This window comes from Notothenia rossii (assembly GCF_949606895.1).
Source record: "Notothenia rossii genome assembly, chromosome: 10".
In the NCBI taxonomy this organism is placed as follows: domain Eukaryota; kingdom Metazoa; phylum Chordata; class Actinopteri; order Perciformes; family Nototheniidae; genus Notothenia; species Notothenia rossii.
In genome coordinates, this window is record NC_136908.1 from 49,948,715 (window position 1) to 50,078,961 (window position 130,247).

At 40.3% G+C, this 130,247-nt stretch overlaps 4 protein-coding genes and 1 long non-coding RNA gene across 5 annotated transcripts; 1 reads left to right on the plus strand and 4 right to left on the minus strand.

The window, feature by feature from the left end:
- Positions 1 to 304: 304 nt before the first annotated feature.
- LOC307022655 lies at positions 305 to 2,053 on the minus strand. The gene is made up of 4 exons (XR_013803471.1): positions 1,706 to 2,053; positions 1,402 to 1,466; positions 914 to 997; positions 305 to 471 (listed from the first exon to the last, which is right to left on the minus strand). It is a non-coding gene; the product is annotated as an uncharacterized lncRNA (long non-coding RNA).
- Positions 2,054 to 6,175: 4,122 nt separating this feature from the next.
- On the minus strand, positions 6,176 to 22,338 carry gnai1 (guanine nucleotide binding protein (G protein), alpha inhibiting activity polypeptide 1). The gene is made up of 9 exons (XM_079654349.1): positions 21,869 to 22,338; positions 14,213 to 14,255; positions 12,977 to 13,118; positions 12,118 to 12,275; positions 10,536 to 10,664; positions 9,199 to 9,328; positions 8,872 to 9,025; positions 7,776 to 7,995; positions 6,176 to 7,373 (listed from the first exon to the last, which is right to left on the minus strand). The coding sequence occupies exons 1-8, from the start codon at positions 21,984 to 21,986 to the stop codon at positions 7,805 to 7,807; spliced, it is 1,065 nt and encodes a 354-aa protein (XP_079510475.1). The 5' UTR covers positions 21,987 to 22,338; the 3' UTR covers positions 6,176 to 7,373; positions 7,776 to 7,804.
- A 7,487-nt stretch (positions 22,339 to 29,825) lies between these two features.
- cd36 (CD36 molecule (CD36 blood group)) lies at positions 29,826 to 37,013 on the plus strand. The gene is made up of 12 exons (XM_079656557.1): positions 29,826 to 30,139; positions 30,465 to 30,625; positions 30,766 to 30,910; positions 31,820 to 31,975; positions 32,061 to 32,152; positions 32,353 to 32,402; positions 32,523 to 32,589; positions 34,856 to 35,043; positions 35,156 to 35,274; positions 35,359 to 35,432; positions 36,283 to 36,337; positions 36,433 to 37,013. The coding sequence occupies exons 1-12, from the start codon at positions 30,017 to 30,019 to the stop codon at positions 36,601 to 36,603; spliced, it is 1,401 nt and encodes a 466-aa protein (XP_079512683.1). The 5' UTR covers positions 29,826 to 30,016; the 3' UTR covers positions 36,604 to 37,013.
- An 817-nt stretch (positions 37,014 to 37,830) lies between these two features.
- Positions 37,831 to 73,861, minus strand: sema3c (sema domain, immunoglobulin domain (Ig), short basic domain, secreted, (semaphorin) 3C). Its single transcript, XM_079656556.1, has 18 exons — positions 73,699 to 73,861; positions 69,729 to 69,902; positions 57,976 to 58,136; positions 57,277 to 57,339; positions 54,010 to 54,129; positions 51,637 to 51,727; positions 50,574 to 50,693; positions 50,138 to 50,280; positions 49,948 to 50,062; positions 49,344 to 49,413; positions 47,886 to 48,030; positions 47,121 to 47,343; positions 45,406 to 45,494; positions 44,842 to 44,883; positions 44,444 to 44,601; positions 43,520 to 43,587; positions 41,918 to 42,048; positions 37,831 to 39,757 (listed from the first exon to the last, which is right to left on the minus strand). Exons 2-18 carry the CDS (start codon positions 69,856 to 69,858, stop codon positions 39,338 to 39,340), a joined length of 2,289 nt encoding a protein of 762 aa, XP_079512682.1. The 5' UTR covers positions 69,859 to 69,902; positions 73,699 to 73,861; the 3' UTR covers positions 37,831 to 39,337.
- A 17,238-nt stretch (positions 73,862 to 91,099) lies between these two features.
- On the minus strand, positions 91,100 to 100,885 carry fam180a (family with sequence similarity 180 member A). The gene is made up of 3 exons (XM_079656558.1): positions 100,721 to 100,885; positions 95,306 to 95,403; positions 91,100 to 94,988 (listed from the first exon to the last, which is right to left on the minus strand). Exons 1-3 carry the CDS (start codon positions 100,794 to 100,796, stop codon positions 94,659 to 94,661), a joined length of 504 nt encoding a protein of 167 aa, XP_079512684.1. The 5' UTR covers positions 100,797 to 100,885; the 3' UTR covers positions 91,100 to 94,658.
- Between the last annotated feature and the right edge of the window lie 29,362 nt (positions 100,886 to 130,247).

The window sequence follows — 130,247 nt, forward strand, 5'->3', positions numbered from 1 at the left end:
TGTAAACCCTCAATCGCCTTGGTATCACAATTGGTCATAGAACGCTTGATTTAGGCTTTTCTTATCTTGAAATGTTTTTTCCGAGCTTCAATACACGTTAAACTGCTTTTAATAATTTTAATGATGTTTTAAATGCAATTTTTGTATTTTCTGAAAGTGTAAAGCACTTGGAATTGCTTTGTGTCTGAATGGTGCTAATATAAATGATAACCTTGCTTTAACATCTAAATGGTGATGTGTTTGACTCGATAACAATTCAAATATATTGAACTTAGGTTAAATAGTACAGAAACATTACCTTTGTATGGCAAAATGGTTGCGTTAAATGATGTACAACTGCATGAAATCCTTTATGATTGCGTTTTTGCCATCCACACCATCAGGGTACTGCAAGCAACCTGCAGTCTGCAACAAGCTGGAATTTCTGTCGATTGATGCATGTAGTTCCTCCAATGTAGCTGCGATGGATATCTAGGGTAGAAAACAATCATAATCCATAAACATAAATCAATATGTTGTCAATATCGCATAGGAAGGAAGACAGGTAATTTATCAAATTAAAAATATATATTCTCATTAATTGTAACATCTTCTTTCCCTCCTATGGTGTTCGGTTTAAATCTGACTGATTTACTACTCTCATTAAATAGTATCATAAATGTAAGTGTCCTTTGGTTTCTTGAAAGGTAAATAAATCCAAGTTATTCCTGTTATTATTATTAAACATTGTGTTTTACACTTAATTACCCCAATCATTTTTGACCAGCTGCAGAGGGGAGCAAGAATTATTATTGATACCTAATGTAAGGAGTTGCATTAATCAAAGTGGCATTGTAATATTAAATGATGAAGCTAGTAATATGATTTACAGTATAGAATAAAAAAATGAAGTGGTAATAGTAGCAATTAATACCTGTCCTCTGCAGTTTGCTCCGTTTCCTCTTCTGGCTCAGACTGGCTGTCAATAATGATCGGAGCATACACATTTGTGTAGTTGCTGCAGTGAGAAGACAGTTGCATAATTACTTTGAAATACATAATATATGCATGACAGTCATATTTACAAAAGGATGTCGATCCTCTTCCTGTTCTTTTTTTTAATACATTGGGTTCTAAACTGACAACAGCACTTTGTAATACTCCTGCACAATCCTTGTAAACATTTGAAATGGATGCAAGAAACCATATCTGATCTTTGAAAAATATATGTGGGTGTTTTTTGTATCGTCTTCACTAAGACGTAAGATGTTGTCGGTGTCCTTTGGAAATGTATAAAAGTATAATTGTTCTGCTTCCTGGCAATGTTACCCACTGTGATTGGAGGCTATACAAACAAACAAATGAAAAATAAAAATACACACCACACAACTGTGTCACGATGCAACTGTCAACATCGTTTACCTATAGAAGGTGTTCTGACCCGGGGCAGACTGGACCTCTTCCTGGAATGGGGTTGGTTCTCCATCCTATTTTTAACCAATAAATAATAATGATGCAGTTGATCTAATGACAGTGTCATTAGCACACAAAGGTATTTATTGATTTCATGTTCACAAATTCAAACCTACATGGTATAATTACATTTTTAATTAGTCTTACCCGATAAGCTTTAGAGATGTATTTGTATAATAACAGAATTCGAACTTTTCAATCAAGTTTTCTATAAATACTTATTGTTTGGTAATAAAACGAACAACCTATTTACCTGCACTGGTGCTAGGCTGTGCACTTAGATGCGCGCTAGTGGTGGGCATCTCCTCAGGGACTTTGTTAGCCACATCTTTTAGAAATGTGATGTCTCTGCCACAGACACCACAAAAGCCATGTCACGCTGGAACCACAGAATGGACAGTACATCTTTGGAGAAATAAAATGTAGGACAGCAAGGTTAAGTCAAAAAGAGTGGATATTTTTCGGCTACCTAAATATTATAATAGTATTAAAGAACGGTCTTTCAATTAACTCATCAGAAGCCAACCTCCTGTCTATCCCCACACAAACCAAGCCCCGAACCTGGGGGGACAGAGCTTTCTCCATCGCTGCCCCCTCCCTCTGGAACTCACTCCCATTAAACATCAGAGACTGCACCGAGCCCCCCACCTTCAAAACACACCTCTTCAGACTGGCTTTTAATGTGGGAATAATGTTGTGTTGCTGTTTTAATATTTTAATTCAACTTTTTACATTTTATTTTATTCTGTAAATGCAGTGTTTTTCTGTTGTATTTGTTTTCAGGGTTTGTTGGTTTTTCATTTCATTATTTGCAGGTGTTTCCTGCTTATGTACGTGTTTTTGGCCGTTGTTTAGCGTTTGCACCTGCCGGCCACCGTAGCTCTGGATACATAACATAAAGAAAGTGTACTCTTTGTCACTACCCACATATGCAGACGTTACCGTAACTATATATTTAGGTTAAATTAGCTTCATAGTCGTTGAAAAGTAGCGTACTAGCAAGGTGCTAAATTAGCATCCACATCCGTCTACTTCACCGTGATAATGAGTGGCTACATTTTAACTTTATTTGCCTCACGGTGTTGAGAAATGTAGGCTAGCTAGCTAACCCAATATATTTTGTTTCGGCGTTACCTTAATGTGTGGCTAAAGTCTAACTAACAGTTAACTTAGGGTATAATTTCTCTGCTATTTTTTTTTCTTCTGGAAAGACGTTATAGCTTTCATACAACAATCAAAAGACAATGTCCAATGTGGCGGGGTCGAAGGCCTTGTGGTTTTTTAGCATCTTCCAACCTTTTTCTTTTTAGCCTCTGGGCAATGAGTACATTAACTCAATATTGTTCTTAAGTACAATTTTGAGAGGATTGTACTTAAGAAATGTCTATGTTTTACTATGTTGTGCTTCTACTCCACTACAATTCAGAGTTAAATTGTGTACTTTTACTCAACTACATTTATTCTATACCTTGAGTTACTTTGCAGATTTGGATGTAATCACCACTTAGGCTACATATAACTTAAATCCAAGGTGGAGTAACATTCACAAGCTACCCTGCAGTATACAAAGTCATGAAAAATGCCTCCACCTTTACCAAGTGTGATCAACACATTATTGTATCAATAACTAGAATTAAAACATTATATATAATTATGAAATGGGCCGACCTGTAAAGAAGTACTTTTACTTTTGGCACTTTAATTATATTTTGATGCCATACTTTTTTCCATTTTGAATGATTTAAAAAAAAACTTATAACAGAGTATTCCTACACTCTGGTCAGCACACATGCAAATCAAGATGACTGTCATCTAAGATCAGATATAGAGGGATATTTTTAAGGTGATGCCAGCGGTCCTCTATAACTGGTGATGTATGCTTCCACTAAACAGGTCTATTGTTCAAAATTGCCTTATGAATAATAGGCATCACTGTCATACGCACATAGGAAAATGAGATAATGCGGTTTCTCTATCAGCCTGTGGAAGTTAACCTTTGGGTGCGGGCAATTTTCTTCCTAACAAAGCTACACATTGAGTACTACTGCAGGTAGCACAGCCTTAAAGGCCACGCAGGAATACAAATATACTGTAATGGAGGTTGTGTGCAAAACTGATAGAAAATGTGCCTCTGTGGGACAATGTGTTTGGAACAAGATATCTTATGGGCTCAGAACAGTCTCATGATACACACATGCACACAGAAGGATTCAAACTTGTATTTCGTGATCCGCAAAAGGATTCACACTTGTATTTCCGGATCCACACTTGTGTTTTTCAATGCACATACAAATGTGTTCCGTTTCACATGTAAATAAAATCCAAATATAGAAAAAAGTTTTACATAATTTATTTTTGATCCTCACACATTTGTTTTCCGTTTAAATCCCCTGAACCTGCAAACACAAACCGCTTTCTGTGCACGGATCGCTGTGCGTGTTTTTTTTTAGACTCCCCTGACGCTCACCCGATTTTTACTTGTAATTTTTTGAATCTATAGCCAATCAGATGTCTCCTCAATTCTAAGCCAATCACAGCGCGCCCCCACGAGGGTATGATTTATTGCGTTCATGACACTTCATATACGCATTTTACGCTGTCCGGTCAGCTCCCTAAACAGAGGGCGGAGTTTCAGGTGATCATGCAGAGCTGCGTGTCTCCGTCAGACTCAGCAGCTGATCTGATCTCTCTCTCGCGTCTGGTTATACTTTACTCGCATTTATGTCCATATTGATCAGATCCAGCTCTCCTGATCGGCCTTTATAGAGAGCACCGATCAAACTATTAAGAGTGAATATCGGCCGATAATGACCGGCGGGGCTCCCCCCCGTTGTCTAGCACTGGCTTCGTAATGCACTGATCGATTAGGCTAAGCTAACCTGTAGCTGCTCCCTCCACACTCACAACAACTTCATACGGACATAAATAAAGAAGCTGTATTCGGCATACAGGAAACACACATTTAAAACTGTTTTGCCTGCCGTTTTTGTGTACACAAGCATTCATCAATGGTTCGGAAAGTGGCGCTGTACCTTAATAATATAAAGGCTTGTATTTGCGTGCATTTCCTGTTCGGAAAGTGGCAATGTACTGAGTAATACGTAATTTCACATTCTAGCACAGTTTATTGCGCTTATACCTTGATTGTTGCCAACTACGATGCTCAACAGCTCACTTAACGGAACTTTGACGCTGGTATCAGTTTTATTTCCCACCTATCACGGGAGTATCGTGTATAGAAAATATTGAGTTATATTTCTCGCGCTACCTAACATCCATGAAGGCAACATGACAGAGGGAGGCCTGTCACTCAGGATGCAAAACTACTCTTTGCTAAACCCCGCCCCCCCAAGCAACATCAGGGCCAAAAGTTTGAAAGCGAAAAAAAAAGATCTGAAAGCGAAAAATGATCTGAAGGTGAAAAGCAATGTGAAACCTGAAAAAACAAGATTTGAAACTGAAAAAATAATTGTTTTGAATCTGAAAACGATAAAAATGTAACTAAAAAATAAGGATTCAAATATCAAAATATGTATAAAAGTGAAATCTGAAAATTGCTGAACTTAATCAAAATAATATTCAACCTGAAAAATGAGGTCAAATACTTATTTTTATTTTGAATACATCATTGTATTTTTCAAAGTTCAGGATAAAAACTTGAACTTTCAAATAAATTGTTTTTTGAATGATCAAAATGTATGACCCTGAAATAGCTCCATAAGAGTGGAGGTGTCCTGAGATTAGCGCCTGCAGGCAGGCTCCATGGACCTGTCAGCTCCGGACTGCGCAAAATGCGTAGGCCTACATGAAGCGCTACGTCATGAAGGCAAGACATATCTACCCTCGTGTGGGGGTGGGGAGGGGGCGCTCATGTGATTGGCTTAGAATTGAGGAGACATCTGATTGGCTATAGATACAAAAAATTACAAGTACGAATCGGGTGAGCGTCAGGGGAGTCTCAAAAAACCCATACACGAATGCACAGCGATCCGTGCACAGAGAGCAGTTTGTGTTTGCAGGTTCAGGGGATTTAAACGGAAAACAAATATGTGAGGATCAAAAATACATATGTAAAACTTTTTTCTTTATTTGGATTTTATTTACATGTATATGAAACGGAACACATTTGTTTGTGCATTGAAAAACACAAGTGTGGATCCGGAAATACAAGTGTGAATCCTTTTGCGGATCATGAAATACAACTTTGAATCCTTCTGTGTGCATGTGTGTATTATGAGACTGTTCTGAGCCCATATTATCTCGCTTCATAAGAAAGGCATGCACAGTACAACAGTGTGGCAAGCCATTTATGAAGATGTGAAGTGCATCCCAGCCAGCCTACACGAACATCAAAGCATGACCCATCACTGATAAAAGCATCATCTAATGAAGTAGAATTTGTATTCGAGATACATGATGAAAATGAAACATTTGATCTTTTAGCATATTTAAAAAAAAAAAAAAAAAAAAAAAAGCTTTCAGGTCATTAACATACATTAAATTAGAGTTTGAGCTCATTCTGCATTATGAGGCCATGTGATAGCTGCATGACATTTAACGAGAAGATGCAAGATACAGGAAAGGGTAGCATAATGAAATACATTCATCATGCTTTGTGCTTAAGCAGCTAATTATAGTAGTGCAATAATTAAGCCACCATTAGTGTAAACATGGTTAATTAACTGTAGAAGATACATATGTTTAATGATTGAGCAACTTCACGTGGTTTGTAAATGTTTTTTATTAGCAAAATAAGGGAGATGAGTCTACAAAGATTCTCCATCCGTGGAGAACATACACATACATTTGTGGCAGTTTCTTTATGTGAACAAATCCAGGACTATATTTATTACTCTTCTTGGCAAAGTAGTTCTGACCTCAAATCACAGACCAGTTTTTTCTTGACCATCTTGGTTTCCATCACCTGAATGAATCCTCGAGTAGCGCCTCTACTCTCAAATCACCACCGAAGAACGGCGTCTGAACCTTAAAACATTTCAGACCTCATCCTCAACCTTTACAACCATCTTTTCAGTGGTTCAGTTTTTCTCTCCTCAACACCAAAACTCTCCTCATAATACATTAAAATGTACATTAAAATGTGCCTACCCTTGTCTTTGACTTGAGCATATTATCATAAGCTCAATGCCTTGACTCACCATTATCCGAATGGTTGGGAAGAATGGATATTTTGTACAGTTTAAAAACCAGAACCCCGGAATCTGCGGGGCAAATGTAACAATTTACATCTCAGTATTGTACTGCGTGATTGGCCAGCGAGGCCTTTCATTGTCATGGCTGGTGGGGGGATGGGGGTAGGGGACTGTGGAGGCTACATATTGATCACCATGGAGACCTATGTAGCTTTAGACCAGAGGGAAACCTTCCACATCCCGATAGCTCAATGGTGTGCACATAGAAGATAGCAGGGACACTAACATATGAAAACAGTTAACCTCTTTATGTTTAGAACAATTCAGCAGGCAACAGAACAAGCATTGGGACTACGGCCGCGGTAAAAATGCATGCGAAGGCACAAGTACCAACAAACTGGACTCAAAGTTGTGCGCCTTTTCTTCCCTTTTGGTTGTAGGGAAGGAAGAAAAGAAGCATTTCCACCAACAGCAAAGTTTCCTTTTCCAGAGACAGCGGCAGAAGTAACAGCATAAAAGTGATCTCCTCCAAAACTAAATACAAAGTAACAGTTTTTTTTAGTGTGCGGGAAACTTTTGCTGTGACGCTTTTACATAGATACAAACATCCTACACAAATGTCGTAACGCTAGTTCAAAAATGTTCCAAGACAAAAAACATAAATAAAGCTGTTAAAAGTGGCATATAGTACAGCACTGGTCCGTGACTGATCCTCCCGACTCTTCTCATCTTCCCCACCAAAGATGCACAATAAACTGGCTCCACCGCCTGAGGAGAGAAGAGGAGAGAGAAAGAACCATGAAGGACGAGACGGAGGAGGGATGGCCTTGAGCCTTTTCAAAAAGAGAACTTTTGGAGAGGTCGACCTCGCCTCACTATCATTAACAAACATCTAAATGGAGCGGGAAATGTATTTTAGCCGTACATAAAAGGAAGGGACAGATTTCAAAATGTAAATATGCATTTGATTATGATGGACTACGCTACATCATTGTGGTCAACTCCAGCTATGCTCCTCCATAATTCTGAATTTTGAAAGAAGATATCCAGAGCGCATGCTCCCAAAGTTCCCTTAGTGCTGCACTCTACTTATAAAGTGAAGAAACTCATTCATAATGCTGAAATGTGATGCAGATATGTGCATACACCCGCTGACGAAGAGTCCCTTACCAAAAAGAAAAAGGTTATCTTCTCCATCCTCAGAAGAGACCACAGTCTTTCAGGTTGTTCTTGATGATGACGTCGGTGACGGCGTCAAAGACAAACTGCACATTCTTGGTGTCCGTGGCGCAGGTGAAGTGGGTGTAAATCTCCTTGGTGTCCTTCCTCTTGTTCAGGTCCTCAAACTGACACTGAATGTAGGCAGCTGCTTCCTCGTACGTGTTGGAGCCTGGAGCGGGAAGTGAAGAGGCAGGAAGTCAATGCATAGGACAAGGTATAGAAGTTGTATATATTGTTAATTGTTAAGACTGACTGACATGGCTGGGCTTCATCCTGCTAACTGGGAATAACGGCCATTATTTTTCATTATATCATTTCATATTAAAGTTGAATGCTCATTCTTTAACATGTGGCTTTTTTTCAAATTACAAAAACAAATGTGTTAACATTTTGCAGTCTGTTAGTGTGCAAAAGTCATATAAGACTTCAGGGAGTCACTGCTCCTAGCTAATAATAACAACCCATAAATAGCCTCAAAAACCACAACTACACTTTTTATAAAGGATTAAAGGAAAGGTCAGAATATGTGATTATCATTGTGATCATTATTGAGTTTTAGAGGTGCTGGGGGGCAGGATTTATTCACTTTGGCCAGAGCCAGGCTGGTTAAATTAAGTTAAATTAAGTTAATCTGCTGCTGGGTGTTGCCCTATGCGAGAATGGTAGCGATTTAAATATCCTAATTGTTTTATTAATTCACTCGTAGTAGATAACAGAATGACATTTCAATGTTAATCTCCTAATTTCTGACATCTTCCTCTCTAAGCTTCCTGTCAGGCACATTCCCATCACTTGTATCATCTCATCTGACACTGAAACACACCCATCTCTGGTCTGGGAGTGTTCATTTAAACTAACGATCTTTGTTTTCTATGTGGAACAAATCTGCTCAAATCGACAGTGTATTAATCAAGATTCAAAATCAACTCCATAAGCACATTTGTCATTGGCAGGTTCTAATGGCATTTTTGTGTTAAAAAAAGAGCAAAAAGAAAAAGAATGGGCCATTTCAAAACAATTATTTGTCAAATGCAGCCAGCCTTACCAGCATATTCTGGGTAACAGATGGTTAGAGGACTCTTCTTGATCTTCTCCTCGAACAGGTCCTTCTTGTTGAGGAAGAGGATGATGGAGGTGTCTGTGAACCACTTGTTGTTGCAGATGCTGTCGAACAGCTTCATACTCTCATGCATTCGGTTCTAAGGAGGAACAGAAAAAAATGATTGCCCACTGATCCATAAGAAAGGGAAAAGCCTTATCATTTATTTCCACTTTGCTATTCCAGTGAACAAGAGGAATAATTCCCTGGTGTGCACAAACAGCGAGTGCCTGCTTTGATGTTATTCCGTGAGTCAGAGGCTGGAGCACTCACCATCTCCTCGTCCTCGGCCAGCACCAGGTCGTAGTCACTGAGGGCCACGCAGAAGATGATGGCGGTCACTCCCTCAAAGCAATGGATCCACTTCTTCCTCTCAGACCTCTGACCTCCAACATCAAACATTCTGGTCGGGGCGAGAAATAAACATTGACACATGTGCCTCAGCATACAGACATACATAGACAATACAGCAGTGTTTACAGTATAAACTCAGAGGCAGAAAGAATTCACGGCTGCTCCGCTCTCGCTGCAGTGTTTGGTGATGACAGTAAGAGATAGAGGGGAGAGGAAACACAAATGCTTTGTCTTTTGTTACTTCAAAACTGTTCTGATAAAAATCTACTCTAGCAATACTCAAGTGACCAGCAAATGGGTATACTGACAGAACAGCATCTTGTGTTTTCTATTTGCTTGTAAAGAGCTATAAATGAGGGGGATTTTTACTGCTCGCTTTACTTAATCCACACCAAAGCACCTCTCTCACTTTCGGGAACAATTTCTACAATAGCAAATCCAATTATAAAGAGCAATTTTCAAATCTTTTTGTAAACGGTAACGTGTGAAACAATTGCATAATAATACATGGAATTGTGGCAAAACAAAACGCCCCATTTAGCTCTTGTGAGAGCTGCTACTACACTGCAGAAGCCACATCTGGAAATACTACGGTTTAAAGGCAGCACTGGGGGAGGGAATGGTGAATGTATAATAGGGTGTGCAAATAAAAGAAGTAATCACATTTACCTCATCAACACAAGAAAGACCGACATAAGGTCAGACCTCTTTAATTGTGTTTATCTTCGAATACAAACTGAACCATTCAAAAAAGGAGTACTTTGCTTTTTAACGTGTAGCCCCTGCTGTTTTATCCGTACATTACAAAGAGCAATGGCTACTTTACAGAAGAACTGTTGTGATATACAACTGTGACACTAATTGTGTGTCATCATGAGTGTATTTAAGCTGCGCCTTGAGTAAGACAGGACATTTAAAAAGCGCTGTGTTTTGTATGTCTCTATGGATCATTTAACATCTATTTCTGCTCTCTTGTATGTCCCAACATCATGAATGTATGTGTCACTAGCATCCGCTTACGGACTTATAGTGTCATGATATCATCAAGCCTGCTGCCCCCACTTCCTTTCTGTTTTTTTTTCTCTCTGAGTCACTGCTGATATTTGCAGAACACCTTCACACATTGTGTCACAACTTACATCTGTACATGAGCAAAGGTAATTTCTATGGGAGTGAATGAGTCAGAGGCAGGAAGGAAAGCTAATCAAGGCACCACGTAAAAAAACACTTTGAAGCAAAGAAGAAGAAATTCTCACTTGAAGTGAAGGTCCTTGAATGTGAAGTGCGTCTCCACAATGCCTGTGGTTTTGACTCGGGTCCTCAGGACATCCTGCTGAGTTGGGATATAGGTGGCCTGGGATATCCTGTCCAAATCGTTCAAGTAGCTAATAGACAGACACATAGAAAAGGACATTAGGGAAAGCAGAATAATCATAAAAAGGGAGTGAGAGAGAAAGAGAAAATGTGTATCAAGGTCAAGTCTTTATCTCCCATTTGAATGAATGACTCCCGATCATTTCAGTTTGAAACAATATACTTCTTTGTTAGCTGTTTTAACCAGATACAAATCTCAGTTAACCTGAACTGAGGTCTTTTCTGTGTGGAGTTCACATTGTTGTGTGTAAGGTAGACTCCCTCTGGGTTCAGTCCTGGGTTGAAGGTTATGCAGCCGATGGGGAAACTTCCAACATTTCAGAGTCAATGTTTTGTCCGTCTCCCATGGGATAGCCTCTAGTCTTGTCATGGTTGTGAATTGGCATATGCAGGTATAGAGAAGGGATGGCATTTTGATCATTTGTTATGACTTTAGCATGTTTCTTTTTTTCCGCTTAATTAAACCCAGAAACTGCAAGGCAAAGTTGACCTTGAGATGAGTTGAGATGTGTTTTTAAAAAAAGGCATTAAGTTCATTTCAACATCTTTTTATATGGATTTTCTCATGCATACTGCAAGAGATAATTCTTTTTCCATAGAAAGAATAGTTCAACATTAGGTGTAAATGCCTATACAAACTTTATTTTTCTGTATGTAGTATAAATTGTTTCAGATTTAAAAAACTACATTTTCTTACACTCTGGGTGTATTGTGACCTAAGCACTCAAGGTTATTGCTGAAAAATTACAATAGGAAGAAAGATTAGTGACCTCTAGTTGCTATCCAACAAACACTAGTAATCTCCCCTTTACACTAACAGGCCTTTTGTTTGTTTTTCAAGGTATTAAACAGTAAAAACACACAAGGTTCAGGACATGGTGTTTCCTATTCATGAAAAGCCCCTGGACAGCAGGATTATAGGAACCAAATAGAAAAGAGCAACAACTGCAGCGCCCTTGGCCTGCTACATAAACACTGATGTTTGCTTCAGAGCACAACAAGGCAACTGCTTTTTTCCTCACAAAATGATGATATCATCTCTCTCTTGGCCAACGGCTCTTGCACAACATATACAACTTTCAGGCTGGCCAAGGAAAACAATGGAGCAGTTTAGATGCAGAGGGTTGTGATCACTTCTTTTTAAGCATGTGACAAATGTTCCTGTGCTAAGGTGTAAGGTCCTGGATTAATTGGCTTTCCAGCCTCTGCTCTTCAGGCTTCGCTGAGGAGGGCAAATATTGACAGTTTAAAAGTCCAGGCAGATACATGGTGCCGGGGCTTTCTGCTGTCTGAGCATGATGAGAGGCAATAACAACTGTTAAGGCAGCAGCTTTCTGTGTTTGTAGAGGAATGGCACTAGTTTGTTGACATTAATTGGTGTGCTGGAGGTTTTTCCTTGAGTGAATCATAATTTTGGGAATACAAATGCAACTTTTTTTTTATGTTGTGTGTTATGTGACTCACTATGCTGCCGAGTCATTGAGCTGATACTCGCGAGAGCGGCTGAAGCAGGCATGAACACCTCCGTCCTTCCACAGGTGCTTAATGACACCGGCCAGCTCCCCCGTCATGAAGCCTTCCTCTGCGGAGCCCGCCAGCACAAACAGCTGCCGCGCATCATCCTGAGAGAGGGGAGGCAATAAAGTCAGGATCATAAATCAACCATCCAAGTCATTTAAACCGCTATTATCATTAACAATGACCGGCTGCTACCAAGCTGAAATGCCAGTCACAAGGTTATAAGGATTTTGCAGAGATAGCTTCTGATCAACCGATCAAGGCAGAAGCGCAAAAACATCACCTTATACAAAACTCAACTTAAAAGTTAAATATTTGGCTTGAGGACCAGGTATTGTTTATCAAACTTGAGAAGATAAAATATACTCTTAGGTGCTCTGCAGACCGTTTTTATAATAAATGGCAGTGCTTGATTTCAATAACCTAAAAACACCCCCAACCGAATAGCGGAACATTTTTATTTATTTTCAAAACCTTTTAATATTTTATTTCCTTCTTTTTTTTTTTACCCAATTATATAAGCTTGTATTCACTTATCTGTCTTTGCTTGTTATTTAAATTACATTTATTATTATTGTTTACTTGTGTTATTTTGCTTCTTTTTTTTTTTACATGGAATCAATGTGCTTCTGTGATTAAAGTTGTATCTCTATGGGTTTCCATGGTAGGGGTGGGAGGGGATGGCCGTGTCTTACTTTCCCAGGAGTGTTTGCTGACAGTTTACTCAATGTACTAGCTTGTTTCCAACACCCCCGACTCCCTCCAGGTTTCTACTCTACCAGATGACCCTCCCTCTGTCACTCACAGCTCTCGCGGCATCGCCAAAGTCGATCTTGAGGCGCCCCATGGCTCTGATGATGGCGATGATGGACTGGATGGTGTTGCTGTAGACCACAGCCTTGTACTGCTTACATTCCTCTTCTGAGTAGCCTGCCTCGTGGATGATCCTGAAAGAAAAAGGAGGAAAAGACGGTCAAACCATAACCACATTTTTCCAAATGCTACCACGATAGATAGAAAACACTCATGAAGAAATATGTACGGTGAGTAATGTGTCCTACTTTTCAGCTTTCTCAAAAATCACTTACTTTCATCCTCCGCTTTCATTCAATATCCTTTTTCTCTGACATATGTCCAATGGTTATATGTGGTGAAATATAATCAGGCCACATTGGTCCTGATATTTAAGCTTCTCATTCCTGGCTACTTGAACCATGGTTAGTCAGGGGAAATAAGCTTTTTCTACAGTTGCATGTAATTTAGTCTGGATAGAAGCATCTGCATGCAAACAAAAAATATAAACTTTCAATTTATTATCTTTTAATGTATTTATTGAATGTGTTGTTTAACTCAAAAGATAAGGGGCAAGCTCTCAGGCTTTTACAACAAAAGCTGAATGTGTTACAAAAAACTATTATTTTCAATATTGGTTCATTTGCTTGTTATTTGGACTTTTCAATATCTTTTACAACATTTTCCAGCCAAAATATGCAGGGTTTGGCAAATTGGTCAATTAACCAGATATGGTCAAACGGATATCTCCGAGCACACTGGTATTACAGTGGATTTATGTATTATTATTTTGATTGTAAGTATAATACAATTTCTATACATCTTCAACAGGTAAAGAACCAATAGAAATATCAAACTGAGCAGCGGTTAAAATCTGCATCTGTATGTCTGCTGATTCATGAGCGATACCATGAGCGTGCTTGTGTAAAATGTAATTCATGTAGGACGCGCGCACTATGTGGATGATGTATGGAGTTAGTCCTAATGTATTCTGCTGGGTTGTCGTCATGATCAATTATATATGGTAGCTGTTTTCGATGTGATTCTCAGACCATAAATAATACTCAGAGACGCTATAAAAGCATGATTGCTGTTTGACACTGTTTGTATTGAGCAAAATGAATACTGTGCCATTATGCATATCTGATGGGAAAATAAGTCACTGTTGATACGCTGGAGAAAAAAAAGGGTTGTTTTGATTGTTCAGTGTGCAGAATGATGAGATGCAACAGCAGCAAAATGAACTCACTTCATCTGCTTGACAATTGTACTTTTCCCTGATTCGCCAGCGCCTAGAAAAGAAGAAAAATACATTTATTAGAGTGTAAATATCTCAAGAGGTCATTGTTGCCCGAGTCATACCCATTTTAACCCACGTCACCCAGATCACTTCCTATACTGCATTTTATGATGATGTATGGGGCCAAATGGCATGATAAGGAACCATTATTATGAAACCTGAGCGTTACCACGTAAATCAAATGACATATAGAGAGTGTGTGTGCAACCCAAAGTCTGTGTATGTCCCCGGTGATTGAGTTTGTCCCTTCCTCCAGGCAGATTTACTCATTTGTTTGATGGCAACAAGCTCAGTCAGAAGTCTCGCTTTGTGATAAAGCTCGCTCTAGTTTGGCGTTACTGTAGGTGTGTTTGGAATTTTATCAGCTAAATAATCACATCATCAAGGCTCTTGGCTCGCGCACAACTAAAGATGAGATAGATTATTATGGAGTTGTGAATAAACATGCTGTCAGCTCAGCATGTGGGGGCACTTGGGGCCAAAACTGAATGACATTGTTGTAGTTGACCTATGAATGATACAACACTGGGATGGAGACAGTGGTGGGAGCATAGTGTTGGCACGCCTTTTGCTTTGCGGATCGCTCAAACGTCACAGTGCCATGCAGTGGCGTAACAAGGTTGTGATTGGCCCCGGTGCAAATATTGTTTTGGGCCCCCCCCCATCATAAGCACACGCTGATGCACTCACACACGCACGGACATACACTCTCTAGTCTTTTCTCTTTTGATCGCCGCTCTTGTGCTTTGGTCTGCAAGCTATTACTTGCTGCTGCTAGCTACAGTACAGTACAGGTTGATTAAACGGAAGGTATCCCATGACATGAAAGGGAGCAAGGTCATTGGACAGCTAAATTACAAATTAATTTAGGTTGCTTGGTTACTTTGAAGATTGCGTGAACCGGTCAATGCCATTGGGGAAAAAAAAAAAATGTAAAAGATATATATAAAAAAAAAAAAAAAAGCCCCTTGCCGGCTCTGGGCCCCGGTGTGTTGCACCGGCTGCACCGTTGATAGTTACGCCACTGGCGCCATGGCAACTGCTCTCATTACATCCAGGACATCTCCAATGTGAGGCTGCAGTCACCTGACGAGGCTTTGTGATTGTGAGTGTGTGTGTGTGTGTGTGTGTGTGTGTGTGTGTGTGTGTGTGTGTGTGTGTGTGTGTGTGTGTGTGTGTGTGTGTGTGTGTGTGTGTGTGTGTGTGTGTGTGTGTGTGTGTGTGTGTGTGTGTGTGTGTGTGTGTGACAGGGGAACAGTATATATTATGTATATGTGGCTTAGTTTCCTCTACTGTAACCGGTCACTTGGAAGTGGCCGTTGTATTGGAATATTTTTTTCGAATCAAAGCCATCTGTGATGAAACCACATTCATCAGCATCTAAAGGGTTTTACCAGAAACTACATTACATCTACTAATGCAATGTCCTCATATTACAGCAGCGTGTTCTAAGAAGGTTACACTGAAGGCACCTGGCCACGAGGGAATATGTTTCAAACCACTTGAGTGGCAATTCCCTGAGTAAACACCCCCAGCTTCCCCTCTCAGCTCTAGAAACAGAATAAGAGGAAGTCGAATCATACCATTAGGTCTACACGAGGTAATGCTGTAGACTCTACAGCATTACCTCGTGATCCAGTCAGCAGAGACTAGATGATCTGCTCTTGCATAATAATTAAATCGGCAAAATCTAGTTCCACTTTTCATGTTGCATAAACTTCTAAATGAGACACTTTTTCGACAAGCCATTAGTAAATCAGCCTGCTTCACATTGTAAGTAACAGTCCTCTGAGAGTTATTTATAACATGTTTTAATGCATCCTGCTGCAGCGGGCACACTATCAGTCTGCATTCCTACAAACTTTCCCTCAGCAGTACTGCATGCTGATGGAACAGTGCTGGCACCTCACCTCCACGATAATTAGATGGGATTCACCTGAGGACACAATTTAATTACGTGTTACCACTCGGGTGCCGGAGAGCCCTGGGGAGGCTTGACGGCACCGCGGCAGCTCTCTGTACTCTGAGGCCCGACACTGGGTGTGTGAATCTGTGTGAGAGACACGACTGGCCTGCGAGTTGGCAAGGTTGCCCCCCTTGGCCAAGCAAAGAGCCATTTGCACCATGCCACCGAGGCTTCACATACCCACACAGCTCCCTCAATGTGGGATGCATGAAAATCCACTTAGGGCGAGCTATGAGCCCACAGTTCAAAGAAGCATCCTTATAAAGAAGATGTTAGCTAACCTCAGTTGTGTAACTTCTTAAAGGTTAGGTTACTGAGGCTTTTTTTACAGCTTTTTTTGATAAAAGAAATGTTATAAGCAGCAAAAACAAAGGCCTCTTATCTAATTTATCTAGTAAAAATTCAAAATAACTCCTGATTTTAGACACTCAAATGCGAGGGTTTTTAAATGTAAGTTACAATACATTAGAAGAAGACCTCACCTTGGATTTCTTTTTTCACTAGTTTTACAGTTTGTAGACCAAACAGTTTTTAATAAAAAATATCTTTAGTTAGAGCTTTAACCAAATTAATCAGAAAATAGTTGTGACAATAAACAAATTCTTTTCATGGAGGAAGTCCCCTTGAATATAAGAACATAAAACTAGATAATCAAGAATGTTCTGCTGACTTTTGATGACATTTCTGAGAACTGATGCTTTAATTCATTAGGAAAGGTGAGTCACATTGGTTGAGAAATCCTTCGATGTTGTGATTAACTTTTTCCCCACAGGGATTAAGACCATGACGTCAAGTGAATCTACTGTAATCGTGAATATGTAGCTGTAAATTCTGCCATATTTTTCCACTTTAGATCATAGTAACGACGATACGAAAGACCAGTGTACAGAAATTGAAAGCATCAGCCGCACAACTGAAATGGTAATAAGCCTGCCTACTAATTCTAAGCGTTCCAATGGTTAAAATTGGATGAAAACCATAGATTTGGTGTCTCAGTCTTTATCATAATCAATGAGATGGGAGCGCTTATGCAAGTGACTTGGCTCTGGTCCTTCTACACCAGTGATATCATTAGGGTGTGGATCTTGTTAAAGTTTTTAGGTCAAAGGGATACAGAACACACATTGATGTTCAGTCTTCCTGAATTTTGCCTCACACATGGACCATCAAGGGTTACATGGCACCAAAAGCCTGACCTATAAGTCCTCATGCAGAGTCATGTTACACATCCACAGCTTTGATACACCCACCCCAAAACTGCTCCAGACTCCAAACCACTGGAGCAGCTGGTTTCTGTTTCTAGCGGTTCAAACTATTTTAGGAAAGTCCAACCCAACAAGTAAAACTGGAGCGTTTTTTCTCTTCTTGCACAAAGAACAGAGCTGTTTCTATCCCCCAACCACAAACACATCTTTTCTCTTGGAACTTCCTCTGGTTGATCTTCGTGAGGCAGCATGGATGAGGCTTTGAAAACAATAGCATTATGGAGATGAATGTGATTCAAATGGCTACCATGCCTGGGCCTTCTCCATTTACAGATTAACCAAATGTGTCTACTAAATCTCTTGGAGAATCAGCAAAGTGGGCTTGCATGCAAACCAAAGTAAAGATGGCAAAGGACTATTTTTCAGGCTCCAGATCAACGGCATGAAGATACGTTTGTGCGGGTCAGGGGGTTTATAGGGGCCATGCAGCCACCCCAACATGTCCTCTTTAGTGAGCAATGTAAGGGCTTCTAGAGGGCTTGGCACAATGTGCAAACCACATTAGTGATGCCACATTAGCAGCCAAACACCATCCAGCCCCACTCCCTTCTCTGTGTTTTCCACTCTTATTCCCTCATAAATATCCATCTTCCTCTTTTACATTCAGTCCTTTTTCCCAATATGATTTATTGTTCCTCTCGCTTAATATCCAATTCCTCTTTTTCCTCTCCCTCTGAGGGGATTTAAATATGAGTCATTCATGAAAGATTCCAGGAGCCTCCATGCTTTGCGCTAACCACCAGGGTAAACGACCAGAGGGATCGAACTGCCAACAAGCAGATCGATGGCTGAAAGATTGTTTCCCACACACTGGGACAGACCAAACTGTTCGAGGAGATGTCTAATGATGCGGACAAAGAGATGTTGGAATGCGGACAACTTCATTTGATTACCCCGCATTTTTAAGATAACAAAGCACATCCATACATGTCTGGTTACATCATTAAAACATGGCAAACATTAGAGAGGGCACAATGACCAATGGTGGAGAAAGGCTGAGGATTATTAATAAAAATCTTCCCACAGTTGCGCGACAGCTATAGAAAGAGTAATTAGGCTGAGGAGATTGTAATCTATTTTAGCACGTAGATATGAATAGTAGGATAATTGGGTCCTGGAGATTATGGGAATCAAATGAGAGCCAAATAAAGACAAAGAGCTAAATGAGAAATATGTTCAGTTTTCAGGAGAGAAAAGATGTCCACCCTCCTCTCTAAAGGACACCTGAGCCTGCCTGGTAGTTTGGATTTGACAGTGTGTGTACAAAGATTCAAAAATTCAAATCATTTTCATGTAAATTGGAGTTTTTTTACGTCAGCTTAACGATTTTAGGTCAGTGACAGGGAGCACACATAAGCCTGTGATTAACATTTAGGGTAGCACTGAGAACCAGGTGGTAAACACATAAACCTGTCACTCCCCAAAGCACCAGATGTTTGATGTATACACAAACTTCAACTCATTTAGAAGTCGTAACTTCCATTTCATACAACAAAAGCTTGATGACAAAAAAATACATATTGCAAGCAGCCCCAATGTTATCAATGGGATAAACTTCCTGTCTCAAATTGGACATAGACATAGTGCATATTCAGATTTGATAGCGCTTAAATTAGATGTTAACACATCAACATATTTAGGATATATGAAAAAAATGTGTAACCTACTGTAGGAAGTGTGAAATTGTTAGTTCACATAACTTCACATTTTGACACAGTTTGAGTAACGTTAGGTTCTGCCAGACCTCGCGAGACTTTGTTGGAAGAAAAATCACTCTCAAGCAAAGTTAATTTTCTCTTGAAGTGTCATTCCAAAGAAATCTAATAATGCCATATTTTTGACCAGCCACCTTGATATAGATATTGCAACAGTATTCGTGAGTTGATCTGTGGTGCTGAATATTTACACAATGAGTTATTTGTTGAGCAAAAATCAGTATTGGGAAAATAAGGACTGCCTTGGATCATTCATCATTCACTGTAATTCGGCCTTCAAAATCTGAAAAAGACACCATATCTATATAATTATACATCATTAGAATGCCCAGCCTTACTGTGGAGCAAAAAAGTCTGTGTTAATGCGCACTTCTCCCATTAAGGTTAATGGACCTCAGCCTTGCAGTTAGTTTTCTAAAACGGGGCATGGCAGTGGCAAAACCCATATGACACAGATACAGGAAATGGATCCTCAGTGTGTGGTCATCTTGGATACAACACAACTCCACAATGCTTACAGCCTTTAACTACCAAGCCACAAGTTTTTACTGAATTTATATCGATGTTGACTGGGTGTGTTTAGAGAAAAGTCTACTCCAGAAATGCTTACGAATCAACAACTTCAAAACTGAATATTTTCAGTGACTATTTACCCGCAAGATAAACAACTTAAACTCCTGATTCGAGCCACCCTGTCTCTCTGCAGCAGAGCCTTTTCATTTTTAATGCTTTAGCATTGTTCTCATCTTACTGCCCCTCTCTTTCTTTCTACTGGTGTCACAGCCTGTCACTGGCAGTAACCTGAAGAGGCTGCCATGCTGAATGGATAAAAACACAAACGGTGCCAAGTCCGCCACGCTTGGGGGCCACACGACCTGGCACACAACTGTCACAAAGGCTGATGAACCAACAACAGAGTGGTTAAACTAACGTTGTATGGTGTGTGTCAGAGCTAAGGCTGATGAAAACTAGTATTCCACCCTACAGCAGCATAGCAGAAACTTGACCAAACTTGCTCAGTTCAATCAGCAAGTCTCATCTGGCACCTGAGGAATGTGGTCTACCTTTAGTGAGAAAGCATGTGCATTCTTATTCAAACTAAATTATACCAACGACTCACTAAATGTTTTACATATCTCAAACAATCTTCAAAGAAAACGTCCCTTGAATTAAATGTAATGAAAAACCAATGTTAGAAAGGAGTTGCGAAATTATAGGAAAAAAACAAGGACATTTTATCTTGTTTTTGTTCACAAATCAGTCCACAAAAGCTCTTATGTTGTGCGTTCTGTCAGCCGTTTGCCTGATATTGGTATTAGTTTCAGATTTCTTGTCCTGGTTGGTTACCCACATACCATGTGTGTGTGCATGTCAACATTTCCCAACGCTATCCACCTCAGGGGTTGATGGAAAAGTTTTTCACCTACGGTCTCTATTTACAAGGATAACAGTGTTTCTCCATATGCAAGTAATGCCGTTAATGTACACAAGGCTGGCTTCTAAATTAAAGCAATTCACGTAATTGTGCATACAGGGTTGTAAGAAGAAGCTTTGACGTGACAAACACATGTAATGAATGCAAGACATTACAAAAATGTAGTATAAAAGCCTACTAAGCCATTCATAAAACATTCTTGTGGTAGATTTTTAAGGAGGTATATCGATTTACCATAATCATAGTGGATTCTTAGACACCAACATAGAGCGAATGTGAAAATGCTTTGGAGTCAAAATTGGCTACTGCAGAGAGTAATGAAAGGGTCTTAGGCCATTATATCTACATCAGCATGTCATGTCATGCAACTGCTTACTTATTTAAGATGATCAATGGCATTTATGTTTCAATGGCTGCTATTGTATTGTCATGTTCATGAGGCTTTAAACTAAATTAACTTTCATTATTGTAATTTCCTGGATTTGTTGCGCAAGATATTTGCCCTTTTCGGATATCTTTACATGCATCTTGTTCTTGAACTTGAGATGGGTTAAAGACAAGGGAGGCAATAAGGAATTAAACAAAGGAAACTCTAGATAACACTACAGAAGAGGGGGGAAACCCTTCAGTCCCTTATTAGGCTAAACTTTTAATTTAAAACCAGGGATAGGGTCTCTAAACAACCTAAACTGACTGGACCCAACTAAGTTTTTAGTTAGCCTACATTCAGTCAGGTCTGGGCCCCTAATAAGCCACGAGCATATTTCACTGCATTGTAATGGACTAGACGAGAGGAAATGTGCCATTGTTGTAAGGATTTAGTCAACACAAATGCTCTTCATAGGCTGCTGAATGGACATAGTGTTAACAAAAATGAAAAGTGTGACTAGAAGTGTGATAAAAAACGAATTTAAACACGAATTGATGTTCTGTTTTGGATATTTTGGATAGTGTCATTTAACTACTTGGAAATAACGTTATGTTGTGTTTAATGACCAGAGTTGACGGTAAACTAAAGCTAACAAGGAGGAGACGACGTTATTCTACCGATGCGGAATTAAAACTTCGTAACATTTTCTAATTGACACCACCTAAAACTGACCATTAACCAGAGAATGAACATACACTAATTTGGTTTTAATGACAGGGCTGGCTCCCCACTCTATAACGGCTGTAGGCGAACACACTTCGCCGAAGTTCGTCCGGCGAACCGAGTCCCCTTACCGAGCAGCAGCAGCTTGACCTCCCTCGCCGCCTTCTCCCCGTCGTCCCTCAGATTCCTGTCGATCATCTTACTGCGCTCCACCGCCGCCTTGTCCTCTGTGCTCAGTGTGCATCCCATCTTCGACTCTGTCCTTCAGACCCAGATGGTGTAAAAAATATTTAAAACACCATATACCCACATTAAATGGTGAAGACTGCCTCGCACACACGCCCTTTTTTAAATGACAGGCAATCGATCTGTTCACGGGGGGAAAAGGGAAGCAATTCGACTTTTTTAAAAACAATGAGGCGTTTCTTCTGCCCGCGGAAATAATATCTGTATAAAATCCTCCTCGTCTCCGACGGAAAGATGTGTTGATAGTGAAACAGTTCCTCAGTGAAATCTCTTTCACCCGTTCGCCTCCATTCGTTGCGGCGGAGGCTGCTGTGTGAACAGCTTCTACTAGAGAGAGGGCTGATCAGTGTGTTCCGCAAGCAGTGACAACAATCACACTTCCGGTCGAATTCTTCAGAATAAAGGTGTCATTTCCACAAAGCTACATTTAACACAAACCATTCCATTACAATATGTTGTACAATCTACACTCAGAGGTGGAAGAAGTATTGGCTACTAAAGTAAAAGTAGAACTACCAAATAGCAGAAATACTCGGTTTCAAGTATAAATCTTGCATTCAAAATGTTACTTAAAATTAAAAAAGTTTTGGCATCAAGATATACTTAAAGTACTCGTTTACAGATTGGACAAAATCAGAATGATATATATTAAATGTTTTGATTGTAATTATTGATGCAATAATGTATTTAACACAGCAGGTTAAAGTGGAGCTAATCATAATTCATTTGTATAGTGCAATGTGTTTGTGGACATACTTCAGGTTTGACTAAAGTTATTTAAGATTTTTGATTACATATCATATAATTAATCCAAGTCTGCAAAATAACTTAAGGTTAAAAAATAAATGTGTTATAGTACACTATTATTTACCGCTGAATTGTGGTGGGGTAGAAGTACTAAGTATAATATATATATATATATATATTTGTACTTTGTTACTTAACATCACTGCCTATATTATAACAAACTAAATGATACTAAACTATGTTACTGTATATTCATCTAGGAAAGCCAATATTTCTTAAAATGAAATATATAATACAAAAATACCTCTGCACTCATACATTCCATGCTGCAGATCAGTAGTTTAGCAGCAACTTTAGTCTATGAGCAGCACACTGACATTCACACAACACTTAGGAAGTACAAAAATCACCGTAGTTTGACTGTATTAATGTGATTTTTAAAACCAAAATGTATATTTTTTAAATGGGTTACCCTCAAAACTTGTCATTCTGCCGCTTTTAATTTGGAGGTAAACGCCCAAACCGGAAATTGCATGGCAGCGGATATCAAACCGGAACACTAGTAGCTTCACTCTCTAGTCCCCAAATAAAAACTCATCATTCTTACTTTGTTCACTTCAGCATGTGGCTTACATTTGAAAATACAATTAAGATAGTGATTAGTTAGCATGTGAGTATAAATGAATGGTTTCAACTGAAATTCTTGTATAGATATATTAAAAATAAAGGCTGACTATTAATTGCCTGTAACATGTGCACATAACACTCTATAATCATATTGACTGTTCAGGCTAAACTGTTACTGTGTAACCTGCATTTGTAGTATGCATTGTTCCCATGGGATCTAAGCCTTTGACTGTGGCAGTTTTAGTTCAACCTCCTCCCCATTCAGCTGTACATGACCATTGTTTGTGGTTTAAATGATTCAGCCCGTCAGACAAAGTCAAGTGTGAGTCTTCAAAGTCAACAGTGAGTCCAAAGGTTGACGGCGTTCACTTCAAAACACTCAAATGAATGCTCGTGGTTTAAAGTAAACAACCCTGCTTTTCCATGGAATTTTTATTTCAAACAATGGTATTTTTGGATTAAATGCACATTTGTGGGGATGACCTTTCCATTATAATGTAGTCCGGAGGTTTCCTGCTTTGTCATCTGGGCTTCTTTCCAGGTTTGTGATCACAAGAGCCAGAGGGTGTATCCCTTAGGCCAAAAAAGGTTATGATGACATTTTATTCAACAAAAAAAATACTACAGACATTTTTGTTTTTTGAAAAGGACAACAGATCTTATAAAAGACCACGCTTCTGTTTTAACATTTAACTTGTTAACTATGTATTTTTATTTTTTATATGAGGATCTATGTGCAAACCATACATTATTCATGAGAAAATGTCATTTGCTAGTTGGCTGTGTGCTTTACACTAACAGTTTTTTTTTTCAATCATACTAAGGACAAAAAGATGGGATGCTGCGTTTTGTGTACACTGTCCATCTTTCCACATGAAGAAGAAAAAGCTGGTTTGTTAAACACACATTTAACCTGTTACAGCAGAGATACAGGATATCGTCTAATTTTACAAAACCTAAAAATGCCAATTAAACAGTATGGAACCACAATGAAGTTGTACAAAATGAACAAATATCCATCTATTATAACATCTGTATTAAATACTATTGTAAAAATAAAAATAAATGTTAACAAGAAATAGATATAAACATATATAGTACAATAAGAATATAACAATTTATTGAAACATGTGCAGTCAATCAGAATTACAGTGGCGGAGCTGTTCGGACACACAAAATGAAATCCAATCCAAATGTTGAAAGTTGCATTTGCCAGATCAGCAGTAAAGTCAGTCAGGTGAGATTGAAACTGTTTTGACACGAGTGTTTGTTTGAACAGACAGACAGGCATTTGGCACAGAAAGTCAGCACATGGACAGACCTTCTGGACACGCAGTGAGAGGTGAGGGAATGGTGGTGCTGCTCTCCAGTGGTGAGAATATGGAACTTCACATTGCTGCATATTTATCAAATGTGGATAAAGAATCAAACCATTCAGCTGTCTTTGTTGATTTTTTGCAAGAAATTCTAGTCAGTCATACAAAAAGAACATTACTGTCTGCAGAGAGAAAGACGAAGAGTAGAGTTTGGGTTGTGTTAGGGAATAATTTGCTTAGGTATTCAACCTTCGACCCAGTTCATCGTTTTCTCTCTTTACTGTCTCTTTTCCCATGGCATAGTTCTACAGCCTTGGGTATTGCTGCTATCTCTCTTAAAGAGGAGCAGCTTGGGCGCATTGTTGAGGCTATGACAGAGCACAAGCCGCCGTGAGGTAGTTTACTAAAACAGGGTGTGTGATTGGTAATGTGATTGTAAACCATGTTATATATGCCGATGATTTGGCTATTGTTTCTCCTAGCAGTGCTGGATTTCAACAGTTGCTAAATTTATGTTCTGATTATGGTGTCAACTTTGATGTTAAATACAATGCTAAGAAGAGCGCTGTAATGATCTGCAGAGCAAAAGGGGATAAGAACCTTGGTTTTCCAACATTCTCTGTCAGGACAGGTGCTGTCTGTTTGCTGTAACACTAAGTATCTGGGACACATCATTACAGATAAAATGGCTGATGATGATGATGATGATGATGACATGAATAGACAGCGGCGTGTCTTATATACACAAGCTAACATGTTGGCTAGAAAATTCTCTTGGTGTTCAGATAAGGTTAAGGTGAACCTCTTTAGAGCTTATTGTACTCCTCTCTATACTGCCCCCGTGTGGGTCAAATTTAAGAAGGCGAGCCTCAAGAAGCTTCAGGTTGCTTAATGACTGTCTGCATATACTGCTTAGAAAACCAAGGTGGTGCAGCTGTGCAAGTGAAATGTTTTGTAATGCACGAGTCAACACGATCCATGCTCTCTTGAGAAATCTGATGTACAAATTCATCTGTCGATTGAATGTTTCTCATAACTCTGTCATTATGCTGCTTTCAAATCCGTGTCTCAGTGCTACACGATACCAGTCACCTCTGTGGAAACATTGGTATAACTGCCTTTTTTAAATTTCTATTTGAGTGTTGTATGTCTTTTAATAATGGACCAAGAGTCTCTTCAAATAAAAGCTGATTTACTCAGATAAATCTGATTTACTGTTCAGGGATGTAGGTTCCCTGGCGCATATTATTTTCTATGGACGAGAGCTCTCTAGTTAGATTCAGGGTCCATAATAATTGTTTAGTCTCACTGATAAAGAATGTTGATTAACACACTCCGAACTAGTTCAAACCTCGAGCTGCAGAAGAGTTCTTCAGAATTGGTTTGGCAACCGCTTTGCCAACTCGTGACACACCACCTGTCTTGTCAATTCTCCGGCCGTAACTCCAAATAAACCATCAGTGTTTGTTTGCCATCAAAGCTCCAGCTCTCCTCGTGTCTCTTTGAGTCCTGACTCTCCATTGCTACAGAAGTTTCCCCCACAGGTTGCATATTTAAGCACGGAAGATGGAGAAAAAGAGGGGTCAAGCATGGCGATAATGAAAGGAGCGTTCTGGAAGTTAGGGAGGCAGTATCAGGGAGTTCAACAGAAGTTGAAAGTCATACTGCTGGTGCACATAGAGTGTAACCAACAACAGAGATGTAAGAAATATTCAGATCTTGTACAAGTAAAAGTCCTGCATTCAAAATGTTACTCAAGTAAAGTACATAATTAGCATCAACATGCTTAAAGTACCAAAAGTAAAATGACAGATTGGCCCATTGCAGAATAATATATAAAATGTATTTTGATTATAATTATTGATGCAATAATGTGATTATCAAAGCCGGTAAAGGTGCAGTTAGTTTAAATGACTTTGAATTCTGCAGGGTAGATTGTAAATGTACTCCAGGTGTCTTAACTAAGAGTTGATTTAGTTTCACATTATTAATCCAAATCTGCAGAATATATAAAGATATTTAATAAATGTAGTGGCGTTAAGTATACCATTTACCTCTGAATTGTAGTGGAGTAGAAGTACAATGTAGCATAACTTGGAAATACTTAATACTTAATAAAGTACACATATCTCAAAGTTGTACTTAAAGGTCCCATGTCATGGCCATTTCCACTGATCATAATTCCATTGTTGAGGTCTACTAGAATAGATTTATATTGTGCAATTTTCCAAACTCACATTGGATTGTCATAAAGCATCTCTGTGAACTACGTGTATTCACTGAATTTCACTCTCTGCCTTTAACGGCTCGTTGTTGCTCCAATAGCTCCAGCCCCCACCCTCCCTGTGAGCACAGTGTGCTCTGATTGGTCGGGACGTTGTGAATCGCGTTGAGCTCCGTGGACGTGTGGTTTCCTTGTTTAGCGATACACATCGAAACACAGCCAAACTCATCCTGAGCACACACAAAGTCACAGCCGAAGTAAAAACAATAAGTGTTGCTTGATATTGAGTACGAAAAAGGTTGATAAACGCTGTGAGAATGGGTCTGCAGAGAGAATTTCGCCGCGATCCCAAATGTCTGTTATCAGCCTGCAGCCAGGGAGGAGAAATCAGCAGAGCTGCCTGCCACTGTGTGTGTGTGAGGAAGTCCGTGGATTGGTCAATTTGGACCAATCAGCGGGGGCTTAACGTAACGGCTCTGCGGACGTAACGTAACGGCTCCACGGATTGGTCCATTTGGTTCTGGGTAACGCATGACCGTATCGCGTCATAGCTCTGGGCTATTGGCCATTCCTACGTCACAATAGCCAGGAATTAAACAATGGACGAGGCGTTTTGGGTTTGCGGAGGTATTTTCTGTGTTAGAGCGTTACTCGCTACAGGGTGTACTTTGAGGATTTTGACTCTGCACACCGTTTACATGCATAACAACCTTCATAACACACAAGGGGACGGGTAATAACCGGAAAAGCATGACTTCAGTAAATGAACTTAGTTACTTCCCACCTCTGACTAACAAAATTGTAACACATCTTCTTAATAAGGACATTTCCCAAGCTTAGCAAAGCCAGTTAAAGAAAGCCAGTAAATATACAATAACTTTAGCAAGTAAGAATCACACAATGATATTATTAAAGTGAGTGATTAAAAAACCTTTCTGTTACACTGCAGAGCAGAATTTATGGGCTGGATATACGGTATGTTCAACCCTACAGTACAGCGTCAAACAGTGTCGTTTACATTTACATAATTTTTAAGGGCCACTCCACTGATTTTGCAATCGTCACATAGACAAGGTTATCTTAAACGCTAACAGATTACAAGCTATACTATGTTTAACATAGGTCATGTAACAATTTGAATGATGTCAACAAAGTAAATATTACATTTAAATACTTCTCTTACAATTGATCTAAACTATAGGCAACATATTTGAGCAGTTTATGAAACATAAACATAAAGGTGGGGTAGGTAATTTTGGAGAAACCAGCTCGAGTGCGCTAGAATTTGAAAATACACAACCGGAAAAAATCTGCCACTTCCTTACAGAATCCCTCCTCCAACACACGATTGCGCACATGACCATGAGGGAGCGCAAGATAAGTTTGTGCACAGATGGAAGGCTTACAGGCAGGTAGGCCATCCAGTTATTTTAGCCGGCCCGGCTAAAATGATTGGTCGTGCTTTTTACAGTACTACGGCTTCCACAGATGACATTTTTTATGGATTTTTTGTCAAAGCACTTAAGATATTCATTGCTATCGGGATGTTAAGAGCATTCCATGGAATATAACAAAAAGTGTATCTCGAGCCGGTTTCTCAAACTTACCTACCCCACCTTTAACCAACCATGATAACTGTCAAATATAATTATTTTCTATTGAATGTTTCTGTGTTTTTACTGGAACAAGACTATACAATCAATATTGTAAACTGCATTTAGGCTTTTGGTTTTCTTTACCGAAAAAATTAAAACATACAGATTTAGCCTAACCCCTTTAATCGCCAACCTTTTGGTAAGTAACTTGAATTAATTACATATTTTCTCCTCAGTAAATTTACCTCAAAACAGGTGCATTTATTCGATCTCCATTCACATGTAACTATGTAGTTCCAGCACTGCACAGTACAGCCTGTAAAAGCAGTTGTATAATGCCCTCTATCATAGTGCCATTGTGATGTTATATAGGTTATCATGGTTCCCGAAATGTATTCATTACATAGGGAATGCAGGTTTTGACACGTGCATTAAGAGTGTGAAGATGTGAGGTAAGGTCACAGTTCAGTTCTATAGTGTAGGATGCCACATTTTTGCCCATGACCCATCGGAATTGAACAATGATTGAACCACTCTGCTGCACAGATTGTCGACATGTTGTCCCCTTGTCTTGTTTTGATAAACAGCAGACAGTGGGATAGTCTGTTTTGTTTCTTGAACTTTTGGCAGAGGGTTTGAAAAAGGATTGTATCAATCAATCATTATGTGTACAACTAACATTATTGCGTCGCTGACTCGGTTCCAAGAGCTCATGTGATATAAATGCAGGTAAATCACAATAAATCAAGATAAGTGTGTCTCAAATGTCTAAAGAAGAGATTCAATTGCAATTATTTTTATATCCCGTATTAAGACAACCACAAATAAAGATACACTTTAACGGTTGCTGCACTATGAGGATATACTTAATCATTTATAGGTTCCCGCTTTTGTGTCTCTTGTACAGTTGAAGCTTGGAGCAAAGAGGAGAAGAGATGAATAGATAGAGAATGACAGATAAGAATGAAATCTCTATGAAGGTTGCCGTCATCCAGGTCATAGGATATCTATTTTTTCTGGGTCATAGGATATCTATAACTGATATGTCCTGGAAAAATAGGATTAAATTAGGTAATGGCAAGTCCATTTTTTTGTAATACTACTAGGTGAGCAACATGAAGAAACAAAACAAATATGGTCTTTCTATAGGATCAGAAATGTGCGTTATTTGAATGTGTATGTGCCTAATTACATTTCAACCTTTCTCCTCAGTCTAGCTGTTATCACCTGCTCAGATAGTCTTTCTGATTCCTGTCGGGGAAAATGAACCATGAACCTTCTTTTCGTTATATAACTTCAGTGATAGGAGGTCCCTGGGCGCCTGCCAGAGGTGTCTGTACCTTTACCTGGCCTCAGCTTCTCTCTCAGCTCCTCTGATGCTACAGCCTGTCTGTGTCACTGCTGCTGCTGCCGGGACACAAAAACAAGACAAGCTGCACACACTAGCACACACCACAGATAGAGGCAGAAGAAGAACAGGCTGCCAGCAGACAGACGGACGCACGGAGGGAAACGCACACCACCATGGGATGCTGTAACCGGAGGTGCGGGCTGATAGCTGGAGCTGTGTTTGGGGCGGTGGTGGCCATCCTGGGCGGCATCCTCATCCCAGTGGGGAAGAGTATCATTGAGGAGACAGTGGAGAAGGTAGGGTGCTCAGTTTCAACCCTGGGTGGAGAATAGGGAGTGACAGAGTGTGTGAATGTGTGTGCGGAGATCAAGGTGAATGAGGAGAAAGGAGAGGGGAGCGTTTTGGAAAGCTGCTTCAAATGGTAAACAGGGAGCTGTGAAGAAGTGTGCCATGTTATCATTATCAAAGGACCTGTGATTTTATTAGACATTAAGACATTTCTTTGGCTGTTTAGACCCTTTTTCATAGCAGATGATTAACTCTTTTCAAAGGGGCAGCTGGCCTGCTGGCAGACTTGAAAGTGTGTTAAAAATAGCCTCTCTGTTTGTCTTTGGGGTTTAGGAGGTTGTTCTCGAGCCTGGAACACAAGCTTATGAGAACTGGGAGAGTATAGGGGTTAGCGTGTACAGGCAGTTTTGGTTGTTAGACGTGCAAAATGCCCAGGAGGTTTTGCAGGATGGAGCAATTCCAGTGGTGGTGGAGAAAGGACCTTACACATACAGGTAAGGTTGATTTATTACTGCTATTAACAAAAGTCAGCTCCTATATGAGCTTTTCATCACATTTAGCTGATATATAATTTAGAGGAATAGCCATTTGTATAACACAATTCAATGTCTGAGTAAGACCCTTTCCCCCACAGGACAAGATATCTTCCCAAAGAGAACATCACATTCAACCCCAATCACACCGTCTCCTTCATGCTGCCACAGGGCGCCATCTTTGAGCCCTCCATGTCAGTGGGAACAGAGGAAGACAAAGTCACCTCCCTCAACCTGGGCGTGGCTGTACGTGAGTGTCACCCCACTGTGTGGTGATTCCTGACTTGACTCAGCTATTCTATTAATAGTTACTATCCCTGTGCCAAAGCATGCAAAGCTGCCATGTCTAGGGTTGCTCTGGTCTGGAACCCACTCATTATGCGTGTTTACTTTTTGTGCCATATTCTATTTAAAGGGCTGAAAACTATCCAGAATGTCAGAATTACTAAGGCATAAATGCAATAGGTTCTGTGTCTCCTGTGCTGTTAATCATTTTGCGACCCTTCAGATTTCACATTTGAAGCTAATGCAAAAGGCTCATTCCAGCATTTACTCTAATGACACCAACCATGTTTATCATAAATAGGTAGTTAGCTTGGTTAGATTTTCTGACTCTTCATTAGATGGTGAAGGGGTAAACATTTACTTTGAGTGGTTAAGGTTACAATGTTTTGCAAATCTACACTGCGAGTGAGCTACATAAGCTACTAAAATAGCTAATCTGTTCCAAGCCAAGACTATGCCTGAATAAAATTGTAAAATTAGCTAAATTATGATTGAAATCTGATTACAAAAAAGGTACAAATAGTACACATTTAGGCAAGTATTGTCAGACGACCTCAGGCTTATTTAAACATGTTTCAAAGATGCTGCTGTGATAGTCTGGAAAATATGATTTTTTTTATAATTGCAATCTTTGTTTTGGCTAATGTGCTTTCTCTTCAAACTTTGATAAGGCTTAAATGATGAGCATGAGCAATTCCATTTCTGTATGCAAGTCATAAGGCAGTATCACAGTCATAAAATAGGCTTATCAACTGAGGAAACCGTTTTCCAAGCAAATTGTTATAGAACCATGTTGTTGGCTTTTATAATTGACACCATCATAGATCCCTTTTCAAATATAGGGTTATATTTTTCTGATTACATTTACAGGGAGCCTATTCTCTGGTTCCAAAACTGCTACATGCTCTCCTGGAGTTTCGGATAAAGGCAAGCAAGTCCTCGTTGTTCCAAAACCGTACAGTTGGCGAAATGCTGTGGGGTTACTACGACCCTTTGTTGAAAGATAACATTGGCCTATTTTTACCTGTAAGTAAACCAATATTATAGCCCTACAACATGTACCCAGTGACACCTCAGAAATAATAAGATTTGCTTATTTTCTTTCCTCTAGTACAATGGTACATATGATGGCATCTACAATGTCTTTGATGGAAAGGACGACATCTCAAAAGTTGGATTTATTGACAGTTGGCGAGGAGAAAGGTGAGTCTGGGAATGAAGTATTACAATTTGAGGCCTTGATCTTTTAATCAGCTTCAATAGATATGAAGTGGGAATCCAGTTGTTTTATCAAATCAAGTTAAGGTTGCACAGATTCTGCCAGATGAGAACGCTGTTTTTTTCTAATATTTCAGGCTGTTAAATCTAAAGTTCTGTCTGACAAATGTAATTTTGTCCAACAGTGTCTTACAATTCTGGGGCGACAAGTACTGCGACATGATCAACGGGACAGGTGCGTTACGTAGAAAAAATCCATAAGACTACTTTTTGTTGAGTTCTTCTAACACACTCCTGCAGATCTAAATAGAGATGAGTCACCTCTCTGACCTCATTTCTTCTCCCCCTTTCTCAGATGCTTCTTCATTCCCTCCCTTTTTGGACAAGAAGCCTCTGTATTTCTTCTCATCAGACATCTGCAGGTGATAAAGAGTTTCATTTTGTAGGAGCTATTTCATCTGAGGCAGTCTGACTATGCTTTGCAAACGTTAAGTAGGGCAGTAAGTGTCAACGATGGGAGATTTAACATCCTAATTAAGGAACGGCAACCATTTAAACGTTCTTTCTAGAAACCACTAGAGGTCAAAGCTTTCCAATACCAAACTATAGTCATGTACTGAAGTAAGGCAAGGCAAGTTTATTTATATAGCACCTTTCAACACAAGGCAATTCAAAGCAACAAGTTCTCCAACTCATACGACCAAATAGGCCGATTGTTCAGGCCCAATTATTACGACCAAATATGTCGTTTGTTCAAGCGCTTAATACGTCCTATAATTAAGTTTTAAAGTTTTCACCCTCTAGTGCTCCCGTTGAATGCAAACGTTACAGATGGTCGTTTATTCAAAAATAACCCTCTCTGTAAAATCCTAAATTGTAGGATAGTTTGGCCATTAAAACGCTTTTTGATTAGATTTCTAGCTTTTAGAATCCACGTCCAGTCGATATAGGATCTATAGTTTGATAGATATTATGAAGATGATTTGAGGTATGAGGCAGCCTCCATGTAAAGTTATGGGTTGAAAACAGTATTTCCGTTTTCGACGTTTTCATAATAAAACCAATGATCAAATGATTTAACAGTGATATCTGCATGGTTACTCAACTGTTGAAAAACTACTTTTTCAATGATTTTACCTAGAAATGGCAGGTTTGATATGGGCCTGTAATTGTTCATTACTGAAGCATCTAGATTATTCTTTTTTAAGAGCGGTTTAATGACTGAAGTTTTCAGGGCCTGTGGAAAAACACCTGAGTGAAGAGATGTGTTTACTATGTGAAGTAGACCTGAGGCCATGCAAGGAAAAACATTTTTGAAAAATCCTGTTGGAATAATATCAAGGCAGCAGGAGGAGGATTTCAGAAGTTGTATAATGTCCTCTAGGTTTTTATCATTAATCAGATGGAAGAGTGTCATGGTGTTTGAATTGATTTTAGGTGGACACGGGCAGTGCTTGAATTGGAATAAAAAAAGGTGCCAGTACTCTAAGTCAGCAACTGTTAAGTCAATTTATTTATACAGCCCAAAACAAGAATTTGGCTCAAAGTCATAGTATATCCATAATGCTGGTGGGTTTGTCTCTTTACTGTATATTTTAGAAAGGCTCACTGTACTTAAACAAAATGACTCAGGGTGCATCTGAGATTAGAGGGGGTGCAGTGGTAAAGTGCTATTTTTATAAGTGGGGAGTGGACCTGACACCCTCTAGGGGGGTCCAGGGGCAAGATTTTTTTTAAATATTGAAGATGCATAAATCTGGTGAACTTTGAGAGCAAAATGAAGAGATATATGGATACCTCTCAAAATCCATATGAAACAACTGTAAACAGATTTACTTTTTCTTTATGGATATAAAAGAAAGTAAAGCCTGACTCCTAGCTGGTTAAATGACTCCTCGTCCCAGAGTACACTCACCATCTTTCAGCAGGAAAGGAGAGAGGGAATCCTTGTCCGGCGACAACTGTTGTCTTTTCGCACTATTATTAAGCCACGCTAACATTTTCTAAATGCTAACGTTATGTGATGTCTTTTCTGCTCTAGTCTAGCGCTGCGGCGCGTCATAGATGCGTCATGAGATGCGTCATGAGATGCGTCATGCCGGCTGGGCATATTTGTTGACGTGCCGCCGGCGGCCGGTGGCTGAGTACCGGCATTTTACTGAGCACCGGCACCTTGCCACACATGGGTAAAAATCAGAAGTGCCGGTACTGCGTACCGGTGAGTACCGGCCCAATTCAAGCACTGGACACAGGGACAACACATTTGCTGTACCTGATACAGAGGCACTGACCGCTTGTCGAATTTTCTGAATTTTGTCAGTGAAGAAGGAGGCAAAGTCATTGCAGGCCCTGGTGGATAGAAATTCAGAGGCTATTGACACTGGGGGGTTAGTTAGTCTGTCGACAGTAGCAAATAAGGCACGTGCGTTGTTTTTGTGTTTGGTAATTATGTCAGAGAAGAAAGACTGTCGTGCATTTTTCAATTCCAAATTATAAAAGGCAAGTCTTTCTTTATAGATTTCAAAATAAACCTGGAGATTTGTTTCTCGCCACCTACGTTCAGCTTTTCGACACTCTTTTTTCTGTTTTCACGGTCATGGCCTTTCTCCATGGAGATAAATAAGTTGCATAGTAGAGCCCAAATATGACTGGGAACAGGAGGTGAGTCTGTGTTCTGTCTGTCTTCAGGTCTGTGTCAGCTGGCTTTGAGCAGAGCATGGATCTGAAAGGGATTAAAGTGTATCGCTACGTTCTCCAGCCAAACACCCTAGCCTCTCCAAAGGTCAATCCAGACAACCAATGTTTCTGCAGAAACGAAGTGACCACCAAGAATTGTACCTTGGCTGGAGTTCTGGACCTCAGCTCTTGTCAAGCAGGTCAGTTTGCATTTGTTCAGGCCAGGCATCCCAAAACGTTCTTCTACTGTTGTATCAGTGTGCTCAAGCAGCTTGATATTAAAAACTGTCTGTTTAACTGCCATTTGAACAGGGAGACCTATCTATATCTCTCTGGCCCACTTTCTTGGTGGCAGTAAGTCCCTACTTGAAAACGTGAAGGGCCTCAACCCCAGCGAGAAGCACCATGGCACCTACTTGGACGTGGAACCAGTAAGAGTTCCTCATCTTTGGGATTTTTGACTTTTAGCGGCAACAACTGTAATGCTAATATTATTTGTTGTGTATTTCCACCAGACCACCGGATTCACCTTGAGGTTTGCCAAGAGAATTCAAGTGAACATGATGTATGGACCATCAAACGTCATCACGTATGTTCTTTACACTTTTAAAAGAAAAGATGATTACTCTTATTTCCATTCTTGTGTTAAATGGGAAGATTGAGACCACTCATGTCTGAATGTTGAAGCTAAATCCAAGATACAGTTAGCTTAATATAGTATAAAGACTGAGAGCAGGGGATACAAGATAGTCTGCCTTTGTTAAGTTTATTGAAATGTTTTTTAAAATACGAAGTGGTAGTTTATCAGGGCAGGGGTCATCCCAATTTCCCAGGGTCCTATGTTCTCCATATAAACATCAGAAGAGATTAGTAAGGGCTATCCCACAGTTCAAATTAGACAAGAAGAAAGGGACACGGCAGGAAAATGCAGTTTGAAGGTATAAATGGTGTTAACAAGCGTAGAAATATCAATGTCTAAAATCAAGAAGGTCAAGGTCTTGCACCGGATTTTGAGGCCGTAGGTTTCAAGGAGTATAACATCATGAGACTTTAAGTTTACAGATGGGTGTTTTCAACATATTGATCCAGGGAAATATAGATTAAATATTTAACCCACTTAGATTTGCTTCTACAGAGGTTATGTGCCAACTAATTATTTCGCATTGCATGGACTGCTAAGCTAACCGCTAACCGGCTGCTGACTGAGGCTTCGTTTTACCTAACAGACATGAGACATGGTGTGTCTGCTATTCACTCAAGAGTCACAGATACCAGTACTTTTTTACAAAATGTCAAACCTTTTCTTTAAGATAAGATGGTACTTTATTGATCCCAATTTGGGGAGTTTGCACAGTATTTCTGTCAAACAACGCAAAATCAAAAGGAAAAGTTTGAGACATCATGCTCTGAATACCAACTAATGAACTCTTTATCTGCAGGGTGCTTAAGAAAGTCAAGGATTATACCATATTCCCTCTTGTTTGGATGAATGAGGTAAGATAAAAGCCCTGCAGTCATGAAGTTCAGAGTGTTCACTCAGGGTGCACGATAATGAGTCACACTTTCTCTGTCTCAATCTGTGAAACCAGACTGCTTCTGTGGATGACGCGACAGCGGACATGTTGAAGAAGGAGCTCATCACCCGTATCGAAATGTTGGACATAATACAGAAGGCACTGCTGGGCACCGGGGTGGCCACCTTTGTGCTGTGTCTCATTTCCTACTGCGTGGTGAGGAGAAACCAAAGCAAGATTGTGTAAATGAATCGGACAGAAGTGTGATGAGTGCAGGTTGCAGAGCAAAGTGCGTTTAAGCTGCTATGGGAAATCAAACCTTTTGATATAGAATTGCACTTTTTTGTAATTTCTGTGTTATTTATAATGTCATACTTCCTTTGATACCAGGGGGAATACTGTGATTTTGTAAAGCTTGAGAGTTTTGCTAGGTTTAATTTGAAATGCAAACACTGTAACATTAACTGTATCAGGGATCTTCCAAGGGAGAGCAGAGGGAGAATCCTCTTTAGTGTCAGGTTATAAATCTGCAAAGAGGAGAAATGGGTTTGTTTGACATCCTTGGCAAGAATTGTACGATTCTAATATTGCGCAAATGTTTGTATACTTTGCTGAAATAGTGTCTTCAAAATGAATAAAAGCTGACAAAGATCTTCTCATTGGGTTTACTTTATGCCTACTGGATTGTTCCTGCCCGGCAACAGTCTTGGTCCAAAATACATCTGCTGAAACAAACCTCTGCATTGTACACGCTGAAGAAAAAAATCCTCTACACCTTAAGAGGCCCATAAATCAAAAAGAGTTATAAAATGTGCTGGGGGATGATTACAGTGGTTTTGAATGGTACTTGGGTTTGTTTGGTGAGAAAGCATTATTTCTGCCCAGCAGGAGGCCTCTTTTGGCTTTTATGGGTTTTAAATGACCCTCTGCAGCCTCCTGGGTGTCTTTCATTCTACTGTCAGGTCCATTATAATGGAGTGTTTCATTGGGATTAAAACATCCCTTCCTGGTGGTGGTGCAATGTCTCCCCTCTTAGGCTTCTGAGTAGTTTCAAACTTTGGGAAATGTATCTATTTTTTTGTTTTTTGGGAACTTTTACCGATGATCAATACACCTCGCTATGTTTTGTTACCTTGGTACAGAGCCAGGGTACATGTTTCCAGGCTTTATGCTAAACTAAGCTAAGCTAGGCTAAGCTAAGGATTGTAACTTCGTATTTACTATACAGACGTGAGAGGTATCAATCTTCTCATCTGACTCAGCAAGTAAAGCAAATGTCCACAAATCACATTGTGTGTGACTGTACCTCTAAAGGGAAATCATAATAAGCTCTCATAGCATCATATGGGCCACGTTGGACTATTTAAGTAAACTGCGGAATAATGTATTGGCCAGTAACAGAGAAAGTTAATATTTTAAGCAAAAATATTAATAACATTTTCTGACAATAAAAAGCATGATTTTCTTGTAAAATTGAGATTTATCGGAACAGATTTATTCAGGCTATCATGACATTAATAAATAGAAATACATATATTTCATAACACTGAAATGATACTGAGTTGACATGATGCTGATCACACAGCTTTATGAAATGCAGAGCAGATGTCTGTTTAGAGGAAAGTAAGGACTAGAGTATTTTCTCAAGATAAAAACAATACCGTATGTCTCTGCAATTTGCAGATACAGTCATAGTTCGTGAAATATGTTGAAAGTATATACACTTTTTCACAAACATCTGCACAACATTAAATTAAAAGGACACAAACAAAAATATACTCTGTACACAAGCAACAAATAATTTCTATCTACATTAACTACCATTCTGAAAAAAAAAGTCTATTCACATATGTCAACTATTTTCTGTGTCCACTTGGCTGAATGTGGAAAATGTGAAATCCAAAGAAGGATATTGTCACGTTTCAGCATCTACGTGTTGATGTAAACTATGCTGTAAAAATAAAAATGTGCGTATCTGTTAGTTAATCATATCTAATCCAGGAGAGGATTAACATTACCGATGAATTTCTATAAACATGCTTCTGTACTAGAAACCAGAGAAGAAGAAAATATGCAGCTGAATTACGGTGAGGCATATTCTCTTACATGTACATTTGATTAATAGATTCACAGGATTTCATATGCTGTCGAGTATATTACTTCTATTTCTACCATAAACCCTGGATGTTAAATTTGGCCTTTGAACTAATTCCTTTTTAACTTACAGCGCTGTAATATAACACTTTTTATTGGGTCTACTTTCCATCTGTTCCTTGTGTTAACAGTGCTATTGTGTACAGTCAGGCAGTCAACCCATGAGAAAAAACTTTTTCTCACAAATGGACTTTTTATTACCCTACAGTATGTGTTGCCACAAAGCAATTTTAGCCATTTCTCCTGAACAGAAAACACTTTTCTAGTTTAAGTAAATACAGAAAGGTGAGTAGAATCTAATAAAATACTAATATTACTCTTGGAGAGGGCGCTCACTCTAAAGCATGCAGCAGTCTCCCTTTGTCCCTTTTCAATCTATTTTATTTACTATCATGATTTTTCGAATTACCAATCCCTCCATATCAAATTCATTGTGAGATAATATCCAGCTAGTCCAATTTCCCCTCTAATATCTAAAATATGATAAGATCATTGACCGTAGCTGCATCTCAAGGTGTATTATCATAAGCAATAGCAGCTTAGACCCAAGGTTATTAGTGGCACTCATAACAGAGCCGTTACCGTCTGTTGTGACTGCGACAGCAAATGAGTTGCTAGTGGGTGTCTGTGCGTGTGTATTAGTGTATGTCACAGCCATCTGGTCACCGTACCTCATGCAAGAAAAAAAGCCCGGATAACAACTCCCCACACCCACCTCTGTTTTTTTTTTTACTGTCCATCCACAGTGCAGTTTGAGATGAGAGTTCGAAAATGTGAGGGTCTGGAAACAGAAAGGTGTTAGCGTCAGTTTGTGCACCTTGCTGTGTCAGACCTCTGGGAGGTGGTTGCGGCGGTTGCGGCTCTTCCTCCGGTCCAGCAGGGGCTTCAGTTTGGCCAGGTCCCCCCTGAGAGGGCTAGGCGGCGGGGGCTGCTGCTGCCTCTGCTGGAGGTTCTGCAGCTGCTTCCTTTCTTTGCAGTACTGTTGAACAGCCAGGCTCTCTGACGGACTGAAGGCAGACAGAAGGACCTTAGGGTGCAGCATGCTGGCCCAGGCCCAGGGAGACTGCTGTTTGTCCGTCAGCACGCTCACCATTGCCTCGCTCAGGACCCGCAGGCGGATCTTGGCGACGGTGCGCTTGAAGCGGTTCTCGGTGGTCAGGCAGTAGTAGAGGCCCTGGTCGGACATCTGGACGGAGCGGATGAGGAGGCCGTGCTCCGTGGAGAGGACACGCTCACTCAGCTTCACCTGAGGGCGGCACAGTTAGGTCATAATCACACACATGGTTTGCGGCAGAGAATTGGAAAATATTCAAAATTATTTCAATTGCCAAACAACAGGTGACTACAATGGTGTTTTAGGTACAACAATTCATAGATAAAGGTCCATTTAGAAAGCACATTTTAAAGTCGTGTTAAAGAGGTACCTTTTGTTGAAAAATGAAAAAAAAACATTTACGAGAAATTGTTTAAAAAACTAATGTCACAACAGGATTCAGAAAAGCTTGTCCATGCTTTTATCTTGAGTAAACTCGACTACTGCAATAGTGTATTCAAAGGGCTGACAAAATCTATCAGAAAGCTGCAGCTGATTCAGAACGCTGCTCGAGTCCTCACTAACATTAAATGGTAAATGGTAAATGGACTGTACTTATATAGCGCTTTATCCAGTCTTTAAGACCCCTCAAAGCGCTTTACATACTACATGTCATTCACCCATTCACACCCATTCATACAGAGCAGTGTACCTTACTCTATAGGACCTAACATTGACACACATTCACACACCGTTGGCCATGCCATCGGGAGCAACTCAGGGTTAAGTATCTTGCCCAAGGATACATCGACATGTTGACTGCATGGGCTGGGATCGAACCCACAACCTTCTGGTTGAAAGACGACCGCACTCCCTCACAGCCACAGTCGCCCCATAACATTAAAAGAGTGGATCACATCAGTCCGGTTCTGAAATCTTTACACTGGCTTCCAGTCGGCCAAATAATTTATTTTTAAAGTACTATTGCTAGTTTCTAAATCACTAAATGGTTTAGGACCAAAGTATATTAACAATCTCCTACATAATTATGAACCATGAAGTTGTCTCAGGTCTTCTGGGACGGGTCTGCTCTCGGTTCCGAGAGTAAGAACAAAACATGGAAAAGCAGCGTTTAGCTATTATGCCCCGACAATCTGGAACAAACTGCCCGAATCATGCACGTCTGCAGAAACTCTTACTATTTTCAAATCGAGACTGAAAACATATGTTTTTGCTGCTGCTTTTAATTGAGCTGTTCATATTTGCACTACAGTATGCCATTTAAACATGTATTGTATACATGTTGTGTTTATTTTATTATCTTTACTTTGTAATGCCTTTCATAAAATGCCACAGACTGTATTTATTCTTAAAATGTCTTTTAATTTATTTTGTAAAGCACTTTGAATTGTCGCATGCTGAAAAGTGCTATACTGTATAAATAAACTTGCCTTGCCTTGCGGCATTTGGGAATATTCTCCATTTTATTTTACTTGTGACCTTAATGAAAGTTGTAACTGACGTGGAAAATAACATGAATAAATACTAAACTCAGATTTAAGGGTCTCTATCATTATTGATTCAATATGACCTGCCTGTCTTTCAGTATCGTCACATCTGATGTTGATTGGAAAAGGCAAAATGGGCTCTCTTCATTCAATGTAAGTTATATGTTACAATTGTAAAGGCCACAGCATTCTCTGTAGAAATTGTATGTGTGGTTGCTGCAGAAAGTCTGCAGTTGAAATTGTTGAATCACTGAAATAAGTTGAAATGGCAGCAATAGTGGAGGTGATGAAAGTAGCTGAAATGTTTTGATTGTTAACTATTTCAAATAACTGTCGCTGACATTCTAAATGCAACAGTTTATTCCTTTTTTCCACTGACCACTCTATAATCAGCCAGGCATTAGATTGGAGGAGTCTCCATAATTACACACCATAAAACTAAAGTGATTTATTTCAATGCCAACTTATTTTCTCATGGGAAACGGCTATAAAACGCCCATTACTCTGAGTACACCGGAGAACTGAGAGCTAAATCCACAAAAGATGTTTCATTATTTAATCTTTCACAGCCTTTCAAGGGGTTAAAAAGGGTGTCAAATATTTGTAAAATGTTTCCCCGTGGAGAATTCAGTCATTAGTAAAAGTCCTTATCGAGTTAGATCTGTATCACTTCTACGTGTTCACCGTGTAATTCCTCAGGCAAGTCCAGATAAAGCGGTGAGCTCATTTAATTGCCATGTCACGTTTAACCATCTGATCAAACAACCAAAAGGAAGTTTAATCGGATACATCTCGTAGGAATTTTTATTGTATTTAATCTTACATATGACATGTTGACTTTGACCTTTCTGTATGTCAAACCGACCTCTTTCCTCCTGTCGTTGTCCCTTTGAATGAGCCAGCGAATGGATGCCTGAGGAGACTTGGGAAGACACTCGAGGAAAGTGGTGTTGTTTTTCACACCGTACTGCGTCATCTCCACTGCGTTTCTGTATTCTAACACACACACAAACACACACAAACACAGAGTCAGGGGAGTCACGTCAGACGTCACTTGCCGACAGAAACAAATCCCACAGATGGACTCAAATCTGTCTCAAGTCCCAACTGTGAGGGAAATGTTGACACAGAGCTTAGTTCGGCCACCAGCTGCACAACCAAACCTCCCACACAGATTTATTCAGTTTCTACACACTGTAAAAATAACTTTCAATGCATCAGAGCAACACCGTTTCGTCTAATTTACAGTGTCGTTTTGTTGCAGGTAACTGGTTCATCACTTAGCTGGATGTATGAAAGGGTTGTGACTAATTAGACGTAATGGCCATATTGTTGGTTCCCCAAGCTCGTTGAAATTCACCTCGTTTGTAGTTTAAATATGTAAACTGTTCATGAAAATGGGGCACTCTCCTACTATTTAACTGCACCTTGGTAATGCCATTATGTGAATATTAAACACATTTTTTGTAAGGGGTGATCAGCAGTACCTGGACTCACAAACAAGCAAAAAAAGCCCTGGACTGAGACAAAAAATCATACAGACAAACAACTATAATCCAAAAAGTAACAATTAATATTTTGCCATTCAAAGATTAACTATTTAAAATGGAAGATATGTTCCTGATGAATGTGAATCTATGTTGTTTAAGTATCTCTCTAACATTAGAAATGTTCTGTTACAAAAACTGTACATAACATCAGTAAATATTTGGAGCTGCATACTTCTTTTACACCTAAAATCGAACTAAAAACAAGCTGAAAAGTAAAACACATTTTAAACTTATACATTAGTTAAGGCTAAAAGGCTAGCTAACTGTTACCTATTGAGAACTAACAACATTAGCATTCATTTGGATTGGAGTTATGGCCACCTGATGAATGTAAAGTCATTTTTTAGTAGTGTTAACTCTTTCTGCTAAGCCTTTATAGCTGTTAGCATACATCAACTACATGCTAATATTGCATCCTGCCTAGTGCTGGGCAGTTAGCTTTACTAAACCCTTAGCAAAAAGATGCTAAGCTCCTTAGAGCTGAGGGAAAAAGTAAAGTTGGGTAATAATTCTTTGTGGGTTTGTCAGCTTTCACATTAAACAGTCATTTGAACCTTAGGCTATATCTTTCTTATCAGTAATGGTATAATTTTTCACATGCATGCTTTGGCAAAAACTAAATGTCAGTTTATCACTCTGCATCAAGATGTATTACTGTAGATCATTTTAAAACTTATCATTGTGAGTTGTATGACCCCTTCTCTCTCTATGGCGTGATAGACACTGGGTTTTATTTATTAAAGCACTTAAAGATTATTTTAACCCTTTTTGTTGCTACGGTAATGTCTTTTAATATGGGCCTATCAAACACTCAAAAGATTGGATTATGTTCCAGGTTCCAGCTGTTGTTTTAACTCAGCTATTTTGTAAATTAGCTCCTTACCATAATATATTTCAGAATTAAAATAAAGATATACCTTTCAGATTAAATCCTCTGCATTGAGTGAGTGGATTTCCATGCATAATGTCCTGCCGTCTGCTTCTCCTGAAAAAAAGAGAAAGAAAATAGCAGTGAGTATAAATATACTATTGCTCAGAAAAAAATACATAATCCTTCTCCTCACATGATCATCTCATTAATTCCGTGGAAGAAGCAGTCAGTTCCAAAACAATAAGAGGAAAATCTGACTGTTATTCCACTCGGTGATGCACACTCACATCAAACAGCTTGAGGAAGAGAGCACGTAAACACCTCACACACTTCGGACACATTTTCCACAGGAAAACAGCGTCTGCGCTTTTGTTCTGGGACCAAACTAAACTTGACCTGTGTCTGACTGGAATGTCAAGAGACACACAGCCGGTCCTTAAAGAGACCAGAGAGGTATCGCTTCAGAGGCGAGGTGTCACTCATACCTTCTTGTCTGTGTTATGTCTAGCAGACTGAGGGAAATAACGAAAGTAAAACTAGTGACATATTTACATTGAAGTGTGCACTGAAGGATCTTTAGGCCCTCACAAGATGTAAGCAGCCCCTTTCTATTCTTGTTCAACATATTTTTCCATCTGTTGCCTACAACCAATATGCTGTACAGTGGTTGATCATATTTGTTGGAAGCTCACATCAACTAGATTGCAATAGCAATTGGGAAAAAGTGAACTGAAAACAGTACACTATTCAAAAATCTAAACTATGCTAATGTTTATGTACCACTTTGAAATAGCTGCCTTTATGAATGGGCTCTTTATCAACACCTGTCAGCACTTATTAACTCTGAGGGGCTTCAGAGAGTTTCTTGTCCTTGGGCAACACTGAATACTTCTTAGATTGAAATGTAAAGATACTGAATACTGGCACCAAACTGAAGTTGAGGGCCCTAAAGCTGGAAACCATTGGGTACCTTTTGCTGGTGGGATAGAAGCGCGAGCAGCTGAGTCCGTCCCAGGCACAGTAGGGGTCTCTGGCGAGGCAGCAGTCAGCGCAAGCCGAGCCGTAAGCGTGACAACGGTGCAGGGAGACCTGTGAGACCCCGAACTCGGAGCTGACGTACAGCTGTTGCTATAAAGTAAACAGTTCAAATGTCAGCAGTCCTGTTTGTCTTAATAAGTGGCCGGCTCACAGGAAAATGAGGTAGAGCGCCGAAACAATTATGACTTATTATTTCCTTGCCCTTGGGGGGCTTATTATGCACAAGAGATTTCTGTTTCGTGCATTACATAGTAGCCACAGACAATGAAAAACATATTAAAACAATAAAACTGCACTTGAAATGTGAGGTGAGCATAGTTTGGCACTTACTTTTTTTGAGGATATTCTCAAGTTTGTAACAGAAGCTTGATTCTGAAAAATAGGACACATAAGAGCAAAGTTCAGAGGTTTTCAAAATGTGTTGAAATGTTGGGGAAACAGGAACAGTTTATGAGGATTTTTCTTTAAAAGAAAAAAACAATCATAGCAAACACGGTGGACATCTCGGATCAGCTTCTCTCCAGATGTAACTGTACAGGAGAAATATATTCCTTCTTTAGCGACTAAATCTCCTTTGATTGATAAACTGCTATAGTCCAGGTGAAGTGGAAGATGAAAGCAGGCGAGGCCTTAAGTTCGGCCGCTTTGAGTCGAGATAAAACAACATGTGCGAAGGTTCACCAGGGGCAACCACCAGACCCTTGCAGTATGTTAGCATGTTTCCCATCACTCTCCGTTTCACTACACTGCAGAACATCCATCTCCTGAATGCCACCCTGCGTCTGTCTGTCCGCCCCTGGCCTTTGTGTTGTAGCCAGCCTTTGATTTTGGGGAAGGAAAAGGGATGAAAGCAAGAGCATAATGAAAGAAAGGGGAGTAAAACAGACAGCTGACCTTAAACACTTTCAGCTCCTCCAGGATCAGATCTTCATGGAGGGATTGATTGCTTGGCAGTACAATCACCTTCTGTACTGTACCCTTGTCTGGAGGCAGAAAGCAGAAAAGTCATGAGCATTAAACAACCGTGTGAAACAGATATGCCCAGTCACACTGCAGAGAATGCAGCGAAACTACAATACAACACTTGTGAGTTTGTTTTTTTACTCTGAGTCGGTTTTCCTTTGCCCGTGTTTGCTTTTGAATTAGGCATGATAGCCACTGCCAGTTTTCATAGCAAAATCAACTGTGTCAGTGGTGGGAATTGAAGCTGTTAAGCCCGTGTGAGGGAGGACAAGGGCCACGGAAAGGGCAAAATGCAATGCAACAATCATCAACGTGGCTGTTTTGTCCTGGGAATTGGCGCTGTCGAGAAGGGAGAAGGAGTTACAGTAACAGCTCCTGGAAATGCGTGATAAGAGCGCCTCCCTCATCCTTGAGACAAAGCAGCATTTTTTGGAGCTCAGATATGGGTTGGACACAGCACTGGCTCTTCTTCAAGAATCCAGGCGGGAGAAACAGAATGCAAAGGCTGCCTGATAAACACAAGCAGCTGTGAGAGAGAGAGCCTGAAAGCTGCTTGCTGAATACAAATCTGTGTGGACACGCACGAGAATGGATCCATGCATAATTAAATACGCACAAACATTTTATTCTGTTAAACCAACATGTTTTGGGTGTAAAAACAAGAAATATAGTATTATAGACTTGGACATTTGCCTGCCTGCAAGGTGATCTATGCGTTTCTGGGAATTTATAAAAACAAATGACAATATTAAGGTTAAAACAAGAACAAAATATCTGCAGGTTTTCTCACATGAATCAATGAAAGCAAACCATACGAGGCCAAAGTCCTCTCCCAAGGCACTTGTCTATGACCTATTTGCGACATAATTCATCATAAATGCTGTATCATGCTGTCTGCGTTTTGAAATGTGCCAACACACACACAGTTTACAATCGCCTCTGTTATCTGTTCATCTGATAACCAGCTGTTTCGATTGGACTTCACTTAACTTATTCAGCAGTGCACGTCAACTCATACGAGAGAAGATTTTGTTATTGCCACCATCATCTCATTATAAATAAGTTTGCTTCCAACTTCCTGGTTACAGGATTGGAGAGACTGTTCCATAAGGTGCCCATTAGAGCACTAATAAAAAGAAATCAGACAAGGATATACTAGCTCATACGATATGATACTTCTCCTGTTTATATAAGCTGATAACACATCAGATATTGAGGGGCAATAACTGTAAATATATAATAAATGTACTGCTTAAAAATCAATATGCAGGTATTAGAATAAAAAAAGGCTGTTTATTTAAAAAAATACATATGCTGACATACTGTATAATTATCACACATCACACTTATTGTTATCAATAACAGCCTTACAAATCCAGTTTTGATCAGGCCCTGATGCTCATGCCAAAAGTAATGTAAGTTAAACATTTTTAAATAAATGTAAACTGCACGAGAACCATTTCTGCGTCATTGGGCTCATGGCAAATGGACAGATGTGTGCCTATTTGATGAAAGAGTGCTATTGCGTTTACTAGAATGGGATGGACGTGAGGTTACAAGGACAATAACAATTTTTGGAGACAAAAAAAACCCTTAAAGCTGACTGTGCTTTGCTAAGAACTTCAGGACATGCTTTTCTCCCATACCTGTTCCCAAGAAGAGAACTTGGTAGTTGCCGTCGGAGGCCACGACCTGGTCCACTGCCACTGATGTGTATTTGTAGTCAGCGTTGGTCCGGACGACCAGAGGTCTCCTCCCCAGCGGGTAAATTGGGTTGAACATGACTGGATGGTTCCTCACGAAGGTCACCACGTCATCTGGGAACTCCTTTGTTGTGTGGATGTCAGGTGTGAAGGCTCCACCAGGACACTGAAACAAAATAATGAGTATCGAGTTAAAAAGTTTCATCATTGACACAATACAGTACATTAGTTTATGTTGAATAGTTTAAACATATCCTCATTGAGGAAAAATACATCACTATTTGTAAAGTTTTTCTGATAATCTGAATATATGAAGATTAAATGTGGAGTCCCACAAGTGTCCATGTTGGGGCCTTTGTTTATGTTTAGTTTATGTTTAGCCTACTCCTACTACTAGTACTAATACTACTGTATTCTTTGGGAAATTACTTCTGATATTAGATGACTAGAGGATGAATAGCTGAGCAATATGAACTTAATGACTAATATTTATGTTCAGTTACTGAAATGTAATAACGTTTGTTGGTTAATTAACTGATGTAAGACAAACGCTGGTAATAAAACATTTGTATCTGCCTTTTGTTTTTCTGGCCTGAAATTTGAAAGGAGTTTTGGATCAACATTTTTTTCACCTTAAATGAAATTTTGTTTCAGAGTCATGCTCCGGAATAATTAATTGATTAATGAAAGGCTGAGAAAATAACTCACAGTTCCGGGCCTTGGGTAAGGGATGCGGCCCTGGAAGGCCACCCACTGAAAGTTTGGTCCGTCTCTGTGAGCGAAGGGCCCGTTGAAGACGGTGAGGATGTCGGCCATGTTGTACACACACACTGCCGAGCCTTTAAACACGGAGCTGAGGAAATGAGATGCATACTTTGAAGAAAACACAACAGTGGGAATCTGATACAATCACAACCTGGAGACCCACCCTGCTGAAATATTCTGCAGTTGTTTATTAAATCTCAGTTTCTTAGGCTGTTATGCAGTCTGGGTGGAACCAAGGCCCCTCTCCAGAGGGGATAGCTCTCCTAGTCCCCCTTCATTTATCTGATGTGGCTTGGCTTAGTCATTTAAAAGCATACTGCTTTACACATAAAACAGTCTTTGTTGAAAGGGGGAGCAGAAGCATATTGTTTGAAGTGGAGACGTAGCAAGAATCACAGTGTGGAGAAAGGAATAACATTGAGGTGGGAGACCTGAAGGACCTCACTGTTTGGTTTGGCTGTGTTCATTGAGCCGGGATACTCTACTGTAACCTTTATATGATCCTCTGGTAACAAGTGGATCGAGGGCTAGGTTTACCAGATGAACTCATTTAGAGATCAGACGACATGGATCAAGTGACCATTCCTTTAAACCTCAACATTACTATGCAACCTTGCTGACTGAGACTTTCTGCTGAATGAGAGACGTTTCATATAGTTTATTTAGTGTGGTTTTCCCTAATTACTACAGAGGTTGAGTCAGTATGTGGTAAAACAAAAAAAAATGTCTCCATTTCTTATTGAAGAGATCATAAAAGGTAAAAGGTACCCAAATATAGTTGTTCTGGGATTAACTATACTAAAAGCTTTACAAATATTGTTGACTTTTAACTTTATATATATATAATTAATATTATAACCAAAAGAACACAATGTATGTCAAAATGTGGTTATTTACAATTTTAGAGATCTGAAATGCTAGCATTTAAAACTGGTAAAAAAAAACACAGTAAAAACTCCAACAACAAAACACATCCGCTGCGATGTAGTGTACCATCAACTAACAACCCCAAAACCTGACAAACAAGGCTTTGGTTTCAACTATCTGAAAAATGCAGCAATGAAATTCTTTATCACACATACAAATCTGACCAACAATTAATGTCACGTAACACGTATACTGTATTAATGCGTACTATAAACATATCCTTTTCACTCGGTCAGCATAATGATCCACTCCTGCTTGCGGTCATAAGGAAAAAACATTAAAATGAGGGCCATATGGTAATCCACCCAGCTGTTGTAATTGATCATCAGAATGCTCTGGTCTGCAACATGACTGATGACCTCTCCATGTAACAGGCCATACAAGCCCCTACCCTCCTTCTGATATCCAGTCAGTGATTAACATAACCGCTGAGGCCAGCAGGAGTGTTACCGTTGGCTTTACCGTTAGACTTACCTTGTGGACGTGAAGACTCCAAACACCAACAGGCCCTTGGGCTGATCGGTTTCCAGCAAAAACACATTTTCTGTAAAGGAAAACACACGTGCACACATAGACAAACTTTTAATACTTTCAATAAATTCCCTTTATCCCACATCACTTCATCCTGCAGGTGAGACTGCCAAAAAGCGAATAATGCATGCATTAATAACTGCAGATGTTGACAGATTGACTGGTCGGATGATATAAATGAAAACACAGGTTTAAAGTGCTGCAAGCTTGTGTTTGAGGTTTTAAAAGCTGAGGCCCCAAAAGGACTGGAACAATATGCTTAGATGATTACAATGTAACAAAAAACAGAATAATTGTCATGAGAGTTCATAAAAGGCTATAGTCCCAATCCAGACCACACAAAAAGGACTTCCACGGATTGTTTTTGGAGAAAGCAATCACAGGAACAAAAAATAGAGAGATTGAGGCAATAAGGAAGGTCTTTTGTTTGTTTTAAAATGTTTCAAGTTTCATGAAAACAAAAAGGAGCTTGCACGCCACAGCACAAATAAAGGAGATATAAAACATGCAAAAACACCCAAATGGTCCAGTTCCTTATTTCACCCACCTAACTCGTCAAAGTGAGTTTCGGTGCCGTCTTCCTCCAGAACCGAACACACCATCCGGGCCTTCTGGAAGGTGGTCCATTTATTCACCAGGCTGCGCTGTCCTCCGATGTCACTCTGCAGACAAAGTGGCAAATTTGGAAGAGAACCAGAAAACTATTGATTTATTTAGGCAAAGAAAAGGGAACTCACTGGACACACTCTGGCCACCATAGTGTGGATATTTTTAGTGTTTCCACTATTATCCGTCAGCCTCTCGCGGAAGAAAAAGTACAATTTGGCATCATTAGGGTCTGTCCCGTCTGGGATCAGGTGGGCGTCAATGAAGATTGGCTCTGATGGAAGAAAAAAAAGGAAAAGACAATTTAGCAATCAATATTAAAGGAGTGAAACCTATTTGAGTAAAGAGAGGCAAGTGAGAACAATTCTGATCTAAATTGTTTTTCTCTCCTAAGGTTATGATTTAATAAAGGGAGTTATTGTCTACCTATTTTAAAAAAGGCATTAACAGAGAGAAACAACAATTGTAATCATCAAAAAAAAAATTCTCACCTTACTCTCATGGTTTCTGCATTATATATATATATATATATATTTGAAGACATACATTCAATGTTTGTGTGCTTACCACTAAGCCACTTAGAGTTGTGCTGGTCTGTCCGCACCGCGTTCCTCTTGGTCAGGCTCCTGAAGATGGCAGCATCTGTCCCCATGAAGTCAATGTACATGCCTGAGAACAGCTCCTGGTCTGAGGGGAACATACAACAAATCAACAATATTGTAACATGCAGTACTTTGTATAGCCAAAACACAAGTGCTTCTAGAAACAAGAAAATACAGAAACAGCGTCAGCTATTTTGTTTTATATTTATAAAGTACACCTATTTTATGACAGATAAATAATGTCCTATGAATGGGTTTACAGTGTGTGTGTGTTCTGCCGCTGATACGCTGCCTCATGCTCTTTATCATTCCTTTACTCTCACTTCATCATCCATCGGTTCCAGACCATGTGTTTTGGAGAATGCGGGGCAAGTTAGGGGAGGATTAGGGGAATGTGGCCTGCATCTAATCTTGCTGGCTAAGGAGCGAGTGTTGACAGCACTCAGACAGTCACCGAGGGTCCAAAACATGACGACAGGGAGATGAAGTGCAGATTTTATACAGCTCAGACAATGCCCTTTATTCTCAGTCGAATCACTGCTTCCAAAGGCTTTTCTTTGACCTCTCCTTGATTTGGCAAAGCACCTTCCTCCTTACCCCTTTAAAGATATTCCACCCTCCCCTCGGGCTCCCTCCATGGCATCTTTGAGTGTGCTCACTAGCTGGCAAAGCTGCTGCTGACACGGCCATGCTCAGGTGTCAGAAAGCAGATCTGAGGGTGCTATGTGTCGCCTTTAGCGTGTCAACAGCAACCCAACACTGCTCAACCAATCAGAGATCAAAGTGAGGGTGCAGGCTGACCTGAAGAGGGTACTTATTCAGCCTCTGGGGGTCCGTGTCTTATGTGTTGTGTGAGCCACGCTGATATTTTAATCCTCTTAAAAAAAGATTTAACCTATAATAATTCACACTTAACCAAAAACTCAGCTCCCGGAGGAACAAATTAACAAATCTGGAGGGCTAATAAACTTCAAATGATTTATTTTGTATGTTAACAACAAGTTTCTCATGAAGGTGGAGGCACATACTGTGCATGACGGAGACGGTGTTCACTTGAGGGTTGAAGGAGCACCTCCCTTTCCCAGATTCGCTCCTCGAGTCGATAAGAAACACTTGTTCCTGTGACAGAGAGAAGAGGAAGTCAGACATTGTGGAGACAGTTTTTATATGAAAAGTGGTTTCGTGAAGTGGCCCCGACCACAATAAAACGGCATGTACAGTATGAGCGTAACAAATGTCCCAACAGGTAGCAAAGCTCATGTTTCCATCCTTTTTAAAAACACTCTTGGCCGAGTCTACCCTAACTGGCCCGTGTGGGACAGTAAAAAGATAAATCCAGGGAGGAACTTTCTTGCTGATATGTTTGATAGCCATCTCTCCATCTCAGGTGGAAAGGCAGCCAAGTTTAAATCTGCTACTTGTTGAAAACCTGACTTCCCTAACATATTTTACAATAACCTGTGTAAATAAATTACAGGGCCTCTTCTCCCATCCTTTCAACGTTTGGCCCATGGGGGTGATGGTGCTTCCTCGAATGGGAAAGCCACGTCAGATGAGGACATTTTTTCCAGACAAATGTATTTGTCTGGCAAGAGGTGCTGACTACTTCATGGTTTTGTCATTAACCTCTACACTGCAAAGAATATCAATTTTAACAAGTAATTTGATATTAAAACAAACCATTCCCCCATCCACTTGAGAATGTGTTTTTTAAATTAATTGTCGGTTTTTAGTATAAAAACTGATTTAAACAGTCTGGACTAAAGGATTATTTTCTGATTTATCTGCGGAGGAAGGAAGATTTCCTAATAATCCCCTTGAATCTCAACTTTGATTATTAATCAAATGTTTAAATCAGAATACTAAAATGTATAAAGGGGATATTTTAAACAACTTTCTTCCTTTGACAATTGACAACTGATGTACTGATACGATGTTACAAGTCTAACTTTACTAATGGAGTTATTGCATCTTATAAAAGATTTAAAGACTAATTCAGATATAAATGAACCCAGTAAGATTGACATTTATTGCAGTATAATATACCAATCAGAGGAGTACAGATTGACACATGTGAATAACCTTTCTGTCTTTTACAACAGACACAATAGCCCGAGGCACGTTCCCGGGGCAAAGGTCCCCACTGTGTGAATTTGCTGACAACTTCCCAGTAAAGCAGCTTGTTATAATTAACAGATATCATTCGTGGGACTCCAACATGTTTGAGTTTAGAAGTTGAAAACTGAGTAGGCTGCTTTTCAAACAAAACCCCCGAATGACAAAAGGAACAACAGTGTGTCAAGAGCGTGTATGGAGGCTCACTCGCTGTGCATATTGGCAGCAGTCTGTGGCTAATAGTTGTTCACTCATTGAGCACTTTTCTACTGGAGGGCTTCCCTGCTCTCACTTCCAGAGCTGTGAGGCTGGAGATAAAAGAACAGTGCCCAGAAATAAGCCCTCTGTCCCTGACACTAGAGCTCCATTTCCCCCCTCTTATCCTCTGCAGCTCCTCTCTCGAGGCATCAAACTGAGTACAGGAAATGTTTGCTTATATAAAGTTATGAAGTCTCTCTGGTCATGTGGTGACACTGCTACATTCCTAGTTGACGAGAAGAATATGCTCACAGTTGCTATCTGATGAATTTCATTCCAGGGAAAGATAAAATATGATATGATGATATAGCAATTTCCTCTGTGCTTGTTGTCATCCGCTGCACATACTTCCAGTATTTGCTGGCTCTAATGTTGAATTCCTTTGCAGAAGAGTGTTGTGAAGACATCTTATTTCATATTATTACAGTTATCCATGAAACCCATGTTATATGTACTCATTAACCTCTCAAATTAGATAAAATCTGATTCAACATAAGATAAATACTTCTCATTCTGTTATTTTATGATTTCCTAATCTGTCACACAATATATGTGGTTTACCTGCTCTGGGTGGCAGTATTCCCACTATGAGAATTTTATTAGCTTAGAGGTGACACTTACATTGATTAAACTATTTTCCGAGAATAAAAAAGACAAGAATTACAGTCTTAAATTAGCAATAAGCATTTTGAGTGCATTAACTCAATTAATATAATTAGGTGTATTTTCGTAATAATATAAGGGACCTATACTATCTTCGGTAACTCAATATGATAGCTTTAAAAACATTTGTTTTTAATGTGTTTTGACTTTTTGGATCATGTTAGGGGTCAGCAGCCTGCAGTGTGTCCTAAAGTAATTGAATGGAAAACCAGGAGGAACAATCCATCAAACATATTTACAGTTTTCGGTCTCTAGCCTCTCAAAGTTTCAGTTATGGATGTGATGCAGGCCACAATCCCTAAACATGGTTTGCACCAGAAAGAGTTTGTATATTTAGTGGAGTGAGTCCGTCATGGTGTTCCCACCTCTGGTCTGCGGCCCCTGTTGATGTACGCACAGACGGGACTGTACGCTCCGCTGCCACACATGAACAGATGGGTTCTGTTGTACGGCTGCACCACCCGGATGAAGTTCCCACAACCATGCTGGAAAGTACAGATAAACAAAAAGACACGTTAAAAGTTCAGTAGGTGAAAAACAACTGTAAACTCAGAATAACTCCGATGTAATTGTTTGGCTAACCTTTCATAAGCTCCTTGTTTCTAGCACAATGCTTTAAAGCAAGACTGTGAAGCTTTTTGGTAAAGAAATAAGACACTGTTCCCTGTGCAAATGAGAATATTCATTCTTAGCCAAACACGCCAAGTTTTGCTGCTAAACTCATAGATGAGTTCTTGTGGCCGGTAGTTTTTGATGGCTAGAGGTTGCTAACTATTGATGTACAATATAATCTTAGACTGTAAATATAATTGCATAACCCAGAGTGGACGGAAAACCGAGAATGACTTGTTTTGATCTTGATAAAATGTATAGGCCATACAATACATGTATAAAATTCTCTTTGGATAAATGTCAATTGTTAACAAAACACAAGGCTGATTTTCCCACACATCAAAAATAATAATAATTATAATAGTATTCTCCTTAAATGGTAAGGACTGATCTGAAGGTTAGTGTTAACGAAAAGATACAATGCAATTTCTTCAGTCTATGCATTCGTAAATTCATTTATAATTCAGAGAACTGCATTAAAAGATAAGCAATTCTTGGTTTCTGTATAGTAGTGATCAGGGGCGCCGTAAGGGGGTGAAAAGTTAGGACGATTCTAAGGGCCCGTGACTCACAGGGGCCCAAACTATTTTAGAACATTAAGAATAAAATGTTTAAGTAACCAATGTGATATCTTTTCATGTGGCCCAAAATCCCTGGCGGCGCCCCTGGTAGTGATACAGATAGCTAAACACAATAATTCAGCATCTAGCTAAGTGTTACTCGTAGCCACAGTGGCCACTGTTCATCAATCATTACATTCACTTTATACAAGCTTAAATACCTTTTAATAACTTTCAATATGAATAGCAGATGGAAAAACATCTCCGATACTTGACAGCATGTTTAAAAAAGTACTTTGATATTTTCTTAACCTCATCTGCACTGAATCAGACATTACAGAGGATAACGTCTGCAGCATTTCCTGGTACTCAGCCAACGTGAATACCAAATCCAGAACTTGTTTATCTCTCCTGGAGTATCCTATTCCAAATGAGGGAGTAATTCAAACGTATCTCACTTTCTATGACGGGTATACACAATCAAACAATTCCACAGCTCACTGGTCTGGAATTAAGGCCAGTGGAAACACAGTGTCAGTGTTATATGTGATATAGGTGAGGCAGATCTTCCTCCAGCTCTGCTTACATGTACCAAAACGGCAGCAGCGGGAGAGCTGGACTTTGTGGCTAATTAAGCCTGAGCTTGCAGAAAAAGGAGTGTAGGAAAGAAGAAGTATGGAGGAGAGGAAGATGCATTGGGGGAGCCTTCAGGAACTTGGCCATGGCTGCAGGAATGGCAGCTGCTGCAGTTCGCGGTCGGTGCACAGCTCCACTGGGAACTATCGAAGAAAAACAACCTTTCACCGTCACACACCCATCTCTGTTATTTATCTCCCTATCTCTGTCCGTCTTGCTTTCTCCACACTTTTTATTTCCCGTATCATCTCATTACACCCTCCTTCAACCTTCACACACCCAACGGGTTTGGGGCCTGCACCCGTATCTTCTGTCAGATATACAGTATAGGTAGCCGCATCCTGTTTTATTTCCCTCTTGCGTTCCCTATGCATACGATGAGCAGCCCCCAGTCTCAAATTCAAGTGGTGATCACATCCAGTTCAAAGTGCTTTTGAGCTAGCAGCAAACAGATGTAATCAACCTGGTTGGTCTATATTTCTCCTTCTGTGCCCCCCCCCCCGGGGCAGCGGATGTGCGGTTGCATTCTGGAGCCGCTCTCGACCACAGATTGTATCGGGGAAGAGGAACTTAATATATACAGATGTGCAGGGTAACCATAACAGATACATGGGGGCTCTGATGCAAATGAAGAAACCCCATGAGGAAGAAGAGCAGCACTATGGAAGAGAGAAAATTAAATATAGTGCGGTAAAGACGAAACAGAGAGTTGGAAAAAGTGACCAAGGAAAGCGGGAAAAAAAAAAAATAGTAAGACCGGATGAGAACATTGGAAGAGAAACTGGCAGAGTTGTGAATAGAAAAGGGATGACAGAAGGGAGAAGGTTGCCACTGAGAGGCTCCACACAAAGATGGCTCACCCAAATATTTGTGGGAGCCTGTGTGCAGCAGGCGGGCTGTGACTCAGAGCACAAATCACTCAGTGACTGGAAACAGCTTCCTCTCTATTTCTGCAACAGCATGTTCTACAAACGCATGGCTCCATTACCCCAGCTGCTGTCAAGGGATGGAAAGATGGAACGAACAGGCAGCAATGTTCATGCTTTCTAGGGTAACTTGTATTGTTACTTTGAATATTAGGGTTTCAATTCATATTCTAAGTTGCTCAGGAAGTGTTTTCTCTCTGCACTGCGGTGTCTGTAAGCAACAGAACAACCCAATTAGAGGGAAACAGAGGCGTAGGAGGAATCAGTCTTCTGAGTCCTACTGTATGCCTTCATTAAATCCTGTTGCAGCTGACAAGTGCTTCTCAGAATCAGGCCGGGTTATGAAATCCCTGCGTCAATGAGCTGCATCCCATTTGAGAGCTTTGATTGTGGTTTGTTTTTCTACAGCGCTCCGTGGCCCTCCATCCTCCCACGCCTGACAAACTGTGCCGATGCCAGGAGGACTCCGGGCCACTCCGTGACCCTGAAGACATCTGCCGCCCGCTAACACATGTGGTTGGACATGATACAAGCTCACAGATGGGGAAAGGGAAATCCCAGGAGGCCACATGCACAGTTTCGCACTCGGAGGAACGGATCTGGGAACAGCTGACAAAACGATTCCTCTAGATCTCGACAATCAAGGGAGAAAAGCGTCGGACATATTGTCGTTAATCTCTGTTTTTCATTCAGTTGGCAACACATTAAGATAGTGTTTATGGGGTCCAAAAATTACATTCAGTTGGCAACACATTAAGATAGTGTTTATGGGGTCCAAAAATTACATTCAGTTGGCAACACATTAAGATAGTGTTTATGGGGTCCAAAAATTACATTTTAAGATTATTAACAGCTTTCTTCATTTGTTATTATTGATTGGTGGTTTTTAGATTCTTACCGTCGGGTCCTTTCCTGCCATTTGGCATTCTTCTATCTTGCTTGTAGACGCAGGCCAGAACACCTGGTGGGATAAACAGCACAGCATTTGAATTGGAAGTGAGCCCAGGGGGGCATCAACAGATTGAGAGAGATGTGTATATGCCAAAATTAAATGTTATCGTGTTATGTTTACACAACGGAAATCAGAGGGAACATTAGCGAAAAATAAACCAAATAAATGTCAAAGTTACAGTTTTGATAGGATGTCAGTGATGATAGCCAGCTACCGTCGGTAGAACATGTGAGTTTTTAAACCCGGGAGAGGTGCTTGGAGGTCTGACTCAATTAATATATCAAGCAATTTACTTAGAAAAAATGGATGTGGTGCAGCACTCCCTGGGGGAACCTACATGCTTTCCCATCTGTTTATGCACTTCATGCCTGTCAATTACACTGACGATAACTCCCTCACTGCATACAGAATCAGTTATCAGAGCATTTTTATGTCTCGTTTGAATAACCCTAAATGGCTCTGATCGTGGCAAATGTATGGTAATTTGCATTTCATTGCACAGATGAGAATAACACCAGGGCTGCAGTTTTTATGATGTGCCTGACATGCTGTGAAATCTCCTTTGTTTTTGGCAAGAGAAAGGAGAAGCCAGAATTGTATGAAATAATGTTAATGACTGACTTTAATAACAAGCGATTTGCTGACCTTGAGTGTGCCATGCGTGATGTTGTTAATGTCCATGGAGAGGACATTGTCTTTGCAGCCCACATACATCCGGTCCTGGTCCTCGTCCATCTGCAGGATCCTGTAGTCCATGGCCTTTTCTGATATGCTGTAGTGCTCAAAGGACTGGGAGGCCTGCAGGTCTGAGAGACACACAGAGAAGAAAAAGGCTTAGTAAAACAAACAAATAAACGTGCTTTCACACCGGGATTGAAGAACAAATCTATTAAATTAAACTCAAGAGAAGCTGCTACATACAAGCCTGTGTATATCTCTGTGTGATCAGAACAATATCTCTTAATTAGGTCTCAGTGCATGAGCCCACAGATCCTAAAAGAAAACTAGATAATATTAACTTTTAGGAATTTTGATGTTGCTCTTTAAACATGGCTCCAAGCTGTAATGTCATTGTTCCATGTCATAACAATCGTTTGCTTTGGATTCCTGGTCAGATTTGTAGTCTTTTTGTAATTGTTTCTTAAGTTTGAAGTGTATCTGTAGTTTTTAGCTCTTAAGATTGTCATTGATTTCAATTGCAATTTTCCTAAATGCGACGATTGGAGATTACCAGTGACAGGTAATATCATAGTCATAGTTTTTAAACGCCTAGTTAATGTACTGCAGTGAATTAAAACTAAAGTTGGTAAAGCTTAAGATATAGAGGTTTGGGTTTGTAAATTGAGTTTGTTATATTGCTATATTTTATTATTATAATTATTATTTGGTTTATATTAGATTTCTTGTTTTATATTTTATGTCTGCACCATGACATCAAGTCAAATTCCTCGTATGTGTGAACTTACCTGGCAATAAACCTGTTTCTGATTACGCATGTGGCATAGAGTAACGAAGGGAAAAATAAGTAAATGTTCACCCTTCCTCACTCTTTACACTACGTTAACTGACTTCCTCAGACAACAATGGTTTGTTAAACGCTACTTGTGCAGACAACCTATACGACCGCTTTAGTCAAAGAGAAGCTGTGACTGCAAAGTACTTGATCAGGCAAGAAATACAGTATTTACTTTATGAAAAAGACTTCCTGCAGAGTGTCTTCTACTCATTAGAAGCGCACATTGTTCACTCACCAAGTAAACATTCTCAGACAGTTATTTTCAGCCTATTTGCTCCAGAGATAGAGAACTCTCAACCATACCATCAAAGGCCTTCACTGTCGAAGCCAAACTCATGCATATTTATCACTTCTTCAATCTGTGCTGAGAGCAGTGGGTGTGGGGGGGCAATGTAGATGTACAGCCTCCATTTCCTCCCCTCCAATGACCCTCTCTCAGCTCTCTTTGTGTTGCCTCCTCTAATCAACAAACAGGTTGCCTGTGCTTTGTTTCTATGCCTCAGGCGAAAGCCACATTTTCATCATTGTGAGACATACGATTTTGAGGCTGGGGTCTTTTATCTTGAAGGAAAGTGGCACCCCTTACTCTGATCACAGGCTGTTGTTTGGGGCGTTCGCCTCGTAAAGACTGAAGTGTTTAACTTAAGAAATAAAGACAGTTAACCACTTCAGTCACAGGAGAGTTTCCCACGATACTTCACTCCCATGTTTACCTATTGCTTCATATGGTTAATGTCTTGAAGTGAGCGCTGGGTATTGTATCATCTCAGGCAAAAGCATCATGTGGTGCATAATGGAGAACACATATTTTACCTGACTTGCCAGAAAATACAATTAAAAAAGGAGAAAGCGTCCATGTTTTCTTAACAAAGAGAAACATCTTTAATGAGAGATCAAATCAGCCTTATGCTTCGAAGCTGAGGAGAGATAGCATCGCAGATAACATCGCAGAGCTCTCCGTGCAGACCCATTGTTTTCCTAGAAAACTGAAAAGGTTTAACATGTTACACGGCTTGCTCTGCCAGAGTGAGAGCCACCAAGGGCGAAAGACTCAGCTAATTAGAAACATGAAGGGCTTCAGATTCATTTCAGACATCTTCACATAACAAGTCTTTGGAGGGTATTCAGAAAAACCTTTAGGACCACACTACTGTACCTTTTTTTTTTTTACACGTGGCAGTAAACCATCATTTAAACACTCTTATAGCTGATTTTTCTGCAGTTTAAAGATTACAGCTGTCACTAAACATACAGCTGTGTATAGAGTATGGTCTGAGCAGGAGTTTTACAATTCTAGCCTACAGTATATTGCCACAGTGGTTGAGTTAAAGTCTCATTGGGCAGAGAGAAGCCAAAAAACCACAGCTTTTTAAAATATTTGTGGTGAAGAAAAATGCAAGAGGTGAAAGAAGAGGTATTTGAAAAGAAGCATTTTTCTACGAAAAACTAAATGCAAAAGCAGCTACAGTATGCCAAGTTTTGTGGTTCATTTAGCCAAACTAAGCCTTAATTGCTATAGTTGTATTATTAGGTACAAATGCTAACCTCTAAAAAAAAAAATAGTCATATAAAGTTCAAGTTTGATGGCTATTGTTTAATGATTAAATATGGCTGACATGTAGGTAATTTTACCTTTAGAATTACTTTTTTTTTCTGAATTCACTCACGACTGTTTAACTATCTAACAGCTTAGCCAACATTGACTCAGCTGGAAAATGTTTTATAATTTTTAACAGCTACGCATTTATCCTCATTACCCACAAAAAAGTGAATTTACACTTTTTGGGGGAATGCCAGTCTGTTCTTTGAAAGCTAGTTTAGCTGTGTGGCTAGTTTAGCGAGTTAAGATTTTGCATTTGAATTAACGTTTTTCAAGGTCAATCATATGCTCAATTGTTCATTACAACTATCAGACACATTTACTAAATAATATAAAAGAGAAAAAGCCATAACCCTACTGTTAAATGACCCTAGCTATTGGACATTATGGTACACTCCCATCTTTACAGCTCCACTTCTGACAACATCCCTCCAGAAGATTCCTCAAGGAGAACAAATTGTTCAGAGGGGTGTGGTGCGGCGTGGAATAACTGTTTAATATTTTGGTGAACTTTGCATTGTTTTTTCTCAGTGGGGAGAAATAGGACACTTTGATTTTTTTGTGAAGTTTGAAGGGCTAGTTAAGTTCGGTGCAGTGATGGGACACAGCAGGAGGGTGTCACATGGGTCCAGCTCATTCCCTGAGAGACAAAATGAAACCCTCTGGGGCCACATACCATTGGATCCAGTATCTCCTCAGTGCTCTGCTTTCAATCTCGTACAAACACATGAGTCATGCCTGCCTGCACTGCTGCAGCATTGTAAACCAACATCAAAAGTTCACATTGCCAGATGGTGCACCTGCTCCTTCAGGGAGAGGGGTGGGCTGCTCTGAACTATTGTCAAGGTTTTTCAGAGTCATTTAATATAAACACTGGGACAATCTGTTTACAGAATCAATGCCAGCTCATAACCTCCCTATGAAGCCTTTGTAGACAGACTGATTAGCGTTTGGTCCAAATTCATTCCATCGTATTTTAGGCACCACAACCTCACAGTGACACATCAGATGTCGGGACAACGTATCAAAACAAAAGTTGGAGCACACATGTTTTTTGTTTTTGTTTCAGTTATGAATAAATCCTCTGAACCACATGTAGTTAGTCTTGAGTTTATATGCATTCCTTGTTGTTGACATCACACAACTTCCCGAGAAGGGAAAGTGTCAAAAGTGTTTGTAGACGTCATAACTGAGGAAAAGCAGCTTGTTGTGGACAGTGTTGTTTTGATGATGCAGATTTAAGCAGATGTATGTGGATACTAAAACAACCAAACAACAACAAAAGACCTGTTCTGCATTACCGACATTTAAGGGGTCTGTTTTAGGGATGATATTTTGTGCATAGCAACAGAGGTTTGGCAAAAGCTGAGGAAATGAAATCTCCTATTTTGTGTTGTTTTTTCTTTATAGCCGTCCTCATTGCAGCTGGAGGAGAAAGAAAGAAACAGAAAAAAGAGGATTTGAGCTTTGACGGTTGGTGGGTTTTCTATTATGCATGTGGGCAGGTGGGCATAACACTTCCCCGTGGAACTCACAGCAGTCCCCAGTGTCCTGCCTTTGACTTTGAGCTTTGACCCGTGGTGCCGCATTGGTCAAATGGCAGACCGATGGCGATACAATCCACCCTAATCCATGAGACGGACAGTGGGGTTAGTGAAAAGGGCAAGGTGGGGACTGGAGGGCTCAGACTCTCTCTCTCTTTGATGCATTTTTTTGTGTGGTCAAGCGGAAGCAGCACAAAAGCCTTTTGTTGGGCAGAGAAGCGACAGCCGTCATTCAATATTAAACAGCAGGTTGCTTTCTTTTCTGCGGAGCAGATCCTATTAGCCCTTGAGGTCTCGAATCCCAATCCAAGAAAACCCGTTGATGTCATCAGGGTTATTTTCTCAGATATTTGAGAGCTGTTCTTCAAGCATACAGATGACCTTTGTGTAAAAGTGGTGTATTGCCTCTTAGGATAACGCAAAAACGCTAGCATCCCCTGTTTTCAACCTGCTGATTCCCTTTTTGTTTGATAGCGCCATTGTTAATTAAGTATCTAAGATAACGTTGAAACAAGGTAAGTCGACTACCCATTCTGGTGCTATCAAGTGTATTACATGGCCTCAGCAGATGGAGTTTGACCAATTTTTTTGTCGATTGGCTTAGAAATGTGATTATATCATGAATATTGTTTGGTTTTGAACTAATGGTCAGACGAAAACCAATACATTGGCAATTTCTGTTATTTTTGACATTTAATAGACTAAAATAATCAAGTGAATAATGATTGATGACATCAGGTTACAGTAAATCCTGCAGAGAAGTTGTGACAGGCAGGCAGTCTGATGAATCCATATTCACCCTTTAAACACGCTCTTTGGTACATACAAACAAGACAAGCTCTGTGATGTCACTACAGGCCTTAAATAAAATATATCCAAAGAAACAAGCAGTGATTCCTGTGGGGGGTAATTAAGCCTTCTGTAAAATGTAGAGGGAAATCGATTGTTCACGCACAGAGGCTCCATGATAATAACCCGGAGAGGCTACAAGCCACAGAGACTCAACATTTGAACAAAACAAAACATGCTCTTTTATGTGACTGTGGTGAACTGAAGAAATATAATTAAAATGTGGTCAAAGTACAGAGGAGATTACAGTCCTCGATTTGCCGAATCTCTGCTTTTTCCTGTTGTGATTATATACCCAGGAGAGGAAAGGCAAAAACCACAAAGAAGCTTCACTCAGGTTTTCAACCCTTAAGACTTTCTGACAGACTTGGTTATATGATCATACACACCATTTTGCAGGCTGAGTTTTTCAGCAATGACTCCAGTAGTAAACAACGCTTCCATGGTTCTGGTTTGGGGTGTCCATACAAGGAGTGGTTTGTTGTAACACAGTCTCGTAATAATTATGGATTCACTGTCGGTGGAAAGTATGTGGGATCTTTATGAGAGAGGCAACTGTAGCGCATGACTGAGCTAGTGTCACTAAGCAATTTTTCCAATTTGATGGGACAAGAGGCAGAAGAAAAATTAAGGAAAAACAGTGTGTCCTCGTGGTACATTTTCTAGGAAAAAGTTGTGGTACAATAGGGGTAAAGACTGAAAAACTGTATTATAAGATTCCCCTCACGAAATCAGAACAATACTGCATTGTTCTGATTTGTCAAACATTAGCTTAGCCCTGGTGAAGCAGGGATGAGTAGCTTTCAACAAATTGACTTGAGTGTTGGGTTTGTTGATTAACACCAGTTCTTGAACGCAAGCCAAAAGGTCCCTAGAGCTAATGAACACTTCAGGATTGGACAGCGGGCCAATTACAAACTAACCTTGGTGTCTCCCATGCAAATTCAGCCCTCATCAATTGGCTTTGTACCTGAAAGGCCAGCATGAATAAATTAACTCCATGTTAATGAGATTTGCCTTCTATTGAGTTCAAGGAGAACCTGTTCTGTGGTCGTCAGGGGCAGCCAGTGGGAGGACACCAATCACCCGTCTTGATAAATATTGAAGAAGGGGCTTATACCGCCCCCTTGCAATTCACCGCTCCTCACAAGATTGAGTGGGCTTCATCACGGAGGCCTGACTTCCAACCTGGTGCCAAATACCATTTCTCTTTGTCAGGACAATGCCTTAGAACTCTTCTGGTTCAGTTCTGGATGGCTGCACTCACCTAACACAGTGCTAGCCTACTAACACATACTGCGCCAGTAAAAGACTTTATCCTGGCAACTGACAGGACCCTCTAGAGATAAGTAATGGCTGTTGCTGCGGCCATCCATTCTCTTTGGGGACAAGCTTGACGGTATACAGTAATGACTGGTGGCGTTTACATATAGCAGCAGGGAAGTTAAGGTGTCGTTCCAGTTCGTAGAGACCACCCAGGAGGTCTGGCTGACAGAGTCGTCCGATTGTCTGCCCAAGAGACATACTCAACATTCTCAGGCACGCTATACTCAGCAGTCAAAATGCAAACAGCATGCACAAACTTACTGTACTGCAACTACTTGACATGGACAGAAGCCAGAGTTGGCTATATATCTACCGCGTCTCATTAATTTGATGATTGTTGTCTGTTGCCAATCATCTATATCCAGACGTTTCTAATGGGAATCATATGGCTGGATTGAATGCCTGAGCTCTTATGCATGCCTTCTCTCACTTTAGCTTCTCAAAACAGACGCCACATCTAAATATGACATGTGAACGCAGAGTGTATTTTCTCCCTTGGCTAAGTGTGTGTGTTAGTGCGGCGTGATGTTATCTAGCACCAATGTCAGTTCTGCTGGTTTCATTGCCTGGCTGACCTGCTAAAGCATTGGCTAATATTTCCTGCAAGAGCCGAAACTTGAGATAAAAACTTGTCCATCACGGTGCTCGCCTGCCAGCTAGTTTGCTTTCCCTATGCTCCAATTAGCACCTGGCCTCCACTTCACATGTCACCGACGACCGCTCCTGCACAGAACCAGCCCGTACCATGAGCCTCTTAGCCGTGACCTTTCAGCCTACACCAGGAACCTCTAGTCATCTCCAGGGGACAGTAAATCTCTCTGACTTTACTGTTGAGAGGCAGCAGAGACTCTCAGAGCGAGGGGACGCCTGCAGGAGATACGGGTCAAAGGATTCTCAGATTTGAGGTTTTTATTAGTCATGGAGGACAACCAAAGGAAAAAGATCAACCTGTTGGGACTCCTCTCTGCCATCTTCGAGGCTAGGGCTGCCTTAGGTTAAAAAAAAGCTATATTTCCTTAGTGACATGATATGGATGAGGTCGAGGGGGTTGTTTTTGTTTTGTAGAGTTGGGGGAAAACAAAGATTTACTGTAAAGGTAACAAAGGCAAATTCACCTGTTTCTTCTGCAGTTGGCAGTAGACTCCAGAAACATTGTTTAAATACTTGTTCATCCAGGTGCTTAAAAAACAAATCCATTCAAGTCATAAAATATTTCAATAATGGAATAAAGAATCCGTTTTCAGCCTTAATCCAGAAATAACATGCCTTTTTTTCTGCCCCTGAAAGCACAGGTGATAGAAAAGCTCTAATATTAAAATATTTAAGCAATTCAAAAGTCACATTTTCCGAAATACACTACACAAAGGAAGGAGTATAAAGAAACTTTCATACATAGTTTCACAACAATAGATCGTTGATTAGCGATAATGCCAACGTACGAACCAAGGATTCTCTAGTTGACCTTGGCTATCCTTGAAGAGACACTGTCTTTGTTTGAATTGATGGTCATTGATTACCTTTCAACGTGCTGGGAGGTGGAATAATAAAACATTCAACAGGGCTAGCAAGGTCAGACACAGGAATGGCTAAACAGAGAGAGCTGGGCAGAGAAAGACAGGCTGACAGAGGAGCTGTCAAACATCTCACCCGCTGACAGTCCAAAGGCGGCGCAAGCTGGAGCTCCTGCAGGAACTGTCCATGCTGCAAGTCAAGCAATTAGATGGACATGAATCTGGGGGACATGCATACACACACTAAGAAATAGCTCTCTTCATGCCATGAATACACCAGTGTTTAGGTTCAGAGAACACACACGCAGGCATTGCAAACCTATTTGTATCATGTCTCTGTATGCCCTTGCCGACAGATTTGACAGGCCTATGCTTAGCCCTGCCAGGAATTCCCTATAATCACAGAGCATCACTGATTTGACTTCAGTCATTATTATGTTTACCACAGGAAAAGGAGAAATGCTAATGATGAGGTCTAATGTAGAGCAGGCACAGGTTGCTGTCCTACGTTAGCGAAGATTAACCTTACAGCACAAACATGGACCTCCTGGCCTGCTTCTGGCTACTTGTCAGCAATGGTCTTTGACATTTCAGCATTTTTTACCCCAAAACAACACCCAAAGACGTTAGACACCCTCGTCTGGTGTGTGCTTCTAAAATATTATAAATCTATATGCCTCGATTCCGTCCATAACCTGCCATATTAACAAACAATCCTAATATTCAATCAGTATTTCTCCCATTTGTCCCGGACATTAACTTTTTCACAGACATTTTCACCTAACCGAGACATTGCCATGGGCATCAAATTATTTTTTTCCTTCCACTCATATTGGATTTAAATCTGAGAGATTACCTTACAAGATGCTAATGGAATATCAGCTAAGACTACCAAAGCAGACCTTCTTTCCAATATATTCAGAAAATGCTGTTGATCAGATTGATAAAAGCCTGAAAATAGCATGTTTTACAAGTATTTGAGCCATATATCTTGTAGATTTCCTAGAATGTAGCTGTTCTAGGAACACACACCACAGTTTTCACAGTGATTCAGCAGAACGTGAAGCCACTAAAATCCAATAAAGTCTAAGGAATGCACATCCAGGCACAAATATACACTTTATTTCCAACAAAGCGACACATATGCATTTGCAAACCCTCACCACGAAGTAAACATCCTTAACAGATATCCACCTACAATGTATGAGCTGTATCATTGCTGTATGAATAATGGGGGGTGAGTTGAGGTAGTAATGAGGCATTAGAGAATAAGGAGTAATCTGGTGAGGCGGAGGGATCCGGTGTATTCACTCCCTGATGCCCACTTCCTGATCTCCACGCCTGGTTCTGTTTAAGCTGTGAATCAAGCCCATGTGGCTCATACGAGTGTGACAGAGCGCTCATCAAACAGACTTTATCTTAATCAATATTTCCGATTTCTTAGCCAAACACGTGTATTTAATATTGAGTATTGGAGGTTTGCCAGAACAGGGTGAGATCGCTGATGAGGTTAATGATGAGGTAAATGATCCTGATCAGAAACACGGACCACTGCTCCAACTGCCCACTGAAGGGATAAATGAGGCTAAATGTTTGATCCCATCATTACTGGAATGGCATTTTTGGCAAGAGCAAGGCCAACCTCCTTTACAGTAGCAGAACTAAAAAGCAAAATATAAAACGTGTTGGGTTTCAAACAAAACTCTTCATCCAGTTTATAGCAAATGTACTTAATGTGAGTAAATGAATGATAACAGCTGATATTTTAAAGATTGTTTTCTAAAGATTTAGAATCTGTTGCAGACATTAATCAGAAGGTTTTTACATTTCTTTGCATGCTTGCACGTCACCTCTTTCCTATCATTGTTTGCTTTTCTGCCTTATTGCAACAGCAAGGCTCAATTAACATGAAAGAATAGATATAGAAAGCGAGGTAGAGGAGTAATTACTGTATCTTAAATCATGCTGGGTATCCCTAAATAGATTTGCTATATGAAGGGGTCTTGTGTTTATTATCCGAGGGATGAAGAAGAGAACTGCTTGAGGGCTCATTATTTGGGGTAGCTGCATTTTTCTACAGTTTATTATGCGGTTTTAATTGTGGTCTGGCGGGGTTTGCCTGAGGAACACAAGAGTAAGCAGAGTGAGCGAGAGAGGAATGTCAAAGACAGCAACTTCTCTGCAGGACGCGAGCATACGCCGGGAGTCCTGTGAACCTGCCTTACCCCTGGATTGGATTTCAGCAGTGACACCGGGAGAAAAGGGGGGAGGATATTCCAGAGACCAGATCTTGGACAACCCGAACATCTCACTTACGGGTTTACTTTCTGGACTAAGTTTGTTCCAGCTTTTAATAATAAACAGGTCTTTACATTTGGGAGAAGAAAATCTAGAAAACAAGAATAACCTTTTGGCCAACCAGCAGGTGCCAAAACACCTGCGCTTTCCTCCCTTCCGAGACACCGCTCTTCCAGTCTTCTTCGATGACTCTTCATCCATCTTTATGGCTGCTTTGGATGGAGCCCATACTCCCCACATTCTCTTAGTGAGGTGTTTATAGGAGAAATGAGCCTCCACCTTGGGCCCTAAAAGTCTCCCTACATCTGGTTCTCACCCCCTTCAGACTTTCCCCTGCTGCCAAGATGGAGTTATGAGCCTCATCTTCCTTAGCTCAAAATTATTTCTCGCTTAAAAACAAAGATGAATCTACTCGAGGCAGGTCTGGTGTTTTAAGCTCAGGTGCTAAATCAAAGCTGGAATGTAAATTCACACCTAAAGTTGGCCGTTTAGCCAACATACAACCTCCTCTTTCCTCATAAATTCACCTGGATGTATCCCAGTTGCATAGCGAAACACACATGTTTTCTCCTCATACAGATAAACACTCATTAAGAATAAAGTCCAGAGCCTCTTTAAGGAATAAGTGCACTGCGAACTCTCCATTTATGGTGCTCCCTGCGGCGAACACAACTACAGTGACTAATACAAATCGCTGAGAGGGAATCGAGCGATGCAGGATTATAGAGATTGGCTCATTTTCAGAAAATACACCTCTGACCTTTTAAGCTGGCTATTTGAAAATACTGGAGGAGTGTGGAGTGAGTGAATGTGCCTTGAGTGGGCAAAACCAGATTGTGATGGTGAGGTTTACCCCCCGTTTTCTATAAGGGCTGGTTCTGAAACAATAATCAGAGACAGCTCAAAAGGAAAGAAAGACATAAGAATGAAAGTGAAAGATGTAATACAAAGAATGAGAACACATTTGGGAAAGACGTGGCACAAGTAAGTCAAAATTTAGTCTGAGAGAAAAGAAAAGAAAACCACATCTGTTCTAGCTTCACACTTTAATGCTTTATTAACCGTCTGAGTGCAGAAACCTTGCTGACGGACAGCCTCAGCTGCTCTGTGCAGCCTAATCCGCAGCGAGAGGTAGTGAAAGGCGATCAAACGTCTCCTTCAGCCCCTGCACACTATCCAGCCACAGTGAAAAGGTTAGTGCACCTCTCATAGCTCGGGGGCATGAGTGATTGGTCAGCTCATCCACACTGACTCACTCACGCAAGCATGAACACACACACCAACTAAACCTGTCTACCTCTACAATGCACTCTGATTTCAAGGGAGCATTAATAATTCATAAAATAATCTATGTCAAAGAAATTAAATAAAACAAGAGATGCAATTCCAGGGGCAGCAACAATGCCCACAGGCCTGCAGTGTGATTAAAGTTTAACTATGAACAGATTCATGCTGTGTCTGACAAGCAGTGCCCTCTCCTGCAGAACTGACACAAAGCGGGACAATAGATGGACAAGGATTGCCCAGTAATGGAGCTTCAAGGCTCTGTGATTGAAACAATATCAAACATTAAAACTGACCCAAAGCAGCATAACATCTGCAGAGTCTAGGTAAACCATACACTACAGCCCCAAGCTAGCCTGGATTGTCAAACATTTGTTTAGCATTAGTGCACTGAACACATGGCCACAGTGCAAAGTCATTACATCTGTAGAAAAAAACACAACAAGTTGATTTACATTCATGCTTGTTACCTTCAAAGGAGAGGAAGACTCTTGGCAGCGGCTGGGGGAGGCTGGAGATCCCCGTGGAGAGGAGGGAGAGAGCCAGGAGCGCCATAGCTAACACCAGAGGTGGCCTGGCCAACCCCTCCGGCCTGCTCATGACTGCACCGCTCAGGAACCAAACCAGTTACCACCTCCTGTTGGCTTGAGAGAGAGAACAACATATTTTTAGTTGTCATATTTTTGAGAATCTGGAATATGACCACTGAAACATAATCCTTATTATCTTTAACTTTTGTGCATTTGGCTCTACTGTATCTTATCTATCAATGCTAAAGCTAACTTAGTGTATTTGTATTTCAAACAATTGCCTATTAACACATCAGGCCGACGCAACTGAACACTAGCATTCATTTGTGAATCTTCTACTATTTTCCTGATTGAATTATCAGCAAAATTCGCCACCATGCTCACCAGCTAGCTGCTAACTAGCGAAACAGGCTAACCCGCTAGAACTACAAATAGAGCTGAGAAAAAGGAGATCATTTGTGTGTGCTCATTTTTAGGAGCATGGTCTAACTTTGCTAATAACAAACTGGACAAGTGAAGTATTAAATGCATGCTAAATGTTTATATTAATATTTATCGGGATTTGGAAAAAGTTGGATCGGTGCCATCCAATGGTTGCATTTCAAAAGTGTTTAAAAGTTGCAAAATTACTTTTAATAGTAATAGAACTCCATTTTTACTTTGGTAGCCTTAATTTTACACAAGGAATTATAAACTATCTTTAAATTAATTACAAATATTCTATTACCGAATACAATTTTCACAACTAGTAGCTTTCATCTTGTGTTGTCTGATCTAAAAAGGGACCAATCAATGCTTGACTGTATGCAGTAGGCTAGTTTTCAAAATAACACAAATAATATTTACAGTTAAATGATGAGTCTTATAGGTCTACAAATGTAAGTGCTGTACAAACTACACTGTATGAAGACATAGATGATCGTACAACATGTCAGCTAAATCCCATCACTTACTATCTTGCAGATGTATGTCTCTTAAATATGGACCAAAGAGCAACAGGAGAAACGCTCTCCTTAGCCTTTTCCATAACAGGACAAGAGCAGCTGATTTATAGATAGAGGCAGGTACTACTGCCTGCGGGACACTAACTCCTGTAATGCAAAACTCCACTGCTACAAAAAGAATCGGCTGTTTTAACCACCTAACGCACAAAAAAACCCGAATGCACTGGATAAAGAGAATGTCCATTTCCCATGTACAAAGTAAACACAAGAGAAGCAGATTTCTGCTCTCATTGCTTATAGATGCATAATGAAAAATTGATGTCCAGGAGATAGAAAAGCTGCATCATTGCTATGAACATTTCCGTTTGGGGTGTAGTGTACAAATAGGCTGAGATATGGGTGTGTGAGGTGGAGTGAAGCGTGACTGATGTGTAGCCGAGGTAAAATTCTTCAGTTCAGGTGCAGAAGGATAACAGATGGGAAGCTGCAGAGGAAAGAGAGCACTTTGGCTGCAGAGAAGAGAAATAAAACAGCATGGGGCTTATTCGACAGCCCAGACCGCTCAACTGCAGCTCCTCTGCTGCGGCAGCTTCCACACACACCCTCCCCCAGAGCCTGCGTCAGCTTGGGTGTCTCCAACAACTTTAGCCTCAGGGCGGATGGCTCTCTGACCCTGTGCCGAGGCTCGACCCTTGTCCTGCTCTGGCTTCTGTCACCATTTTTAAAAAGGGATTAGTTCATTTAAGCCATTTGAGATAAGTAAAAGTCAAGCCTCAATAAGTGTTAATAAGCTTATAAAGTCAACATGGAAATTACATTTTCCTTTTAAAGCTGTGGCAAAATTCTTTGAATGTATAATTTAATTTTCAAAGTTTGTAGCCATACAAGACCCTCAGGACTCAGTATTAACCAGCTCTTGCAGCAGGCAAGTCTCAAGTATTCTTTTTTGTGATTTAATTCAAAAGTTTGAAGTCAACACCTTTGTGAATAGGGAGCAATAACACAAATTACTTGACTGCAAATCTCTGAGGATTATCTAAAGCTATGGAGACCTTAGTTTTAGGAAAGAATGCTGTGTGATCCACAAACAAAATGATTTGTTTTATTAAGGTCGGGGCAGAAATGTCAGCCAACAGTGTGTCAAAACCTAGAAACAGGATAAATAGTTTCCTAGAAATGATGCACATATTTATTATTCTGCACATGTGTGGCACATCTGACTTTCCTGCAGGAGACAAATTAACAAAAGCCTTTTTATTAGTCCACATTGTTTTCCCTACCATAAACCTAGTATTTCTATTATCTCAATCATAAAAACATGGTTTAATGTCATAACCATGACTTACTATATAGTCCCTTAATGTGTTTGCATGTTATTGTTTAAAACGAGAATAAAAAAAAACAATTGACAGAAATACAGAATTGTTGAGTGCTGAGATTCTTGTGTGGTGTTAGGGTTGATTTACTACCGATTGATAATAACTTTTTCTTGTTATAGGTGAATCGGCCCACTGCTTCCCCTCCCTGCGTTCTCAGAGAGATGGGTGATCTCTGGGTGAGAGGTCTGGCGTGAAAACCTCTCACAGCTGCTAAACTCATCGTCAGGGGAGTACGTCTCCTTCTGAGTGTCCTGTGACATCCCAACAGCTCAGGTTTAGTCACTTCCTTTGCTTCTACCTTTGATGCTCCCCACTGATATGAATGAGCTCACTACCAGCCTCCCTGGAACTTGTAAAGCACCGTGACGCTCGCCTAGATGGGTCTCCTAATAAAAAGTGCATTAGTGTTTGTTGCTATGAACGAAAATAATAAATACTTCAATTAATTATGTCGAGCTCTTCAAATTCGAGAAACTCCAGTCTGCCAGGAATCTCTGCGACGGCAATTACATGTCTCCACAAAAGGAGGTCAGTCTCAGTGAGTGGAGTTATATTTCCAGTGGGATGTAATGATAATTGGGTTTATTGTGCGTTCCTTGGCTGACAGCCTAATGAATTTTCCATCACAGTATTTCAGAGACACTGCTCAAAAACTAATATTGATGGAAGTAGAAAACTGCGTATCTGAACAAGCAAATACCATTTGTTTCTTCACAAACTGGGTCTGTGATTTTTTGGCTTCCATCTGATCCTGGTAATGTTTTAAACACATGAACAGTATTTAACTAAAAGAAGATGAGGCAGAGAGTCCTTCCATCTGGATTTACATTTGAGATGATGTAGTATTTTGATCTGGGAAGAATTTAAAATGGTAAACAACTTGCAAGTTACCCCGTGTGTCCCGGCTCTAACAGGACAGTGTGTGTTCCTACCACACCCTGTCACTCAGTTGTCAGCGGCTCTGTTACAAACACATGCTCCTTAACACACACACGACTAGCAGACGCCGCTCTGAACAGCAAAATGTGTGTATTTCAAGTATTAAAACTTCAGGAGTACTAGTTTAATGACATGTGAAAGCAGCATTCAGACACTTTGAATCAGGACAACCCTGTAGAAGAGAAAGGTTCATTAAAAAGCTTATAAATGAATAATTTAAGCTTTTGGTTGAATAAAGTTATAAAGAAATACTAACATCACAAAATAAAAATATTAAACAGTTTTTTGAATGTTTAATTAGCTTCACAGTAATACAGAAACTGCTACAAAGTCATGACTCATATTTTGGAAATGCATACTGTATCAAAAATAGACAGTACACCCAAGGCATGTGGGTTACACACAGCATGCCAACGTAATCTGAAGCAGCAACTTTATTTGTAAAATGAAAAGGGAAATTAGATTGTAGAGTCAGTTTACGTTTAGCTTTTCTCACTGGTGGGACTCTGCACCTGTTATTCTGCTGCCCGACACCTCCACTCTGCATCCGCTGTGAGATCTGCTCCACTACAGTGTGGTGCAGTACAGCAGGTAGACCCTCTACCTACAGACACAGGATCCAGATTAGTCCCTGGTCCATGAACTCACCTTTTAGGAGCTTCCTCCAGTGCTGGTCCCACTTGGAAAAGCCAGGTACCCAACCAGGTTTTTTTTTTAATCCCGCTTAAACCACCTTGTTTCCAGCAGTGATACCAAAGGGGGAAAATGCTGCTATTCCATCCAAGTGCTCACAGAGCAGGCTTGACTGAAAGAGCACAGGAGAGAAGAGGAGAGAGGGAGGAGAGCGAAAAGACAGAGAGGGCTGGTGTCCTATTACACACTCTCCACTGAAGTCCCCCTCCCCCTTCTCACCCCTCCCTTCTTACGGTCTTTCCCCTTCCCTACCTCTGTTAACTAGACAGCAAACTTTAACATGTGCAGCCCAACACATAGGACTCTCACAGACAGGGTGAATAATGACAAGTACAGACATAACACGGAAACTGCTTTACTCCAAAAATATCAAATTTATTCCGCCATGATGACTTATACCAGACTTTTCCATTTGTTTCCATTTTCAGCCAAATATTACGTAGCTGACCATCTGTATTTCCAAAATAATGACTCATCTTGTAAGTATTAAATTGAGTAACTTTAATAACCAGATTATTCCAAGGAAATTATAACTCACATTGACTCAGCGAAACAAGACTAAAAGTCTACTGCTGCTCTGTGAAGCTGTTCTTTGTCACAGTGGTGCTTTGAGCTTAATTGTTAACATGTTAACAAGCCCACAATGGCAATGCTAATATGCTTATATGCTTAGCTATAGGTTTGTAGTATTACGATATACCAGGGTAATCCTCATGATATTATTATCACTGCCGAAATAATTAAAGAAGCGCCGCTATCTATGATGCTCTATCCATGGGATGAAGATGGCTACCACAAGTGGTGGGGATGACGTACTGGTAAAAAAGGAAAAAACACCTTTACCCTCTTTGCTTTTGTAGTTCTAATAACACTAAACGGAAAATTCCCCAAGTTTATAATCATATGACATTATTTTAGAAACTCTGTAACCTGCTTTTCATCTCTGCTAAGGGCTAGCGGCTACATTAGTTGCTACTAGCGCTGACCTAAACATATGAGGTTGAGTGGCACTGTGGGTAATAAAGAGCCAGGAAGTGATAGAAAATAAGAATGTGTGGAATAAAAAAAATAAATTCTCTATAGGAGTTCAATGCTACATTGATGTTGTAGCCGTGTGTTAGCATGCTAACATATGCCTAATAGCAATAAAGGCAGCTGAGGCTGAAGGGAATTTAATAGATTTCCCACATTAATGTCTGTACGTAATTTGACAATCCATCCAATAGATTTCAATTGGATATCTAAATCTGGATCAAAGCAGTTAACCAGTCAAATGGTAGACACTCTGTAGCCTAGAGTGGTTAAAAACAGTCAACTTATTTCTCTTTCTTTGGCTCATGCATGCTATCTTAAACTGTCTTTACCATTCTGTATATTAAATGTATTCTTTTTTTAGAAATGTTTCTACAGAATAAATGGATATCATCAATATAATAGATGGTGAAGTGAAGTACAGAAATTGGACATTCCTTCATCCTCTGTGGTCGACAATAAAAAAAGACGAGGTTATGTTTTTGGTGAGAGTTGCACGCAAACCACGAATTGTAGAGACAAAATAACTTACAACTATAGTACACAATCATTTTTAATGGGCTCATTGGGGAAAGCTTGCTCAGCATAGGGATCTAAAAAGACTTTGTAGGGTCTCAAACATGCCAAAGCTGCATTAACACAAACAGATTTCTTGCTTCAAGACAAGTCCAAACCAGAGGAGTCAGGAGTCTCGAAGGACTTGGATGTGTTAACCACAAGCAACAGAAGTATCGGATTTAACTATTTCCATACGGAGCTCCTAAGAGAAAAACTATGAATGGATGCATTTGTGTTACTCCTGAGTGTCATATTCACTGCATTACAGGTAGGATGTGAAGAATTTTACACTTAAGCACTTTGAGGTGGAATTACAGCTTATTGCTAAAATCACAGCTCAGAAAAGAAAGAGAGAGTGTGAGGCAGGTCTCAGATGAAAGCATCTGACAAGCAGAGAAAGTGAAATGGGGGGAGGAAAGAGGGGATTGCTGGTGGCTGAGACAGGAGGAAATAATTACCTTTCTCCCTGACAATGGAGCCTGATTTACACCTCACCAATTAAAGTGTCAGGATAGCCCACTAGGTTAATGAAGGGTTTTTCATTTGTCCCGATGCACACTCGTTATTGGTGGAAAAAAGAAGAATAGAAAGTGTCTGATGAGAGAAAAATAGAGATCCGGCATACCTAAACTGCCCAGACGACAGAGCTTCAGCAGTTAGTTAACTTAATGAGTTTGATGAGCCAAAGAACATTACCACGTGACAACACATAGATGTCCGACGTTGTTACAGCAAAGTATGTCTTACAGTAAGGGATCATAAATCCTCAAAATAGATTATTCCAAAAATGATGATGTTGGTTTCATTCCGGTCACGCAACATCTCTCTTTCACTAGTTGCAGGTGGCAAGACTTATGCGCTGGCGAGTGCTGCGCATGCGATGCTCCCCGCACGCTTGATATTGTGAACATGCACACACACAACCTGTCCCTTGTTAGCACTGCAGATGTCACGCATTTGTCACACTGGCGTTAAATACGCAGGCCAGGGTCAGGGGAGGCCCTCTTGTGATGATCACCATGTCACATGCACATATATGCACTTGGTAAGATCAAAGGCCGAACTGCAGCATGCTAATATACTATCACCAATGCGGTAATCTTTTATTATGTTTACTTCTTACATTTCTTTTATGGGTTTGCTCTTTCCTCTTTGAGAAACATGATCAACTGAAAACAGGAAATCCATTTATTTCCTGTAAAGCTGAACAACCAGGACATTTCACAACAGTGCCAGTGTTATTCTGTGGTTTGCATGTTTTCTAACTTTCCAATGACTGGTTTCTTCTTTCTTAATAGTTTTCCAAGGTTGAAGAGAAAAAGATCATAGGCATTTGAAGCCTTGGTGGGGAGGCAACTAACAGTTTTCTTTTACTGCTATAAAGTGTCAGAAAATAGTAATACAACAATCTCAACAAGCACAAGATAGATTGATTAGAATGATATAAACAGAGTGGCAAGTCTTCACATATTTAAGAAACTCGACCCAGTGAACGCTGCCGTTTTCCTTCTTAAATCAAAAGTCCATTCTCAGAGTTGACAGGGTATATGACAGAATTCACTGGACTGTGCAACACTTCAAATCTATAACCTATTAAACTTGCAAAGCGAGGATCCATTTACATTCCAGTCAATGTAATACAGCATAATACATCCCAATTAGCTGGTTGACGAAAGCTTAATAATGATTATTAAAACATCAAGGAGACAAGCAACTTGTCATTTCCCAGCCTGATGCGTGATTGAACCTTAAACTGATTTGTTCGCGGCACATATCTTTCCTAGAAATAAAACCAGATAATTCCCATAAGGGCAGCTGATCCGATTGTACATATGTTAATTCCATCTGTGTAGCCAGTGTATTGTGGCTGACACTTCTGTAGGCCCATGAAAGTGTAGGAAAAGAAAAAGGCAGAGATGTGAATAACGGGATTGCTAATTAGCTGCTAGGCACCAAAGGAAAGATTTGATTTATGCTAAACAGAAATAGGCAGCGCCCTTCACTTTTAGCAGCATACTCTGGGAGATTAATTGAGAGGTTTAGCCACCCTTGCAAAAAAGAGGTGAGGAATTCTGCCAGAGTCACGCTCCGTGTCAAAATAGCTTGAGAGAAATCTCCATGCAGCTCTTTCTCAGTGTCTAAAGTCATCAGCTGAGGTCCATACAATACTGTACTGTGTGCTGATAGTCTACTGTACAACGCGTTCCACTCTAAAATGTGGACGGATGGGGCTGAAAAATGTAATGGCGTGTGAGAGGGTCATTCCATAATGGGAAGACAAAGGCGGTGCAGAATCTCACGCCGAAAACAAAAGATCCTGCATAAACTGGCACGGAGCGGAGGAAATAGGAAAAGGTGAAAAAGGAGAGAACAGACAACGCTGGTGATTAATTACAGAAAGGAAATAATGCGTGATCTCACTAAAGTGATTAATTTGTCCACTTACTTTTGTTCCACTGAAAAACAACCAGACCCACATTATACATGTAGCTCTGTTGGGTTTGGATCTAAACCCACTTTTTATGGATCTAAGTTAGCATTTCTGAGTGGCTTGGCGTACCAAGAACAGTTGTCACTTAAGAGCTGTGGCTTTTGTTCAATCTTACTATACACATACACAGTAACCTACGAAGAAAAGGCAACAACGTCAAGACAAAGTAGAGACTCTCCTAACTTCACATAGAAATTGCTTCTCAAACAGCAGCTATTTATCCCCTTTGGTCAAAACCACCCACATACTGTAACGCAGGTGAGACTTAATTAAAGCTGCCAAGTCAACAACATAACATTCAGGTAACAGTAACTTTTTCTAAGAGAGTATTCCACTGCTTTCTCCCTCCCTTGGTCCCACTTGGTACAGTCTAAAATGCCTCCACAATCAGGGAAAATGGACACACCTGGCAGAAAACATTAATGAAAGCACCATCGAGATCAAAAAAGAAACAAAAAACGTCTGAAATCTATATTGTATGAATGTCATTTTTGCATGTATATAATGCAACTGCAGATGCAAGACTGCTTGCACGACCGTACTCCTTTAGACTGGAGAAGAATCAGTTAATGTCTTCAAAATATCATTCAACTATAATTTAATATAAGTGAAGAAAATCGTTTTTTGAAACCAACAAATATTTTGTGATACAACCCTAGTTGCACAAAGGGAGAGCTTACTGTACTTCCGAGAGATTTTTTATTACATTTTTTAACCACAAAATCGAGACGTTGTTAAAAAAAAAGTTCCCTGTTTTACCTGACTAACTACAGTATACAGATGATCTCTGACGTGCGTCTCCTCTCCCATCACTTATCATTTGCTGTCCTCCACGCTTCCATCTCGATGGGTGGGGGACATCATAAATCTAATTAAAAGTTCTCTACTGGAAAAATGTACTTGCACAGGGGAACTAATGGAATCTGGTTATTATGTATCCCACTTCCTTTCTAACTTCTATACTGCATGTGAGACTGAGCTCCACACTTAGATTTTAATAGAAAGAACGCCATCCACAGGTACATTAGTCTGTCCAATCAACTTAGACGTAAAACAGTCACTGTTACACAAGGTGTGGTTTACAGAAGCAGCTTTACAAGCTTGTTTAATTTATGTGCTGTTTACTGGTTTATTAGCAATTGGCCAGATTACAAAATCACTATTACAGCAGAGCAGTCTTCTGTGTTGATCATTTTTGAATGAATGCTTCTGATTTCCTGATGAGACATTGTGATTGTCTTTAAGGATTAGCTAAATGATTTCCTAAAGATTACATCCAACCTCTTGAATTTAGGTTTAGGCTTCGGTTTCCGCTCAAGTGGCAGGGATGTTTTTGAAACCTTGTAATGACAAATCCAATGCTGGTTCTGGGAATACTTGGCTCTTAGTCTGGGATGATAACTTTAGGATTAGACACGATGAGACAACGGGCTCCAGAGACTCAGATTGTTGGATCGAGTTGATGAATTGGGCGAGTGACAGCTGTTGGGAGGAGAGTCCTGGAAGCAGATCCTGGAATAATGGACTTTCTGGAGGGAGGAGAGGTTGTATGAATGATGTTTTTGGAAAGCTGTTGGCCACCGAGCTGGACCGCAGTGTTGGGGATTCCACACTGGAAGCAAGTGGTGGCCAGATACATTGCTTGTTTGGAAAGCTGACAGTGTTAGCGACAACTGATGTGGATAAATAACTGATATATGATAGCCAGTCTCTGAATTAAAGAGATGATTGAAGATGAGGCAAGAGACATTTGGAAGGGGATTAGTGTAAAGAGCCAGCGGTGTTGCACCGATAACTAGGAAGCAGATTTATCTACAGAGTGTAATGGAAATGTTGTTTGAACTACAGGGCAAGTAGGAAAGCTGAGACAATGGCAGTGAGGTCCAGATTTTCACTCGAAGAAGGTTATGCCAAGAAATCTTGAAAAACAGAATCCTACTTGGCCTATGTTCCAGAAGATGCCATAAATAATAATACATTTGTCAAGCAATTTATCAGGTGCACAAAGATGCTTTTACAGATTTGAAAAATAAAATGAAAAGTCAAATTTAAATCTAGCAATAATAAGTGACAGGTCCTTAGGAACCCTGTCTCCTACAAAATAAAGTTCCGATAAATTAAATTATATTCACAATTTGTTAATAAAGTTTAGCCCTAACCCTAATTAAAACTAAAGAAAAAATGGGTTTTGACAAAACATCAAGGTTGGGCTACAGATAAGCACATGTTGAGTTACTGATTAATATTTTAAAAAGAAAGTTAAAGTTGAATTTTGAATGCACAGAGAAGAACAGCAGTTACCCGACTGAAAGACCTGTGTGTGCTTGATCCATCTGGACTTTCATGAAGTTTGATTAGAAGTGTATTTGTTATACGTACAGAAAAAACATGTTTCCCTGGAAATGACAGAGCTGATTTGTTGTATAGGGATGTCATTTGAGGAAGTCACAAGAGGACGGTTTGGAGTTGTGGGGAAGAGGAAGGGAAACACAGTTTAGATGGATGGAATTATATTGAGGTCAGAACAGTTTAATAGAGGGAGTAGTCGGTCATGGAGCCAGCTCTTAGGGTTCCTGATAGAAGAAGTCAGGTTCTAGTAGAATAAGAAGTTCAAAACAAATCAGAAGCGTTGTTGCTAGAACAAGAGGAAGCAGCAGAGCTCTGTGTTTAGGGCACCCAGAGTAGAAAAGAGGCAGGTACTGTAGGTATGAAGATCACTCACCCCAATTGGATAAGTTTGGTTACTGTTTGCAGATTTTTATCTTCCTCATTAAAATGTAAAGAATAGATTAATTGTATAGGTGGTTCTTTGTTTGTTTTTCCCCTTATTAAAAGTATATTACAGTTTTCCAAATCTAGGTACTCATTACATTCTCCTTATCCCTCAAAGCCCCTCATAGTGCAAGACTGTTATTCCCAGTGCAAACACATATCCACTCAGCAGACGCTAGTAGCTACATTTATTTTGATGAGCATACCACAGAGAAAAAAAAAGACTGAGCTGCAAAGGAAAGTAAATCACGCTAAAACAAAACCCTTTCAGCCTTCCTGTTACATTCTTATTCACCACAGAGAAAATCAATTTCAGTCCTGTCCTGCTCATTAATCTGGTTACTGTGCCTTCTGCTGCATTTTTATTGAATTTCATTTCCCTGAATTGTGACTGGTCATTTAAAAAAGGAGTGCCATTAGACAAACAACTGCACATTTTTTAGGATGCAAAAAATGTCTGCCTTATGTCTTGAACTCAAGTACAATTTACATCAGAAAACACCAAGTAACTTCTAAGATAGTGCTTGGAAACATTATAATTTATAATGATACATCTGGTTATAGACTAACATGTACGTAACTCTTTGACCCTCCCAAGAAATAGCTTTGAGCTAAATCAGCTGATAAGAAAAACAACTTTTCCTATCAGTTGATTTCCCTTTCTCTTGTGTCAGGAACATGTTGGTTTAACCTCCAGTTAAACTCTCAGATCATCAGCGTGGTTGATTTGCTCCAACTTTGATAAGATCTTCAGTGATTACTTTGACAGAAAACACCATCACTGATTGATACTGATTAGATACTACAGATCAATCGCCCGGAGAGAATCCTCAAAAGGAAAGTAAAAGTGTGTTGCGACAAGCACATTCCTCCCCAGGACCATTCATCACAATTTATGCGACTGAAGCGAGTACTTTAGGATGGAGACAAGAGATAAAAGCATGTTTGTTTTATCTACATCTGAATTCCTGTAATTTGACTGTCACTGTGGATCACTGCTGTGACTTCAGATCTCCATGCCGCTCCCCAACAGGAATTCCAATCAGCCGGAGAGGTGATTCTCCTCAGGGATCTCTCAATCGGAGGTCACTAAATAGCTGCCATTTTGTCCAATACAGTTGATGGCAATATATATTCTGTACGCGTTCCTAGCTTTAAGGAGATCATGTCAGCATCAATATGGAGGGTCATGATTGTCCGATTGAGCCTTCATTGAAGGTCAGGGGTCACCCGTCTATCCCGGCCCGGATGTCAATCACAAGCTGACCTCTGTGACCGGGTCGAGAAATGTAGAAGATGCAGATTTTCTGCTGTCGCTGTAACTCTTTTCACTAGTCAAAACACGGTGACTGTTAATAGCGGGAATGCTTTTAATTAAAAAGGGCTATGAGAGCATTAAGAGGAATAAAGAGGCCAAGTGCTCCGTCAGTTTCACACATGGTAAATCCAAGAACCTTTAAAGAGTACTCAAGTTAAGAATCATTGCATTCCTATGATATTTACCAGGTTTTCACCCAAATGTATCGCAGATTTTTTTGTGACCAGCACTATGAGAGTATGTGGAAGTCTTGCATTACAAAATGTGATGTATACACAGGCTAGAGGAAGCAAGCATCGTCCGTCTTAGAAAATGTAAACACCTGAAGTTTCCCAAACGCACCCTTACCAACCATGTTAAACACCCGCAGACAGCTATATGGGACACTTCGCAACACTCATGGCATTGTTTAAATTGTAAAGATAGATGGATATCTCATTAAGATTCTCTTGGAGTCCAAAGGGTGAGGCTTCAAACTGGCTAAATGCTAAGGATATACAACTTCATTAGGCGGAGAGCCAGGGTCTCTATAGAAGCACAACTGCCATCAATGTCTATACATCAGCAGATTGTCCTGATTCACAGAAGCCAGAGCCCCCCCACGCTACCTGCATTATGAACAGATGTGCCAGGAGCTGCAGCCCCTGATCAAGCGACGCATGACGAATGGCTGAATTTCACCAAAGGCCAAGGGTCAAGTCGTATCCCTTACCCGACCCTGGCATTAGACACAGATGCATGATGTCAGTTTCCATGTGTTGGGACTGGAAGGTGACTGCAGACCCCTTTGACACGCCTTAGACTTCCCCACGGAGCCGCAATCCCCGCAACCACTCACCATGAACCCTCAGTTCCCAGATACCCACCTTCAAATTATCCAGTCCCAGAGGCGCTGCACACTTTCTTCCATTCACCTTCACCCGCCATTCCCCCTCCGCCAACCAGCCCCAAGACGCCCACCAAAGCCAGTCACCTGTGGAAGGAAGCCCAGAACAAGTTCAAATTATGTCACAGCTTGAAGGTCATAGTTTCAGTATGTCCTGACCTCCTGGTGCACAGCAGCTTCTTTTTTTAAAATGTATTGAACACTACACAGACCCTCCACACATTCCCAAAAAAAAGTACAGCTGCACTTTTGTCCTTTCGCCAGGAACATTTGGCCTTCTTTCCACAGCAGAATGGAAGAACTAATATACAAGATGTTGTGCTACAGTTTTAAGGACGGCATTTTCGCATTCAGCAGATGTTAAATTTAACTTTGTTTTATCTGTATCATAAAAGCTGATTTCATGCAGCTGTTCATACCCGGGAAAACAGCACGAGGCTCCACTCTGAACGCGATGTGTTGCCAGAGATACAGACTTTCGGAATATTGTGGCTTGTTTTTCACTTGATTACAACATCATGTATTTGCGCTCCATTTGTCTCAAATGTATACCAACACACGCCGTTGTTGAATTCTCACAATACATCATTTAAATTGCTTCCAACAGCTTTTTAAATCGTGTTTCCAGTTTAAAAAAATAAAAGTGATTATTAACGTCAAAATGTTCGCCATGACTTTAATTTAAGACCTTTAGTTTTTTAGCAGTTTCAGCATGGATGACTTACATCCCCATGAAGTTTAAACAAAAGGCCCATTTATCAGATTAGAGTGCCTGATGGCAGCAGCAGGGAGGGTATATTGGCCCTGTGTCACCCATCACTTATACATTGGGGCCTGTGTAAACTTGCTGTGGTTTTATATGCTTCCTGAGATCAGGTGTCAACTGACGAGCATGACCAATCACAAGATAAATCAACATCCAGAAGCGTTTCGTCATCGGCATACTAGAATTCGATAAGCTGTAATTCATTAAAAAAGAGCCACTATTGGCCCTGTGGTTATTCATTTTGATGGACGATGTTTTTAACAGTGAGCTTACGTAAACACTCTGTAGACACTGCATTAGCTAAAAGTGCTGAAAACACTTGCATGATTTACATCACTCTCCATTTCAGAATTGTAATGGAAGGCAGTCCAACCAATCCATGAGGGTCAGGCATGCCAGCAGGTGATAGCAGGTTTAAGTCCAGAAGATATGACATTAATAAAACAGAAACAGGTCAGATACAAAGGGCTGTGAGACACATGAACACATGGCAAGATAGTGCAGAAAGAAACTAAAGCAACTGGGCCGGTATATTTACTGAAAGGCTGACAAGGGAATGAGATGCAGGTGTGCAGGTGGGCGGGGCTAATGATGAGGAAGAGTTGGAACAGGTGTGGGGGTGGGTGGGGCATCAGGAAAGCATCTGGTGGATGAATGGAAAATGGCAACAATGAATGATCCAGGTAGAGTCAGTGGGACACACCATCACTTGATAAACTGATACAAAGTGCGCCTCTGATTTTGACACTCCAATGACTTTTCAACCTTATCAAAATAATAAAAACATTTTAAATCCAGTAAACTATCTCAACATCTATTAGAAAAAATATAAATGCAGACATTCATGGTTTCCAGATGATGTACTCTTATGATTAAGGGGATCTCTTCACTGTTTATCTAACTCCATGTTCAGGTCAGGTAGTAATGTTGTTTGTGACCATATAGCTGCAAAGATACTGGAAATGATATTCCTATCAGCCTCCATTGCACCTATTTACCGCCCAGTATCCTGTGTTTCAGCATCAAGCATATACACAATATAGAGATGACAAATGTTCTACTTCCTGGTCATCAGCATGTTAGGGTACTATCATTACTATTTTGCTCAGAGAATCAAAGAAATGCATCCAATTAGTACGGCAACACTAGTCTTGGGGATAGCAGTTACTTGGTTCAAAATATGTTTGAACTCTAAGAACTTCCTAAAGTTACAATGCTGCAGTTGTCTCATCTGCCATGTTAGCAAACATTCATTATATTCCTTATTTTCTAATTAAGCTGGACGGATATAAACAAAGCAACAAGAACATGGTCCTATAGGACACTGACATGCTTTATTATCATGGCTTGTTGCTTTGGCACCCATTATTTATCTATGCTTGCATTTCAATCTAGAGGCCTCTAAAGATCAAGCCAGGTAAACCCTGAGAGACACACTGATGGAGGCTCGGACAGTTGAATCAATATGGTGAAGATTAGAAGTAACACGATGTCATCTGAAATACTGCTACCTTTACTCATCAAGCTTTGCCTGTTTTATGCTATATACAGCTTTCCTCTGTATATTTTCTGGTTCTTTTTTAAGATGCCATAACATTTCCAAGGAAATTAAAGATCCAACAATAAGTTCTGCAGTAGAATATATTTCCTCTGCCAGAGTGTGCTGCAGCCTGAAGACAATGCAGCATTTTAGCAGCCGAGTAAAACGCTTTTAAATCCAATTTTCCATTTAACTTATCAGTTCTGATTTGAATCACTTATGCTTCTGAGTGTAATACCTTCTGAGCTCGAAACTGGAATCATATAGAGGAGATTCTATTATAGAAGGAGGACATGGCTATGACTTAATTCTCTTGTGGGGGGCTGTTTGCTGTTAGCCCTGCTCTTAAGGAAAGGGCTCATTATGGCCAACAGTAAGGGAATCTTAAGGATTATAACCATATGTGAAGAAGAAGCAACATTAAGTTATAATATGGAGCTTGGAGGATATTCAAAAAATTGGAAGAGACCAACTCATCATCTATTAACTGTCTTTCAGCTCTATTTGTTGCATGCCAATGGAAGACCAATCACTCATGTATGGAAATAACTCCTGAGTCGTCGTTCTGACCAGCCCCTCCTCCTCTCTATATCACTGTGGGTTGTTTGTTGCACCACAAAACAATTCAATTACAATGATCCCTGCAACTGGTTACTCCCCCTTTTCTATATTACTTTGCGGGATTACCCCCTGCAGATTTCTCAGCATTCAAACAGGAACGACTTCATGTCCGGATCAATAATCAAACCCAGTGAATACAGACCAAATCAAAGCCCACCCGACCCCCCCAGGAGTTGCTTACACTCAAAGTAAATGAGGAGGAGGGTAGCAGCGAGCCGTATAGAGCCAACCTGTTTAATTAGTTTGACCCTATGAGTGCCATGGGACTGTCTCCACAGAAAGTAGATGAATAGTGCTAATTAGCTGAGTGGGCGATCGGGAATACTCACAGGTAATTCCGTTCAAGGCTCGGATTGATTGGGTCAGCATTAACTTGTGGACTCGTTTACCCAGAGGACTGCGGGGTGGACATCTTTGTCTCAGTTCCAGATTGAGTTCGACGTCCATCTGCCGCGAGAGGGTCAATCACTTCAGCAGGAAAGCGGTCACTTTGTAGTAATCACAGTCTTAACTAAGAGCCAAAGGTGTGTTTTGACTCAGAGTTTAAAGTGAAGAAAAAAGGGAAGAAAGCAGGGGGAGGGACATACAGAGAGAAAACATCAAAAGTAAGGTTAAGGTTAAAGTTAAGGAGCATTTCAAAGTGACTTTGCTGTTGGACTTAACTGGCCCTAAAAAGCAATTGACCTTGTATGCATTCTGTTGAAGTTGAAAGCTGCCTGACACAAATGTTTGTAATTGACATATGCCAGTAGGACAGCTTTGATAAATGATACTCCATTAACTTATTGACATTTAGCACTAAAACATATTAAATAACAGCTTTATATTTTTAACTTTGTATATATGTAATATAATGTGTACCATGCTGGTAAAAGACAATTCTCATATGGAATCTCACACAAATACTGTTTATCCCTACACTTATATTTTTGGGAAAGCAATAACACAACAGTAACATTACAAAAATAAGGCAAATTCTCTTTGTTTGTACCAAAAAGCTGTTAAAAAGAATCATTGTTTGCCAAGCTCAAACAGCAATGCAGAAAGCTTTTGTTCGAAGCTTGAAGTGCATTTACAAGGTCGACTGTAGTATTAGAAGTAGTAGTATCAGGGTGTGCAGGAAAAAGATACAAGGCAGTCTTGAAGCAAAATGTTGTTCCAAAAGAAGTAGCAATTCAGTACATTTCATGTTTCAGTTAACGCTGAGAATGACCAGCGTTACAGTAGCAGTATTAAGGAATCAGAATACAACCAATCTGGGTATTTATGAAGTTACGCTGTCAGATTCTATAACATTGACTTACTAAATTGATTGTTGTATTATTTATGGAGATATTTGTTTTAGCCAAAGACCTGCACCATCAATCTACATACGTTTGAATTGGCAGATAAGAATTGATTGCATATTCCAGCATACGTTGATGTTGGCATACTACTGTAGGCCAGCCATACAGAGTATTTAGAGCTCATTGAAAAGAATGTAAATGAACTACATTCTTTATGAGGTCAATGCTGAAAACAAACCATTGAATGAATGTTAATTATTCACTCAGCTAACATAAGCAGTTCTAATTTTGTTTGATTTTATGCAAAGTATTCATGGCCAGGGAAACATAGAGGGGAAGGAATGTGCTGTATTTCACGTGTTCGCGACTCAGCAGAATCTTAACATCCTGCTTTGTGACTTTGCACAACCTTGGCACCGCGGCGAGACAAGGATTTCCTGGGTAAAGTGGGCTGGATTTCATAGGAGGGCAGACTACAACGCTTAAGGAATGTGTTCATATATGCTGGTATTTTGAAAGGAATGCCCACGAGCTACACATACCTCATTAAACACTAATTATAGATTCTTCTGGAAGAATGGTTCACCTGTTCCCTCGCTGTGACACTGAGGTTTAAAGTTCAGGACATTTGGAAAAGGGGTTTAAATTAACCTTCAGGGTGAGTTTCTGTCTGCTGTGTGGTGAATGCTGTCCAACTTCCAAACTGAATGCATCTGCAGAGCCGATTTATGTCTACATCCACATCTGTGTCTTCAAATTGGACTGATGTAAATCGCAACTGGAGTCCATTGAATCATTGTTGTCTTTGTTTCCTATCAGTTGGTCCTCATAAACATGTTTCCTCTCTGTGGAGGAACACAAAGCTGAGGGAGTGGTGGAAGTGGTGACATGAATTGAAAGTGTAAGGTCAGGGTGAGGACAAGGACATTGTGCCAGTATTACACCTCAAGAGTGTATACAGATGATATACAAATCAGACAGAGAAATGAGCGCGTGAGCAAAGTGTGAGTTAACGTTTGGTATACGACCCCCAGGGGCCCTGTACACTTCTTCACACTCGGTTTGACACCAAACACATAATGAGGCAGGCAGGAGGCCTCTGGTGGTTTGGCCCCCTCCCCCCCCCCCCACACACACACACACACACACACACACACACACACACACACACACACACACACACACACACACACACACACACACACACACACACACACACACACAAAAGTGCATTTCACGCTGAGAAACAAACACTACTATTCCCCGTTCTGACTTTTCGTTTTCTGAGCTTGTTTATGCCAAAACATAACGTCCACTAAAAACAAACCAAGATGGCTGCAGTAAAAACAAAGCTGGCAGGGAGCTTAACCTCAAAGTCACTTAATGGTAATTTTTTCTCTAAACAGAGAAATGCCCCAGACAAAGTTGCTGCGTAGAGTAAGATTAATTTAGAGTCAAGAGTTTGAGTCCGGGCCACCTGCTGCCGCTGCACTATTATCATTAATCACAGAATTCAACCAAAGTGAGTATGAGTGTCAACAAACAATTTAAAGTGGAAATCAAATGTTTCACTATGTTTACATAATGAAGTGCAACTCAACTTTTCCTGCCCTGGCTGTTTACTCATCACTCATACAAGCAGGTGTGGGGTCCACGGAGTCCCGCCAGGATCTATCATTGGCTCATAGTTTATTCAAAAATCTTTGAGGGATTACTTTGCAAATGTGTCTACCTTTATAAGAAGAGCTGTGGCTTTTCTGCAGCCTTTAATCCTGCATAACAGGATGCAAGAAGACATTATATAAACGTTTTTATTAAAAGCATGCCTGCTAGTGAGTTCATACGGAGCTAACATCAAGAATTAATTATGAGTAATAAGTGAAAAAATGGCTTAGTGGTTATTTGATGCAGTGCTAAAGATCATTGTGGTTTGGATAAGAAATGGTTTGCATTCAGTTCTAACTCTGAGCCAATATTTCATCAGTAGGACATAGATTTGTTTGCAAAACAACCCACATCTGAAGAAAACTGAATCTAAACAAAAAATATATAGTTGTTTGTGCAGTTTAAATTACCTCTGTTAATCTCTTCTTCAGTAAATCCTAAAGCTAAGAGCTGTGTGCAGAACATAAGATGGAAAATGCAGTTTGTCACGGTTAACATATCCACCAACAGTTTAAAACATGAATATACTGCTGTCATGGCCATTTGCTAAGTGGGTACAATGCTGTTCACTGCAAGAAGGATTCCTTCAAATTTAAGGCAACCCCTTTAACATGAAAATAACAGATATGGAGACAGAACCAGGTGAGTGTTAGCTTAGCTTAAAGAGAGAAGGAACCATCTCAACCACAACTCGAACATTTGATATAACTTATATATTTTTGAGATCAGAGAAACTGGGAGGTTCATTGATTATGTAAAAGAGGTGAACATAGGAGCCAGGAGTATATGGAGTATGTGACAATTGCAACATAGCAAATGCTAAGTTACCAGCAAATGCTAGAGCTAGCAAGCTTGTTTAGTTAGCAAGGTAATTAAAAGTATAGATTGGATCTATATATATATTTATTTTCTCCTCTGAGAGCTGACTACAAAATATTTCAAGAGATTCTGTGATAACACACCAAGAAAATCACTGTGGGATTATGAATGAATCACGTCAGTATGAGAGCTCTCCACCTGTTGCTGGACTGAACCAAGACAATCAGATCAGGCACCGAGAGCTGTGTTGAAACACATACCACAACCCCCATGTGAATTCCCACCTCTTCATATCAATGTCCGATAAGCGTTGCAGAGGATAAGAGAACATTATGCTCAATCCCATGGTCTGCCAACTTTCTCACATCGCCTTATCAAAGACTATGTCAAACCAACAAATCAACTTGGTGGGAAAGCTGAAAACTATCCCACAAGTATAATAACATAGATTAACAATATTGACAAAAAACTTCTGATGATTTGAATTGTGTATCAGGAGGATAAGAATTCACACAAAGCATTTTTATTTTCGTTTCATTCGTGCATTGCCGTTCACCTGGAGGTCTCCCAGCTCTGATGTTTTTGTGTGATATTGTGTGATTCCTGAAAGCCAGATAGAGCAGGCTGCCTGCTGTCACTCAGGCTGTATAATTACCACTCAGACACAGAGAGGTACTACTCCACTCCCTGTTGCCCTGACTAATGCATCCCACCTCCATCTATCTATGCATCTGCCCATCAATCCATCCAACCCCTCTGCTGTTTCCACCCCTGACACCATCTCGCTTCTAGGCTCAGCTACTATTACACACCACATTTGCCACATTAGAATAAAAGGGCTTAAAAATAGCCATGTCCTGGTTTCAGCTAATGATCTGTTCTCATACTAAATCCTCTGATCTTGTACAATCATAAACATACGATCAGACCATGCAGGGTGGTGCCATTTGATAACATGGCAAAGTTGATGACATCCAGAGGTTATGAGCTTTATTTCAGTGTAACGTTCCTATTTTGAATTAGAGTAATTTGTTTAATAAGAAAGCTACAGTTTCAACATGAACATATTGTCTCAAAAGATCTTCAAATAACTAAATCTGCCCTGTACGGCCTGTTGCTGATTTTTGCCAGAGGAATGTTTTTAATGGTGTTGCTGGAACGTTTGATGCCTTGGGTCAGGATCCTGAATTATTTTCACATAATATGCAGGAAGACGCCAAGTTATACAGCATCTGAGTGGCAGACGGGGAAAAAAATCCTTACAATCTTTCAGAGGTTTTATTATGGCAGGTTGCCGTGCGATGGTTTTATAAATGGAAAAAGGTATTGAGTTGTTTAACTTGGAGCAGAACTGCACAGAGCGTATATATGTGACACATTGTGATGTCTCATCGGTCCCTCTGTGCAGTGAGACTGAAAATATGTCTGAGGGCTGAGCGGGGAAACATATGCAGCTGATAAGCTTGAGTTGAAACAACTGGCTGTTCATCTGGAGGTGATCACGAAATATCCCTACCAGGAAAGACACTTCCCGCTTTTGACAAGATTCAGCTCTAATGAAGCCGCCTCAAACACAACCCCCCCAAAAAAGGAATAAAGAAATCAAATAGGAAATGCCACATTTATTTTTGTCTCTGGCAGCAGCCTACGTCTTGTGTCTGCATAACAGAATGACATTGTAATGATTCAAAGGCGGTTAGTCTATGCAGACTACATGGCCTCAGGATAGGGAATGAGGATAGAGTATACTCCTAATACATGTTGTAGCATTACTGCAGTTTTCCCTTTGGACCCACAAAACATCTGCACACATGAATAACAAATGACACAATCATGACTAAATGAAGATAAAACAAAGAATAATATTTGGAAATGCTGCCACCTAGTGAACATGTCCTGGTGATCACATAGATACAATATTTACACAGAGGCAATAACTGTCCCCCTGAAGAGGAAAGGCTTTGTTTATTATGTTATTAAGGTAAAAGAGAAGAAGAAATCCATGTAATGTTTTAATGCTTATTATATCACGCTTTAAGGGCTATGTTTTTGAGCAAAATGTCTTTTAGGTGTAATGATGGCTTTTGATTGGATGATAATAAAAAACATTTGGGTAAATCACAAGCTATCCAGCGGCATGTAGGGTAATTAAAATGAGTCTCACGTTTACTAGCTGAAACATTAAAGTGACATAAATATAATATTGATATAAAGTGATATAGTTAATAAATACATAAATGCATCACTAATTCCCCAATTTGGAATGATTAAAGTATATACATATCTATCTAATCATCACCTCACAACCTATCGCTACAATAAAGATCTATCCATCTATAGTATATTTTGGTGATAATACTATAAGATTTAAATATAATTTCTTTAATAAGGATAAAGCTTTATGTAAGAGCATAGTTTCAGATGGAGAACTAAGATAGCAGTTCTGCCGACTGCCACTTGGTGCTGCTCTCTAAACATGTATGAAAGTGCTGAGGGTTATGCACAGCATTAAGGGATAATAAAACTAAAGGGATAATATATTACAGAGTCAATTTTCATGAAGTATTGATCAGTAAGTCAGTTAAATCCTAATTTCTCTTGTTAAATCTACACCATGGAGATGGAGATAAAGAGAATCAATGCGGTCATTGAGTCTTTTTTCGAGACAATTAAGGTGTACTTTATACCAGACGCAGATAACTATAAGGTCCAAAGATAAGAATCATTACAGTCTGGGTCTGGAGTCATATAATAACGTGGAGCAGAGGGGCTGAAAGTGTGGGAGTGCCTAAATGAAACTGTCAGAGTCAATACTGAGAACAAAATCTGAAGTGTTCCTTTTTTTTTTGTGCCAATACCTGGTTTCTTCACGCTCTGTCAAGTAGTGCCCAGAAACGTCCCAAATCTCCTCAGCATCTGTATGTCTATAACTTCTCCTGAGTCAGCGTAAATAGCTTTGGGCATCAAATGAATACTGACATGAGAAAAAAGATCCTGTAAATAAAGAAGATCCGTGATCATCTTTTACATTTTCAGACATTAAATGCTTGTGTAAACACGCAGGAAGTGAAAAGCATTGGGAGAGCAACATTTCCAAGGCTGGATAAAAGCTTGCATTGAACCAAAATGTAAGCAAATGTAAAAGCAATCGACTCAAGGAGGGAAAACAGCACAAACCAGATATATGTTTTCTATCCACTCCAAGATGAGTGAACTGCAGGAACGCCAATTAAGGCAAGTACCTATTTCAAGAAGAAGCTAGGAAATGGGTGGCAAACATTCATCAAACATTGAACAGTTTGCTCAAATGAGCAATCAGAGGTATTGAAGCAAACTGACTCTTAAGTACAATCTGTGGCCTTTCATCAAAAGGCTTTTAGTGGCAAATCAAATGAACCGCGCAATCTCTTCTACACAGTGAGAAGCAACTAATGCCATCTAAAGTCAAACATGTTAACAGTCTGCTTGAAGTTGTCAAACTAATGTGCTGCATATAGTTTCATTTAGCAAATGCTAAGTAGGCTAAAGGTCAGAATCATTGAAAAAAGTCACACTGGGTCCAGAACAACACCCAGACTATTTACTAGTATTTATGTTCTTTCTTTTGTCTCGTTCTTAGACTAACCACTGCATGCCCATGTGCCCATTGAGACTGCAGGCATGTGGCAGTTTATTATAGCTCGCTGGGACACATTTGATTAATGAGGCCACGCTGTGGTGCGCGCAAATACATGGAGCACAGATGCTTTGCTGGTTTTTTTTCATTTCCACATAATGAACCAATAAGTAGGATCAAACATAATGCATTATGGTTACAATCAGAACTGAGAATGTACGAGCTGGGAGGAGAAATACAATTGGAAAAAATCAAAAGAACATAAATCAGTGATTCATAGTCGTACAATTCCCCAACTATGTCCTGTATTTTCATCAGAAATGAGACAAAATGCCAAAACAAAGATGGAAATAAATTAAGTTATCTAGAAGAAAGCAGATGAACTTTACATAAAGGAGACATATTTTGACATTTTCTTGAATGGCTTGTCTCTGCTTAAACCTTTAGAGAAGGAACGGTCTGAAGTTAAATTGATAGCTATTCCATGATTCTTTGGCACAAAAGCGTAAAGAGCATTAAATACTTGAGTTTGAAAGTTATTTGTTATCAGAAATACAAAAACATATCATATCTTAAAGGTCTCCTATCAGGCAAAATGCACGTTTATTTTGTTTGTGTCTCCGTTGTGTCAGAGAACTCACAAAGTGTCAGAAAACAAACCCTCTCTCTTTTCCCCCGTACACAAATCTCTAAAAACGGGGCTACAACGGAGCTGATCCAGATTTGCGTCCGATACGACGTAATATCAGAAATGTGGGCTGGCTTTACACCCACGGCCATATCAGAAACGTCACTATCAGAAACAAAGCACAACGTTTTTTGGAAGTAATATGATCTTTGTTTACATTAGCAAGCATCACTAACACTCATAGCTAACCTGTACTGGAGAGAATATGTGTAAAAAAGCAGGAAATAAAAAAAGGAACTCACTTTGTGGTAAACCCGCAAGAGAAAAAGCATTTGAGCTCCATACTGTTTCAGAAATAATCGTTGAAGTGGTTTGGAACCTAATATGGCATTTAATCACAGCAGAAATTAGCTGACATTCTGCCGGCAGAGAGGAGACCTCACTGCTTGCCTTGCCATGCTCAAACGGGGGCGGGGCCAGCATCAGCCAAATTCAAATATAAAGTTACAGTCACAGAATCAGCGCTTCTCTAACAGGGCTGAACTAGAGGGATATGAGGGATGTCTAAAATGCATGATCTGTTTGGTATTTTGAGCAAAACACATCATAGACATGTTTTTTATATATTTTTATATATCTGAGACCCATAATATATGCCTAAAAATAGCATAATAGGAGACCTTTAAGGTCCACCCACTAGTGTTTTCAATAACTAGTATTTTAATAACTAGTGGATGGATAGGAGTTATTTTTTGGTTGATTTCTTGTATTCTAAAACGATTAGTATACTGGATCGATAACTTCTTGGAAAAAGCTTCAGACAGGAACTGCAGTGTAACACATACAATGAATCAGTGACAATAAGCAAGTGAATGCCCATAAAAACATCTTAAAATAATCAATCTTGTGATCCTCCCTCAAGAGGATTTGAGGTCTTTTTGCAGGGCTCTGAAGAGCTGCACCGCTGCGTCTGTCCACGCCTCCTTCTGCTGCTGGCTGCTCGCTGCAGCCAGCGTCTGGGTGGTGTACACCAGCGTCAGCACCGTCCTCTCGAAGTCCTGCCAGCTCAGAGGCTGGCGGCGCCGGCCCAGTTCCACTGTCAGGCGGCGGATGTCTGAGAGCGACTTGGGCAGGACGTCCTCACAGATGACCTCCAGCTTCTCCGCGCTCCTCAGGGAGGCCAGCTCCTCATCTGGGATCAGCATGTGATGTTCTTTATCTCGGATCTGCATTCCAGCCAGCAAGATCTGCGGGCCAAAGGTCCACCAATGAAAGAAGAAGTCTATCTACAAGTACAGTTTTATTGTCCTTTTTGTGATTAGAACTGACGACAGCATTCAACTTAAAAAACATTCCTTTCATCAATGTCAGGAAAACTTTGGGTACACACAGTTCTCTCCACATGATTAGCAGAACAGCAATTTTTAGCAAAGGAAGATTGATTACAAATGTTGGACTGGGACAGATCTTTTGCAAATTCCCAGTATAATTAAAGTGGTTTCCAGTATTAAAGCCGAGTCATTAACCATTTCAGCACCTCTGAACACAAAGGGTCTGAACTGACCTCAAAAAGCAGGTCCACATCCTCCGCCGATCGCAGGAACGTGGGGTTGATGAGCGAATACGTCCCGCGCTTTATCCTATATGCAGATGGATACAGAGCTAGGACCCAGAAGTACAGGAAATTAGATTAGAGGATCTCTCCTGTTTTCACGAAATTAGGCAGCGCATTATCCGATGTCTCATGCTTGTGGGTGGGCCAGAGGTTGAGAAAACACAGATACGTTACTGCTCAAATATTATGCAGGTGGGAAGGAATCTGGCTCCAGCTGGGCAGAGGGTAATAGGTCTTTCACCAGAGCCACAGATGCTCCTATATTCACAAGTGGCAGTGGCCAGTGCACCCAGAGGTGAGATAGCCCCGCTCACAGAGGGGCAGGTGTAGCTGACCTCAATTGGTCAGATTTCAGAGTGTCAGTTCAGAAGTGTAGCAGATCAAAGACGGCGTTATTGGTGGTGTCCAGATATGGCAGGAAAGAAAGACCTATCTCTCAGCTAGTGGAACAGTTGTCACTTATTTATGATACAAAATCTATATTTAACTGAATGTGATAACAATTGCCAATTCCACATGCTATGACACATTTGATCAATAGGTAGGAAGTAAATAAGTACATTTACTCAAGTATTTTGTTTTATTATTTTCCTATGTTTCACATTTTTTCAATTAAGCTACAACCAACAGGCAGTTAGCTTAGCTTAACACAAATACTTGAAAGTGGTCAATAGAGTGCAGCTGAACAAGGTGAAAAAAACAACAGTGACACAATTTTAATGCATTTGTTGGGCGCAGTTATTTTTGGAAGGAAAACCCCTATAGTGAGTATATTTTTTAGCATTTGGCTACTCAGAAAGGCTATCTGTGTCCAAGAAAGGATTTAGGAACCAGCCTGATCTCTCAATCACAGTCTAATTTCTGCTTAACCACTCTGTGTGATGTTGTGCAGATATTCCCACTGGTAATGAAAAGTCGTTGGGAGTTCAAGTCAAGTCTTGAATATAAAAGCAGAGTTCACACAAGGATCAACATTTCCCCTTTCATACTGTTTATACGACTACTATTGCTGCCCTGACTCTTAAAATATGTTCATATTACAATGCCATCCATTGTGTGAGAGTCCAAGAGCGATTGGATGACACTGCTTCTGCAGATTGAAGTGAAAAGTAAAATTGACTAGAGCTAAAAGGGGATTCACAGCAAAACTAAGTAATTTAAACCTCTTTTGACATCTCACTTTCTTTTTCCACTGCTCGCATATGCTGCTGCCATCCAGTTATTGGCTCAGCGTGTAAGCCATCACACAGATCACACACACAGAACTTAATGAGGTATACAGCATGAACGCTGGGCTCCATCTGAATTCAGATACAATACAACTCATGTCCTACAGCGGAATCCACGGTGTGCTCTCTCGCCAATTCTGGTGTAACGATCGGCCCCGCTGCCCGCAGCCTCCTCGTCCAGATACAGGCTTCATAGCATCTGTGAGGCCAGCCAAAGCAAAATGCACTGGCTCATCTCCCCATGTACCTGCTTCCTGCCATCATTCAGAATGTAAAAGAAAATATGCAGTTCTATGTTACATTGTTAGAATAATAAAACCCACTTACATGGTGTTATTGTCAGCATATTATCTTAACCGTTCACCCTCTCAAACTTGCCCCAACCAAAAAAGGCCATAGTTGTGACTATAGAAATACTTAAAGGTAGGGTAGGTAAGTTTGAGAAACCGGCTCGAGATACACTTTTTGTTATATTCCATGGAATGCTATTAACATCCCAATGATAGCAATGAATATTTTAAGTGCTTTGACAAAAAATCCATAAAAAAATGTCATCTGTGGAAGCCGTAGTACTGTAAAAAGCACGACCAATCATTTTAGCCGGCCCGGCTAAAATAACTGGATGGTCTACCTGCCTGTCAGCCTTTCATCTATGCACAAACTTATCTCGTACCCTCATTGGTCATGTGCGCATTCGTTTGTGTTGGAGGAGGGGCCCATCTCTATAAGGAAGTGGCAGATTTTCTCCGGTCGTGTATTTTCAAATTCTAGCGATCTCGAGCCGGTTCCCAAACTTACATACCCTACCTTTAACTCAAGTGTTCAAAGTCCAAACTTTTTTCTCCATTATCTGAAACTAATCTGTAAATCCTTTACCTAAAATGTAATAGTTGATCATTTTGGGAGATACTTCTGTATTCCTTATTGCAAGACTAACCTAACTTAACACCACTCAATGGTTAAAATCTAACTAGAGCTAGCTTAGCTTAGCTTAGCATAGAAGAGAGGAAACTGGGGGACAGCTAACCTGAATGCTGTACAAAGTAACACATCCATCAACTCCAAAGATAACACATCAGTACAGTAAAAAGGTAAAACTAATATGTTGCCATATCTAAGGAACTCCTAAGGATTTTTTTATGCCAGGTGTACTGAGTCATACAAAGTGTTTTCCCTTGTTCAATATATCATATCATATTATATATTATAATATAATCAAGGAACTTTTATTGACGCTCATAAAAGCAATGTGTTTAACTTATTGCTTCAAAACAAAATGCTAAGCTAAGCATCTATGGCTCTAGCTTTATTTGTACTGTGGAGTTCTTAGCATCTAACTCTGGTCTAAAACTATTTATTGTGCGACAAAGGCTTTGCTGTAAACTCTACATACGTTTCAGGAACTTCTCAACAATGGATAATCACAATCAGCCTTCAAAAACGTTTGGAGTGTAATTGTAGAAGATAAAACCCTCCATAAATTGTTCTAACACCCCAAACGGTACTGAGGATTTTTTTCCTAGATCTAACACTGACATGAAGCTATGAAAACATTACAACTAGCAAGTGAAAATTACCACTCCTCATTGAGTAAGTGACTCCCAAATGCACGATCAGCAGTGCTGAAGGAATGCCTGTGCAGTCATAATAGATACTGAAGAGACACTTTAGCTGCATCGAGGCATTGTCAAGGTAAACAAAACAGCACAAAGAGAAAGTGTGCTCATCACAACAAGGGTTATTTTTATAAAAGATTGCGTAGCTGCAGGGACATTACACCTGGGAAGCAGAGCCAATGGTGGTTTGAATTAGAAATCAATAATCTGTGCTATACATAAAAGTTGTCTTGTACTTTGAAAAAGTACTTAAGTGTGCAGAGAGAATTTATGATTCCAGCAGCGGGAAACATCAGTTAGCAGTAAAATGTTATTGCTTGTTAAAGCTCACATGGTTGGAGCAGCACTGATGCAGACGCAGAAACAGACCACAATATTCATGCAAGGAAGTTAAAAAGAAAATGTGATGTTGTTGATTTGTAGGAGCTAGTAGGAGAGCAGGTATACATGACTCAAATGTACACACAAATAGCAATAGTTGCATCACAGAGACCAGTCAGACAATCTTGCAAGGAACTGAGGGAAAGGGTACATATACTGTAGAGCTGCTCGATTATGGCAAAAATCATAATCTCGATTATTTGGGTCAATAATTGTGATTGCGATTATTCATTGACTTTGAAAACATCCATTTATTGGAGAAAAAACCTTTGAACAGTATGTTTTTAGCAGTTGATTACCCTTAACTTAAAGTATAATTCAACTGAAAAACCAAAAACATATATATATATATTAAAAAATATAGTAATAATAATAAAAAGATAATCGTTTTATTTAGATTACGTTGTTTTCGTAATCGTTGCAAGCCATAATCGTAATCGCGATTAAAATATGATTAATTGAGCAGCCCTAATATACTGTATACACTGGAAACTGAACAAGTACCTAAGGGTCTAGGTCAGGTGATGAGAAAGAGAGGGCAAAGCTGATTATCACGGCAAGACAGATTCAAGCAATTAGACCGGCACCAGCAAGGCAAAAATATACCAAGTTATCGAAATCAGTTCATTCCAGTTACTGTAAATATTAAGCCAGTTAAAAGATTTGTTAGTATTTAATATTCAGTTTTTAACGTGTCACTGCTACGGAAAAAATGATTTTTCTAGCTGACTTATTTTGATTGTCAAATAAAGGTGTCTCTTCTTACACCATCTTTGCTTTTCCTGTTCTTCCCTCATGCCCCCCCTCCCTCCTGCAGAGCTCCAAACAATCTCCATTTGGACGGGCAGGCTTCCCCCAATGTCATTATGCACAGGCAGGGAACTTGTAATCTCCCGTTAACTGCTTGCAAGGAGATGAGGGAACAACAAAGATCCATTAATTAGCAGGGCTAAATGGTATTCCTGGCTGGAGGGATGTCTTGATCAGAGAGAGAGAGAGAGAGAGGCAAACAAAAACAAAAACAATATGGTTGTCTGGATCCGTCTGGCTTAGGGTAACAGGGGTGAAAAGGACACGGGAGGGAATGAAAGTCTTGGCCGCAATGGCCCATCTTCTGCTTAGTATTTAAATTCACCTCCAAATCATATTAAAATCCCAAAAAACTGCATTTTTCTAGCAGCTCAGATGCAAACTCTAACATTTACAGTGTAAACAGAGTCTTCCCCATACATATTCCCACTGTGAGACACTTCTTTTACAAGCTAAGCAAGTCAAGTAGCGCAAGGAAAGACGAGATAGGATCTGAAACTTCGGATATTAAAATAGTTGGAAGACTGATGATGATTAGACACACTGGGATTTATTAGTCTGTATTAAAAAATGTTACATAGTTGATTAAGTTCTACTCAGTGAAAAAAGTCAAGATAAAGGTGACAATCTTTCTTTTTCACAATTAAAAGTTTCAAATGAATACCATTTTTGTTTATGAAAGATATAAATGTTGTTTTGACTGAGTTTTAATATGCCAAAAATATATAAGCAACGGCTAGTCAATATACCTTCTGTGTAATCTAACAGAGGAAATTAATTCTAATGTGTAATGGATGTGTAAAAGGCAAATGTTTGCTTCAAAAAGGTGATATGTCAATGTTGTGTTTGCAGCTTTCTCTGCTCCCCTCAGGTGGCCAAACAGATATTACATTGTCATGAATAAAAACAACAATTTCCCAATTTTTCTTGCACTAATTTGCTTCCTGGCAGAGGGCAGAAAGGCCTTTAAAAACGATTTTAGTTAAAGTATCACTCAAATCCTGTCTGTTCTGAAGCGTTTTTTCAGCATCATGCAAGGAAGGAGGACCAAGGATGTTATAGTATGCGAGTTTGGAGAAAGGAATTTCCTAAGTGAGTGGATCCAGTTGCAACAGGCCAGTCACTTTTCATTGGAAAATCAAGTGTAGATGTCTTGCATGTCACAATGTTCCCAATATCTCCGGAAGAAAAACACATTATTTCACAGAAACACAAAAGCAAAACAAGATTGAACTGTCAAGCATGTTTGTTTCCAAAAGCTAATACTATTTGAAATGAGGAAGCAAATATACCAATGGTAGTGATAGGGAGATAAAAGATACACCTACTTTTCCTGTAATGCTGAGAGGCTGCCAGGTGCATGGCCAGGTTAAGAATGATGAGTAGAGCCCACCACTGCGTCATGTTGATCCTCCTCACACACACAACGATGGTGGACAATGCAGTGACTGTTGAGTTTGAACATTTCACAGGACTTTCATATGCAGTATCATTCCTTCATTCAGTGCATTCATTTGTTGCCACCTCCCTCCCTACTTCCATCCCCTCTCACTCTCTCTTTTTATATTCTGAGTATGTTTTCGTCTCAGGCCTGGCCGTCTGGGCTCTCATCTGGAAATCATCAGGAGTTGGACATCGCCTGCCGTTTTGGCTGGACTTTTCTCACGGTAACTGGCCGAGTGCTTGACTGGCTCTGGTTCAATTACTGTGTGACTCTTCACTGGACTGGATTGATGTGTAGCTGACTGACTTGCCAATTGATTGACTGAATATATTGGCATCCCATGAGCCAGAACCAAACCAGAGCTAGTACAAGAAACTGCTGCTAATCTTAGAAAGTTCTCTAGCTGCGTGATCAAGCAACCTTATTAGCTTAATGGGTATTTCTGGCTTGTTTCAATTTGGGTTATTTCCGCTGTTTCGGCAATCGATTCTAATATCTTTAACACGCAAAGTTAATTACTAATATCGGAGGAAACAAGAAACCAAGTGATTTTGAATAAACCAAAAGCGCCAGATTATGTCCTTTTTTATTTGGGATGGAACATAGAGCACCAGAAATGTCAGTAAAAATCTCATTGCACATAGAAACTGCGAGACAAACACTTGCTAAGTTGCCTAAGTTTGTTGCAAACTGTCTCTGTTTGGTAATGACTTTAGGTACATTGGTGTTTAGCTTGAGTTGTACATGGTGGCACCATCAATTCAAAAGTTAACTTTGCTTTATACTTTGGATTATGGCCAAATACACAAATGATTTCATATTAGACTCAGCTTGATTTGTGAATTAGCTAATATTAGCATGGTAACACCGAAACGATGGTCAACCGGGTATTAGCATTATAGCAGCATTATAACTGCTAAACATCACCATGTTAGCATTGCCATTTAGATCATGTTAGCAAAATGATATGAGCAGTTAGCCCAAAGCTTAGCATAGCTTTTGACCTTTAGCCAAAAGCTGTACATAAGTCTAACTGTTTTAGAATTTCTAGCAATATTGGCGTAGTGAACAATGTTATCATCCAAGTGGTAATACCGTTTTTCCTTTAATGTATGTTCCTTTAAATGGAAATCATCTTTCTCTCTTCATATATTTTGGCTTGGATTCCAGGTTAATTCACTTGTATTCTGTCCTGACATAAAAGGCCTGTTTGATTGTACGTAGCATGCAGCAACTCTACGACGATGGAACCCAGACGGAGACAGGCGGAGACATACTGCTACGTGTCGACAGTCAACATCAACAACGACATGAGGAGCATTTAGAGCATCTTGATTCAAGGCTGTCAAGACTCTTTCCCCGTCTTTATACTCTCTCCTGCACCGCCTCTCCTGTTCTTTGTTGTCACAGAATGTGTGCAATCATCACACAGTCCTCGTGCCAAAGCACATAAAAGAATGTGAAGGTGCGCTGGATTTCAGAAGGTTTGCTTTCTTGGCTCAAGCTCTAAGAATGCATCTGCTAGAATAAAATAAACATACTGTTCTAGTAATGTCCTCGCGTCAAAACACTTATACCCAATCGGTGGATTAGAGAGTGACGATTAATTATTCAAAAGAGGCAGCGGATATAAAACTGAAATGTTTATTCAGACTATGTAATGCTGATAAGGGCACACTATTTCTTATCGACGCTGTGCTGTTACAATAAATAATGAAGTCTGGTAATTTGTGCAGTTATCGTCTCCTTTTTGAATCATAAGGCCCTACTTTTTTTGCTGCTAAATATTCCCTGTTGTTGACACAAGCATTTGAAGTCACAAAAAGCTATCATAAACAGCTGCATAAGGCTAGTAGTGCTTCTATTTCATTAAATAATATTGAGTGGACATCAAGGAGCCATAACATCGTTTATCTGCTTAATTTTAGAGTGCTTTGGTGTCACAGTGAGGAAAAACGTACCAAGAAGTGAACATTTGTGTCTCAGGTGAGATGCATTTAAATAGTAAATAGATCTATTTTGCCTGCTTGAGGGGGAAGCAATAATATCATATTGTTAACCTAGTTGTATTTAAAGGTTTGATTAATCTACACACTTGAATTCATGTGATTTTGCTCTACTACCACCCCCATATGTCGGATTGAATATTTGCTCGCAGCAGAAACCAAGGTATGATGCCCTTCTCTTCTTCTCTTTTTTCAGCTTGTAGAATATAACAAACACATTTACATGGATGATGAAGCTGCAATAAAAAGCACCACAGTGTACAAGCTGCATCTCTGCATGTGATTCACATGACTAACACTAAGGCATGGGCGAAAAAAAGAAATATGGTCTATTCTGTTCTGCAGCTCTGTTTTTTCAAAGGTTTCTGCAGGTGTAAGACAAGAAAATACTGACCTCTGACTGTTGAGGGTCAAAATCACAAACTCTCACATGCTCCAGATGCTCCTTCTGTTATGACCATAAGGGGGCAGTGTTACGACACACATCCAGAAAGATCCTAAACCTCTCCAAGATCCTGCAGTGATGGCTGCTGCTCCCCAACTCTCTAGACTTTTGGTGATGTTGCATGAATTCTGAAATAATTGAATCCTATTCATATAAAGTCTGATAATATGAATGCAGCCACTTACCAGAGATCAAAGGGTTGTTTGGGTACGAGACAGGTGGGGGCCCTTGAAACATCGTGTGTTTTAATTGCTTCTGTGCTATAAACCACCAGAATGCTCTAAAATATGCAAAATAGTAAGTGGCCACTGTATATCTGAACTTGCATGAGGCTCGCGTAATAGTCAAATTGCTGTGATAAAAAAAGTCTGCAGCTGCAATTTGTCTTACAAAGCTGTGAGTCAGGGTAAAAGGTACACACCTGACCTGAATGTGCAAATATAAAATAAGCTTAAAAGGTGAGGTTGTACTTGTTTCCAGCTCAGGGACAGTGACTCATCGAATATTGCTTCTGACAGATTGCAGGAACTGACGCCTGGAGGCCAAGGCAGGAGGCTGTATGTACGGGATGTCAAACACACTGCCTCACAGCCTGCAGCTATATTAACTGAGGAGTTTGTACATTGTTACAGTATGCAGTCTGTGTCAAACCAAGCCAAGCCTTTAAGAGGTTAAAATAGTTTTTAATTATTTTTAATCCCCAACCAAAGCTCTGTTGAAATGTTTTGGGGCCTTTGCTTTGGCATTCACTGCGAATAAGACTTTGTTATTGCTTGCTCCAAAAAGTTGAGTAAATAAAAAGCACAGAGGTAAGTTGAACAAATATTTTTGTTTGTGGAAGGACATTTTCCCTTAAATGAGTAAGAGCAATGAGAAAAGTGTGGAGGTCTTTGTGTTGGCCCAGAGAGGTAAAACGTTTGAAAACAGGAAGTGAACTCTTTTAAAGTTTTAAAAGATCTATTGATTGACCATAGTTAGTCACAAGTGAGAATAGGCTGTCTGGTACACCACTACCCAGCTGACAGGAGGCATCAAAACAACTCAACAAAATATAAGTGTGAGTGTTGAACCACAATACCTAATGATCATAACTCAGGCAGAATAATTACCTCAACCGTCCATCAACAGTTTCATCAAGGCTCATCTGAATAGAAGCACAGTCGCAGCTCACACTCTTTAAGCGGAGCTGGCATATCTTGGACAGCCGGCATTATCATGGTTGGCCCTGGTGGGTGTCTCCTTTAAAAAAAGTGTCTACCTGTCTGCCTGAAACGCTCTGCACACTGGAGAGGAGACAGCCACAGCAGAACTCTGCACTAATACACCACCTGTCTCATTACTGTGTGGCATCCACTATTTATTTACATGCACTATCGTAATTAGTCATCATAGTAAATAAAGCTTCATAACTGTTGTTGGAATTAACGTCTTGGTGAAGTTCGCGTTGCTAATGTCCTCTTTTGTTCTGCTGCTTGTAATTCTTGACCAATTAATTTATAATGACCGTATTCACGGGCCAGATGGCAGCCACTGTTACGAGGAGAAAGTGTAAACTGCAAAACTAAATCAATAATTGTCCTAGCTGTGTACACTTGTCAAAAAAGGTTTAGCTTGATTATTTTATAAAATACTCCTGACATGTCTTAAGTGTAGATTAATACATTCATATAGAAAAACAGCAATAGTAAAAGTTGCTGGTTTTTATATTTTTAGATAATATTGAAGTAATATAAATCTCCAGTTTAAATGCCTTTAATAGTTCAGTATTTATCATACTTACATGAGGTATTTTCACAAACTAAGAGACAGTACTGGACTACCCTAATGAAGAGAAACTAGTTTATTATGTCTGTTTTTATATATATAATAAAATACCTAAAGCAGAAATTAATTGGCAGTGTGAATAAGCACGGTTGCAGAAATCAACACGGTAATGAAAATGGTTGATTAAAATGCCACATTAAAGCACGAGCAGACACATTTTTCATTCTAAACATCAGAAGGTTTAAGCATACCATTATTTTTGTAAAAAACTTTAAATGCATGACCCATTCAATATTATATACTTGAGTTATGTGCCTAAACTTTTAAATCGTTAATACTGTATAAACTAAAGATTAGTAGCAATATGAGCAACACTACTCAACCCAGACAGTATTTGTTTCAAGGGATTAATTTCTCTAGTGAGGTAATGGCAAAATAGTCCTCAGGTACTCTCAGATAAATAAGGGAAACTATTGCAGGATACTGACTTCTTGGTCTGAATCTGGAAGGAAGCCGCTTTACTTCCTGTGCCACCAAGCTGCTGGCAACTGCTTCTAATAAATAGAATAAGAATGGATATGTATACTTCATTTCCTGTGTAATCACTGCGCTACTCATGCTTGAGTGTGCGTCGGCGGGCTTCATGTTAATGAAAGATGCTTATGGAGTCGTGGTGAGAGGCAGAGCGATAACATCTGTCACTATGATCATGACTGATGTGTGAATCCCAGTCACGATTTCCAGTTACCATCATCAACCGTTGATAGGTAATGAGGATGTGTTTGCAGGGCCTGGTCATCAGCGCCTCCTTATTAAACACACCCCAGAGGGGGAGTTGTCACGATGGCAGGGGAACTGAGAAGGCAAACATTTCTGCTCATAACGAGCTAATGAAAGAGATTTGGCAAAAAATAAACAATGTTGTGTGTGTTGATGCTAGGAAAAGTAGTTTGACAAAGAAAAAGGATTGTTTATCTTTCAACCATTAAATATATTCATAATGCATATTTAGTCAGGCATACACTTTAAACCTTACTAGAGCGGCGTGTCAATTGTATTCTTTACTGCTGTGTTCCGATTAACCAAAGCACATTTTTGAGTGGATTAATTGCATATAAAATCAGTGCAAATATGTAAATGGAAGCAAAAAGTAGCAACGTTTCTTTGGTCAAGGATAAATGAGACAAGACGAATACGTCGGAGAAAGATTTAAACTTGAACAAAAACGGGCAGGAAATGGTTTGACTCCATCATAAAGAGATTATAATTTATTGGAGTGAAACAAGGAAGTAAACTGACATTCCTGATGAGTTGATGCGGTCAGTAAGAGTAGAGTTTGGTATTTTTGGTTTTGATACTTCTGGCAACCCTCAATTTCTTTCCTCGGTTACATCGAAACATTTAGTTTGAATGCGGCAAACTTTTAAAAAAAACAAGTATTATATTTACCTTCATGTCCTTTTCCAGGCTCTGCGGCTCGGCGTTTTTGCCACTATAAATACAGTCTGCACTTTTTTTTCAGTCAACATGACTTGAAACTTTAGAATCTGACGCTCTTGTAGCACCACATGGACAAAATCTCCCCTGCACCTGGTTCCCAGAACAAAGCCGCTGCCCTGTAGGACATCATGTGGACGAATGAAAGATGGAGGGGCCGCAGACCCGGCTGAACCCGTTGAATGAGGTCAGCTCCTGGTCTGGGGGCCGGTGAATGTGTTGTTGTTTGTGTGTGAGGTAGTAGATTGAGGTGGGATGAGAGAGCTGTGCAACACATCAAAGCTCCTGCAGCCACAGATGGCTAATAGCAGGATCAGACTGAAGCCTTCTGCTGATGATGCAGCACTTCAGTGGGAACAGGTAGAGGGAGGGCTTCATTGGACGAACACATGGAGGACTAAAGAGGCGTTTCTAGAGAGGAAGATGTTGGAAAAGAGTATACAAATGGGAAAAAGACCATTATCACACGATAAGATATGAATGAGTGCATAAAATAGTTGTACAATGGCACCTCCTATAGACCATTTGATAGAGACACATTAAGAAAAGCTTAGGTGGACAGAGATGTGGAACGATGACTAAATGGTGTGGCCAAAATAGAAAACAGTAATGGGAAAGAGTGAAATGAAAAAATCTAGAAGCAGGAAATATGACAGAAAGTGCTTGGAGAGCAGGATGACTGAAACCTGGGATGTGGCTCAACAGATTTTCAGCATCAAAAAGGAGGGTGCATAAAGAGTAGAGTGCATCAATGTGCTGGTACCACAGAAACTTCACACAGGCCACACTTTTCTTTGCAAAATGTTCTCTATAATTATAGCATTTGCTGAATGAACTTTACAAAACTGGCAGTGCAAGATATTTGGAATTCTGTTATCAATATATGGCACAGTTAGGCTCCAGCTTGGGTAAAAAAGCCTACAAAAATGCACAATAAAATGGCAACAAATTGTCTGCAAAGCCATAATAACTGGCAGTTAATAAATGCAAAGAAACAAAATGTACAACAACATAGATTCAGTTCAAAAGAAAAATAAAGAACTGTACACTGTTTACACTTTTCACTTGCTAGCTAACTGCTACAAACATGCTTGCTTGTTAGAGGAAAAAAGAGACCACCCTTGTTCACTTGTTAGCTTACTGCTACAAAAATGTAGAATAATATAAAGAGTGAATTTAGGCTTGACTTTAATGTAAAGTTACTGATGGGGCTTTTGGAATGTGTGAATGCTACTGGAATATCAGGACCTTTTCTGCCAAGTTCTTAAATCTGTTTCAACATTGAATTAGCTTAACTGTTATGTAGCCACTGTATCAGTTTTAACAGCTAATTTGTTGACTGGCAATATGTGGTACTAATGATAATCCTAAATGAATTTGAGTTTCTTTCAGTCAGAAATGGGAACTAAGGAGGAATGTGGGTCTCCATGTATTATGTAGAGAAAAAGATGAGGATTGTTACCAGAGCGGGATGAATAATAAAACCCACAAATATCCATTACAGTACAAGCCATTATTTCCCCTCCACTGCTTTCACTCCAAATTCATTCATGGAACCTTGCCAGTACTATTAATAGAAGACATTTCATTAAAAACATATCAGACAAGGTGGATTGGTGGCGTCAGATCAATGTTAAACGACCTGAGGGGGTTTTGGTGCTCGATGCAGTAAACAGCTGGGAACGAGAAACCCATCTTTCAAAAACATTCCATCTCTCAGCTTGTGACTGGATTTGTGCGTCGTCTTTTCCATGACAATGCTCAAGCTTTGACTTCCTGTATCAGATTTCAAAACAACATCTGGAGGGAGGGAGGGGGCTCAACTTGAACCTGCCTTTCTCTCTTTTTTTGTGCGTGCGTCTTTGTGACTGTCAAGCAGTGACAAAGCCAACCAAATCCAAAATCTATCCCTTGTTCAAATCTCACACTTCTTTCCCTGCCCCAATCCTCTCAAAGCTGTCTACCGCGGAGCAAAGTGCTTTGTTAGATCAGATCTGTGTCTGCTTCTCCTGCAATATCCCCGCCGCACAAAGTCTGGATTATACAATTAAACTCTACATCTTTGCATTTCAAAGCATAAGCCCTCATCAAGGCACCAACATACACAAGATTTAAGGAAATGAGCAACTTAAAGAACGCCTACACAAGACATGTGAAGGAATTTGGATGCTACTCAGAAATGCACACAACTGGTAATTAGTTTGTCATAGTTTTGTTTCCATAAGCCTCTCTGTTTTCCCTTTCAGGTTATTTACTTTGAATGTGACTTTCCTGTCCTCTGCCACCTCATTCATTCTTCTCATTAGCTGTCAGCGCTCAAAAGCTTTCTGTGCTTCAAGGCTTTTCCTCCAGCAGACTCGCTCTGGTTGCTTTGCTCGTTCCCTCACATCCTCAGGACCAGTCAGTGACAGCAAATATCCCGGGCTCTGCCTCGCCACTCAGCCACAGCGCTGCCATAAAAAGCAATAGCTCAGTTGTTATGTCCAAAAGTAAAGTCTTGATTTCCTTTTTTTTGCTGGCTTGTTATGGGGAAAAGGGACCACCCTGAGAAGTTGTAACAAGTCCAATTGACATAAACTAACAGTTACATCTTAAGCCACATAGACCTTTTGCCATAGAGCTACACTGGCTGGTCTGGACACAATTTATTTGATAAAGCAATTTTGACTATGCTTGTATTGACTAAAGATCACATTTGTGGGAACATGTAAGAGCTGCATATGGCTCTCTGTGTCTAAAGTAGAGGTGCATTTAGCAGAGAGAAGGGGGATAAGGGGAGAAGAGACAAGATGCAAATTATTTTGTAGTTATTGTAGATTGCCCTCTGTCAGTGAACAACAAAATGACAAATGGACTCCAGATTGTGTCCGTCATTAGATACTGTCATTGTACGTAATTAAACATCGTCTACTGCCATCAGTGCAAGTGGACCTGATTTGCCGATGAGAGAAAATAGGGCTATGTCGGTCGATGCCAATGTCTGGCCAATTAATCAGTGCATCCTTAGTCTAAAGGAATCAGTATGCTTTTAACAAAGTATTCTTCGGGTTGCAGAAACTCTGATGTTTTCATTGGACAACTTTAGAAAAGTTTTAAACTTTTTGAAACAGACAAGCCTTGTTGTTAAGCCTTGTAGGAAAGTGACACACTTATTGGATAGCAAGCATGTTAGAAGACATCTGCTCCTTTACGGTCAATTCGATGGCTGCTAAAACATAATATTCTATCTCTGAGGGCTCCTGCTGCTGTGCTTTAGTCCAGTTTGTCCAAGTGAATTATTATTCCCTCTTTAATATTTTGGAAAATGTTTGTTAAAAACATTGATACCAATCTCATATCTGCCTGTGAAATAGCTAGTCAGGAGATAGTTGGCTTAGTTTTGCAACAGAAGTTCTCAGCAACAGCCTTGTAGTAAGTAATCATTTCTAAAGATCACTAAATAACACATTGTATCTAATATCTTTAATGTGTACAAAAGAGTTCTGGTTTAACAGTGGGGTATGTGATGGACTATTCCTTGATAGGGACGAGTGACTTCCTGTTCTCAGTTTGATGTAGGAAGACTTTAGGGCAGCTGATTGGCCAATGGAAAAGAGCCAGTCTACTCCATGCTTCAACCATATATGCTAAGCTAACTGTCTGCTGCCTGTAGCTTTGTATTTATTGAACAGACAATAATCTTCTCTACCTCTTGGCAAGACAGTGAAAAAGCCTATTTCCCCAAAATGTCGAGCTGAGACTTTGTTCTTGCTGCATCGCCACTGGCGCAGGATGTTAACAGACAATAGGTGTGTAGACGTGTCTTTTAGACCACTTTTCTGTTTGGGGTATAATTGCAAAGGCTAGAATAAGTCTAAGTTAATATTTAGAGTGTTTTCCCGGGAAATCTCTGCCATATCAGCAAAGTAAAAGGAAGGAAGGATAAAATGCTTGAGATCAGGGTGTCCTCATGTCCCCTCTGTAGATTAAAATCATGACACTCTGAGAGTTGGCTGCCTTCACATCTCCTCATCTTCTGTAAAACACAGGCTGCTAGATTTGTTGTATTCTTTGATAATCCAAATGGATTTTATGTGCAATGGAAGCACAAGCTTCTCTTTGACTTTTGCCTTTAGCATCTAATTTAACTGGCCTTACAAAATGGGGCTTGGGGAGAAAACGGCAAAACAATAAAGGAAGGGGCTCAACACCAAATTTAGAATTTGTAAAATGAAATCCTTAAGCGGTTAAAGCCTTTTTTTGGAGGATAATCTTTCGGCTGTGCCCCAACTACCCTGATGTGTCTCTCCTCCCCAGCAGCCATTTCTGTCATTATTATCTCCCCCTGCTCTCTATCCGTCCATCTTGCCTACTCATAACTTATTCCATTATGTCCTGCTGATTCCTTCCCGCTCTAACTCTCTAAACCCCTCCCTTCCCTTTTCACTTTCTTTGTCTTTCTTTCATTTTCCGTCAATTGCCCTCGCCTTTAATCCTCCCTCTTGATGATTGGATCCTCAAGGTCAATTTCCTGTTATAATCAAAGCCTCAGATATAAAAAAAAAACGACTGCTCCAAAAAAAGCATTGACCCAGCCTTGAGCACAGTGGCGTCAGGATAAACCCTGCAGAAGCACATGCAGGTCACGACCTCGCCTGTGTTTTCATTGAGGTTAGGCTTGGTTATTACGCCTCTTTGGCCATGATGTTTGGTTGTTTGTTTGTTTGTTTGTTTATCATCATTTGTCCTCTACTTGTCACGCCTCTCTGCTGACCCCTGGGTTGTTTCAGGGCCCCTCTGGCAATGACCGTTCTGACCCCAACAACCAAAGACATAACACCACAGCTCATTCCTCATCTGCATGTGTACACAGACGATGCTACACGAGCCTGCATAGACTTTTCCATGAATGCATGCAAGCATGTATGTTTGTGAATATAGAGAATGAGGCCACCAGCCGGGTTGTATAGATTTTCTTTGCTGTTGATACTCCCCAGTGCTCAGGGGATCACCGACCCTGTTAGTTAGTTGGCAAGCCAAGGGCCCCCATTGATCATTTCTAACACGGTAAACAAACCTCCATGAAGGCTTGCCATCATCCCTTGCAGCATCTAGGATCCAGTGTGAGAGGGGCAACACTGGGCGCATAATCCTGCATTACCCCATTGAGGTTTGCTTTGTACTGATAAAAGTTTACTGCTTTATAAAATAAATCACAATATTTACACTGAGCAGCCTCCGAATTCCAATCGAATTTTATTTTCAAAAGATAAGAAAAGGTATTAGGTTTGAAGTACAGCTTATTCTTTTATATATTTTTCAAAAATCGGTTCTGGTCAATGATGGTAACAATATTAGAAAAGGTTTCTGGAGCTCTGTTTACTTTCCACAGAGTATGCTCTGCTCTACAGCAACCTGTGAGGTTAGAAAGTTGGATTTCATGCCAAGTTTAACAGAATAAGTGAATGATTTTTATCCAGTGAACCTGCATCAGGTCTGATGAAACCCCTTGAATTCTGAGAAATTCCATGGCAATGCTTGCAATGCTGAATGAATGACCCGAAGCTTGTCCTTGGGGGGGCTCCCATTGTTCAAGAAACTGAAGCCATTTTTCAACCATCCCACCTACAGGTAGGCAAACTCTCTGAAGACACTGCACTTTGTCAAACACATAAATATTTAATTAAGTTCAGCACAAAGGAAGAAAATCCAAAAGGGCTCCGTATCGAGAGCCCTTCTACCCATAAAGATGTATAAGCATTAAAGTTTTGTGAAACTTTCTCAAAGATCGTAAAAGAACTTGAGATAAACACAACACTTTGCATAATTAAAATCCCAGCTACACAGTAATTAAGACCATGCTATCAGTTATCCTTGACAACATGATGCAGACACAGGAGCTACATTATCTTTGTTTTGTGTCTATTTCAGGCGTGGAGAAAAATATAGTTTCTCTATTTTCCACAGCTTCCTGATTGTAAATGAGGTGACAAGGTTCTTTGTATGCTCAATTGGTTCCTGGGTTGCTTTTTTCTTCCTCTCACAGCGACGTCTCCCCCGGGTCAGAAGGAATCAGCCTCTCAGGAAGAGACCAGCTGCTGTTCCATTCACATTATTTGCACTCGCTACTCTTTTGCGTTGACAACATAATTACCAAAGCCGAGGCCCTGTGCAATTAAAACCCAGTGGCTGCTGACAGGGGGGGCTTGAGTAGAGCGAACACGGTGGGATGAGACAGGATCTCAACAGAAGTGTCTCTTAGAGGGGAAATGTCCCCGTTTTTTCCACGATGCTGACAGGAGCCCAGGAACAACATAAAGTTTTGCCCTCGCAGCAGGAATTGAAAGAATCAAAGATGATGATGTGGATGCCCCTCAAATGCCCCCATCTACCATGTATCTCTTTATTAGCTCGCAGGGGATTGTGGAAAGGGTGTTTTATCGCATGAAAGTACTCATAGAACATTTACAGATTTGAGGATCAAGGGTTGCCCTCTGGGATATTTGCTGCAGGATCATATTCAAGTGCATAACCAAAAAAGTCAGTGATGTGAAAGGGGTTAGGATGGATTTAGGATTAAAGGGTTACATTGGACTTAATGGCGGCTACATTCAACTACAACAATACCACTTGTAGACAGCAGGAACTGCCATTGGTCATCATGAGCTGCTTGTGTTTACTCTCACTTGTTTCTGGCTCGATAGAGATTATTGTGAAAAAATATATTAGGGAAGTTGCATAAATGCTCTCACATCTAGCAAAGCCATGTTGACTGCAAACCTTCTGTTCACCCTCAACACAAACAACCATCATAGCAAAATGGTAACATATTTCTTCTTCGAAAAAGAAAGGTATTAGTTATGTAACTAATATAATTTGAAAGTGAAGTAAATTTGCATATTCCAAATATTAACATAATGCAAAAATAAACCTTATGACATTATCTGTGCCTGTCTCCTTGTCTGGATAAACAGCAGCAGGGTATCCTACAGGCCAAATGACTCAAACCTATATGCCCCTGGGGCGGAGAGCTACATAGATAAAAATGCACGTAAACACACACGCACAACACACTAAGGCTCACACTGAGGCAGGTCTTCCAGTGAGTGCATGAATGCATGGCCAGAGGGAAATTACTGTCACCTACGATGTGTGTGGGTCTGAATAATTGTCTGCCTGCATCTATTTTTATGGTAATATGTGCAGCCCTTCAATGCATTCAGCATAAATCAAATATATCATTTTTCACTTTTTAATGAAGAAAAATTACCTACTTGTAGCAGCGCAGCTTGTTAGACAAACAAAATAACTGGAGTTCCCGTTGGGCAACATGGCACCAACCTTACCAAATGAGCCCTCCATCACATGTTATCAATCATTTTCAACCCTCGTTCCACTTTGAGAGTACGGCAAGTCCAAACATTGCATTATTCTGCCAAACACTGCGTCACCTCTGCAGATTAATCGGGTGTTTTGTGACAACAGGATTGCTCTTTACAAATGATTTAACTGCAAACTAATTTGTTTTCAGGTGGATTGAAAGCAAAAGATTAAATACTTACCATTTGTGAACAAAACACACGCTGCATACCGAGATCATATTGATAGCGCCCAGGTCTACAGTAATTACAAAGCAATACATGCATGCTATGCTGAAACCATGTATTAGAGCATTAGCTGTTATTAAGTTCATTTACTTCAATGCAGTTTCACGATTATACAATGTCAAAACATGAAACAATCAGCCCAGAAATAATGACATTTTGAATATTTCAAGCCTTGAGCACTTTCTGGTAGGAATTTAATAGCATTTTCATTAGTGAGTTTATTTGTTTATTGGCAGTTTTTGCAGAGATAAGATGGCTGTTTAATTATGAAAAAGCAGACAATGGCACTTTGGTTTGTTAAACAGCTTAAGAAATGAAAAGGAAGGCAGTGAGGCATTACAAACAAAATGTTGCCACTGCCACGGTACTTAATCATCCCCAATGGAGACAAAAACTACTTTCTATGAGCTTGTTAACTGTTGTCAATTGGCCTTTTGGTCTGCATGCGTGTCTTTTTTGTCTCTAAGCTGTCATTGCTTTACAAACTTGCAACAGCATCTTGTAAATAAGACCAAACATGATGCACTCAACCTCAAGCTTTCTTCCCAAACTAATATCCTCATTGAAATCCACAACAGATCATACACATGGACTTTAAATAAAGCTTATTTTTTAACCAGTGGGTGACTCTCTTTAGAAAAGTGTCATCACAAAGCAACAATGGGGGCCACAGCAGTCAGCATAGCAACAGTTCAGTCTGGAACATGATGCCCGCTGCTACTTATCACAAAGTTGTTGTTTACTCCAAAAGTCTTAACGTACACAGCAATCAATGACCTGCCCTGTGGAGTTAATAGAAATGTTTGTAGCCTTTATTTAACCTTTATTTAAAATGCATACTAAGGTGACCGTGGTCATCTTAAAAGTATACAAAGGATGAATTTAAAATGATGAAATGTCAAATAGTCACAGGGAGATATAAATAATGAGATAAAAGAACACCTTGACAGTGGTAAGTATCACCTGTACTCAATGACCTCTATCTCAGTTTGCAGCTGTTTGCTACAGTTTGTGCCAAAAATCATAAACCTGCTCTTTGTTTGAAACTTCATTTATTCATTATTTATTTGCTGCAGGACTGTTTACTTGCATGCAAAGCCTGCGATAACATTATTAGTACATGCTACTTGGAATACAAACAGACTACAAATCAGATACTTCCAATTCCAAACGATACTTTTACTACTTCAAGGGTAAGCAACACGTTTGATCAATTAAGAACTACCCAAAATGTATAATGAATGTGTGAAATTAGTCAAAACTACAATTCAATACTAACTCCCTACAGCTATGCTATACTAGGTGCTAAGACCAATACATTATATGGCTAACACACAGCAGCGCTTAACTTATAAGCACAACTCACAAAGTACACTGACATTAATGTAGTTCATTTTGAAGATTTTTGGACAATAGACACCTTTACATTTTTAATTATACATTTCATGACTGTCCATCAAATGGTCTTCGTCCCACTATTTGCCAAAAATCCCATAATAAAGAACAACCAACATATTAGCTCCTAAAATGCTAGCTTCCCTTTTAACAGCTGGTTATCCTTCTCTAGCACCTGCCAGCACAACACTGCAGACGTTTTTTCAGCCCTCCTTTCACTTTTTCCGTCTCAGTCATCACCTGAAAGCCACCTGTTCCCTCTCCACTGCTCTTCTGTCAGCACTTTACCCGGTGACCTTTGAAAGTCTTATTCAAAGCACCAGATTGTTTTTCTTAGAGTGCCAACATCTGTGTAGTGGTGACAGCTACTGTATGTCTAAGTGCAATTCTGTCACCAAATGTTCAGCCATAATTCACTTTATATCAAAACGTATGGAATAATTGAGAAATTGATCATAGGTATATGACAAAGGCTTAAATAGAGGTTATACGACGCTAACTGAGTATTTCTTTTTTCATTTGTTCAGGGCCAAATTGCCTAGTTGTTTGAGGAATGAAAGCAATTTAAAACAAATGACCGATAGAGGTACACCTAATAACATATTGATTTTAAAATTAAGATATCTGCCACCACAATCTCTGTGTAATTTCTTGGGAATGTTCTGGTAGTAGATTGGGGCAGTAGAAGAAAATCCCATGGCTCATTTATTTCCACAACCAGTGCAATTTGCCGCAATTTTCAGCCGTCACAGGGAATGCTATCTCTCCTTTAAGTCATCTTAAATTCTATTTTGAACACCACCTCCTCCTCAACCTCCTGCTGCTTTCTTATTCTTCACTTCCCTGTTACATTTATTGTGATCACTAACAGATTGAAGCTATTTCTGTTTAAACAGCCACTGGCCTCAGAAGCGAGGAGAGGGAAGTCAAATGTATCTTTCTGCCACCCACTCCTCAAATAAAAAGTAAAATGTTGGCATCCTCTGCCTCTATAGCCATCCCATTTGTCCTGAGTGCCGTTAAGGTTTCAATGCAATTTGTTTGTACATGATTCTGGGAAATAGCTGTTGGAGAGGTGATAGTAGAGCTAAATGGCCTAGTTGTAGTGATGGATGTGACATATATAATTCAGAGTGTGGATGGGGAGGGCTGATGGTCATAAGGTTTAATCAGCACCATACGTCTTGCAGAATGGAACAAGGGCTGATCCCGTATTAGCTTTAATAACCTCTGTCACAACTCACAATACTGACACGTTCCCCTCATTATAATACACTGAACAAAAATATAAACACAACACTTTTGTTTTTGCTCCCATTTTTCATGAGATGAACTCAAAGATCTAAAACATTTTCTATATACACAAAATAACCATTTCTCTCAAATATTTTTCACAAATCTGAAAAAATCTGTGATAGTGAGCACTTCTCCTTTGCCGAGATAATCCATCCCACCTCACAGGTGTGGCATATCAAGATGCTGATTAGACAGCATGATTATTGCACAGGTGTGCCTTAGGCTGGCCACAATAAAAGGCCACTCTGAAACGTGCAGTTTTGCTTTATTGGGGGGGTCCGAAAACCAGTCAGGTTTAACCCTAACCCCAACCCTAACCCTAGCCCTAACCCTAACATGTCACCCACTGACACATTAAAAAATGTTTTAGGGTTTAACCCTAATCCTAACCCTAACCCTAACATGTCAGTGGGGGACATGTTAGGGTTAGGGTTAGGGTTAAACCTGACTGGTTTTCGGACCCCCCCCAATAAAGCAAAACTGCACGTTTCAGAGTGGTCTTTTATTGTGGCCAGCCTAAGGCACACCTGTGCAATAATCATGCTGTCTAATCAGCATCTTGATATGCCACACCTGTGAGGTGGGATGGATTATCTCGGCAAAGGAGAAGTGCTCACTATCACAGATTTTTTCAGATTTGTGAACAATATTTGAGAGAAATGGTTGTTTTGTGTATATAGAAAATGTTTTAGATCTTTGAGTTCATCTCATGAAAAATGGGAGCAAAAACAAAAGTGTTGCATTTATATTTTTGTTCAGTGTAAGTCCACATGATGCTTTATGATAATAGGGACTTCATTTGTATAGCATTTTTAAAGACAGACTTAAAAAAGAACTGGCAGACAAAGCAAACAAGGCAATAAAAAGCCAAACCCAAGGGCCAAACAAAAGCTAAACTAAATTAAGGTAACATTACCATAAGAGAGGTCAGCAGTTTAAGCAAGGGTGCATTTTTCATTAAATCAACCTTCAAATGCTAATTTGAGCATGCGCTAGTTTCCCGAAAAATCCCAAGGATACATTCTCTACACTACAGAACGAAGCTGAATACAATCTGAAAAAGCTAAACAGAAACCTGCTGTTCAGTTTTGCCTTCCACTTGTGAGGAGGATAGCCAGATGGTGGGACCATGAGGAATTCATGTGAAGTTATTTTGGACATTAATAATCTCAAAAGGAGAATGATGGTTGGGAAAATAGTGTCTCTTTCCTTCTGCCAGTGTCAGCCTCAGTGGAAGCGTTGTGGTAAAAGTTAACAAAGCAGTAGACAGAGAAGAGAAAACAAAGTGAGAAAGTCCTTCACAAGTGTTGTTAATATAAAGGTCAGCCGTACTGCAGCGCCGCTCCTATTGGACCCAATTTGTTTCTGCAGTGATCAATACAGGAAATGTGAGAGAGGATCCTCTGTCAGTAGTCCTCAGAAGTTTAATCTGAGGTTTTTCAAATGTCTCATCAGCCTAAAAGAGATCATTCTGCTCATTAATCTCAAAGACCAAAATGAGACAGTACACTGACTCATGATTTCTGGTTGTTCCGTCTTATTTTATTATATGGATCTGATACTCACAGATTTCCTGGGCGATTAGTTGTCAAACACAATAAATGATGGACTTTTTTACCTTAATGGCAGCAGCGATTAACTTTTTTGCACCAAGTCATTATCATTCTTAAGAGACACAATTTCCAAAGAGATATAATAATGTATTTAACTGTACTTCCAATTGATGTGTCCTTAATCAAGGCAATCACTGGCATTAACAGCTGTTTTTCAATCAAACACCACATACTAAAAGATGGTTTTCAGTGTGTCTGGTTACCAAATCTGTGAAAAATCAGCACACACTTGAAAATGCTTGATGTTTATTTTTGGTGTTGACTAATCCCCCACAATGCAATTCACAAAAGAATAATGGGAGCTGCAACTCATGACAACAAATTGTGGATTAGGGTGAGTCGATTTCAGGAAAATTCTCTGTGTACTATGTTTAAAAAATATTACATATTTTCAAAATGATTATAGCTACATTGTTAGTTTATTAGTAAAGGTCATTGATGTATTGTGTACTGCAAGAAAAAAAAAGAAAAAAAATAGCATAAATACATCAGTTTCTGCATTCTACTTTCTCAGCTTGGTTTCTCTAAGGAGTGTTGTGCTATAGGGTAAATTACCATCTTAAATCTTTATGCAGCTTTTTCTTTCAAACACACTTCTTTAAAGTATTTACTACATAAAACACATTGCTATGAAGACCAAAGAAGCCCTGGTCTACTTGTTGCGCTACGCACTTTTCTGCTTTGAGCACAGTGTTCAATTGCATGCTTTAACCAAAGTAGTTTTTGTAATTCGAGTGACATAAACTTAATATTTCCAGTCTCGTCTGAACAATAAAGCTGAAAATATACTTGCACTGGTACAGAATATTTAAAGAGAAGTAAACAAACAAAGTCTCAGAAATGAATTAATGATTGGTATATAATCCATTAAAAAGTGATTGGGAGCTTTGTAAGCTACCAGCCCTTTACTATTAAACACTCTTAAGCCTCTTTGCTAATAAGAAGAGCAAACCCATACGAAACAATGTGATTACAATTTAAATTAATTATGCATAAAACAATAGTGAAATACTTTCATCCAGAGCTAAAACCAGACCACTTATTTATTTGTGCATCACAACAAACCCGAGCTTCCGTGTGAAGCAGATGTGCCATAAAGCAGCTGACTTGAATATATTTCCAAGCATTTAATTTTCCACGATGCATTACCTTTTCCTTCATTTGTTTACCTTGAAAGAACCTTAAGGTATCCATCTGAAGTCATTTTTCAATTTGACCTATACTGCTTAACAGCACAAACTGCCATAACGGCGAACACACAGCCAGGATGCAGCTTTGATATTTTTCAAGTGATCAGTAAAATACTAAAAGGTACTGCAAAGGTTAATAGAGTTCACATCATCCTCATTATTCTCAAAAGATTGCAACTGAATTACCCGCCAAGCCTTGAGGAAAATCTCGACTCTCAGTTAAAGAACAAAATGAGGGTGTACAGGTATTTGCACTGCTGTCACTTTCCACAAAGACCATCGAAGCGAGAAAATACCTTACTTTCTCATTTTAATTTCTACACCTCAAGCGTCTGCCATCAGTTGGGCTTGACGTTGTAATTTCAGCCCACCATTCGGTAGACTGCTATTGCACACATGATTTGTTGGCATTGTGGTTCCCTTTCCATTGAAGGAGAGAGAAGACGGATGCAAACAAGCATAATCAGTCCCCCTGAGAAGCTTTTGCTGATGGGTTAAACAACTGCCCTTGCTGCCAGCAGCCATTAACCACTGAAGCTAGGGCCCGCTCTGACAGAGCATGGGGATGTTCAGGACTCAGAGTTCATTTGGAAAAAGCCCTATAATTGGCTGCGATCTGTCTGACAGCTTTGAGTGGAGGTCCGGGGGGCTTCTATATCGATGAATCTTCCTGAATTGAAACCTTGCGACCTTCTGCTGGCAGTGTGGGGTCTACTTCATAAATCTAATGGTCATGCTTATATTCTCAAGTCTTTCAAACTTAGAAGAAATTGTATGTCCAAAGAGGGTTGGGAAAAAGTTGAGTAACGACGGTAGAAACTGATTCTGCTTCTCACTTCAATTATAAGCTCAGTAAAGATGTTCCTAATGAGTGTATGGTCTCAACTGCTAGTTTCAACACTTATTAATTTAGTAAATTATGGTCCAAGCTAGAGTATAATAATTGATAAAACAGGATATGTTTTAGAGCCTTAACCCTAAAAAAACAAAATGGTGACAGCCAAACAACAAGCTTACAAACAGTTGTCTACAAACCAATGGGTGATGTCATCTTTTATTCAGTCTATAAACAAGACCCTAATTAACCCCAGACTCAAACAACCTGGGGCAACTCCCACTACTCAACTGGGAATGACCGCCCATCAACCAGCCTGATTAATAATCCCACTCTCTGTTTTTCATAATGCTTCACTACGCCTCAGTGCCAAGTGGCTCCCATGATTCTTTGCTTCCCTTTGTATTCTCTGAAAATATGTTCATATTCTTGTGTGCAGGATTTATGTCCAATGCTAGCATAGGTTACTGTAGGATGTTAACTGAAGTGGAAAGTAAGGGTGTGAAGGTCATGCTGGGAGTGTGTGTATTATTAACCAACAATTGCAACGTCAAACATGTAGTGGGGGGAGTTTCAACGTTGTTCAACGATCCAGGAAGCACTTTGTTTGAGGCAAACTGACATGTTAACCATAACCAGAACATTAAACTTATAAAACACACTTCTCTGGGGTGACCATGGGAATCTTGGGGAAGTCAAGCATTTCCCCCAAAGGATTTATGTGCTGGATAATATCATTAACAACATAAACACCCTATGTCACTCTTGAAGGTATGCTATGTTAAAAACTGCAGATGTTCACATTATGCAAATGAAGATACTACCACCATTCCTCTACAAAACCAGACTTTGGGAAAACTGGGAGACCAAGACAAACAATAACTTCACCTTTCCTAGGTTTTAGATAACATACAAATCCTAAAGCTGCCACGACGAGATAAAGGGTGGTCCACCCATCAAATGAAAGAGCACTCTTCCTCAAATATGCTGTATTTGGCCTCAGACAGCTCCTGGCCTGCATAACAGGATCCTGTGCAACTGAAACCTTGCCTTCGACACACAATAAAAGTTGTACACTTTATTCACAGAATAACCATGATAAACAACACTGACTGTTTCATGAATTGATCAATGCTGTAAAATACAGCCTGTCCGAGACTGCCATGAGGATTCACTGCTGTCTTTCGTCTTCTCTATAAAACAGATAAAATACACACATAGGCTACTGTATTGGCGCATTTCCATTGCAGGGCCTCGCTCGGCTTAGTACGGTATAGTTAGGCCTTGTTAGGCCTTGTTAGGACTGGCTCACTTTATGCTGCGTTTCCATTACAGTTTAGTAGCTGGGGCAGTAACTATAGTAACGCAGTGTAGGCGGAGCCGTGACTTCATCTTCAATGGGAACCACAGAAAAACAACATCAGCCGTTAGCTGTTAGCACTCAAGCTCACAGCTCCTCATATCTGTTCAGAAACTAGACAAAAGTTAAACAAGTACAAACCACAGACTGTCTGTGTCATGGCGAATACAGTCGCTGGTTTATTTATGTCTGTATAGGTCGTTGTTGTGAGTGTGGACGGTCGGAGCATATATTGCGTTAGCTTAGCCGATCTCCATTTAGAAAACACGCATTTTAAAAGTTTTTGGGCCTGCCGTCTGTCTGCAGACTTGTCAAAGCGTTAATTCATGTTTTTTACTAACCGGTATCAGTATGTTGTTACTTCGGCATCATTTTCTGTATGCCTGCCTGCCTGCCTGCCTTCGATTCTCTCTGAACTGCCTGGTCTTTTTAATGTTTAATGTCAACCATCTGTGCAGATAGCATGAAGTAGAAAAGATCGGCGATCACCGATGCTAGCGTTAGCATTTCTCCCCCGGGCTTAAATTGTGTATTATAGAATGATCACACCGGTGACAGTACTCTTCAAAGGGTTCACGAAATATGACTACTACTCTTACTGTTTAACATTTTGGGCTACTTAATGTTACTACATATTAAGGCTAATAAAAATTACAAGGCTGTAATGCTAACTAACGTGCTAGCTACTAGCTAGGTAGCTAACTTGATCCAGCCACTCCTGGTCCTTTCATCAGACGGGAAGCGAAAGAACGAGCAAGACCCATTGCTGGTATGATAACCACCTAGTACTAAGCACACAGGCATCGTGTTAAAGTTATCTTATCTTAGCCAGCGCCATATAGATAGATTATATGTATATCGCGCTGATCTTAGCTATCTCTTAGTCAGAGATGGGGTCGTTACTAAAAAAAAGTAATATATTACATATTACATTTTTAAAAAGTAATATATTACACTACTTCGTTACTGTCTACATAAAGTAACTCGTTACTTTACTCGCTACTTTACTCGTTACTTTACTCGTTACTCGCAGGGCCGGCCCGCCCCTCCCTACAGGCAGATCACGCAGACTGCGGCGCACCTACAGTGTAACGGCCCGTCTACACTACAGGCATCGAAAAATGCTTTCAACGCTTCGCCCATTCACTTGAATGGGGTGACGTAGAAGATTTTTAATCTTCGCCGAACTGCATTGTAGGGAGCATGGCATGGCTTTGCAAGCATCACCAGCATCTATCGGCATCAAAAGTTGAACAATGTTCAACTTTTGAGGCTCGATGCTTGGCATCAGCCAATCAAATTCCGTTTATGCAAATCCCGCCAGTGCAAGCTCAGCCAATCAAACCGCGTGCAAGCTGGGAGAGCCAGACCGCAGTTCATTTCCTCATATTCCAAACGAGATATTACGGTAGCAAATCACCCGGTTCTTTACGACCGGAACTATTTACCGGGATACAAACCGGAGGAACCAGGCATGGAGGGAGGTGGCAGAGACAGTGGGTGAAACTGATAGTTTTTTCGCCTGTTTGGAGAGTTTATATCCAGTTTACTTCGTTTTAACATTGCTATGCTTTGTATTTCGGGGGCGGGAGATTCATGTGATTGGTTGCTCGCAAAAAATCGCCAAGCTTCAGACACGCCCAGCTTCAAGATTTTTTCATGCCTGTAGTGTAGACGGGCCGTCACGAGCATCTATCGATGTTCAACTTTTGAGGCTCGATGCTTGGCATCAGCCAATCAAATCCCGTTTATGCAAATCCCGCCAGTGCAAGCGCAGCCAATCAAACCGCGTGCAAGCTGGGAGAGCCAGACCGCAGTTCATTTCCTCATATTCCAAACGAGATATTACGGTAGCAAATCACCCGGTTCTTTACGACCAGAACTATTTACCGGGATACAAACCGGAGGAACCAGGCATGGAGGGAGGTGGCAGAGACAGTGGGTGAAACTGGTAGGTTTTTCGCCTGTTTGGAGAGTTTATATCCAGTTTACTTCGTTTTAACATTGCTATTGCTTTGTATGTCGGGGGCGGGAGATTCATGTGATTGGTTGTTGGTCGCGTTGCTCGCAAAAAATCGCCAAGCTTCAGACACGCCCAGCTTCAAGATGTTTTGATGCCTGTAGTGTAGACGGGCCGTAAGCGCTCCACAGTTTTGCCTCTGCGAGACTCCACTTGCACCCCCAATTACTATTGCATTAAGGAAGACATAACACAAGTCTTTCTTTTGATATGCTCTTTAATAAAATAGGCTACCAGCCTACCACAACAAGCTAACAGTCTGTGAAACGTAAAGACTGTAGTGCCGAGAGATAGGGAGTCAGAGGCGGTGCATCGAAGGTGCAAAGTTGTCTTTAATAGAGAGCTGCAAAGGACATGTTGTCGGGTCGCAGCCCGGGACGACAAGAGGAAGAGCCAGGAGGGCACACAATATATATAAGGAACACACAACAGGTCTGTGTGGAAACAAAACCCCAATTGTAGTTCCATGTGTGAATTATGAACCAGTGTATCAATACGTGGTCACCACACAAGCCCCCCCAGAATTCAAATATGGCAAAATAAATCCTCGCGTCCGTGGAGGAAGCACCACAGGGGCCGAGGAGGGCGGGGTCGCAATTGAGGACCGGGCCATGGAACGGGCCGACGAAAGGAGGCCGCATGAGAAGGTAGGGACCCTAACGAGTGCGAGGGCACCCCCACCGGGGGCGGGCCGGAACGGGCCGTTGTAAGGGGGCTGCAGTAGGTGTCGTGGCGAACCCAGCAGGAAAAAGCGCTGCCCGGCCGCAGGCGAAGGCACGGCGGCGGCGGGCATGAAACCTCCGGAAGGACGGAGCGGAATCCCAGGAAGGCAGGAGCAGTCACCCCGGGAGGAAGGAGCCGTGGACAGGGGAGAAGCCAGACGGAGCGCCGTCCGAAGCTGCCGTCGAGGCCAACCGTGAGCCGCGGTAAGAGGAGAGGCCAGGCAGGGTCCCGGAGCGCGCCACCCACGGGCCAATGAAGGCATGGGCGACGTCCGAAACCGCCGAGGCGAAGGAAGAGGCCAGGCAGGGTCCCGGAGCGCGCCACCCACGGGCCAATAAAGGCATGGGCGACGTCCGAAACCGCCGAGGCGAGACGGGGTCCAGAAGCGTGCCACCCAGGCGCCGATGAGAGCGCGGGTGGCGTCAGAAGCCGCCGTCGAGGTGATGAAACGGCGAGAGGGTCCACACGAGGCCGACCAGACATGGTCAAACCTCCTCTCAGGCACCAGAAAAAGCTCAAAAAGGGCCGTACTGTCCACGGTCCAAAAAAGGTAGGTGAAATCGTGAGAGGATCCACACGAGGCCGACCAGACATGGTCGAACCTCCTCTCAGGCACCAGGGGAAAAAAAAAACTCAAAAGGTCAATAGCCGTTAGCAGCTAGCCGTTAGCCGCTAGCTGGCAGCCGTCGGTAGCCGCTAGCCGTAGCCGTTAGCTAACGAGGTTAGCTGCTAGTCGTCGAAGGCTAGCGCAGCCTGGACGTGCAGCCGCACGAGCAGAAGAAAACAGCCCCAGGAGGTAGCAATCGGGTTCATCCCTATCCAGCGGGTCGTGCATCGTCTCCCTGTTGGTTGGAAGACCGATGCGGGAATGGCGAGCAACGTCCCCAGCCATTCTGCGAGGCGTGCACCGAGCCTCAGTCCGCGTGCCGGTGGCAGCAACGGACGATTCCAAAAATCCCCGGCATTTCGAGAAAGAAACCTGAGTTTCCTTTGCCGTGTTCGGGTCCGTCTCGGAAACTTCTGCGAGACTTTTATGTCAGGGTCACCAATGTAGTGCCGAGAGATAGGGAGTCAGAGGCGGTGCATCGAAGGTGCAAAGTTGTCTTTAATAGAGAGCTGCAAAGGACATGTTGTCAGGTCGCAGCCCGGGACGACAAGAAGAAGAGCCAGGAGGGCACACAATATATATAAGGAACACACAACAGGTCCGTGTGGAAACAAAACCCCAATTGTAGTTCCATGTGTGAATTATGAACCAGTGTATCAATACGTGGTCACCACAAGACACTAATTAATGAAACCAGTTCAAGACGCATTATTCTTATTCTTATCATTCTTTATGAGCGCAGCAACGGTAAGGTATCTAATTACTTATTTATTTAGTTTTCCATAACTTAGTAACAGAGATGTTCAAACTAAAGTGGTAGAGACATGGCAGAATTCCTACAATGAAGCGGGACATTGAACTGTTCACCCGTGAGAGGGCAATCAAGAAAAGAGAGCGAGCGGCCCCGTTGAGGAAGTTTACAGATGAAAAGACTCAGCCATGTTAAGCGCTTTGAGCACCAGGAAAAGCGCTTTATAAATGAAATGTATTATTATTATTATTATTATTATTATTATTATTATTATTATTATTATTATTATTATTATTATTATTATTATTATTATTATTATTATTATTATTATTATTATTATTATTATGTTTATGCAGCACTGCACGTGGAGATGTGGATGCGCAAATCGCGTACGTAGGCCTAATGTATACAAACCTGCGGCGGAAACCCCTCTTGTCTGTCAGTGAGTGTGATTATTTTATAAAAGTAACGAAGTAACGCGTGTCGGGGCAATTTTAGTAACTGTAGTGTGATTACTGAATTATAAAAGCAACGCGTTACACAACTCCGTTACCGACAAAAGTAATATTATTACAGTAACGCGTTACTCCCAACTCTGCTCTTAGTGGAGGAAAACAATTGTGACATCAGTTACGCGACTTTGTAGTCTTTCTAGTTGCGTATTTTTCCTAGTCTTATATTTCAACAGTTTGACGAGAAACTGTGACTTTTTTGACATGGAAATTATTTTTTAAGATTGACAATAATAATAATAATAATAATAATGGCTTTAATTTATAAAGCACTTCATATTTGCATTCAAATCCCGAAGTGCTAACATCGTAAAAAGAATAAAAAGCAATAAATAAAAATAAATAAGTAAAAAGAATAAAATAAGATAAAAGGGTGATAATAAATAAATAAAAGGTCTTGGGAAAGGCTCTATTGAAGAGGTGGGTTTTGAGGCCTTTTTTTAAAACCTCCACGGTCTGTGATGCTCTCATGTGGTCGGGGAGAGCGTTCCACAGACTGGGGGCAGCCGAGCAGAAGGCCCGGTCTCCCATGGTACGGAGCTTAGTCCTCGGGGGTTTGAGGAGGTTTGAGTTGCTGGAGCGGGTGGTCCGCACGGAGGTAAGGGGGGTGAGGAGTTCCTTGAGGTATGGAGGGGCTGTTCCATAGATACACTGGTGTGTGAGGACGGAGACCTTGAATTCGATCCTCAATTCCACGGGGAGCCAGTGTAGTGATTTCAGGATTGGGGTGATATGATCATATTTGCGCACCCTCATCAGGATCCTAGCAGCGCTGTTCTGGATGTACTGGAGCCTCTGGATGCTTTTCTTAGGGATCCCGATGAGGAGTGCATTGCAGTAGTCCAGCCTTGAGGAGACAAAGGCGTGGACTAGCTTTTCCGCGTCAAACAGAGTGAGTGAGGGGCGGAGTTTGGCGATGTTCCTGAGGTGATAGAAGGAGTTTTTGCACAGCTGTTTAATGTGGGCCTCAAAGCTCAGATGGGCGTCCATTTTCACACCCAAGTTGGTGACTGTTGAGGAGAGGGTAATGTCCTGGCCGGAGAAGGTGATGGTCGTGATGGTGGATGACCGAACCTGATGTGGGGTGCCAACTATAATGGCTTCGGTCTTGGAGCTGTTGAGTTTCAGGAAGTTTAGCTAGACAAACATCATATGTGTAATTCATGGCACAATTCAAACGGGATCGAAAGATAAGTTTTCTCTCTCCATTGACTTCAATACATAATTTTTCCGAAATAAGGTCCCATGGACCGGAAGTAGATGGGCGTGACTTCGCCACTCTATTACAATTAAATCACGGCCAAATATGTTCATTTTGTTGTAGTTGTAGCCCCCTTGCCAGCGATTCTCTCTCTCTAGTTTAGCATACTCGGCCGACTCAGCCTGGTTGTAGGCCCGCTAAGAACCTCGATATTATGGGGCCAGAAAAACTGTGAAATAGTACCCACTAGCCGAAACTACGCTAAGTGGAAACGCAACAAAAACGGGCCGGGCACGGCGCGCTTAAACCGCGCTCCGCGCTGTAGTGGAAATGCCCCATAAGTGAGCAATGATCAAGCCGTTTTCTTCTACGCCTTAGCGTTTTAACTTAAAGGATTTTTGTGGGATAACTCTCCGCCTTGTTGTCTTAATGTTGATTTTTCACAAACGAATTGCAGTGCAGGCTTTTGCTGTGTTTCTTAGAATGTGTCCGATTACAAGTGTGCTACTGAACTACTGTATTAAGGACTGTATCAGTGTCTGAAGGACATTAATGTGCTTACTGGCTGCACTTAATGAGGCAGCACTCTGCCACTGAGGCCACAATGGTCCTTGGTGATTAAGCTCCCGAAAGTTCTCTGTCACGTTGTTGCATGTCCTTAAGAGTTCTCTCTCAGTTGCTAAGACTTTATAGCAATTGCAAATTGTGTCTTTCTCACACAGTGAAAACCACAAATATCAGAAACCTCCATTCAAATAGTAGGTATAGCTATGTGCGACTGAAAATTAGTTGATAACAAAAGAGGTATAAAGTGTGGCCCTCTTATTAGGCCTCACTGACTTCTGCCAGGACAGGAATAACTGAGATATGATCATAATGCATGGCAGATAGTGACATTAGTCAAAGGGAACAACACAAATGGAGACATCAGCCCTGTGTTAATGGAGTTGGTCTTAGCCTCAAGTGCTACCTGTGCTATTAGTCACTCAGGTCCCTCTATCAGTCTGCCTCAGACAAACAAACAGTGCCTTGAGAAAATAAATGAATCAATAGGAAAAACAAAGAAGATCTTTCACAGATTTCACAGCACCACGGGCCACTACAGAGCTCCTCACACTCCATCTGAGCACTCAGAGAGTACTGCGTGTTCATTCATTTTGACTAAGAGAAATGGCTGTCCTTCTTTGCCTTTGTGAAAGGCTGTGGGTACAGAAAGTTGGCCAGCTAACTTTGCAACTGTTCTAAAGTACTCTGAGTAGGCACTTTTTTAAGGAAAAGCTCTTAAAGGAGCAAACGGACACTGAGTATGACACATTGCTAACTTTAGCTAACAATTGTTTACTTGCAGATAGACACAGATCAGTGGAAACTAAGGCTAAGCATCTCATTGGAGTTGTGTTTCTGGCCAGACGGCAAATTTAAATCCATTATTCCCTGTTCTTTAGTTCTGTTTTATTCACCACCATGTCATTAAAAGCCTGTTTAGCTGCTAGATGTTTGACTCAACCATGGAATCAACCCAGTCTCATGTCATTTCGTGTTATAGTCACGAAATTTCATCTATTGATTCGTGTTCATGATTTTCCCCTTTTTTTCGTGTCACACAGAACAATTTTTAAAGCAATGTATTTCTATTGGTAGTGTGTTTCATGCCTGCACCACGTATTTTTGTCCGGTCGGTTCTTGGAAGACCGGAAGCTGTGTGGTTCATAAAAACATTTTCTTACTAAATATCAAGCCACGATTATTGTTTTTATTTAAAATCGTATAATGTCTGACTTTTTTTGCCGTCCGTGAGGAAAATAAATGGGGCTCAGAATACTGAAATCTGTATCTTTTAAAGGTCCCATGTCATGGCCATTTCTACTGATCATAATTCCATTGTTGAGGTACACTAAAATAGATTTATATTGTGCAATTTTCCAAAATCACATTGGTTTCTCATACAGCATCTCTGTATAGTATGTGTATTCACTCTCTGTCCTAAACGGCTTGTTGGAGCTCCTGCCCCCCCCCCAAACTATGAGCCCAGTGTCTGTCTGCGAGACAGCGAGTCACAGCGAAACCCAGCCCGAAACCAGAAAGTAGAAGGTCAATGATAGAAATATAGAATAGAAAATATCAAGAAGATACTGTAGTTATCTCTACAAAAAAACAGCTTGTGTAGGACATCCACACATTTTAATAGGAGGATGTGCAAAACAGACACACTAATAAGGATTTATTTAAAAATGAAAGAATACTTTAAGTTAAGGTCTTCTTTTGAAGATGAAAACAACTTTTGGGGGTATCTAGAGATAAATATTAAGCCTGACAAAGTACTTAACGTCTAATATATTGCATAGTTTATTTGGCACTTGACAATCACCTTCCCTGAATTTGACTCAGGTGAACTAAAGTCTGCTTTAAGGGTTGTATATATTTCACATCATTAATCAGAATCTGCAAAGTAATTCAAATAAATGTAGTGGAGTAAAAATACCAGGTAACCTCTGAATTGTAGTGGAGTAGAATTACAAAGTAACAATAAATTGCATGTTGTATGCTGCTGTAATAAAATATTTCCCAACTTGGATCAATAAAGCATATCTTATCTTATCTTATATCTTA

What these genes read in the sequence shown, in the direction of transcription:
- gnai1 (XM_079654349.1), bottom strand. Translation starts at nt 21,986, where the DNA reads ATGGGATGCACACTGAGCACAGAGGACAAGGCGGCGGTGGAGCGCAGT. An exon ending in ACAATTGTCAAGCAGATGAA is followed by an intron (nt 13,119 to 14,212) that starts GTGAGTTCATTT and finishes TTTTTCTTTCAG; the next exon opens with GATCATCCACGAGGCAGGCT. An exon ending in TTCAAGGACCTTCACTTCAA is followed by an intron (nt 9,329 to 10,535) that starts GTGAGAATTTCT and finishes CGCCCCGACCAG; the next exon opens with AATGTTTGATGTTGGAGGTC.
- fam180a (XM_079656558.1), bottom strand. Translation starts at nt 100,796, where the DNA reads ATGACGCAGTGGTGGGCTCTACTCATCATTCTTAACCTGGCCATGCAC. An exon ending in CTCTCAGCATTACAGGAAAA is followed by an intron (nt 95,404 to 100,720) that starts GTAGGTGTATCT and finishes TCTGGGTCCTAG; the next exon opens with CTCTGTATCCATCTGCATAT. An exon ending in ATGTGGACCTGCTTTTTGAG is followed by an intron (nt 94,989 to 95,305) that starts GTCAGTTCAGAC and finishes TTTGGCCCGCAG; the next exon opens with ATCTTGCTGGCTGGAATGCA.
- cd36 (XM_079656557.1), top strand. Translation starts at nt 30,017, where the DNA reads ATGGGATGCTGTAACCGGAGGTGCGGGCTGATAGCTGGAGCTGTGTTT. An exon ending in AAAGGACCTTACACATACAG is followed by an intron (nt 30,626 to 30,765) that starts GTAAGGTTGATT and finishes TTTCCCCCACAG; the next exon opens with GACAAGATATCTTCCCAAAG. An exon ending in CCCTCAACCTGGGCGTGGCT is followed by an intron (nt 30,911 to 31,819) that starts GTACGTGAGTGT and finishes TTACATTTACAG; the next exon opens with GGAGCCTATTCTCTGGTTCC.
- sema3c (XM_079656556.1), bottom strand. Translation starts at nt 69,858, where the DNA reads ATGAGCAGGCCGGAGGGGTTGGCCAGGCCACCTCTGGTGTTAGCTATG. An exon ending in ACAGGGGCCGCAGACCAGAG is followed by an intron (nt 51,728 to 54,009) that starts GTGGGAACACCA and finishes TCTCTGTCACAG; the next exon opens with GAACAAGTGTTTCTTATCGA. An exon ending in GGAGTCTTCACGTCCACAAG is followed by an intron (nt 48,031 to 49,343) that starts GTAAGTCTAACG and finishes TCATTTCCTCAG; the next exon opens with CTCCGTGTTTAAAGGCTCGG.